Source organism: Spodoptera frugiperda, chromosome 30 (assembly GCF_023101765.2).
Source record: "Spodoptera frugiperda isolate SF20-4 chromosome 30, AGI-APGP_CSIRO_Sfru_2.0, whole genome shotgun sequence".
Classification (NCBI taxonomy): Eukaryota; Metazoa; Arthropoda; class Insecta; order Lepidoptera; family Noctuidae; genus Spodoptera; species Spodoptera frugiperda.
In genome coordinates this window covers 7,755,308-7,895,544 of record NC_064241.1, presented here as the reverse complement: position 1 = coordinate 7,895,544, position 140,237 = coordinate 7,755,308, and the positions used below count along the sequence as shown (strand labels likewise).

General features: G+C 36.0%; 18 protein-coding genes and 1 long non-coding RNA gene across 25 annotated transcripts in view; 11 read left to right on the top strand and 8 right to left on the bottom strand.

Annotated features, from left to right (window-relative positions):
• LOC118269664 (RING finger protein 17) overlaps nt 1-6,784 on the top strand; it is a 12,647-nt gene extending 5,863 nt beyond the window's left edge. Inside the window, exons 13-22 of the mRNA XM_035584882.2 lie at nt 163-304; nt 389-523; nt 1,211-1,364; nt 1,448-1,567; nt 1,874-1,970; nt 2,523-2,716; nt 3,255-3,502; nt 3,675-4,464; nt 4,604-4,887; nt 5,020-6,784. Of these exons, the coding sequence (XP_035440775.2) occupies nt 163-304; nt 389-523; nt 1,211-1,364; nt 1,448-1,567; nt 1,874-1,970; nt 2,523-2,716; nt 3,255-3,502; nt 3,675-4,464; nt 4,604-4,887; nt 5,020-6,346 (3,491 nt within the window). The 3' untranslated portion in view covers nt 6,347-6,784. The remainder of the gene's footprint in view (nt 1-162; nt 305-388; nt 524-1,210; nt 1,365-1,447; nt 1,568-1,873; nt 1,971-2,522; nt 2,717-3,254; nt 3,503-3,674; nt 4,465-4,603; nt 4,888-5,019) is intronic.
• A 1,200-nt stretch (nt 6,785-7,984) lies between these two features.
• Nucleotides 7,985-11,280, top strand: LOC118269773 (TAF5-like RNA polymerase II p300/CBP-associated factor-associated factor 65 kDa subunit 5L). The gene is made up of 12 exons (XM_035585078.2): nt 7,985-8,195; nt 8,267-8,421; nt 8,501-8,875; nt 8,966-9,113; nt 9,201-9,282; nt 9,368-9,506; nt 9,582-9,761; nt 9,898-10,050; nt 10,305-10,449; nt 10,525-10,693; nt 10,793-11,024; nt 11,105-11,280. The coding sequence occupies exons 1-12, from the start codon at nt 8,118-8,120 to the stop codon at nt 11,214-11,216; spliced, it is 1,968 nt and encodes a 655-aa protein (XP_035440971.1). The 5' UTR covers nt 7,985-8,117; the 3' UTR covers nt 11,217-11,280.
• Nucleotides 11,280-12,837, bottom strand: LOC118269774 (DNA polymerase delta subunit 3). The gene has a single exon (XM_035585079.2). The coding sequence runs from the start codon at nt 12,738-12,740 to the stop codon at nt 11,391-11,393; it is 1,350 nt and encodes a 449-aa protein (XP_035440972.1). The 5' UTR covers nt 12,741-12,837; the 3' UTR covers nt 11,280-11,390.
• Nucleotides 12,838-13,299: 462 nt separating this feature from the next.
• On the top strand, nt 13,300-18,046 carry LOC118270026 (LIM and senescent cell antigen-like-containing domain protein 1). 4 transcript variants are annotated; one of them, XM_035585442.2, is made up of 9 exons: nt 13,353-13,456; nt 13,714-13,771; nt 15,388-15,501; nt 15,594-15,706; nt 15,795-15,987; nt 16,391-16,532; nt 16,771-16,887; nt 17,004-17,145; nt 17,227-18,046. In XM_035585442.2, the coding sequence occupies exons 2-9, from the start codon at nt 13,764-13,766 to the stop codon at nt 17,415-17,417; spliced, it is 1,020 nt and encodes a 339-aa protein (XP_035441335.1). In that variant the 5' UTR covers nt 13,353-13,456; nt 13,714-13,763; the 3' UTR covers nt 17,418-18,046. The 4 variants fall into 4 exon arrangements, with proteins under 4 accessions (XP_035441337.1, XP_035441335.1, XP_035441338.1 ...); XM_035585443.2 differs by having other exon boundaries at nt 13,416-13,555; XM_035585444.2 differs by lacking the exon at nt 13,714-13,771 and having other exon boundaries at nt 13,300-13,456.
• Nucleotides 18,047-18,315: 269 nt separating this feature from the next.
• Nucleotides 18,316-21,103, bottom strand: LOC118270025 (ATPase H(+)-transporting accessory protein 2). The gene is made up of 8 exons (XM_035585441.2): nt 20,971-21,103; nt 20,766-20,896; nt 20,335-20,430; nt 20,006-20,149; nt 19,611-19,745; nt 19,382-19,511; nt 19,116-19,291; nt 18,316-19,033 (listed from the first exon to the last, which is right to left on the bottom strand). Exons 1-8 carry the CDS (start codon nt 21,050-21,052, stop codon nt 18,851-18,853), a joined length of 1,077 nt encoding a protein of 358 aa, XP_035441334.1. The 5' UTR covers nt 21,053-21,103; the 3' UTR covers nt 18,316-18,850.
• Nucleotides 21,104-21,490: 387 nt separating this feature from the next.
• Nucleotides 21,491-23,623, top strand: LOC118270027 (protein N-lysine methyltransferase METTL21D). The gene is made up of 3 exons (XM_035585446.2): nt 21,491-22,000; nt 22,079-22,271; nt 22,445-23,623. Exons 1-3 carry the CDS (start codon nt 21,741-21,743, stop codon nt 22,673-22,675), a joined length of 684 nt encoding a protein of 227 aa, XP_035441339.1. The 5' UTR covers nt 21,491-21,740; the 3' UTR covers nt 22,676-23,623.
• Nucleotides 23,624-31,872: 8,249 nt separating this feature from the next.
• LOC118270024 (ATPase H(+)-transporting accessory protein 2) lies at nt 31,873-45,343 on the bottom strand. 2 transcript variants are annotated; one of them, XM_035585438.2, is made up of 8 exons: nt 44,935-45,343; nt 44,708-44,838; nt 43,848-43,946; nt 43,235-43,372; nt 41,670-41,804; nt 41,141-41,270; nt 32,562-33,040; nt 31,873-32,474 (listed from the first exon to the last, which is right to left on the bottom strand). In XM_035585438.2, the coding sequence occupies exons 1-8, from the start codon at nt 44,993-44,995 to the stop codon at nt 32,283-32,285; spliced, it is 1,365 nt and encodes a 454-aa protein (XP_035441331.1). In that variant the 5' UTR covers nt 44,996-45,343; the 3' UTR covers nt 31,873-32,282. The 2 variants fall into 2 exon arrangements, with proteins under 2 accessions (XP_035441331.1, XP_050563079.1); XM_050707122.1 differs by having other exon boundaries at nt 32,562-32,980; nt 44,935-45,201.
• A 121-nt stretch (nt 45,344-45,464) lies between these two features.
• Nucleotides 45,465-54,891, top strand: LOC118270023 (uncharacterized). Its single transcript, XM_035585437.2, has 14 exons — nt 45,465-45,779; nt 45,872-46,544; nt 46,835-46,908; nt 46,985-47,150; nt 47,510-47,647; nt 48,287-48,375; nt 48,892-50,074; nt 50,276-50,355; nt 50,444-50,603; nt 51,011-51,126; nt 51,385-51,956; nt 52,427-52,546; nt 53,032-53,139; nt 53,422-54,891. The coding sequence occupies exons 1-14, from the start codon at nt 45,639-45,641 to the stop codon at nt 53,504-53,506; spliced, it is 3,705 nt and encodes a 1,234-aa protein (XP_035441330.1). The 5' UTR covers nt 45,465-45,638; the 3' UTR covers nt 53,507-54,891.
• A 3,322-nt stretch (nt 54,892-58,213) lies between these two features.
• LOC126912843 (uncharacterized) lies at nt 58,214-69,228 on the bottom strand. The gene is made up of 3 exons (XR_007707487.1): nt 69,135-69,228; nt 59,275-59,406; nt 58,214-58,442 (listed from the first exon to the last, which is right to left on the bottom strand). It is a non-coding gene; the product is annotated as an uncharacterized LOC126912843 (long non-coding RNA).
• On the top strand, nt 66,504-68,885 carry LOC118269620 (E3 ubiquitin-protein ligase RNF181). The gene is made up of 4 exons (XM_035584807.2): nt 66,504-66,679; nt 67,084-67,225; nt 67,669-67,843; nt 68,312-68,885. The coding sequence occupies exons 2-4, from the start codon at nt 67,092-67,094 to the stop codon at nt 68,444-68,446; spliced, it is 444 nt and encodes a 147-aa protein (XP_035440700.1). The 5' UTR covers nt 66,504-66,679; nt 67,084-67,091; the 3' UTR covers nt 68,447-68,885.
• LOC118269619 (uncharacterized) lies at nt 69,228-84,024 on the top strand. Its single transcript, XM_035584805.2, has 23 exons — nt 69,228-69,365; nt 69,631-69,746; nt 70,007-70,115; nt 70,508-70,564; nt 71,081-71,285; nt 71,499-71,599; nt 71,966-72,058; nt 72,547-72,579; nt 72,969-73,007; nt 73,083-73,136; nt 73,614-73,746; nt 74,173-74,311; nt 74,922-75,048; nt 75,361-75,594; nt 75,969-76,893; nt 77,127-77,294; nt 77,535-77,664; nt 78,342-78,478; nt 78,958-78,981; nt 79,317-79,481; nt 81,334-81,786; nt 81,864-82,123; nt 82,294-84,024. The coding sequence occupies exons 1-23, from the start codon at nt 69,349-69,351 to the stop codon at nt 84,005-84,007; spliced, it is 5,433 nt and encodes a 1,810-aa protein (XP_035440698.2). The 5' UTR covers nt 69,228-69,348; the 3' UTR covers nt 84,008-84,024.
• A 2,116-nt stretch (nt 84,025-86,140) lies between these two features.
• LOC118269919 (uncharacterized protein CG16817) lies at nt 86,141-86,903 on the bottom strand. The gene has a single exon (XM_035585303.2). The coding sequence runs from the start codon at nt 86,732-86,734 to the stop codon at nt 86,234-86,236; it is 501 nt and encodes a 166-aa protein (XP_035441196.1). The 5' UTR covers nt 86,735-86,903; the 3' UTR covers nt 86,141-86,233.
• A 566-nt stretch (nt 86,904-87,469) lies between these two features.
• LOC118269936 (programmed cell death protein 2-like) lies at nt 87,470-91,099 on the bottom strand. Its single transcript, XM_035585327.2, has 8 exons — nt 90,915-91,099; nt 90,662-90,828; nt 90,364-90,558; nt 90,007-90,119; nt 89,634-89,758; nt 89,361-89,514; nt 89,130-89,274; nt 87,470-89,045 (listed from the first exon to the last, which is right to left on the bottom strand). Exons 1-8 carry the CDS (start codon nt 91,020-91,022, stop codon nt 88,757-88,759), a joined length of 1,296 nt encoding a protein of 431 aa, XP_035441220.1. The 5' UTR covers nt 91,023-91,099; the 3' UTR covers nt 87,470-88,756.
• Nucleotides 91,100-92,955: 1,856 nt separating this feature from the next.
• LOC118269903 (uncharacterized) lies at nt 92,956-94,582 on the top strand. Its single transcript, XM_035585270.2, has 4 exons — nt 92,956-93,313; nt 93,396-93,651; nt 93,811-94,008; nt 94,302-94,582. Exons 1-4 carry the CDS (start codon nt 93,275-93,277, stop codon nt 94,565-94,567), a joined length of 759 nt encoding a protein of 252 aa, XP_035441163.1. The 5' UTR covers nt 92,956-93,274; the 3' UTR covers nt 94,568-94,582.
• Nucleotides 94,583-95,005: 423 nt separating this feature from the next.
• LOC118269557 (retinoid-inducible serine carboxypeptidase) lies at nt 95,006-99,483 on the top strand. The gene is made up of 9 exons (XM_035584704.2): nt 95,006-95,352; nt 96,100-96,347; nt 97,258-97,357; nt 97,439-97,569; nt 98,142-98,252; nt 98,327-98,648; nt 98,731-98,808; nt 98,884-99,032; nt 99,198-99,483. The coding sequence occupies exons 1-9, from the start codon at nt 95,283-95,285 to the stop codon at nt 99,261-99,263; spliced, it is 1,275 nt and encodes a 424-aa protein (XP_035440597.1). The 5' UTR covers nt 95,006-95,282; the 3' UTR covers nt 99,264-99,483.
• Nucleotides 99,484-99,897: 414 nt separating this feature from the next.
• On the bottom strand, nt 99,898-116,070 carry LOC118269556 (RUN and FYVE domain-containing protein 2). Of its 3 annotated transcripts, none has more exons than XM_035584701.2 (14): nt 115,800-116,070; nt 112,638-112,816; nt 112,291-112,400; nt 111,816-112,023; nt 111,410-111,585; nt 110,572-110,708; nt 109,731-109,789; nt 109,039-109,158; nt 108,667-108,807; nt 107,276-107,373; nt 105,092-105,233; nt 103,977-104,051; nt 103,047-103,280; nt 99,898-102,676 (listed from the first exon to the last, which is right to left on the bottom strand). In XM_035584701.2, exons 1-14 carry the CDS (start codon nt 115,966-115,968, stop codon nt 102,551-102,553), a joined length of 1,974 nt encoding a protein of 657 aa, XP_035440594.1. In that variant the 5' UTR covers nt 115,969-116,070; the 3' UTR covers nt 99,898-102,550. The 3 variants fall into 3 exon arrangements, with proteins under 3 accessions (XP_035440594.1, XP_035440593.1, XP_035440595.1); XM_035584700.2 differs by lacking the exon at nt 115,800-116,070 and adding an exon at nt 112,892-113,585; XM_035584702.2 differs by lacking the exons at nt 99,898-102,676; nt 103,047-103,280; nt 103,977-104,051; nt 105,092-105,233; nt 115,800-116,070 and adding an exon at nt 112,892-113,585 and having other exon boundaries at nt 106,352-108,061.
• Nucleotides 116,071-116,732: 662 nt separating this feature from the next.
• LOC118269991 (uncharacterized) lies at nt 116,733-123,790 on the top strand. The gene is made up of 7 exons (XM_050707151.1): nt 116,733-117,065; nt 117,147-117,510; nt 117,887-118,099; nt 118,372-118,544; nt 119,407-119,636; nt 119,772-119,995; nt 123,638-123,790. Exons 1-7 carry the CDS (start codon nt 116,818-116,820, stop codon nt 123,770-123,772), a joined length of 1,587 nt encoding a protein of 528 aa, XP_050563108.1. The 5' UTR covers nt 116,733-116,817; the 3' UTR covers nt 123,773-123,790.
• Nucleotides 118,843-120,276, top strand: LOC118264545 (putative nuclease HARBI1). The gene has a single exon (XM_035577079.2). The coding sequence runs from the start codon at nt 119,180-119,182 to the stop codon at nt 120,248-120,250; it is 1,071 nt and encodes a 356-aa protein (XP_035432972.2). The 5' UTR covers nt 118,843-119,179; the 3' UTR covers nt 120,251-120,276.
• On the bottom strand, nt 120,294-123,434 carry LOC118269993 (uncharacterized). The gene is made up of 6 exons (XM_050707120.1): nt 123,034-123,434; nt 122,819-122,928; nt 122,478-122,724; nt 122,305-122,397; nt 122,108-122,231; nt 120,294-120,420 (listed from the first exon to the last, which is right to left on the bottom strand). Exons 1-5 carry the CDS (start codon nt 123,091-123,093, stop codon nt 122,133-122,135), a joined length of 609 nt encoding a protein of 202 aa, XP_050563077.1. The 5' UTR covers nt 123,094-123,434; the 3' UTR covers nt 120,294-120,420; nt 122,108-122,132.
• Nucleotides 123,791-140,237: the final 16,447 nt, after the last annotated feature.

Sequence of the window (140,237 nt, the reverse complement as noted above, 5' to 3'; positions counted from 1 at the left end):
TGGGCGACTTTGTTTTATACTATGTATAGATATATAATTATGTGAAGTTGATATTGTACTGGAAGTTTTCACCTGTGTGTTCAACTTGCACTTGGCCGGTTGTTATTAATAAATTTTATCTGTTATTTAACGGTATTGTTATGTATTATGGTGTGTGTGCAGGTAAAACATACTTGGCTTTCAACAAGGCTGATAACATGTGGCAGAGATGCCGCGTTCTTGGAATCGACATGTCCAATAAGAATCCAATAGTTCAAGTTTTCTGTTTTGATTTCGGAAGCATCGAGTTTGTCTCAGCCGATAAGTAAGTCCAAAATTCAAATATTTTTATCTTGAATAATGTTTCATTATTTAATATTCCACACTAAACTGCTTATTTTTTTTTAAGGTTGCGGCTTTTGCCACCTTCAAAAATACAGAGTCCATATCCACTCGCCATCAACTGTTCTTTGGCTAATTGTGTGCCAATAACTGGCAATTGGACTAGTGACGATTCTTTTCTCATTCAACATATCATTGACAAGTAAGTAACTAAATGCATTCTGAAAAACAATATTTGTGTCATATCATTAGAACTTAAAATGGGATATTTACCATGTCTATTAGTTTTTGTGAGTTTCCGATATTTCGGCATGGTTGCAAGCGCCATGATCACGGATGAACTGAGTTCATCCCGTCACGTCCATCCCTTTTTAAGTTCTAATGATATTACTACTGTCTATGTCAGTTTAAAAAAATATTCGTGTCATTTTTTAATTTTTCTGGGCACTACATTGATATAAAAGGTATTTTTAAGAAGAAGAAGAACTTAGAAGAATTATAAAATTCGATATAGTATTGTCATCATTGCACCACATTTATCCTTGAAAGGGTAGAAAGAGAGATTCACATAAAAAATCTCCTAGTTTATACTAGTTATGTTGTAAGTTCTCATGTAACACAGGTGCGTGACAAAATAATTATGATAAATAAAATAAATTGTGTAAATTTTGTTTAGTTAGTAGGTACATAAAGTATCTACATTTATTATTGCAAAGCTGATGTGGTGTCAGCAAAATGCGAAGTAGTATTCGACCGCAATACGAGCCAGTCGCGATCGTCGATTCAGTAAAACGATGTTTCCATTTTATTATGTATAAAATAATGATATTCTTAATAGAATCGTTCAAATGAGTTGTGTACTGTAATTATAATTTGTGTGTTATTACAGTAAACAGGCTGTGCTTCACGTGCGGAACATAATACCGATTTCAAACGTGGATTTTAAATTGGACTGTGATGTCATCACTTTCGAGAACGGAGTCAGTGTTGCTCATGCTTTAGTGTTCCATGAACGTGCTAAAATGCCTAATCCAAAGCTATGGGTAATTATTATTTTCCCTCTATACATATAGGTGTAGTTCATACAAACATATAATATTAAATTAATCATTTCACGTTTTTGCAGTATCCGAAGATTAAGGGTGTACAGGAGACACCAAAACTGTACAATTCCAGTGATTTAAAATCTGAGGAAGAAGTGTACATAACACATGTGGTTCACCCTGACAAGTTTTATGTGAGAAAGGTAATCATCACTATCACTACATAGTATAAAACAAAGTCGCTTTTTCTGTCATGTGTCATGTTGTCCCTATGAACGCTTAAATCTTTAAAACTACGCAACGGATTTTGATGCGGTTTTTTTTAATAGATAGAGTAACTCATGAGGAAGGTTTTTATGTATAATACAGGTATAATATATCACCATTGCACCCATGCGAAGCTGGGGCGGGTCGCTAGTTAATAATATATTGCAAACAGCTTTCAATTACATGTTATAATCACATATTGGTAATACAGACTGTATACTGTATTCTATTATATCTTTCAGCATCATCACCAAGAAGTATATGACAGAATTACTGAAGAATTGGAGCAAGAATACAACCTGGCCTCAACTGCTGGGACTGTGTTTTTGCCAGAAATAGGTACAAACATGTTTTAATACTCTCTTTAATATGCTTTCTAGAATTTCTAGTACATCCCATCAACATTTTTACACAAACGATACTTATAGTATATAATATATTCATCATCATTATCATCATCATCAGCCTATAGCAGTCCACTGCTGTACATAGGCCTCCCCAATTGTTCGCCACTTTGCTCTATCACTAATATATTAATAGATTAAAAAGTTGTTTCAAGTACAGTTTGGTCTCAGGACCAGACTGGCTACAGCGAATATGTTGTGGTTTGTATTATTTGAAAGAAAAGAAAACAAAGAAAAAATGTTTATTTTGCACCGGGCACGATGCACCAAAAAAAAAACAAAACGAAAATTAAAACAAATATAAAAGTAATAAAAACATTCATGAATTATTCTTATATAAAAACAGGAAAAAAAGATAAAATTAAAGTTAAAATTTGTAACAACTGTTTATATTACTCTTTATCTTAGTAAGTACAGTAGTTATTAATTAAAAAAATAATAATAAATGTCAGATAATGAATACTATGCTTGTTTATCCGTGTTGCAGGTAAAGTGTACGCAGTAAACTTGGAGAAGTGCCAGGAGAATGTATCAGCGGCGCAGTGGGCGCGCGGCGTGGTCACGGAGCTGCCGGGCCACAAGCGGGTCCGCGTGCGACTGCCCGACTGTGGCAGCTCTCTACTCTTGCACTGGTCCTCACTACGCTATCTACAAACCAAATTCACGACGCTCAGCGCACTAGTAAGTCTAGGATACATTAGTCCAAATTAATAAAAAATACACTAAACTTTAACCCATGCCGTTGGATAAACCCATAAAGACAAGCAGAAACCGTATAAAAGGTACTTTTCAATAATTAAGATTGTAACTTTGAGCCAAAAAGGATGATTGCCTTCAATTTAGCTACAAAGTGCGACAGCAGCGTAGTGCTGCTTTGTATTTTCATATAAATAAATTATTAACGCGCAGCAGTCGCCACAGGCGCAGTTTCAAAGCGTGCAAATACTTATTATTTCCATACAAGATTGTACTTTAATTAACATTTCCATTGATATAGGAATCAGTGCCGGCGTTAGGGGGGGGCGACATGGGCCGATGGCCCAGGGCGACAAAGTCTGGGGGGCGCTAATAAAATGAAAAACTACTACTAACACTTGATATTGCTTCCCTCAAGTGGGCGCCACAATATTTTCGCCCGGGGTGTCAGTGGCCCTTACGCCAACACTGATAGGAATCACGTATACTACTTACTAAATTGCCTTTTTATTTGCTTACACAGGCCATAGAATGCCACCTCGCAGGTATTACACCCCCCAACAGACAATGGAGTGCAGTTTCGTGTGAATTCCTTAAGAAATATAAGGGCACTTTACTTGAAGTACGAATTGAAGACAATCGCAACAAAGGTAGACAAAACCGAAAAGACCGTGGCTCCGTCGGAGTTATTCTTTACGATAAAACTGACCCGGAAAACTTAGTTTGCATTAACAATGAGATGATCAAATATAAGTTCGGCGTATCTTTCGGGTAAGACTTTATATTACTTTGGATAATTTACAGAACTCAAATGATTCATGTAAGCAGTAGCTTGTGTTCCAACTATCTCAAGTGTTATTACACTTATTATAGCTAAATTGGCAACACAAATACAAATACACCCATTTTATTATTTTTAATGAAATCAATGTTATTTTCCCAGGATTAACAAATTTAGTGCAGCTCCTCCAGAAGAATTAGTTGTCACAAATAAGTTACCTGTACTAGAACCAAAACCAAGTAAACCACAAAAAAATAAGATAACAATCTTAAAGAAAGAAACTGAAGAAAAAGTGAAATCACCTGAAAGTATTGATGATAAAGATTTACTGGCTAAAGATAAAGGGCCGCTTAGGTTAGAGGCCAAGGTTCTGAATTACCAGTCACCTTCACATATTTATATTTCTTTAGTTCATCAACAAAAAACTTTCAATGAACTCTTCGAAAAAATGCAAAAATATTACTCTAATAAGAATAATAAAAACAAGCAGAAAGAAGACTGGAAAGTTGGTGACAGATGTAGCACACTGTGCCAGCAATCACAAACTTGGCGCAGAGCTATTATTATGGAGCTGAAAGACAGTAATGTAAAGTTATTCTACAGTGATTTTGCCTGTATTGAGACAGTTCCAATATCTAGTTTAAAAGAACTGACTCCAGAATTTTCTAAGATTGGTGATGCTGCTATAAAATGTCATTTATGTGGAATCATGCCGGCTGTGGGTGACGAGTGGCCACTGATTACCAAAGAATATTTAAAAGAACTTCTTGATGCATACAAGAGAATATTTGTAACAAAAATGGGGACCTTCAAAGATAAAAGTATGCCAATTCAACTGTGGGTCTATCATACTGTGCAAGGAGGAGCCTTAGAACCCAATAAATCGACATGGCGTTGTTTGAATGAAAAAATACTTGAACAAGGCCTCTGCGTACCTGACCAATCTCAAGTCGTAAGTATTACAAGATTTATACAATTCAAGGGTTATACAATGCAAGAATTTCATACTTGTTACTAAGTCATACTGCTAGTAACTAATAGTGATGTAATATACATAATAGTTATTGTTGGTTATTTTTGTTTGTATTCAGGTCCCAACTGAGAACAATGCCGAAGATTCGCAAGATATGCTGTCGTTCCTCAATATAACTGGTTCCGTGAATGAGTGGCTACTATTAGAGCCTATGCCTATGAAACCACTGGAAAAAGAAAAAGTTGATAGTCGTTCCAAAACAAATTCACCCACGCCTTCCCAAGAGGACGAAGATAACTATTCCAGTACCAAAGAAGACCCTAGTCCTTCCAATGTAATGTACATTACTGACTGGTTACCACCAGAACCTCTCAATTGCAGGGAATTTACAGCGTTACCGACGTAAGTATCTAATATGTCGAGACTATTAGCATGTTACTTTTTTAGGCGGGATTGGTTCAACATGGTGAACTAAAGAAATTTTATTTATGGTTATAAAATATACTTAATTTTTATATTGTTTTCTTATTACAGGTACATAGATAACGATGGTATTATTTACTTACATGACATACGGCAACAAGATACATTGGATCTTATTCGTAAAGCACTAGATGTTCGTTTCAAAGGACCTGACCCAAAAGCGAAATATACAAAATGGAGTGTAGGGGAACCATGCGTAGCGTTATTCTTTTTAGATAACCGCTATTATAGAGGACGAGTTATTGAAGTAGACAGAGATAATTCCACGTGTATCATTCATTACATAGATTACGGTAATGAAGAGACATGCTCATTTGAAAATTTAAGAAAGAGTGTTCCACTCCACCAAATTCCGACGCAAGCACACAAGTGTATGTTGAGTCGTATACGTCCCGTCGGAAAACAATGGGACAGACAAACATTAGATTATATTCACAAATCAATTGTGGAAAAACAATGCTTTGTAAAAGTAGTAGGTGATGCAGTAAACGGTGTAATACCAATAGAGCTAAAGTATGACAAATTGTGGATAAATGACCACTTGGTCGATTTTGAATTGGCTGAATACAAAGATGGTACAAAAGCCCCTGTCATGAAGTATTGTCCAGTTAAAAAGAACAAAGAAATAATCCAAGAAGATACAATTCAATATGATTCTGGACCAGATTATATTGCAGTTGACGATCAAGATACAGATCAGTTATCTTCATGTCAAAATTCTTTTGATGCAAGTTCTTTAAAAGCTGCCGACTGGAACAAATTAATGGAAAATGAACAGTCTGCAACTGATGGAAAGTTTCTTACATTCCCAAAACATTCTGATGATGAATACATGTGTAATATCGCTCTCATTAATGATGTTAACACATTAGAACTTAGTATTGTTTGGGATGAAGATACATCTAGAGTTTATGAACAGATGTTTGAAGAGATACAGTCTGAAAGTATGAATATGTCACCACTCGATGGCATATTTGAGAACAAAGCATGTATTGCAGTATTCCCAGAAGACGGCCGGTGGTACCGCGCGGTTATTTTACAATATAGCGAAAAAAAAGGTCGTGTTAAAGTAAGGTATGTTGACTATGGTAACATTGAAATTATTTCCTTAGCTGATACAAGAGAGATTTGTGAAGAATTGGTCAAACTTCCGCCTGCAACTATATCTGCTAAATTGTTTGGCGTGCGCTTAAATCCCGATACAGATATCAGTGTTATTACACAAAATTATGCTCAAGTTTTCTTGGATAAAGGACCTTTCCAAGTGAATATCAAGGGTTATGACGGTCCAGTGCCATTGGTAGAGATAAGATATGAAAATAGTGATTTGGTATACAAAAAACTTATTGAAGATAATATATTCATAAAATGTGATTAATTTTAAGTAGGTTTCACCGTCGTTTTGTTTATTTCCCTTTGATCAACTATAACAACTGGTAATAGGTGTCATAAAAGACCAAAAATTTTTAAATCTAAGTTTATTTAAATTTTAACCAAGTGTTTCTTGCGAAATACCCAACTTACTCATTGTAGGTACATAAGTATCGAGAGTAACTCAGTAAGACAATTCGATCGTAAACTGTGCTAGTAGTATTACATCTATGTTAGTAGTATTACAAGCGAAATATTAAACTGAATAAGAGCTCACGCTTAAAGTGAGCTCTTGATTTTTGTGCGGTTATACTTTATCGAATTCATTTTCAATACATATTTGAAACTGTATTGAAACCTTCAAATGTTTCAGGACATTTACTTTTTTTACTTTAAGTTAGTGTACTGATTATAAACTTTGAACTAAATAAATCTTGCAAAATTATTGTTTTTTTTTCTGACTTCAATAACCTAACATACATAATGTCTCCTCCTTTAAGGCCGGGACTCCACCAAAGCGGAGACGAGACGAGCGGAGAGGAGATGTTTTTTAAACAACCAATAGAATTGAGTTATTGACACGTCTCCTCTCCGCTCAGCTTCAGTGGAGATCGCTGTGCGGAGATGTGTAATATTTGTATGTCGCGATGGAAGCGGAGATGTGAGCTGTGCGCGGACGACGCGCAGTGGAGACGATGTGAGCGGCGTGCAGTGAGCGATGTCATCCTCCCCCCTCTCGGCCGCTAGCCCGTCTACCTTTCGTGTCAGAATGCGTACTGAGCACTCAACGCCCCGCACCCGAGCTGAAAAACATCTCTTCTCGCACAGCACACAGCACACCGCACACATCTCCGCTTTGGTGGAGTCCCGCGAGCTGAAAAACATCTCTTCTCGCACAGCACACAGCACACCGCACACATCTCTGCTTTGGTGGAGTTCCGGCCTTAATCCCTGAAGGGTCGAGTGTCAACCCCATGTGTTGGTGCACGCCATAATTATATCACCTTAAGGGTACACACTAATATCGAAGGTCGTTTGAAACTAGTCGAGTTCGCCGTCAAAAAGTTACGTGAGTAAGCGGAAAAACAAAGTAATATAAACTTTTTTATAGTATCAGCTGGTAAACGAGCAGACGAATTGCCTGATAGTAAGCAATCTGCGTCGCCTATCGACATCCGGAACATCAGAGGCGTTTCAAGTGCGTTGCCAGCTTTTGCGAGTTAAGAATTAACGATTGTTAGGAAATCGGGGATTGGGAAGGGGGCTAATTGGGCCTCCGGCAACCTCACTTACACAGCTAAAAACAACGCAAACGTTGTTTCATGTCGGTTATCTGCGAGGCCGTGGTATCACTCCGTTCGAGCCGACCCATTGGTGCCGAAACATGGCTCTCCCACACTTTACAATAAAACAGTTTGATTGAACCCGATTAGTCATACTCACATACTTTCGCATTTTATATATTAGAACCTTTTCTAGTACCTAGTACCAGCAGAAAGAAACAGGATGAGTTTAAAAACAAAAAGATTTATGTATTTTTTTTTAATTCTTCAAATTGAGCGCTGGTAACATTGATTGTCTATGTACATCTCCCAAACTGAGTGACAAATGCAAGTCAAAGTCAGTTGTCAATTTTGTCAGTGTTGTCTTTGATTAGTAAACTTGCTTTTGCTTGGTTGTGGGTGCAGTTTTTTGATTGTTTGTGAATGTTATCATCAATAAAAAGAAATTTGTTATTTTGGTTTCGTTATTTGTTCTAATTGATTATTTATAAACTGATGTCTTTAATGAAAAAAACTAGAAATGATGCCATTAAAGCTGCGGTCACTTCCTACTTAGAACGTCGGAATTATCCCGTGAGTGCTAAAGCTTCAGAAATAGTGCTTTTGTGTGAATAACTGTTTTTACAGTAATTTTTATATTTTAGGACATAGACGTGTTTAGCAATAATAATAATCTAAGCAGAAGTGCTGAACAAATGGCTGTGGCAACGATAGTTCAGTGTGAAGCAAGTCGCGCCAACTCTATCTTATTTTCTTGCATCAACAATGATTCCGGTCAATACGACTCGCAGTATACTAGGTAGTATCATTATCAGTTATTTTACAAAATGTATGAAGTGTCTGGTACTGGTATTATAATCTGTGTGGTATATTTCCAGATTGGTCAATTTCATTAAAGAAATAAAGCAAGAAAAAGTAAAAAATGAGTTACTAGGTTTATTATGTCCATTACTTTGTCATTTATACCTTGAGATGCTCAGAGGAGGTCATGGAGGTCCTGCACAGATGTTTTTAAAGAGACATTCAGCCACATTACCTCAAAAGGATCTATCCTACCACCAACCTATTGATGGGAATCTACCATCAGCTTTGTACAGGCCTAACAGCTTAGAACAGCTATTTAACTCCTTACAAAATGGTACTATTGACAATGAGACTCCAGAAAAAGATTACATGAATCAAATATTAGATGACATTGGAACAATTTATACATTACAAGAAGTTGAAACAAGACCATCTATAGCTGCTTTCAGGTAATCATGTTGTTTGTTTTGTTTTGATCTGCTACACCATGCTGACAAAAGAGTGAAATTGTAATATAACCATCTTATTTTCCTTTTCAGGTCATGTAAATATGACATTAGTCTTTCTCAAGATGCATTAAATATGTTAAAAGCGTATTTAGCCAAACATGGCCATGTTCTTCTAATACAAGTTTTACAGACATGGTTTCATATTGATATCAACAACGATCCTAACAAAAAGAGTGCAGTAAGTATTGCCATTATCTTTAAAATTTAGATATAATGAAATAAATCAGAGAACATCCTATATTACTAAACTTTTTTACTTTTATAGGAGGATGATGAAGAAGAGATGGATGAAGAAATCAATATCATGAGGAATAATAATTCAGATGAAAAAAATTTGGACACCAATGGTGAGGCTATTGATTTTTAGAAATATTTTCCATAACTTTTATATTATAATTTAATTTACTATAAAATTACCTATTTACTTTTTAGATTTATTTTCTGAATGCAATGGTCATGCAGAATATTTAAGTATTGACAAGGAGTTATTGGAACTCCAAGAAGCAATTAAAGGGGTCAGAGAATCCATAGCACCCCTAAAATTGTACAAAATCGCTGCTCCTGATACAAAGTAAGTATAAATTGATAGTGAGACGAGAACATTTTAATTTAAATAATATCTAAACTTTTACAATTTTTTTTACAGTTTGATATGTGCCAAAACAGACCAATACTGCAATATATTATGTGGAGGCTTTACTAATTCAGAGATAAGGTTATGGGACCTTGGACAAAACAATATCAACAGACGAGTCAATCGAAACATTTCTGAAGTAGAATTAGCTTGTAATGTGCCACATGAACTGGTTCCTGACTCCAATACATTGTAAGTAGTTTGTAGTACTTTCTTATGATTTCTTTTGCATTATTTCTGTTTGTGCACCACAAACTATACTGTATTCTCACATGACATACTGCCGGTTGCCCCAACTTCAACCAATTAATTATTTTAAAATTTTCAGACAAATAGGTGTTGGAGTACCATTGAGAGGACATTCTGGACCAGTGCATGCTGTTACAGTACTCCCACAGGAAGACTTAGTTGTGTCAGCGTCTCATGACAATACTATACGAAGTTGGAGGCTCACTGATTATTCCTGTGCAGCAATTTACAGGTTGATATTTTATCATAAACTAGTTTCAACATGTTAGACAGATCTTAGATAAAAATAAGTATAGTTCTGCTCTTTTGTCAACAAGTCAACACCTTTTTTATGGAATAGGGGTCAAACGAGTATGCACGACTCACCTGATGGTAAGCAATCAGCGTCGCCCATATAAAACTCAACCTATTGTTTGTTCATGCAACACAACCTATTGTTAATATTATATTGATTTTTTATTACTTACTTATGTATATCTTTTTCAGAGGTCACAATTATCCAATATGGTGCATGGATGTTTCTAAAAGTGGCCTATTCGTCACTGGATCTCATGATAGGACTGCCAAATTATGGTCCCTTGAAAGAACATTCCCAATAAGGATATTTGTTGGCCATATGTCTGATGTCACTGTAAGTGTTGAATTTATGTTACTAGTAAGACACTAGAGTTTATCAGGTATTTAATCCATTGTTTAATTTTTTTAGTGTGTTAAATTCCACCCGAATGAAGCGTATATAGCCACAGGAGGCGCTGATCGTACTGTGCGATTATGGATGGTGTCTGATGCGCGTCTGGTACGAATCTTATGTGGTCATCGTGGTCCAGTCCGAACACTCGCTTTCTCACCATCTGGAGCTCATTTAGCTAGTGCTGGTAATTACTCTCTTATGTAAAATAAGTTGATAAATTAGTGCCTCACTAACAACATAGAAAATTCTCTTAATAACATTCTGAATAATTCATTTTCTCCAGGTGATGACAAGAAAATTAAAGTTTGGGACTTAGCAGCATGTACCTGTATTCATGAGTACAGAGGACACCATGGAAAAGTCACTGCATTGGACTGGTCAGCTATTGGAAAAGCCAGTTTGACAAACAGGGTCCTACCAGATCCAAGTGACCCATTAGTGGACAATTCTTTACTATGTTCTGCTGGCATGGATGGGATTGTCAAAATTATGTCAGATTGTAATTCTAAAAATAAGTATGTTTCATTTATACTGGATATACACTTTAGACAAGACACAAGACCTATGTCTCATTTTGATTTGCTTTTGTTTACAGACAAGCATCAAGTCTAGATGTGCAATCTTCCACCTACAACACTAAATGTTCCTACTTAGTTGATGTGCAAGTACATCCGGACTGGGTGGTGGCCATTGGAACTAAAAGATAAAACATCTACAATCTCATACCGTTACATAACAAAATTTTGATAAATAAATAATAATGAAAAATAATGACTTTTAATATTTAACATAATTTTATTGAACATAACATCACATACATTATTGGTGAAAAAATTTAAACACAATTAGGCACTTTATAACCAAGCATGATTGTTTTGTGGTCAGACCTTTTTAAAAAAGCTGTTTATTGTAGCTTGTTTGCCTTTTTTTGGTGGTGATAATTTCTTCTTACTTTTAGTTTCTTTTTTTATTGCAGGCTCATTTTTAACTGGTTTCACTTGTTCAGTGTTTATTTTTACAGGTGAAGTATTGTTTTTCGCCATATTTTGATTTTCTTTTACATCTTCTTCATTTTCAGAGCAACTCTCATAAACTTCTTCTTTCTTAGTAAGAATATAACCATCTTCATCAGTGTAGGTTTTATCGACAACCTTTCTCCTTTTCTTGGGATTTAGGATTCCTGATGTTATTTTAACCGTGTTTATAGTTGGTGTAGGTGGTATTTCATCCTCTGACTCATGATCAACATCCATTTCCTTAGCAAATGGATCATCTCCTTCATTGTCGCTTTCACTGTCAGAAACATGTAACAACCTTTTGCGTTTCTTATCAACTTTGGCATTCTTTTTAATTGAAATATTATTCTTATTGTTTGATTTGGTCTTGACATTCTCTGATGAACCATTAGTTACAGTTTTGGACGGCACATCAGTTTCTTTTTTAACTGGTTCCACCTTATCTTCTTTTTCTTTTTTAACTGGTTCCACTTTATCTTCTTTTTCTTTTTTAATCTCTGGTTCTGACACTTTAACTTTTTTATTTTTGGGTGAATTTCCACCCTTACTGAAAAATCCTGCAATACTTGTTGGACCACTTTTGTTTCCATTTAGTTTAGCTGGAGTTTTCTTAGTTGGTGAATCCTTCTTTGGTGAAACCTTCTTAGGTGAAACTTTTTCAGATTTTACTTCTACCTTAACTGGATTTCTTATCTCTTTGATTACTTTATCTTTAGACGATTGTTGTAAATTTGATGATTTTGGTGTATTCAAAACAGCTTGATTGATGGATTTTAAACTGCCAATTTCGTCATTAGTCCTTTTAGAGCAAGAGTTAGCTTTTATTAACCCCGTACATAGGGCGAGGTCCTCGAATTTGCTAACTGCACTTAATGACACATTTTCTGCTGGTTTCAGTCCTCTGCTAACGCAATATACATGCTCGTAAAAAACGATTTTCAAAGATTTTCTTAAGCTGTCTAAATCAGTTTCTGAGCACACAGTGACGCATCCGCTGTTATTATTTAGCAATCCCGATATCACATATGATATACTAAGACCAGTCTCCGGTTTTTTCTTTCGTATATCCTGCACGACCTCTCGCAGTAATGTTTTAGCTTCATTCACATGAACACATAGCTCTTTGCTAATTGAAATATAAGTCACTAACTTATGCTCGTCTAATATTAATTCTCTCACCGTATTTATGTTTGTTTCGTTGACACCCATTTTCATCAGGATGTCCGTTTACCAACGAAAAAGCCAAAATCAAAGCAGCGATCTAACAATTTGCCGCACTTTTTGACTGAATCTGAAGTTGACAATTTTTGACATAAAATTTTAGTTGACCCTGACAGAGATGATAGTATGACAGATATTTTTTTAATAAAGCAAGTATCTAGACGAATATAGAGATAGTCGATTTTAATAACATTTTTCGATAATTAATACTCTAGTAAAAAAGGATAAATACTCAGTATTTATTCTGTATTTATGAATTACGAATATTTATTCAAAAAGTCTCCTATCTCTGTAAGATAATTGTATATTAAATCATTTTTCTCACCTACACTATGACCAAATTACTTTAGCATTTAGGTGCATTTGTAATTAAATGAATCCCAACCCAATTGCCAATTATTACATGAGCATCCATAAAATAACATCCTCTGGATTCATTCTCAACTCTCTCCTACGAATTTTATATTTTGCTGTGCCCGACAGGGTTCATAATTGTGACTAAATACTGTATTTTCTAACACCTGTGTACATCATGGATGCAATAAATACTTGAATTGAATACTTGAACATAGATAACATCGATATTCACTATTGACTTTTATTTATATATTGCAACCCTAGGAATGTCAGTTTGACATACATACGGTTTATGTACGATAGTATTTTCTTGTCTTGCTGACAAAGTGACTCATTGACAAACTATAAAAGAGGTAAATAATTTATATATGTAATTTGATTAATGCAAAGAATTCAATGACAGTAATGTTTTAATCTTGCCGTGATATATATGATTTAGTGTAACAAAAAGCGTGAGTATAGTTTTGAAACATTGCTATTTTGGACATAGGTACCTAGTTACATCATTTCTATTTGTATCAGCAACCGGATGGATTCTGTATAAAATCTGTTACTCAGAGGTGTTCTGGTGTTTAGCTTTTTTGATCAAAATAATTCTTCTTTTTGACAGAACTAGGTTGAAGAGCACGTAGTATATTTGTTAAGCAATTGCAAGCGAAAATGCCAGGGTAAGATACATCTGTGATGTTAGTCAGCCGTGGGAGGGAGTGGTTAACATGACTTGTATGGAATGCTCTTAACAGGCACCCTAGCTTTATTTTCATAAATGTATCACAGACACTTCTAAAAAAAAAATAAACATAGCAAGCACTGATCATTTTAAAACATGTGAATAATGATTGACCTAGATCTCAATTAAAAGCTTCATTAATAATATACTGCTAGTTTTCACAGAAAAATGTTCAAGGTTTATATTAGAAAATGACTGTAGGTAGTAAGTACCATAACCTTCTGCCTTCAATCTACTCTGATGATGCATAGATTGAATTATTTTCTTATAAGATTATCATTACAATTACATATCATCACATAATTTACTAAAATATTTGACATTCGCAACTGCAAGCTTGTATTAAATGTATCCTTAATCAACTTACATTTTTTAACCCCCGACGCAAAAAGAGGGGTGTTATAAGTTTGACGTGTCTGTCTGTCTGTCTGTCTGTCTGTCTGTCTGTGGCATCATAACTCCAGAACGGATGCAGTGATTTCAATTTAGTTTTTTTCGTATGAAAGGGGACTTATGTGCGAGTGTTCTTAGACATGTTTGATGAAAATCGGTTGAGCCGTTTTAAAGTTATGGGCGGTGAAAGTGGGGAGATTAGCCGAAGGTCTGCAAATATACTGGGATGGGGTCTCAAATTAAACCGCACTGAAAGAAGATATTGAAAGATATTATTTTTTCGTATTAACAGAAATAAAAAAAAATTAAAAATTAAAAAAATTAATAAAAGTTAAATTAAAAATTTAATAACAAAAATATTTTTTATTTTTTATTTAACGTTTTATTATAAACAAAAAATCTTGCACCAATGTAATCTTTAGCCTACTTATAGAAACAAAAACTAGTAATTAAAAAGTAAAAAAAAAAAATGCGAACGAGCTTGACCTTAGATGTAATCTTTACCTTAACAAGAATCGAAATTATAGTAATTATATGTAATATACTAAACCTAACTTAACCTAACCTACCTATAAAAAGTATAAAATAAAAAATTAAATTAAAAATTTAAAAAACCCCCGACATAAAAATTAATTTCCCCTTAAAAAGTAAAAAATAATAAAAGAAACTTAATCTTAAAGTACCTAAGAATGTACTAATAATTCTAAAAAAAAAAATACGTCTCGTTGGGGGACCGCATTCAAACGGACTGTACACCGCCGTCCCGAAATAATTAGGAGCGGTCCCCCAACGCGACGTATTTTTTTTTTAGAATTATTAGTACATTCTTAGGTACTTTAAGATTAAGTTTCTTTTATTATTTTTTACTTTTTAAGGGGAAATTAATTTTTATGTCGGGGGTTTTTTAATTACATTAAAATGTTTCCTTTAAAACAAGGAAAATAATAGTAATTAATATCATATTAACAAAATGTAACAATGGAATCTCAATGTAAGTATTATTATGTTTTTCAGATGTTTATTCAGTCTGTAAAATAGCCAAACATTTTTAAAACAGACATGATCTAATAGGGTATTTTTTTAATTTAATAGGAATAGTAATTTATAAAAAGCAATAATTATTAATAGTTTAAATAAAAAAAATTAAAAAATTTTTTGCAGATTAGCAACAATGTCTCTGGATAATATGTTCTGTACCCGTTGTGGGGACGGCTTTGAACCCAATGAAAAAATTGTCAACTCTAATGGAGAACTTTGGCATACCAACTGTTTTGTGTAAGTTATTTTGTATTCTAATCCCTAAAAAGTAAAGAAGATATGTTTATAATACTTTATTAATGTTTTTTTGACTATGATGTGTTTTCCAGGTGTGCGCAATGCTTCCGTGTCTTTCCTGAAGGCACATTCTATGAGTTTGAAGGCCGTAAATACTGTGAACGTGACTTCCAGGTATTGTTTGCTCCTTGCTGTGGAAAATGTGGTATGTATTTTATCCATTATAGATTCTGTTGTATCTTCCTAAATAAGATGAACAAAACTGGTTATTGATTTATTTAACTGCTTTTCAGGTGAATTTGTAATTGGCCGTGTGATTAAGGCAATGAATGCCAACTGGCATCCTTCATGCTTCCGTTGTGAGGAATGTAATGTGGAGCTGGCTGATGCAGGTTTTATTAAAAATGGTGGGCGTGCCCTCTGCCATACTTGCAATGCTCGCATCAAAGCTGATGGGTTGTTGAACTACATGTGCCATAAGTGCCAGTAAGTAGATGTAGCATTATCCTCATTATTATTCATTTGATTTATCCTGTTCCTAGAAGACACAGGAAAATAAAATCTCCTACCAGCTAAGTTCAATTTACTTAGACTGAATAGTCATACATACTATTGTAAAATACTATTTTTTTTTTTGTTTTTTAAAAACGTTGCCCCACATTAGGATTTTCTCCTGTGTCGTGGGTGCGTTTACAAACATACAAGTTCACATACACATGACACCCAGACCCGAAACAACAATTTGTGGATCACACAAAGTGTTGCTCCGTGCGGGAATCGAACCCGCTACCCGTTGCTCGGCAGCCAGTTGCCCAGCCACCGCACCAACCGTGCAGTCAACTATTATTATGTTATGCAGTAAGATTAATATTAATTATTTTATGCACAGTGGCGTAATCGACGGCGAACCGCTGCGTTACCGTGGCGAAGTGTATCATGGCTACCACTTCACATGTGCCACCTGCGGAGTGGAACTCGATCATACAGCTAGAGAAGTCAAACATCGCCCTGGATATGCTGCCAATGATGTGGTAATTATAGTTTTTAATGGCATTGTCTCACCCGGAGCTGTGGACTACCTAGCGGCTCGAAGAGCAGAAGTAGAAACAGGGTGGTTTTAAGTCAGAAAGAGTTTAATTTTTCCCACTAAAAAAACAAACATTTCTCATACCGTTTTTTTTAATACAGTGGTATTCAGTGATATCACACGCTGAGTAATGCTTTGGGATGTATTAATTTGTTCTATATAAGTAATGTTTTATTTTTCAGAATAATCTCTTCTGTCTCCGTTGTCATGACAAGATGGGTATACCCATTTGCGGTGCTTGCCGACGCCCTATCGAGGAGAGAATTGTCACTGCCCTTGGAAAGCATTGGCATGTTGAGGTACTTATTAAGATTACAAGGATCCACCCTTTTTTTTTGTTGATGAAATTAATAGTAAAATGTCTGTCTTCCCAAATGAGATCAAAATTAACCAACATTATTTGTTTGTGTTTTAGCACTTTGTATGTGCCAAATGTGAGAAGCCATTCCATGGTCATCGCCATTACGAGAAGAAGGGCCTTGCCTACTGCGAGCAGCATTACCATCAACTGTTTGGAAACTTGTGCTATGTGTGCAACCAAGTCATTGCTGGTGATGGTAAGTACCTATATAACCAGTTGTTAAAGATTTTAATCGAATATATTGAGATAATTTAATATGTTATTTTCTATATAACAGTTTTCACGGCATTAAACAAAGCATGGTGTGTACACCACTTTGCCTGCTCCGTGTGTGATGCACCTCTGAGTACCCGAAGTAAATTCTACGAATATGACGAACGCCCTGCCTGCCGACGCTGTTACGAGAAGTTCCCAGCCGAATTGCGCCGCAGACTGCGTCGTGCACACCACTACACTATCCGACGTTAAAATATAAGGCTTCCCGAAACATGAATCCCACAATCTCCATAAAAACTGTTTGAATTTTAATATTGTTTTATATGTCAGCAATTAAATGCTGTGTGCTGTTGCCTTTGTCTAAGGTCGTACGACACTAGGAAAAGTACAAAATTCATTCCGATATTGTGAACCACCAAGTTTTCATTGAGCACTAATTAATTGACGTTATTAACGAGATAACTCCTGTATCTAACCAATTCAATGTTGTTATAGTAAACTGCATTTAACACTTGTTTCGGACTTTTGTCCTTAGTGACTGGTACAATTTTCTTATTAATTTGCCTCATAAATTATTGTGCCTTAATATGTTAATTTTGTGCCTAAATAGTAATAAAAAGAAAGTATATTTAATAACAATTAGATCTTATGTTACTGATAATTTTATTTAATATAGATTTTTATAGATGTTATTGTAAGTGAAAGTGTAGTCACCTATTATTTTATGGATTTTTGATCATTGACTACTACTCTATTAAGATTAACAATTTAAGCGTAGAATTATGAAATAAAAATATATAAAATATGTACTAACAATTATTTTTGTATCAACTTATCTTACTAATAATGATGAAAATATATTCAAATATTTGTAACAAAAATATGCGTTTTTCTTTCATTAAAAGACCACCTCTTAGTTAATCTGTTGCACTGAAATATCTACTTATAATAACCTTCCTACAGGCAGGTAAAAATAGATGATTAGTAATCTGCATTTGGTTGAGCAGGGAAATATAAAAACTGAATAAGAAAATTACAAAGGCCAAGGCTTGCTATGTTCTTTGAGCGGAACTATTTTGCTAGGAAACGGGCATGTTATAATAAGACGATTTGAAATAACGATTAGGTAATAGTACGCATTAAAATGAAATTTGTTTAGTACAGGGAATGTATTTATTTTCACAAAATCGCAACAGTATCTCACTACATATAACACTTCACACAGAACAACACTAAGCTGTAAATATTGATTTAAATAGAGTAATATGTGTATCAACGTGCAGTTAATAATTATTTACAGAAATAAACACATTTTCAAATCACAGTAGAATATACATTTATTAGAAAAAAAAGTATGTAATAAATTATTGCCTGTACTAGCGAAAAAATCTCTGAAAGTTACACTTGTAGAAACACAAGATTCATAGGATATACATATATTACAATTTGAAAATAAATAACGATGGTTTAAGCATATAACAATGATTTACTTTATAACTAAATAAACACTATTTTTAATATTAAACATCAAGGTTTGTATGTACAGAAATAGTCAACAAAGGTCTGTACAATGTTAATTTTCAAGGAACAACAAAGTGATTTTCCTTAGTTCCATAATTTAAATAAACTGGACTCTAATACAATACTGCAGTAAAAACTTATTCAAGTTCTACAGATTTGAAGACTTAATTGTCTTTCTTCATTCTTGTGCTAGTCATCCTGTAGATGATGGAGTCCCTGCCAGGGTCCATGTCCATCAGAGCATATACAATTGCTATCAGACTGAAAATGATTACAACAGCAAACCAAAGAATAATGTTGAAGATGGCAGGGTATTCAGAGCTGTAACTGTCATCAGTATCATTTTCCTGTAATTGAAAATTATTTTGTTAGTAAAGATTGGGGCTCACTTGAATAAAAAATATAAGTTATAATATAAAGGTATCTTACTGCTTTGAATTCCTTTGTTTGCCATTCATATTCTGCTGGTTTGCCATCTGGGCCAGCGGCGGGAGCTGATCGAATGGCACGGCGAGTGTGGGCAACATCGGTAGTGACAAGAGTTACTAATACAGAGCCATCATAAGCTTTGATGAATGCCTTGTTGAGTTGTTCAATAGCTTCACCTGCATTAAATAACCAACATTAAAGGGCTGACCTTGTTAATCTGACTGAATAAATTGGTGCTTAACTATCACATGCACGTCAAATTTTACCTAATAGTTTCTTGGCTTCTTTGGTGTGGACAGAGTTAGGGCCGTGGAAGTCACTCAGAGGATGCAGAGTACGGAAACGTAAGTTGAAGAAATCAATCATGTTATCAGGGACAATACCTCCATCTTCAATCTGGAAATGAGTTTTAACATGTTAACCAACTTTAGTACAACATAATTTCTTCATGTTTTTAAATAGAAAATATTTTTTTTAAATTGTGAATTCATGTACCTTTGTAGTAATAGCTTGCAGGGAAGCCAGTTCATTCAAGAAATGGTAATCTTCTTCTACATTATACTTCAAGTGCATAAGACTTAGTTTCGCTGGCTTGGATTTCTTTGCATCACCAAATACATTCTTTTTGAGCTGTAAATAATTAAATCATAAGCAACACAAACTTGTAGATAAAGAAATATTATAATATCTTTCAAGGGTCTAAGGAATGTGCACATGGTTGAAATTAATTCGATTACTGGAGTTTCTATCAGTGTTCTGATTGGTTGGTTCATTTGAGCCAGCCAATCAACTTTCAGCAATCTCATTTCAATTTCAGTAAATGTGAAAAAACTAATACTAAGGGTACAGACTACAGGACTATATTTAAACAATACAACATGTTTAATTACCTCATCAACATCAGTCAGTCTGATGTTAACAATTTTGTTTCCACCGTTGGTGAATCGCTGCTTGATTCGGTGCTTAACACCTTGGAAAGTGTCAGGTTCATATTCATCAACAATCAAAGGATAAGTTTTGGTTTTCAAACCAGCCTGAAAATTAATAGTAAATATTTCAATTGTTTAATTTTAAACAATCTGATTCAATTGACTGTGGCCGTGGTAGTAAATTTTAATGTCAAGTTCTTTCATCAAGGAGAAAAAATAAAATAATTATTAATATGTCTGTAGAGATCAATTTTTATAAGAACCTCTTTCAATCATATTGTTATACTTACATGCCCAAGGCTAGATACACCATCGATATAGATTTCAACCACAGCTTCGGGTGTGTTGAAGGGATCCACAACATACATGCCTTTCCATTCTGAATTCTGTAAATCAGTCATTGAATATATGACAAAACATTATAAAATTGTTTTTTCTTTTTTCTTATAACATGAACACACCTACTTTATATTAACTCTGAGAAGTGTACATACCACTCTGTTACACTCTGATCAAAATCTAATAAGACTTATTGTAATGAGGAAGTAGACTATTGAACTATTTTAGGTCGATATATACACACATGTTACGGCAATAAGTACCTACTTAATTTAGAACCAAGTTATAATTTTCGATAAGCTATAGGTAATTTTTTCACACCAAGAATATTCAACATTTCCAAATTTAATACAATAGAACAAAACTTCTTGGCAGATCTTACCTCTTCGACAGACAGTCCAAGAGCAGCTGAAAATATCTCTTTCAGGAGGCTCTCTGATGTTTTTCCTGATCCCGTGAATTTAAGGGAGTCTGGACTGTGGAGTATGTTGAACTCTCCACTGGCATTTGAACCTAAAACATAATAACAATGGTTTTTGCTATTGTTTTACATATTTTATTTCTACGTAGGTTTTAAATACACTTACCAATTATTGAAAGAACAAGAGAAACCCAAAACAGAGCCATGGTCACAGCCATTTTGTTCGGAAAAAGGCGACTGACTGTCATATGATTTCGGTATTGCCATTTTAGTTGTTTTTACTACCAACCAAACGACACAATAAGCACACGACTCTATTTCCAATAGGAAAAAAATATTATTATTTACTTAGATATATCATGATTATTAACAAGTTACTTTTACTATTACTAGACAAATGGCTGTGAATGTAATTTTTCACTTCTTATGTTTTGGTGCAGGTATGATTCCAGGCCTTGGTATATCTGGATTTCCAATTATTGTTTTAAAATTAAATTAATTTAAACTACGTTTATAGCAGAGTTTCTAAAAATATTATTATAATAAGCTCGTTTCCTACAGTCTATCCTTATTACTTGGAATCATCAAAATGGAAACCTGGCAAAAATCGGTTTTTCGCAAAGCATAGGAAATAATTTTCTCATTGGTTTTTCGTCTCACTCATATTATTTTGACATTGACAATTTGACATTACAATATTTACAATTCACGATCACGTCGACGTCGTCGTTCAACGCTTACGATTTCAATTTCAAAAATCTAAATCAAAATAAAATGTTGTTTTGTTTTCAAAAATACCTATCATAATACATGTTAGATTTTGTAGTAAAGTTCATTTTAAACAATTTTCAAGGGTAAAAAAGTCGACAACCACATCATTTCTGTTTATGTGTTGCCCAAATATTTTGTAAACACGGCTGCAATTTGTAAATGTAAATGATGGCACAAAGGAAATCACTTGCACAAAACACAGATCTTTTCCCTAGGGAAATAGATATTGAGATATGTTTGAAAACGTTAAAAATATATCAAAAGTTGGAGGGAGACGTGAATTGTGTTGTTTGGGACGCAGCATTAGTACTTGCGAAATATCTTGAAACTATGTGCCAGAACAAACCAGACTTTTTAAGCGGGATAAGAGTTCTTGAATTAGGTTCCGGAGTAGGTGTTGTCGGTCTAACTGCTGCTACATTAGGGTGTGTTTTTAATTCATAAATTTATCTTATACAAATGTACAATCCAAAACCAATGTTTTTTTTAATTTTTTTTTATAGTGCACAAGTAACATTAACGGATTTGCCTGAGGCTCTACCTTTGATTCGTCTAAACATCAACGAAAACAAAGCAAAGATAGGCAGTATGGGTGGTTATGCAATAGCAGAGTCTCTCATATGGGGGGAAAGCAGCTCTCTTTTGGATGATGAATTTGATGTTGTGGTTTTGGCAGACTGTGTTTACTATGAAGAGGTATGATTAATATTTTTTTTTTTTGGTATATTCTGCATGTGATATAGTGCAGAGGGACGAATATGGCTGGAAATAAAATACATTGAATACAAAAAATATCTGGAACTTAATGACTCCATTAAAAAAGTATTATTGTTACGAAAATTCCTAATTTAAAAAATCTTTATTTCCAGGCTGTTGACTCCCTCATTGAAACTCTAAAAAGTTTAACAAACACATCATCTAAGAAACCTGTTATGTATTTAACACAAGAGATGAGAGATTCTGATACACAGAGAGAACTATGGAGTTCATTTTATGGAAAGTTAACTGACAATTTTAATGTAGATAAAATTCCTGAGGAAGAACAACACATTAATTACAGGAGTGCTGATATATTATTGTTAAGGATAAGTAAGAAATAATACATAAATATCATTCACAATTCTATACAGGAATATGGATTGGGTACAAAATTTACGATTTTTTAAATATAATTGCTTTCTTTTGCGGCTTAGCCAACATGAAAATTCTTGCCAATGTCTTGCCATTTAAAAAAAACATTGTTATAGGCCCAACAGTTTGGTCATAAGTATTTATCCAAATAGGGTTTCTTTTGCATTTATTATATTAGCAATTAAGAGTAATTATAGAATATAGGTGTAAGATGGGTTTATGTCATTGTTAAGTAGGTACAAAGTATCTACATGTTATAAAAATATATTAGTAATTATTCATTTTAGAAGGAACTCAAGTCGAGTCTAAATTAGTAAGTAGGAAACAAAGACAAATCAATACATTCAACAAAGTTCAACTAAATAATAATTGTGCCTATTTAATGCCTAATAATACCTGAATATAAATTTAGGTTAGCATACATGGTTTATTTTATTAATTTCATTCATGTTGTAGTGCCTCAAATTACATATTTTATAGCTGAGCTATTAATAAGTAACTTTTACGGGTATTTACCTAAATGAGCATAATACATAATATTTAATATTATAATGCATAGTAGGTGATCTATGTATGGAGTTAGGAGTTTTGCTTAGGTATAATATTATGATGTAGATTAGGATTCACCTTTGGGATTAGATTATAAATTGAAAAATCAATATACAAAAGAATTAAATGTTTTATAAATATGTTAGTTTTAGATATACAGCTTTTCTTTTGTGAGTATTTTAATTTATAATTATTTATATTTTAATGATTTTACTTTTGATTTTTCTATAAGTTGGGTGTACCTTTGTGCAGAATTGTTATTTTTTTATTCTCAGCACAAAGTCTTGGAAATATATCAAATAGCAGAGTGTAAGTTAATTGTAGGGTGGAGTTTAAAAATATTTTTAATAAATAAAATAGACATCAAATCTGGTTTTATTAAGATATTTTGGTAACTTTGGAACTAAGTCAATGATTCTGATTTTTTACTAGTAAATGAGAAATGAGTGTGAACTGCATTCCTGCATTTATCTAGCATGTGTGTGATCATGAATGTGAACTAAGGAAACTGCAATATTGTAGGCGGCGCTCACCTAGCTGCTTATCGCCATAAGATATAAGCGTGAGTTTACATATACAAATACGCAATAAAGCGTAAGAAACGTACCTTTATCCCGTAAAAAGTATCTTTTTCCAAAGGTCTGGATTCTTTCGTTCAGAAAAATCCGTTTCTCCCGTCCCTTTTCTACATTCAGTAGTTTCCAAACTTGTTCGTTGCAGCCGCAAGTGGGCCGATAGTGAATTGGTCAAACTCAAACAATATTTTAACCGATCAAATTTTAGAAACGAGACAGTGATCGCCGTGATGGCATTTTTAGTCAAGTTCTTGAGTAGGTACATATTATTTATTTTCATTATTTGGGTTTTACTTTTACACTTGTTTTTTAAAAACGTTGAAAAATATTGTGATCTTCGAATGTTTACAACAATTTTGACAGCAAATCCTGCCAGCATTTGTCAAGAAAGTATTATCTATCAAAGAAAACGGTTTCAAAATTCCACAGCAATGTCTATAGGTACCTACTTGGTCTATTCACAATAGCTTTAGGGTGCGTTTCCACTAAGGATGTGCTATGCTATATTGCTGTAGATGCGTTTGGCTTACACACCAATCATCAGTGGCGTAGCGTAGTGGGGGTCAGTGGCGTAGCGTAGTGGGGGCGGCAGGGGCGGCCCGCCCCGGGCGGCACATTTTAGGGGGCGGCAAAATTAAACAATAAATATTTTGTAAATATTTCAACCATTTTATATTTTTTTCGCAACTAGAGATCGGAGAAAGTAGTGATAATGGGGATGGAACCTTTAACAAGTGGTCCTGGCCCGAGAGGGAACCTTTAGACAGAGTCGACTGTACAAATTTGGACCGATTAAAATGAGCTTACTCTTTAGGCGTAGTCCCGAAATCATGGAAGACGGCCTTGGTCCACCCGATCCCTAAAAAAGGCGATAGAACAAATCCGTCCAACTACAGACCGATAGCCATAACTTCCCTCTTCTCGAAAATAATGGAGTCCATTATCAACTGCCAGCTCTTGCGGTACCTAGAGGATTACCAGCTACTCAGTGACCAACAATACGGTTTTCGTAAAGGACACACCGTTGGGCACAGGCGATCGAATCTAAGGGGGAAGCGTTCCTCGACAGTCGATGAAACTTCGTGGAACACTTCCAACGTTTGGCTCCTAAGTTGGAACGAACGGGGGCCGCGCTTAAGCGGCTCCTGTCCAACCTTGGGGGGCCAAATGCCTCCTGCCGGAGGTTGTACGCGGGGATCGTGCTGTCCATGGCCCTCTACGGCGCCCCTGTGTGGGCGCCGGACTTGATGCAGCGGCCAGCTCGGGCGCTGCTCACGTCTCAGAAGGTCATGGCCATCCGGGTGATCCGTGGATATCGCACGATCTCCGGGGAGGCGGCGAACCTCGTTGCCGGATTACCGCCGTGGGATTTGGAGGTGAAAGTGCTCGCGCGCGTCTTCATTTTGCGCGACGACGCGCGTCGCTGGGGCGAAACTCGCTGCCGCGCCAGATTAGTGCGTGGCGGGACGAGCTCCGGCGCGATCTCATGGCGGAATGGCAGCAACGACTGTCGCAACCGAGGGCTGGGCTCGCTGTCATTGCAGCGGTAAGTCCCCTCTTTGAGGAGTGGCTAGATAGGCGCCACGGCGTCCTCACTCACCGCCTAACGCAGGTGCTTACCGGACACGGGAGTTTCGGTAGGTTCCTGTTTCTAATTGGGCAAGAGGAAACGCCCGGGTGTCATCACTGTGAAGACCGCCCGGAGGACACGGTGGAATATACGGTTGCGGTCTGCCCTGCGTGGGCATCTCTCGCGTCCAGCTTTGGTTCAGGCCATGGTGCGGAGCGAGGGGGACTGGGATGCCGTCTCCTCCTTCTGCGAAGCAGTCATGCTAGCTAAGGAGGAGGCGGGACGCGTGAGGGAACGAACCTCCTCAGGCCCCAGCCGACGCGAAGGACACTCCGGGCGTCGGGGATCGCGGGACGATCTCCGGCCACCGTAAGTGCGGGTCTGCGGACGGCGAGCGAGGGTAGCGTTGCGTTCCGCGCGCGCCTCATAGAGCCATCAGACCACCACAGATGGGGACCAGTAGGGCTGATGCTTAATCCGGAGCTGCGGACTACCTAGCGGGTTTACCGGGGCTCCGGCTCGACATGCAGGAGTAGGAACGGGGTGGTTTTTTTAGTCAGTAAGACTCTGACACTCCCTCTCGCCTTGCCCTGGCGAGAGAGGTCATTGGATGATTTTCCCCCCTGAGAAAAAAAAGGGGAAGCGTTGGCAGTTAACTTGGACGTGGCGAAAGCCTTCGAGCGGGTTTGGCATAAAGCGCTTCTTTCGAAGCTTTCTTCCTATGGGCTTCCCGAGAAATTGTGCGAATGAGCCTACTGCTTCCTTGCAGATAGAAGCATTAAGGTCGTTGTCGACCGGGAATGCTCCGACTCTCTGTCTGTAAAAGCAGGTGTCCCTCAAGGCTGCGTGCTATCACCTACCTTGTTCCTCCTCCATATCAATAATATGTTGCAAATCAGCGGCATTCATTGTGATGACAGCACAGGTGATGCCCATCAACGAGAACCGAAACAGACTTGTGTCTAAAATCGAGATTTCTCTGCGGAGAATCTCAGATTGGGGTGAACTTAATCTGGTCCAGTTTAACCCTACTAAGACACAGGTCTGCGTGTTTACCGTTAAGAAACTAGCGTTGGTCGTCTCACCTCAGTTTCAAAGTACCCCTCTGACTGCCTTAACAGGTATTGGAAATCATCCTATGACTTTTCCCGCCTTTGGCGAGGCGAGAGGGAGTGTCAGACTCTTACCTACTGACTAAAAACCACCCCGTTTCTACTCCTGCTTTTCGAGCCGGAGCCCCGGTATTGGAATTGGGATACTTGGCATCAACATTTCGAGCGACGTCCAGTTCCGTGGCCATCTAGAGGATAAGGCTAAATTAGCCTCAAAAAAGCTTGGTGTGCTCAACAGATCAAGGCAGTATTGCACTTAGGGAATCCAATCCGGACTATCCGTAATCCGAAAAATCCGGATATCCGTACATTTTTACTCGAGTTGTCAATCCGGATTCGAAAATCAAATCCGCGGATTTTCTGAATAATAAGAAATCGTAATTCGCAATGACATTATCACGCGTATGTTCGGCTCGCGTCCTCCAGAGGTAGTGTTGGTTATTCCGCTTAATATAATAGGGATGATGACGGGGTATGAAAATTAAAAATCTAATTAGTCCGTCAGTTAGGTAATGAAAAAATATTAGACACATATTTTTTTATTTCATCATATAAGATAACAAAACTTAGATAAAACGAATCAAAGTTTAGGAGTGGGAGCTAACTACGTCACTTTTCAGTATAAAACGTACTCTAAAGTGACGTCACGCGATATTTCAAATCGATATATCTCCGAAAGTATTTGTTTCCGTAAGAAAATAAAAAATACGTGTCTAATATTTTAAAATAATCTACAAGACGGACATTAAAATAAAAATTAGTCATCTACCCTATTCGGCTAATTAATCGATTAAAAACAGTTAATAGTCATTAATAGCCAACTATGGATGATAAGTACTGTTAATGTTATTTTAGTGATTGGAAACTTCCCTTCATGGTTTTCAGGCTTAGTAATGTCAGATTAGACTTAATTTTCATCATCTTTCTTTATCTTTTTTTTTTTTTTTTTTGAGGGGGAAAATCATCCAATGACATCTCCCGCCCTAGGTGAGGCGAGAGGGAGTGTCTTCTTCTGCTTTGAGCCGGAGCCCCGGTAACCTTTTACGTTGTCCGCAGCTCCGGGTTGGGCATCAGCCCTGCTGGGCCCCATCTGTGGTGGTCTGGCTCTTTGAGGCGCGCGCGGAACGCGACGCGCCGCACGCACAGGTCTGGTTCTGGTCGGGCGGCGAGCTACCCTTGCTCGCCGTTCGCAGACCCGCACTTACGGTGGCCGGAGATCGTCACGCGATCCCCGACGCCCGGAGTGTCTACTGCGGCGGCTAGGACGTGAGGAGGATCGTTCTCTCACGCGCTCCGTCTCCTCCTTAGCTAGCATGACTGCTTCGCAAAAGGAGGAGACGGCGTCCCATCCCCCCTCGCTCCGCACCATGGCCTGAACCAGAGCCGGACGCGAGAGGTCACCGTCGCCGATCACATCCCTAAGGACACGGCGGTGCTCAGCCCATGCAGGGCACACCGCTACTGTATGCTCCACCGTGTCCTCCGGGTGGTCCTCGCAATGCCGACACCCGGGCGTTTCCTCCCGCCGAATCCGAAACAGGTACCTACCGAAACTTCCGTGTCCGGTAAGCATCTGCGTCAGGCGGTAGGTGAGGACGCCATGACGCCTCTCTAGCCACTCCTCAAAGAGGGGACTTACCGCTGCTATAACAGCGAGCCCAATCATCTTTCTTTATCTATACTATACTAATATTATAAAGCTGAATGAAGAATTTGTTTGTTTGAACGCGCTAATCTCCAGAACTACTGGTCCGATTTGAATAATTCTTTTTGTGTTGAATAGTGCATTTATTGAGGAAGGCTATAGACTATAAAACATCACGCTATGACCAATAGGAGCCAAGCAGAGCGGGTGAAACCGCGCGGAAGAAGCTAGTAGTAAATAAATGGGCACTTTAAAACTAATCTGTAGGTCTACTCTAATTCAAAGAAAACGAAGTTTTGTCCAAAACTTCGCAGATTTCGTACTACAATTTTATTCTATTTATTGCGAACTTTCGGGAACCAAAATAAACGAATGAAATGAAGATAAATAAATAGGTTTTGATATGAAATTAAAAATAAAACGTTATTTCAAGTAATTCTATTAGTAAATCAAGAAAACCTACGGCCGAAGATTAAACGAAATTTCGGATTCGAGAACAGGAGTAGGCCCCCTCTGGTCTATTTAAAAATTTTCAATCAGCTATTTACATAAATTTTTGGTAATTAAATTTTTTATGCTTAGTTATTTTTTTAATTCCTAATCAGTCATTTAGTTTTTTATTTGTTGCTCAAAAATAATTTTCTGCCTAATTACTGCTAGAAACACTGGATTCTTCAAAATCTCCTAAGTTTGGTACATCGATTGGATCGGACGGATTTATTTCTGGTGTATTAAGAAGTACAGGTTCATTACAGTCACAGGATATTTCATCGATTTCTGATGTTGGATATAAAAAACTTCATATTATTAAACTAACATAAGTAGATTTGTTTATTTTCATGAAAAATCCGTAAAATCCGGATAATCCGGATTGGACCAAAAATCCGTTCTTAAAAATCCGGATTTTCAAAACACGGCGGATTTGCATTCTCTAATTGCACTCCAGCCTGCTTCTATATAAGGCGCAGGTTCGGCCCCATATGGAATACTACTCTCATCTCTGGCACCCCAGTACCAGGTTCATCCTCTGGACCGCGTTCAGCGGCGTGCGAATCGGATTGTTGAGTGTCAGGAAATATAAAACCGACTTGACACTTTGGCAATGCGTAGAGATGTAGCTTCGTTGTGCATTTTCCATCGCCTATACCGCGGGAAGTGCTCTGATTCATGAGTGTTCTTGCCGTGTTCTCTATTATAAATGTATGTAATGTGTAGTATACATTAAATTAAAATACCTAAATAAGGGGGCGGCAAAATTGTCTTCCGCCCCGGGCGGCCGACACTCACGCTACGCCACTGGTGGGGGTGGCAGGGGCGGCCCGCCCCGGGCGGCACTTTTTAGGGGGCGGCAAATTTTAAACAATAAATAATAAAAATATTTTGTAAATATTTCAACCATTTTATATTTTTTTCGCAACTAGAGATCGGAGAAAGTAGTGATAGTGGGGATGGAACCTTTAACGAGTGGTCCTGCCCCGAGAGGGGCACCTAAGGCAAGAATCCGACGATTCGTCGGAACCAGTAATTGGTAGGGTAAAAAAGGTGAAGGCGAAATCAAGTTCCCACGATGTGGGACTTGATGAAGCTCAACGCCAACTGAGGGCGTCTCTGGCGCAAGCCAAGCGGGTGGAGGCGCAAAAGGACCTGGAGGAGAAGGTCGCCGCCAAGGAGCGCACAACCGGTGCCGCAAGGTCCAGGCGTTGGAAGCCACGGGCTTCCAACGTGATGTGGGGCTGCATAAGAATCTGGACTCTCGCGGCCCCCACGATCACGTGCTGAGTAGACACCGGGGGGTTTTAGCCGGTAAGAGTCCGGCATACCCCTCCGCCTTTCCCCGGCCAGAGGAAGTCCATGAGGATTTCACCCCGACAAAAAAAAATAGGTTTGGGTTAGGTTTGGGTTAGGTTTGGGTTAGGTTTGGATTAGGTTTGGGTTAGGTTTGGGTTAGGTTTGGGTTAGGTTAGGTTTGGGTTAGGCTTGGGTTAGGTTAGGTTTGGGTTAGGTTTCCGTTAGGTTTGGGTTAGGTTAGGTTAGGTTTGGGTTAGGTTAGGTTTGGGTTAGGTTAGGTTTGGGTTAGGTTAGGTGTGGGTTAGGTTAGGTTTGGGTTAGGTTAGGTTTGGGTTAGGTTAGGTTTGGGTTAGGTTAGGTTTGGGTTAGGTTTAACTCAAAATTAATCTAACCCAAACCTAACCTAACCTAACCCAAACCTAACCCAAACCTAACCCAAACCTAACCTAACCTAACCCAAACCTAACCCAAACCTAACCTAACCTAACCTAACCCAAACCTAACCCAAACCTAACCCAAACCTAACCTAACCCAAACCTAACCTAACCCAAACCTAACCCAAACCTAACCTAACGTCAAGTAATAGCAAAAAACAAATCATAGCTAAACATGTAACTTATATATTATGGTAACGTATATTGTAAGTGTATTGTACTTTGTTAAAAAAGATATGTTATAAATAAAAATATATGTAAACACTGACCTTGACCACGTCAGGGGTTTCGGAAACAGCAGGAGGGTTTTTAGCTGGTAAGAGTCCGGCAGTACTCACACCTCTCTACTCGTGGGGAGGTGTGAGTCTCCATGAGGATTTTCCCTCCTGCTGTATAATATGAAAAAAACCTAACCTAACCCAAACCTAACCTAACCCAAACCTAACCTAACCCAAACCTAACCTAACCCAAACCTAACCCAAACCTAACCCAAATCTAACCCAAACCTAACCCAAACCTAACCCAACCCAAACCTAACCCAACCCAAACCTAACCTTTAACCGCTCAGTTAAATACCAATTATCATGCACCAAGCGCGGGTATAATTATTTCGCTACTAATCGAAATAATTATATCTACACTAAATAAGGAAGAGCGATCGTGTAAGAGTGAGCATTTTCTCTGTCGCAGTAATACGGTATGAGTGGCAGGGATATGGAAATATCTGTCGCATATTAGTGACACAGTTGGCTATAGGGTTAATGTTATGTGAAAGAGACTTCAAAAAAACTGTTTAATTCAGTCTCTAAAATGAGAAAGTTATGGTATCCACTCGCACAGCTCGTTATAAATTGTAGATTCCTATGGAGAAGAAATACCAGTATACCAGTGCAATCTACGAAAATAAACAATCATTTCTTAACGAAGATTTTATTGTTATATTGCTGCCAACACATAGCTCGACCTATGTGTTACGAAGAGGGCTCTCGCCCAATGTATCGCCCACACCTTCCTCCGACATACTTATAAAAACTGAATGAAATTCGTAAACTGTTTGATTCCCTTTCTTTCTCAAGCCTACTCGTTGGTCGAGTGATCGCTAATGCGTCCGCCGGACAAGGGGTCTTGGGTTCGATTCTCGGGTCGGACAAAGTATTGCTGGGCTTTTTTCGGTTTTTCGAAAATTTCTCAGTAGTAGCACGGATTAATCATATTGGTACACATTACATTACGACATAATAATGTTATTCCATTACGATCATCTATTTATTTTCTGGGGGCTGTCTGTATCCTTGGGACCTTGGGCTTAAGCCCAAAAATCTCTTCTAGGCAGATCCGCCCCTGCATTACTAATAAGCATGTACAACAATTCCATTACGATATAATAATGTTATTCCATATGTTTATGACACAGTCTGTATAAGTAGGTAGGTACAAACATTTATGGTAAATAGAAATACCAGGTATTAAGAGTTAAAAATTAAACAAATGGATTATGTACAAGAAAACATTTATTCTATATATTAATAGGGTTTTAAATACAAAGAGGTGATGTCAATTACAAACCAACACCTTTTATCATAATGTGTGATATTTTATTGAGAGCGCGAGACGTTACAAACCACGTCCCTCTGTATTTTCCGTATCGCGACCCCATTCTATAAAAACGTTGCCATTTGTCCACATTTTAATATGCCACTTTCTGAGCGCTATAACCTATCCACTCCTTTTTACTTATGATTAATATCATTGAGCAGGGCCGTTTTTTGTGTTGCAGTGCACAATCACATTATGGCATCCCTCTTTGTACTTGCTTCATGGGCTCTACCTTAATACATTAAATACATATTATTATTCAATCATAAAAATATTAATTAGATAAGTAATTTCACAAGCTAGGTGATTAATTATCTTTCTTCATTCTTGTACTAGTCATCCTATAGACAATGGAGTCGCGGCCCGGGTCCATATCCATAAAAGAATACATGATAGCAAGCATAGAGAATGTCATTACTAATCCAAACCAAAGAAATATATTGAACACTGCTGGATAGTCGACGTCAAATTCATCAGCGGTAGTGGCATTCAACGATGGCTGTAAAAATGAAACCGTTAATTACCTCTACAACATATATGATCAGCATATACTCGTGTGATCTATTGCCAACTCCAAAGATCATACCTTTGTTCCATTTCCTTTTTCACCGTCAGTTCCGTTCCCACCTCCACTCCCATCTACAACCCCATCTCCAGACGCTTGTCCATCTTCAGTAGCGTCTCCAGTAGCGTCTCCAGCCGCGTCTCCAGCCGCGTCTCCAGCCGCGTCTCCAGCCGCGTCTCCATTTTCATTTCCCTCTTTAGGTTCTGCATCATTGTCACTTCCCTTTCCTTCCCTAGTTCTTGGCCATGAGATCGCCCGGCTCATCCATTCATAATCAGCAATACCAGGTGGTTTTACAAATTTGTAACGATTCTTTTTCTTATTGGGATTTGTATTTAACCAATTTGATGGCCATTTTTTATCCGTACCATTAAGGTTTGGTATAGTGACTGATCGAGCTGAGCGACGAGAGTGAGGGACATCAGTGCTGACAGCTGTAACTAATACCGAACCAACATAGGCTTTGACAAATGCCTTGCTGAGGTCTTGAATAGCTTCACCTATAGTGGGATTAATAAATATTTATTACTAGGTAGCAAGCAAGTTTAGTACCTGTTAACAAAAGTATATTTCTATCTTTAATAGCAATAGGTACTTATAAAATGTTTGACCAAAAGTATCTCTATCAGTTTTGAACTCGTAACTACTTTAGGCCGCTACTAATACTATCTTCCTCATTTATACAATGTGATAGAGGTGAGACTTCTAACACGTTAAGGTTGAGTACTACATCTAATTTTATCGACAAAAGTCGGGGGTCGAAGGGGTCGAATCCCCTCCCCCTAAAAATTATGGTTATTTTAATATTTTTTTTACTTTTTTTGATATCAAAGGTTGTATGCGTCGTAGAACCAAAAAAAACGACAAACGGTAGCTAATAACCTAACTAATTCAATACTTTTTTCATATGTTTGATAATGTTTTGGTGAGAAAAAAATTCATTTGTGAATTATTTTTACCGAAAAAATCACTATTTTTCAATATTTTCAATAAGGGTTTCAACCCCCCATATTTTTTTTTGTCGATAAAATTAGATGTTGTACTCAGCCTTAATGGGTTTTTTTTTTTTTTTTTTTTTTTTTATTTACATTTGTTCTCCACGGACTCTTGGTCCGTGCCCTTGTCATACAATTTGTTTTTCTTTTTACAATAAATTTTATCAATATGGTATCTACCTTACGCACTAAAATTAACCACAACTATTCAATTATAACTACAAAAATACTTATGATTAACATATTTGTTTTTTTTTTTATCCACTAAATTAAATTTACCGGCGGCTCTGCCAAGTCAGTCCACCGGCGCGCTGGGAGAGCCGACCTGCCCCAGCAGAAGGCACTCGTTCACGAGTATGACGTGTGTGTCAGCAATTGGTCCGGTCAACCATTTTGTTGGGAACGGAACAACCCAACACACAGCGCCACCGACTGTAGGACATTTATGTGTGCATGACGCCTCAACCCCTGTCGGGTGGGCTGACTTCAACAGAGCTTACAGAAGTCAAAGAGTTTACAATTATATAATTATGTATATAGCAGTTATGTACTTATTTACGATTTCCGCATACACATTACCTCCCACTATATAAATTTTTATTTTAGTCCAAGGAACATTTCTCACCCAAAAGCGCCCCCAGAACTGCCGCGTCTCTGTGTTTGATGGCCATTTTCAGGTTGTAGTCCATAATCCTATGGTCGCTCTCTTCAGCAGCCCTTCTGATCAATTTGCTTATCGCGTCATCACAGTTGTCCGTGTAGTAGATGCAACTATGTGTGTGACGCGATATTGCAACTACTGCATGTGGTACGCTGTCATGAATTTTCTGCCTCTTTGTTGCTGTGTTCACAACTACCACCTTCGCGGACGAAAGCCCCTGAGCCTCGTGTATAGTGAGAATGCGTGATCCCTCGCCCGACCCGTATCCCTGGTTCTTAAGGGATTCCTTTTCTGCCTGGGTGTGTACCAGGTATAAGGTGTCGGGGAGTGATTTTGGGATCATCGCTCCCGAGAATCTTTTTGTCTCCAGGGATCTCACGCCCGACCTGGACGAGTATATGCCACTGTAAACTGTGTTGAGGACATAGGCCACGTCCATTGGATTCCTGTGGGTACACAGCAACTCCTGACTTATGGGTGTGATATGTGTAGGGCGGCCGTAGTGGAGAGGGAAGAGGTTGTCACGATCAATGAACGGGAGCTGATTTATGTCACCAATTAGCAGGACCTCCTTGGCTAAAGTTATTCGGGCGGCCATCACCACCGCTCCAAAGTGGTTCATAAGAGCCTCGTCTACCATTAGTCGAGTGCAGCTCTCTCGCCCCTTCAAGCCGTTTACTAAGATGGACGCCATTGTTCGAACCCTAGATTTGACTAGTAGTCCCCCAAATCGGCAAGATAGTTTGCCTCTGAGGTCATTTGCTGCTTCAGTTGTTGTGGTGACAATTAAATCTTTGTCCGCATCAAATTGATCCACTATCCAAGTCGTTTTACCGCATCCAGGGACCCCGTTCGTCCAGTGAAACCTCGGAGTGCACCAGCTCTCAAAGGTTATGCCGTCCGGTCCGGATTCCGATATGGATTTTGCCATTTCTAATATCCCATCGTCTAGCATAATCCTGGTACACTTGGCAACCACCACTAGGGAATCGTTGGGGGGAGTTTCAAACTTCACTACTCCGCATCGATTTGATTCCTTCTCGTCGAGAGACACAAATCCTGCAGTGGCGTTGTAAGCTGCCATACTACGACTTATAGAGGTTCCTCTCAGCACTCTCGATGTATTATTGTCGTATATGACTGCTTCTGCTGCTTCGAGTCTATCGTCCAGTATCAGCTCGTTACCCTGCAGATAAGTCTGCAGGATGGCTTCGCAATTCCGCAAGTTAACCTGCTTAGTTGCTTCTATTACTGCGACAAACTCGAGAAAAGCGTTTATGAGATGGTCTCTGGGAGTGGTGGCTTGTCGAAGCTTCGGTGGACAAACGTGGCCCATAGCTGCTCTTGTTGGGGATGACCTAGAATGAGCAGACTGTATTTGAGCGGGACAGCTCTCCGATCTATGAGTGGACTTGGATGCATTTTTCCTGAAAGGTGACGCAATGAGTCCGGTTACTGAGCATATGGATGTTGTTATTGCCCACATTCTGCCTCGGGACTGTAGTTTTTTATTTTCCCTTTCGGTGGCCCGCTGTTGTTGTTGCAGAGCGCTCTGTTGCAAATATTGTTGCTGTAAACGCTCTGAGCCGCTTGGAGAATCCACCCTTAGCTGGCGCTGAACTGACCTCTTGAGGAAGCTCAAATCTTCCCCCCTGTCCTCGTACACGATGACCTCATGATGTTCTGAGGCCCTAATACAGCCCATAAGGTCTGCCGTTTTCCCTTTTTCATAAGCCACCACTGCAGCGTCTACGCTAATTATTCTGGAGTGTATGCCTTCTACGTCTCCCCACTCACCCACGCCTGACAGCACCTCACACGCTTGTGCAAAACAAGTTATAGAGTCGACGCTGGAAAACATTGCGATTGTTTTATTGCGTGTTCGCAACAATCGACAGCTTCGACCCAACAGTTTCATGTCTGGTAGTGCGTCATAGACTTTGCGTCGCATGCTTGTTCTGGATGTGCTGCCATTGATCAGGGAGGCTAGGCCCGGTGAAATAGTGAGCCATTTGCTATTCCTTTTTTCGCAGAAGGCTATCCCTAGTCTTTCGCTGCTGGTGTTCATGAATAGGGCTACACCTCGCAACCGTATTCCTTTGGTGCCGCGTTCTCCATGTAGGAGTATTTGCTTCTCATTGATTATGAGCGGCTCATTAGTACGAGGGGTCTCGGGTACTGCCGTGGCAGTTGTTAATTGATTCTCCAAGGTGGCTATTTGGTGTCTATTATTTAATGTGCTGTTTCTTTCCGCTGCCCTGCTAAAGATAGTGTCTATGTAGCTCAGGAAGTGCGGTCTTTTGACTTTATCAGCTAGAATGGCACTCAGATTGGAGGTATCCAGATTTGTATCTATTTGAGCCTCTAAGCTGGATCTGGCGGCCAGAAAACGGGGACAGTCGAGAATAATGTGCCATACTGACTCACTGATGGTTAAGTCGCATTCGCAACCTGCATTTTCTTTTAATTTGAATCGATGCAGGTACTCAGCGATCCCTCCATGTCCAGTCAACGCTTGTACTTGGGCAGGTGTCAACTTTGTCGATCTCACTAAACGATATGCCTCATTGACATCCGGGAGAAACGTCTTAGTGACCTGCCCAGTAGTGGAGGTGGTATACCTGTCCTGCCACTTTCGGATGGTTTCGTCTCTGATTTTCTTTTTGACGTAGGACATGGGCACCATACAGTAGTCTGCCGTGGTGTTATTTTTCTTTTTGGCAGCAATTTTAGCTAATTCGTCTGCCCTCTCATTCCCGGCCGTTCCGACATGGGCCCTCAGCCAGTAGAACCGGATTTCTCTTCCCTGTTCCTCCACGGTCTCCACACACTGCTTTATTTCTTTGGCCAAACGATGGGTAACTTTGGGGTTCTTTAAGATGTCGAGTGATGACCTAGAGTCACTCATGATGTTTACTCTAGTTGCTCTGCTGTCAAGAACCATTTTGGCAGCTCTGTTCAAAGCGTATAGTTCAGATTGGAAAACCGTGCAGGTAGGGTCCAGGCTAAAAATGGAGAACACCGACTCACGACCCTCCTCCCACCAGGTCAAGGCAGAACCGACGCCTCCCTCAATTCTGCTTCCATCTGTGTATATCTGAGGGCCGGTAATTCCTCGGACGAGAGGTGTTCCAGAGTCATCGCTCTCCAGAAGCTCATAGTTGATAGATATTAATTTTGAGGGATGTGGCTGATCTAGGTAGTTAACCTGCCTTTCTAGCTCCTTATGAGGTGGTAAATAGTCTAGAGATAATCCTCTTTTAGTTAGATACAAACTGGCACACTCCTGGACTCTCAAGTCGAGTGGGAGAGTACCCGACAAGACTGTTGCTGATGTGAGCGACACTGTACGATACGCTCTGCAGATTTTTTGTGCAAATCCCCTTTGAAGAGCATTTAATTGTTTTTTAATCAACTGTAGCTCCGTCACTGGGGCCCACACGTTTGCGGCGTAAAGTACAATGGGCTCAATGACCGCTACGTAGATTGTTCTCGTTATCTCGCCATTAAGACCCCATGTCACTTTTGCTGCGCGTGCCAGCTGTTTGTAAATATCCGCAGCTTTTTTACACGTTGCGGATATGTGTGACCTGAAGGTGAGTTTTCTGTCTATGGTGAGGCCCAAGAGCTTTACCTCATCTACGAGGTTTATTCTGGTGCCTGTCATGAACAGTTCTGGGGGTTCAAAAACAAGCCTTTTTGTCAGCAGCATAGCGTTGGTTTTGCTTGCTCCGAACCTAAGCTTGTTGCTGACTCCCCATGCTGCAACTATTTCCAAGGCACTATTTACCGATTGCTCCAGTGCGCTCACCCTATGGTTCGAGAATAAGAGAACGACGTCGTCCGCAAATGCCTGGCAATAAACTCCTTCACCTGTTAGTCTGTGTAGCAACGAATCGAGGATTAGGTTCCAAAAAGTGGGTCCACCTACGGACCCTTGTACACAGCCCTTAGTTGTTCCCTTTTCGCTGCTGGCTCCGGCGAAGTTGACTTTGACTCTCCGTTCGCTGAGGTAGGAGTTTACCATGGCATACAGGTTTTTCGGACACTTCCTGGCTATCAGTTGATGTTTCAGGGCCGGCCACCAGGCGTTGTCAAAGGCGCCCTCTATGTCTAGTGACACCAGAACGACTATTTTTTTTTCATCCATCTCAGTTTTTATGCGGTTGACCAGATCACACAGTGCGTCTTCCGTTCCGCGTTGAGGCAGAAATCCATACTGGTTTTTGTGAAGAGTTGGAAGGATGTGCCACTGGATTCTGCCTATCATCAGTTTCTCAACTATTTTTCCAAACACAGACAGAAGTCCAATTGGTCTGTAGGACTTTGGATTAGTGTAATCATCTTTGCCTGGTTTTCGGAGAATTATAACATGCGCAGATTTCCATTGCTTTGGAAAGTATGCCCGCTCTAAGCATGAGTTCGCCATGGCAAGAAACACCTCCCGTCGACAATAAATAGCTTCTGCGCAGATATCAGCTGTCAGACCGTCGGCGCCGGGGGCTTTTTTAGGATTGATCTCATTGAGAATCAAATCCAGTTCTGCCTGTGTAAAGTGAGGGTCGCTTTCCGACAGCTCCTCCATCTCACCTAGACATCTTCCATCCGTTAGTGCACGAAGGTCAGCATGACCGGGATCATCCGTGGTGGTAGTGTCATCAGGATAAAAAGTTTTAGCCAACAATTCCGCTGACTTGTCCGGGTTCAGTGTTTGACCCTCAGAATTTCTAAGCAGGGTGTTTTCTCTACATTTTGTTGTTTTCCTGATGACCCTGTATATCCCGTCCCACATGCTTTCCCTCTTTTGAGTCGAGCAGAACTCCTTCCAACTCTTCGTTTGTTCTTCATCGGCTTTTGACGTGTATGTTTCTTTTGCCCGCAAGTATTCCTCAATGACGAACTGTTTGCGAGAGGGAGCTGCGTTCCTTATCCTCCTTTTTCTTCGAAGCACGTCAGTTTTGAGATCCTCTAAAGAGCTCGTCCACCACGGGGGTTTTGATTTCCCTTTCCTCGGCTTATTTTTGGGTAGGGTGGCATCGCATACCTCCGTGATAGCATTTATGTAGGTCGTAATCACGGTTTCCAGCTCTTCAGGTGACTGAACACTCATGATACTTTCTGGAGTTATTTGTTTCTTCTCTAGAGAATCTCGCAGATGTGATCTAAATTTTGTCCAGTTTGCGTTTTTGGTGTTGTAGACTCTCGTTGTTATGGGCTTTGGGGGTTCCAATGCCTTTTCCAGCTGCAAGTCAAACGTTATGGCATTGTGGTCAGAGGTTGTAAGGCCTCTATCTACCATCCAGTTCTGAACTTTTGCTAGCAAAGATGTACTGCAGGCTGTAACGTCCACTATGCTTGTGAAAAGTCGGTCCCCTCTGAGTGCTTCGAAAGTTGGTGTGTCCCCTGTGTTGAGAATGTGGAGGTCCATTTCGTTTAGGAACGAATTATAATCTGCTCCCCTCTGGTTCTCCGAGGCGCTGCCCCACCACGGGCTCCAGGCGTTCACGTCTCCAGCTACGATGATATTTTTTGTGGTCAGTTTAGATATGGACTCCTTTAAGCGGGTTAAATTTAGATGTATGTCTTGGTCCCCCTCAAGGTAAACCGATATCACTCCAAGCCGCAGGCTACCTGAGACCAACAGTATTGCTACTTCAGTTTCTGTTACAAGCTGAGGATCATGTATAGTCCTCAGCTGGTCTGAGAAAACGATTACGGCCGCTTTTACTGGCTTTTGTCGATTCATAGTACACTGAATTATTCTTGTGCCAGGGTATTCTTGCATTTCACCAGTGTTCCCTACGTAAGGTTCCTGAACCAGTGCTACAGATATACCTTTTTTCTCCGCAACTTGTAGCAATTCTATGGTGGCTAGCCTGGAGCGATGCAGGTTTGCTTGGATGATACGCATTCTGCCGTTGTTCACCTTTGAGGGGGTTGCGTCCTGATTCGCCTGGTCCGTCCTACCATACTGACGCAGAGCTAGTAGAACTCATACTTGCCCAAAACAAACATCTTCTGGGTGACGTCAGTATGCAAGACAACATCATAAGGGTGAAGTACAGAAAAAAGGCACGAAACCCACATGAGTGTCACCCAGTATTGGAATTGTCACCGGGTACCCACAAGCGATTCCTGGAGGCCGGAAAAATCTATGTGGGATTGCAGAGGAGACCAGTGTTCGACCAATCCCCACTGGTACAATGCAACAAATGCCTGGAATACGGTCACACAAAAGCCGTTTGTCAGGCTAAAGAACATGTCTGTAGCCACTGTGGAGACCCACACACTTGGGAGAAATGCCCAAATAGGCTTTCGAACAAACCGCCGACGTGCAGGAATTGCTTGAGGGCACAGGGAGTTGGGCCGGAGACAACGCATAATGCCTTCAGCGAAGTCTGTCGAGAACGTCAAAAATGGGATGCTATAGCACGCTCCCGCATATCATATTGCTAAAGCCTTAATGGGTTAGAAGTCCCACCCCTATCACATTGTATAAAGTGCACTATACAGAGTTACGGGTTAACTCGACCTAAATCTTTTAAGAGATCATAGTTTTCATAATTTGACCGATTTGCCTGCTTGCCGACAATGCAACATTTAAGAAACTGGCATAGAATAAATCTGCTAGACCTACCCAAAAACATTTACTTAACCATGCAGAAAGCTGCAATCTGTCGGGTCGTGTGAAGGTTTTTACAAGATGCCGCTGTACAAGTATCCCAACATGAAGTTCAATTGGTCTGGCTCTAAACGCATTACCTTTTCTTGTATAACCGAAATTATTCAAACTTAAGTTTTCATTTTTTACAAAAATATTTAATTTATCTAATCACAGCAGTTTACTCACGTACATTAATGGAGAAAAGCTCAACTAAGTAGATAGTTTCGAGTCAAAGAGGAGATGGAAATACCTACCTATGAAAATGTTAATAGGTACCTACTTAATAATTTCTTAGCTTCTTTGGTTTGATGAGAATTGGGACCATGATAGTCAGATACTCCATGAAGACTGCGAATACGGAAATTGAAGAAATCAATTTGGTTGTCTGGAACAATACCCCCATCTTGGATCTGTCGATTAAATGCCAAGTAAGTAGGATCTGCTTAGGTATATATTATAGCTTAAAATGTAAATAGTAAATTTAGTATATCAATATAGGTAGGTAGGTAAGTAGTACATTGTAGAATCTTTTATGAGATTGGGCAGAGAGACACGAACAGGCGAATCACCAGAGGCGCAGCCCATAATACCATAAAATTTAGTTAGGGTAACAGCTAGGCTATTCTGTATCTTTCGATTCGAAAGATTCCAGATTTGAAGTAAATTCGACCATGGACCGCCTTGCCATGTCATTGGTTGTGAGAATAATCTCGACCAATGACAGGCGAGAATGCGATCGAGCTCACTTCGACTATTCCAACTGACAGTTACAGAATAGCTTAGCTGATCCTACAAATCATTAAACTTACCCATTTTATAACAGCTCGTAAAATGTCAAGCTCGTTTATGAAGAGATAATCTTCTTCCACGTTATGCTTTAAGTGGTGAAGTACTTCTTTGGTGGGTCTTTTATTTCTTATAAAATTACCAAATAATTTCCTGAACTGTAAATTTAAAATTAAATTATAATAATAAAATCTAGTAGACTACCTAGTGTCTAGCTAGGCTAATAAATAAAAATTGAGTGTCTATTTGTAATAATGAAATAACCGCTTCTTACTGTATGCATATGAATATACTATACACAAAAACCAAATTAAAAAAAAATATTTGTTCCGGCTAATCTCTCGGATGGGTAGAGGGGCTAATTGAATATAATAATACATAAAATATCGCATAATAAAAAATAAAAAATAATGCTATGCAAGTGACCCGGTTGTGGCCATCGACCCCTTTGTGGCCACTTGGGCCTTCAAATATTTATAACTAAGGCATGGACAAATAAATTACTCTGTGATGTACAGTATTTAAAATATTGAATATTGGAGACACTGATACCGTTGGCAGCTTTGATGTGTCAAACTTCACTTCGATGCAACAAGTCATTCTTTTTAGTTGAGGCTGAAATTGTTAAGATCTTAACAAAAAGGCTAAGGCAAGCGGGTGAGGATTTGGTTTTTATTTTTTTAATCTTTGCTTATTGTTTGGATGTTTATGTTAATACTACATGAAGAATATATTGTCTAAGTGGAACTAAAGTTATTTTGTCGCCACATGTTTCTGAAGTGGGATTATTAGAAGGTGGCCACTAATGGAGACAAAATTATGAATTTCTCCATCTTTGGCCACACGGCTGGCCAAAACTTTTGAACATAAACGCCCCACTTCTATTCATTTATCGTAATTTATTTATTATTTTTCCTTGGCTTTACATATCAACAAATACATATTTTTCATTTTCAGAGATGCAATAAATTGCCTTCACACAAAGGAAGGTCAGTTTACTTTGCAGCTTTTACCAACGTCATATAAATGTTGATCTCTTTATTTGTAAGTTAAATTCAAGTGAAGTAATAATATTTCATATTTTCCAGACTAAATGAAAACCATTGTTTCTAAAATGTCAAATTTAATTAATAAATTTTGATTACTTTTATTGTATTTTTTGATGGCCAGAACTGGCACACGACCGTGGCCAGAAATGGCACGAATCTGGCCAAAAATGGCACAAACTCCCTTTTTTTTCTTTTTTATACAGTTTTTTTTTCTATTGGACGTTCTTTAAAAAAAGGGTTTTCTTAGGCAAGATTAATACATGTTAAATGACTTTTTACAAGAAATATGTTCGTGATAACAAAAACTATAAGTTAAGAAAGCCTCAAAGTCGACAAAATTCTTAAAGTGGCCACAACCGGGTCACTTACGATATTATATGTAATGCGTGTCCGGAAATTCCCAAAACTACTGGTGTGCGGCGCGTGGCTTCAGGCCCCTGCCCTGACCGCTACCCGCCATCATGAGACTGATGTGTGAGAAATGTGCAGAAAAGATTATTATTATTTGCGGCCACTAGTGTAGATATTTCCATTTTTACCTCATTTCCATTACTTAATTTAACATTTGCTATTTTATTGCCTCCTTCTGTAAAATGCTGCTTTATTCTTTCTTTTACTGATTTGTACGTATCTGGCTCATACTCGTCTACACTAAGTTTGTAGGTCTTCAAAGCAATCTGTAAATAGGTTAAAATGGGCTGATTTGTTACCGAGAATGACTATAAGTAGGTCTAGGCCTATCCATGAATAGCTTTGGGACAGGGCTTCAACGGAAGTGTGTAAAGTCGGCACATTTCGTCGGAGACTATAAAAATAAATAAAAATAGGTAAATAATAATTTGTTTTTTGATAATTATTTTATTATTTAACAGCTACCTTTTTAAGTTTATCTACCTCTACCACCTTTACCGACATAGGTAGGTACCTAGGTAATGAAGAGGGCGTGTAGGTAATATTATTAATTAACTAGGTTACCCAGATATAGACAAATCAATGGGGAATGTCAAGAAAAGTCATTTTTATTCCGTGATAGGGTGCTTTGTACTGTTAATTCCTATTTAGGCACTCAAAAGCAAGGTCCCTAGGTACTTTTTCTACTCTATGCGCAGCTAATAATTATAGCTTTTAATTAAACCCTTTTTGATTTCTTACATGTTCACCAATGCTCCTTATTCCATCAATATATACTTCCACGGCTGCTTCAGGAGTGTTAAAAGGATCCACTACAATTAAACCTTTCCATTCCGAATCCTAAAAATAAAGGTGAGTAACATTCACTAGACAGTTTTAGTATCTGTTATACCATACTTGTAAGGGCACTACTTCATCCTGACTCATGTGGCATATATGTAATTACCTATACTGCACTCCGGAGTGTACTCCGTCAAAAAAAGGGTTAAGTAACCTTAGTACGTGCTCTCGTTTTGATCTCGTTAAACGTAAAACAGACTCGAACTAAGCCTTCTGTACGGTGCCAACAAGCCATTTATTTTAATGAAACACTGCTAATGGCGTTATTGGTGCCCAAAAGATTAGCAAGCTAAAAGTGGCATAATGGGCCGGACATATTTATTGAAGAACCAATCCCCCCCTTCCCAATCTTCCCAATCCCCAACAACCCTTAAATTCCTAATGCCGGCAACGCACTTGTAACGCCTCTGGTGTTTCAAGTGTCCATGGGCGGCGGCGATTACTTACCATCAGGTGATACGTCTGTTCGTTTACCGATGTGATTCATAAAAAAAGAACCGTCTTTGGGCAGACGTCTGGAGTGTAGACAACATCTCTTTAAACGCAAATGTAGTGTAGAGCACCCTCTAGTTAAGTGGGTTGACGACGTCCGCAAGTTGGCTGGTAAAGGCTGCATGCGAAGAGCTGAAGATCCAGCTCAGTAGCGTGATATTGGAGAAGGTTACGTTGAGCAGTGTAGGTACGTCCACAGTGATTGATTGCTGATACTTATATAACTTTAATAGATAAGTAGTTTACCTGCATTTTGCTAGAATACTTACATGTTCCACAGAAAGCCCGAGTGCTGCAGAAAATATCTCTTTCAAATTGCTTTCCGAAGTTTTATCAGTTGCCATAAAACGTAAAGAATCTGGACTATATAAAACACTGAACTCACCGGCCGCTTTTAAGCCTAAAATAATAAATATAAATTGAATAGGTACCTACTAAGTAATACTCCAAACATAAAGTATGTATACCAAATAAAACCTGAAAATAAGTTTATTACCGATTATTTTTAAAACAAGAGTTATGAAAAATAGTATCTTGTTGACGCTGTTTACACTCATGGTTTTTAAAACAATTTCCTATATTGACTTCTCGTCAAGTCAATGAAATTGTAAATTTACAATTTTTATTGCGTGCGCCTAGCAACGATTCGAAATTTAAAATCATCGCACTTTTCAGCCGACACCTACTGCTATTGTACTTTTCCTGCAAAACTCATTAGGCACATTGAAACAAGATGCTTCCCTTGGTTTCTTGTTAACGACAAACTGAACAGTGCGTCAGTGCGTATGTTCATATATCAATGTAAATCATTTAGTCTTCTAAATGAATTACATTTTTAACAGTTATACTGATTTTAAACAGTTATTTTACATTAATTAAATGAGTTTTTTTTTAGTTTTTCTGATAGTTATATTCTAGTTTATATTTTACCTATAGTTCTTTTTTTATAATTCCATGACAGTAATTTTATCATTCAAAGGACTTTAAAAAACAGGTAGTTCTCAAATGAACTAAACGCTGTGACTGCGCGGGTGATTTATAGATCTGTGCATGGTCTGTCATTATTTTGACATTATATTATAAGATTGACAATTTGAATCTTTGACATCTTACATTTGATACATATTTGATGAAACCAAAACTGTTGCAAGAAGCGTTTATTTGTTTTGAAGTTGAAAAAGACACTGAATATACCTTATTATGAATAAAGAAACAAACCGGCGCAAGGTCACTTCTGTTGGCAACTCTTGGATAATATGTAAATCGAAATCCCATCCTGGACATGTGTATTATTTCAATAGTTTAACTGGACAAGCAGCTTGGAATCTTAGTGATGCGGAGGTAACTTCAAATTATTGGTATATCGAACAAATGTTTAGATAAACTACAAAGTGTAGCTACTTTATTATAACTCTGTCATGTTTATTTTGTAGATTGAGAAGGCAAGGCAGACGACAAAACATCTTGAACAGTTACCAGGTGCTGAACTTGCATGTCCAGAACCGAAGGATAAACCACCAAGTCTTTTACCAAATGCTGCACAAATTGCTGAACCAATTCAACCAGCCATTAAGAAAAGAATCCCTCCTTTCGTAAATCCTCAAATGAATATAATCCCGGAACAACCGTCATCACTTTTGGCTAATTTGAATGTTCCTCTGAACCAAATGACGAGTATATTACAGGGCACACAAATTACTAATACTTCTTCTTTGGGTCCTATTTGTAATATGAATTTATTGAACAACCCTACACAAGCTTTTAATTTGAATAATGCTACTCCTATGTATAATCCTAAGGTTTGGGCAGTTCCTCAAGCACAACAAATTTTCTTACCAACACCGCTAGCTCCTATAGTGAATCAAGGTCCAAATTCCTTGAATGGGGCTTACAACAACTTCGTAGAATCTTCTACTGGACACATTTCGGATAATTTAAACAATGCTAGTTCTTCAAGTATCCAACTAGGGTCCCATGCATTTAACACTGATTTGAGGTACAGAAAAGGATTTCAGCAACCTATTAACAGAAAACATGGATTTACAAACAAGAAAGATCTGCGACAAATGATATCTTTCAAGAATAAGTTTCAAAGGAAACCTGGAGGTATTTTATTTTGCCTGCCTTATTTGTTTTACTAACTAAATAAGACATAATCTATTAAATTTTCATTTGCGATTGTATCTAAATGTAAATATTTTATATTAAGTGATCATACATATTAACCTCTAATGATTCTTTCTGATTTCTTCATTCACACTGCATCTTTAATATTTGATTATAATGTTTGTGTTATCAAATTAATTATTCTTATTAAAAAGTTAACTTGGGCCAATGCTACCCGTCAATCTTTCATTGTGAAATGTGTTAAAATGATAATACATAACACTTTTCAGGATTTGGTGCCCACATAAACAGTAACAAAGTTGGAATTAATTCCAATGATTTTCAAAACAGGATCGGAAATAAGGTAATGAAAAAGTTATCATTAAAACAAAATTAAAAAAATGTATTTGGTAGTTATGGCAATGTTTATTTTTTCTCAGGATAGCAAAGGCACAGAACAAATACTTGAAGATTCTTCAAAGATTGATGTAACTCCTATGAAGAATTTGGCAACTCCGGATTGTAACCCTGATGCATGGTTTATAGTAATGGATTTAGAAGTTTTATTAAATGAGTTCAAATTTCTTAATACATTAACAGATTCAGGTAATTCAAATGTAGTAAATATAGTTAATTTTATTTAAAACTAAAACTAGTGGCCTGGCCGTGCTTGGCATGTATTTATTTGTTCTATTAATGGTTTATCACGTTTTTGCATTTTCCGATTTTCCTTTCGGTCCTTCAAAAAAAATTCTTTCATAAGAAACTTCTAATAACAAATTCAACAAAGACATATTAGACAAATCAGAAGCCATTTACATGTAATGTAATTTTTTATTAGAGATGAGCTAATTATTCATTGTCTCATAGCCTTATGCATAAAATGTACCAGATAAGTAATAAATATCCAGATATAGCCGTAACAAATTATCTGATTTTTAAAACCTTGTGTTGTGTTATTTCAGATGAAAAATGTCATCTTATGGTCCCTAAACGGGTTATGGAGGAACTTAAAACTTATGTGACATGTATAGAGAATGTTCAAGCGAGACGCATCTTACGATTTCTCTCACAGCAGATTGAGATTGGTTATGCGTTTATGGGTATGTAATATGTATTTAATAACGATACAGAATACTGTTAGAAAACACAATTTTGTTATACACTTTATGATTGTAATATAATACATCTGTATTGCAAATTGATTATTCATTTACTTAACAAATTAACTTGGGTTTGGCTGGTAGAAGATGTCTACGGCATTAATTAAGCCCACCTATGTACACATTCATGTGCATGAAGAGTAAAATAAATAAATAAATAAATTAACTGTCACGTCGGACACTGGTGACCGACATTTAGCGGAGAATTTGAACAGTTTTCTTTTGGCAATTAATGCTTTAAATGTGCTGCTGTTAATATATTTTTTATCTAGTTGTCTGGCGATATATTATCAAGACAAAATCTAGACATATATGTTTTCAATTAGTATACATATTATACATACCTACTTAATTAAAAAAAGATTATAATATGTAGTGAAATCTTATATCTCTTAATAATTTAATTGATCTCTATTAACTATAAATTAGTTGGTCTCCTATTTTTAAATATTATTTTATTTTGTAAAATAAAAAAAAGTAGTATCGAAAATATAATTTTAGAGAATGTTAAATAAATATGTGTATAATAGTAAGTATGCTAAAGTCTCTTAGACTAACATAGTTTTTTTTTTCATATAGCGGAATATCCATGTGAAGCAGATAAACTGTCTATGACAGAAGTGATAGAAGCAACTTGTGCTGAACTAGTGCAGAAGAAACATCATTTTGTAAGTATTCAACAAGAATGTGCTAATTTTTTTTTTGTCTTTACATATAAGTATGGTACCTATTTCTTCTGTTCCATGGGTGCATTTATATTATATGCATACAAATACATATTCACATACAGATGATGAGACGACACCCTCAAACCATCCTGTTGGTCAACAACTGTTCAGTCGTTAATAAATTATAAATATTAGAGAACAAAACTTGTGCTATATACACAGTGTCCTAAAAAAAGACTGATTTCATTTTGTCCCACTCTCACCATTATGGACCAGCATCTTCTGCAAGGTCCAATATACATATTACATGTTATGCCTACACTATACAAACGAATAAAAATAAACGCTAACTAAAAATAAAATAAACGCTATTTGTATTGTATTGTATTGTATTGTATACATGTTACACCTCTATCTTAATAGTTAGTTCTAACATCTATACTAAACAAATACGCTTATTAATGCAACATACTGACTTAAAACAGGCATAAATTAATTCAAATTATTTTTTTTTAGGTCCTTCTCACCAACGATAATGAGTTAATCACTAGAAACTCATTGGTAAATATTCACATGTTTACAATAAGTGAAGTTCGTAACCTTTTAGGGATTCAACCAAAAAAACAACAGATAGTAACGCCTAACGTAGTTCTAAAACCAAAATTATCTGTAAATGAACTCCTGAATAAAATAAAAATTACTGTGCCAAATAACTTTTCGCCAAAGCGAGACACTACTAGTCCTGATACAGATACTGCATGTGATGATATTATTGACAAAGTTCCTGAGATAGCACCAAAACAAGAAGATAAAACAGAGAAACCATCAAAACATACTGTTGATGCTGGCATTCAGACTGATGGTGACGACATTGCATCTAATAGTGGTGTTTCGAAAGAAAACGAAGAGTTAAATAGAGAATCCAAAAATATTGAAACCAGAAAAGTAGAACTTACGAAACCTGCTGAGACTTCAATCGTCGTAAATGTATCAGATAAGAAGAGGGGAATAAAACTTAAACGTAGTGTGTCCAGTCAACCACATGTAAATTCTGAAAAGAGGCAATTTAAATGGCGCAGGAGAAGAAACACTACTCAATCGAATCAACAAATTCCAACTCATAGTGATGAAATGACAAACTCTAAAGGACTGGAAACATTTCTTTCATCTAATGATAACCTGAAGGAATACGACGAACCATCTACCGATGATCCTGTGTCTGAAAGCACAGACAATAGAGGTGTAAATGGAAGTATCGAGAGTAGAGAATCAAGTATTATTGCACATCCGCGGAATTGTGTAAGTCAAGGAAATGTGACAATTGATGAAACTTCAACATCTGGTATAATATCCAACACTGAAAGCAGTGTTGATGAGATCAATTTCACAACCTCATCTAGTCAAGCGCTTCTTAGAAAAACCAATGATAAAGCCATGTATGGAGTCGATAGTACAACTATGGAACAGTATTTGAAAGTGAAATGTGATGAATGGATATCTAGATTTGTTCAGATTATGGAAGAAGTTTTAACCCAAGTATTACATCAGGATCCACCATTTTCGAATTCTAAGTTGCCACCTCCTTGGACGTTACATGAGGCAGCTCTATGTATTGCAATGAAGTTTAGTGATTATAAAGACATTAAAGAGGCAGCTGACAAATTGTCCAGTATGATCAATCGTGTCAGTGATGTTAAAGGTAAAATGTCTACGTGACTTATTTTGAAACAGTTTTGCACCATTTTATTAAGACTTTCATGAGGCATACTAAATTAATTATTATGTTATCGGCTTATTGACGTAACTGTTTGACTAGGAACTCGACTAGTTTCAAGCCATGCTAAAGCCTCATATTCATGAGAAGCAATCCGCTGTTTATGCTATTATTATTTTTTTACAGGTAACATTGCCTTAAACATGACTGCATCTCAATATATGCAAATGTATAGCTATGGCATGCATCTGCTTGGTGCATTAATGGTAAGTATTAAATAGATATAATTTAAAATGGAGAACATAATTAAATAGCTGATAATACCTACTTATATGACATATTTTCTCTGTTTAGGAGGCCCCCTGTAATATTGAAGATATAAAAATTGCTGTGGAATCGTTAAATACGCTGCTACACGATATAAAGAATCCTTGCCTGGATCATAGTGCTAACGACAGTTTCAACGACAATGTTCACGAAATTTCATCAAATAATGATGCGATGTTTTGTTCAGGTATATTATTTATACTTTGTAATCTTTGTATTGGTTAAAATTCCCTTATTGTTAAATTAATTTAGATTTTTTTGATCGAAAGTGCTCTATCTGTATTATTAGTTTTACACTTGAATATTTGACTGTCTTTATTTTGCATACTGCCTCGTTGAACCAGTGCAAGTGGTCTCGGGTTCGATTCCCACACACACATTACTGATGGGCTTTTTTCGGTTCTTCCAAAATTTCTCAGTAGTAGTACGGTGTCTGGCATTGTCCAGTATATTATGGCAATAGGCTCACCTCCTATTACATGGTGTACATACCTTAACACAAATTGTTAAAAGTGGGTGTGCATTGTACAGTGGCATTAAGTGCTTATCTCTTCGTGGATAAAAGGTGTGACGATACTTTTTTTCAATTTACAGATTTGCCGGGTGACAATAATGGCGGATCAGAACATGACCATGAAATGTCAATTGATGATAATGACAATATTGCAGAAGTTAATAAAAAATCTCCAATGAAAAGAAAACTAGTCCAAGTAAGTAGTAGTAGTAGTAATAGTAATAGTAGTAGTCCTATAAAATGTGCCGGAGATGCACACTGCCTAGCGGGTTACCAGGGCTCTGGCTCGAAAAGCAAGAGTAGGAACGGGGTTGTTTTTAGTCAGTAAGAGTTTGACATTCAGTCATTGATAGTCAGTAATAGAATGAAATCACCAAAAAAAAAAAAATTGAAAATCTTATAAAACGTATTCGTTTTAAAAATGTGACCATATTTCTTATTTTTATCTTTTTAGGAGGAAACGCCGAAGCAAGTAAAATTTATCAGAAATATTAATATAAACCCTTCCTTGTTTAAACATTTGACCTTTCAAAAAAGTAATAATGCATCTAACAATGGTTTGATTGATAAGAGCAATATGCAAGGCGAAGAAAAAACAAACAGTTCTAAAGTAGTACAAAGAAATACCGTTGAAACAGCAACGGAGAAGACGGAAAAAGAAAATAATGCTCCAGCCAGTCAGCCGAGTATTATAAGGAAATTCACTGCATTTCCAGAGTTAGAGAAAAAATTGCAGATTAGTAACCTATATGAAAATCATGACGAGGAATTGGATTATGATGAGGATGAGGATGAAGAGTATTTAACAGGGGAATACTGTTCAGAAGAAGAAAACGATGGCGAGATACATGACGATCCTTTTGGCGATAATATTGAAGAAACAGATTCACTTAGGCCCAATGAACGTGAAGCTTTAGCAGAAATCGATCCTCCTGTCATAAACGAAAACAACGAAAAGTTTAAGTATGCAACATATATGTTTATACAAGAAATTAAGGATGCTCTGAGTCAAATAAAAATTTTATGGTGAGTATTATTCGGTAGTTGACATTATACTTATCAGTAACAATACCCTTCCTACAGTTGATTACCCAATCACGTGACTTTTTTTACTATCAGTACATAGTGTAGCTTTTAGTTTATGTTGAAACATCACTACATAGTATAAAACAAAGTCACTGCTTTGTCTGTTTGTCTGTATGCTTAAATCTTTAAAATTACGCAACGGATTTTTATGCGGTTTTTTGTAATAGGTAGAGTGATTCAAGAAGAAGGTTTATATGTATAATACATGCATAGTATATCACCATTGCACCCATACGAAGCTGCGGCGGGTCGCTAGTCTTCTATAATAGACATTGGTTAGTCAACTTGTGACAGCTAAACTAAATTACTAACAGGAGCTCACGCCTTAGGGTGCTTTCCACCAGAGATATGCTATGCAGCTATGCTGCGCGGATTTATTTGTTTTGATGATTTATGTTTTTTTTTTACAGTGATCGGTGTTACAAAGTATTGGACAATCCACATGCATCAACCGAGCTGCGGCTTGAACTGCGAACAAAAGCTGAATCTGCACATATACATATCACTCGTTTGAGTAAATCTTTAGAAAGGTAACTATCATTTTATTTACCAAATATTCCTGTAGGTATTTCTGTAAATCGTATTAACTTTATGCGATTGACTGAGTAATCAGTTGCTGCAACATGTTTCTGATTCTCTAACGACATGGGAAGTTTGTGTAACTCTTGTTACTTTAGTCAACTTTTGTTCAAATACTCAAACGCCACCCGATTGTAAGATGCTCTCAAGAATACTTCTGCTTTACGTTTAAAGTAATTAAAACGAAACCGCGTTTGGCACTCTTGCCTATTGGCCGGCTGGAATAAACCAACCAATCAGAGCGCCGAACGCGCTCTCGTTTCTTAAAGTATATTTTTAACGGAATTGTCACTACAAATTCTTTTTCTAAAATTATAGAGATAGCACGGTATTTAAGTAGAAAATAAAATTAAGTAGCATTTCAGTATTCGGGTATTAGTCGACTATTTACGTGTGTGTGTGTGTGTCTTTAATACGTACGATTTATTTTTTATAGTATGCTGGATCATGAGACGAGCAACTCAAATCGAAGTATTTCTAAATTATTGATGCAAGCCGATGTCAATTTAGCTGAAGTGGACACTGAACTGCTGTCTAAATACAGGTACGAAAACATGCCATAACTTCTTTATCAAAGTTTTATAGTTTTTATTAGTCACTTATGCCTTGCACTACATTGGAATCTCACCCAAGACAAAAATCGACTTCTGAAGTGAAAGACATTTTGAACTTTATGACAATAGGATAGAGTTGAAAACTATAAAAAATGTACATCGACACGACTTTGTGACCAATTTTTTTCCCATATCATTAGCTCTGGTAACTTGCGGCTTAAAATACCGCAGGGGTAATAATTTGAAACTTATTGTCTAAACTGTTGTTTCAGGATTAGTATAAGCAAGTGTAAGGAGTGTGCTGACGGCTTTATGAAATCCGCACAAGATATAATTTCACGTTTTACCTCCGTTTAATTGAACAAGTGTCTCACATCTCGATGAAATACCTGTTTTAGGACTTACAAGGACTTGATGTCTTCAATCCTAAAATATACTTACAGATATTATATTTCATGAGCATGAAATCCCTACCTATATGCATGTACTCAATATTATTATAATAATTTTTCATTCAAAAGAAAATGTGATTTGTTTAGCATGTAGTAATACAAACTACCTCACACTTTAAACTTTTGTTACTTACTTAAATGATTTCAAATTATCTTAGATACATAGCTATAACGAACTTTCTTCGTCCCCACATTGGGAATAAAGCTATATTAGTCCCAGAATAGATTTTTAAGTAATAATGTCCAGTAGTCCTGGAGCCTGTTCAATACAAACATACAATTAAATCTTGTTTTCCGATGTTTTTCTTTATTATTTTAATCTATTTTGTATTAATAATAAGGTTCAAAGTCTATTACAGATAATGGCAGGTAGGGTGAGGCTAGTCTGAAAAATAAATATTGTATAAAGGTAAGCGTTCACAGGTCCGCATCGTACGCCTCGCACGCATCGTACGCATTCCGTATGACGTCATCGGTACGCATCGCATGTAGGCATTGTCGATGATACGGTCCGTACGATGCGGATCAGTGGACGCAGTTGTATGAGTTTTTATACAAGACAAACTAAAGTCCGTTGCGTGTGATGCGTACGATGCGGGCCTGTGGACGCGTACTTTAAGGCAGTTGTCCCACCAACGGCGAGTGAACGACTAACTATCGGCTATTTTCTCGCTCAAGAAACGTACAATAGATATACTTTCCGTGTAAACAAAAGAGATGCATATACAAATAGTTGATCGCTGACTGTTCACACTGCCGGCGAGTGCTCGCTTCACTAGTTTGTCGCTGAGCGACAAGAGCTATGAAAGATAACACTCGCTCGGCGACACTCGCCAAGCGATTAAAACTCACGCCGAGCGAGCAACCAGTGGTCATTTCTCTACAGTGCGTATCGTAGTGCGAGTAATCGCACCCGCCTCACTCGCACACTCGCTTATAGCCGAGCTACACAAATACCAGAACTACACACTCGCTCGCCACGTCTCGCTTAACTCGTTTCTAGTTCTAGCTCTACTCGTTACTCGTTCATCGTTGCCGGTGGGACAACTGGCTAAGATGACTGACATTGTTTAAAAACAACTAACTAGGTACATTTCCTGTAACTTTATTTTTTTTTCTCAAGTATAGTTTGATGCCAAACTATACTTTGCATGTGAAATTCATTTTGATTTTTAGTTTTCTATTATAAAAACTTTATCTTGAACTGCAAGTTCAATGTTGACTTTTTGAAAATGTAGTTGTTAAGATACTTAGGTAATAAGTATGAAATAAAACATTCAAGTAAATATATTATGTACTTTTTATTTTATATTAACTTTATAAAAATATTTATTTGCTCATGATATGCATCATTATTAATCAAAATTTTATTAAATTAGTGATATGGATTCTTAAATGTAATTGATAACATTATATTAACTTTATTGTCGGGCTTAATTTCTCTTGAAGGTGTTAACAGACACCGGGCGGGCCAGTCTTATGTAAAGTCATAAAACTAAATAGATAAATATACAGAATCTGATTAAAAAGCTGTGCTTGAAAATATAATGTATAAAGTAAATATACGTATGTAATAGTAATAAGTAAAAATAATGATGGCACTATATTAATATTAGGTCCTTATAAGACATAGAATTATATTGTGCATCAATAAGGGACTTATAATCTTAACAAGAACACATTTTAGATAAAAAAATACATTGTTGATGAACAATAGATTCTGAATAATTAATTTAAATAATTATTTGACTAGACTAGAACTTAAAACTAGTTGAATCCTCTTCCCTCCATCATTCTTTGTGCACAGAAGCGCGGGAATTGTACCACGGAGAGTAAGAAGTCTGTGAGACCCTGTAATAGAAATAAAAACGTAGGTTTACATATAGATAAACAAAATATCAGCGTACGACCTTTCTCAATAGGTTGTCTGTCGGAAGATAATAGGGTTTTAATAAGAATTTTAATGCATAATGGGTTAGGACAAAATTCTAGCTCAAGAAGAAGATAGGTACCTATCACAGAAACAATATTAATAAAAACTTAAGTAGTATCTAGTGATATGAATTCACTGAATAGGAAGTAGCTGGTAAGTAGAGGAGAAAATGCTCGGCGTGACCTGGGGCCTTAGTCTGCTATTACAATTGTGTCAGAATGGTCGATCATTGAGCAGTGCAAGAGGGACGGAGCTATGTAGGTTGTATAGCTCCCCTGGACGCAGTACCGAACGTACGTCTAAATTCACCAAGGGATAAAGCAGAGTCTATCTTTCATCGTCCAGAGTCGCATTCTCACTTTCTTTGGCTATAAGTATATATCACCCGCCGAGAAGACGATTCTGAGGGGCAGCTTGTAATGCAAGGGAAGGTTGAAGGCACAAGAGCGTGGCAGGTCACCGATGCGATGGACGGATCAAATTAAAACTGCACTTAATGATCCAATTTGCCACTACACCTACATGACGACCGCGACCACTCTATCAAGAATGTAATGACTAATAAAATGGAAGTAGAGGTACTTACCGATAAAGCTTCTATACAGACTGTGAAGGGTAGGATAATAATGTAGAGGCCCGCGGCAAAACCAGCTATCCAGAAGGCGACGATTATCAGGATTATCAGCCATATTATTGAGAATAAGATGTTGCCCATTTTCTGGAAAAGAAAAAAAATTCTTGATCAGGAAAATTGATGCGTGCAAGTATCGAACTCTGACGTTACGGATATAAACGGTGTTGATTCTGATTGCTTATCATCAGGTGATCCGGCTCATTTGCTTCTCTCTCTAATGGAAAGGGATCTCATAAAAAAGATGCCAAGTTACGTAGTCTTTGCATATTACGTTACAGTTTACGTAGAAAAATGTCCAAAGCAAGTTTTATGTAAAAAAAGTATTAAGATAGGTATTATGGAAGTAGAGCTTTTTTAATTAATAAGTTTATTTAATTTTGATCTATTTTATGTACATATACGTATACGTAATACAAATAATCTGGGGACACGGTAGTGCCCCCGCCAAGACGAGCGCAAAGCAAACACTGACGTCGCTTGAAGGACTGATGGCCGCTGGACCAAGAAATTGATCGAGTGGCCGTGGTCCGAAACACGTAACGTAGGCAGACCTTATACAAGGTACCACCCTTTACTGGAACCATTTCGCCGCATTTTCAGGCCTGGGGAACTTCCTTGACCGTTTGTCAATGGTGTTTAAATTCTTAAAGAACATAGGTACCTATAACTCAGAAATAGTCATTTTGGTACTTGCAACGGGGTTCGAAATTCGAACCCCCACTCTTAAACATGAGAAGCGCATTTTTGTATTTATTTTGCAATATAATATCTAGTTAATGATTCCTAATATTTATTTGGCATTTTCTAGCAAAATAATAATAACCAGCTTAATAATCAACAAATGTGACACTGTCACACGATGTCACCCTAAACTATGGTTGCCATTCGTCCAGCTTTACCTTAAAATGCTGGACCCTATATAGACCCTAAAGAGTCGGTAATTGTCGGCTTTAAAAAGCTGGACCTTGAAGAGAGACAACCTACATACAGGTATTGTAGTCAAGCATTAGTTTTTATCGAATAAAAAAAAAGACCAAGAGCCCAGGCCTGCCAGACATAACATATTTTCTGAAAAACAGACAAATCGCAAGGGCCATACATCCCCCCAGACATAAAAAATATTCAGCCGTGAGCATGAGTGCGAGGGTACTATGCTAGCGTTTTGGAGCAAGTGAGACATCTATGTCATTTCTCTCTCTTAAATACACCGCCAGAATATTTTTTATGTCTGGGGGGATGTTTGGCCCTTAGGATTTGTCTGGCTCAACAAATATAGTTTAAAAATAGTCCTCTAACTCGCGCACTCAGAGTCATTTAATGGTTACATAACCCAGTCCTTAGCAGTTGTTTTCCATACAAAATCGTTACTAAGTAATAGTTTAAGTAAGCATTAAATGACTCTGAGTGTGGCAGTAAGTAACATATATAAAAAGAAAACGTCAGAATATAAGTAAAGTTAAAATATTTTTTTAAGAGCTTTATAGTGTCTGGCAGAAGTTACGGAAAGTGTCTGGCAGTGCGGATATTATTTTCTAGTTAATGTTTTATAAAGCATATATAAAAATCAGCCATCAGAATTTAAGTTAATTAAGTCCTATTTTTACTTACCTTTTTCACCGGATACCTGTAAATCGGCCGTCTATCCAACTTAGCAGGTATGCAGGCGTTCAAAGTACATATAAAGGCTAGTCAGTATCACACGTTTTGCCTTTCAGAAAATAATTATGTCTGGCAGGGCTGGGCTCTTACTCTAATAGCTTTTCACTAGGCCTTAAGCTGTTATAATGTTGTTTTTTTTTTACAATTAATGGGTCAACGTTTGGCCGCTATCTCGCCTGATGGTAAGTGATGATGTGGCCTACGATGGAGCACGTCTGCCCATAAGCAACCTATTCACTCGGGCTTTGAAGACACCCAGGTTATACCCATCAGGAAAGACAGACTCCGGCAAGGAGTTCCACTTCCTAGCAGTTCGCACAAGGAAGCTTGAAGCGAAGCGCTTCGTGAGAGTGGGTGGAATTCGAGTATGAAATAAAACATTGAAGTAAATATAATTTTATTTTATTAAATGTTTATTTGCTCATGATACGCCGATGCGTATCGCATTTTTTGATAAAAAAAACTTTTTGTTGGATAATACATTCAGGATAAATAATTAAAATAATCATTTGACTAGACCAGTACTTAAAACTACTTGAATCCTTTTCCAATCATCATAGATCTTGCACAGAATCGCGGGAACTGTACCACGACGAGTAAGAAGTCTGCGGGACCCTGTAATACAAATAAAACTTTGTAGGTTTATCAAAGGCTCTTAATTATTATATAACATAAGTATTTCAGGATTTCAGAAACAATCTATATACATATAGATATAAAACGCTTCCGTTACTGAGTGACTACCTGACTGACAGACAACGCACAGCCGAAATTACTGGTCGTAGAAAGCTGAAATTTGACATGTGAATTCGTTAAGGGGTGTAGTACAAGTACGACAGTTTCAGACCCGAGAAGCGCGCAAGATTTTCAACCCGGAAATCTCATGGAACCAGGGAACTCGGTATGCATTAAAATCCTCGGATTCTCTATCTTCTAAATGTCTACTATACCCATTTGGTTGAAATTCTCATCATGGCCCTAGCTAAGGCTGGACGCGAGAGGTCACCATCGCCGACCACATGCCTGAGGGCACGGGGGTCAGCCAGGGCAGACCGCTACCGTATGTTCCACCGTGTCATCCGGGCGGTCCTCGCAGTGATGACACCAGGGTGTTTATTCCCGCCCTATCAGGAACAGAAACCTACCTAAGCTTCCAATACCGGTAAGCATCTGAGTCAGGCAGTAGGTGAGGACGCCGTAGCGTCCCTCAAGCCACTCCTCAAAGAGGAGACTTACCGCTGCAATGACAGCGAGCCCAGACAAACATAACTTCGTTACTGAATTGCTACTGCCGTAGAATATACCTTGGAAAAGACTAACTCAATAGCCCAAATTGTGCCAGAAGTCATTATTTCATGCGGCCGAAATTACTAGCGAAAGCAAATTTATAAAAATCTAAGAACCAGTGATCTGAATACTACTCACTAAATAGATTAGAGGTACTAACCGCTAACGCTCCTATACAGACTGTGAAGGGCAGGAGAAAAACGTACAACACCGCGACAAGAAGAGCTAACCAAAAAGCGACGAGTACCAGGAGTAGCAGCCAAAATAATGAACATATGAATCTGCACATTTTCTGGAAAAGAGAAAAAATTGTTTGATAGTGTTTTCTTAATCACCCAAAAAATATCTCCTGCAAGAATCGACCCCTATGTCGTTAAGGATAGGCGGTGCTGATCAGGTGATGCTGCTTGTTTGCTTAGTCAAAAGACGCCAAATTACGTTAGCTATTAGCTACGTCCATAAGTAGGTATAAAGATGCCCACAGCGACTTTGATATAAATAACTACTATTAAATACATAGTCGTAGATACATTACGATACAGGTTTTCAAATCAAGATTCTTATAATTGTCTGTTATTGTTATTTAATTCATATTTAATAACCACAGTTATAAATTATTAATTAAATATTAAAATCAGGATAATAATTGTGCCCGCACCATACTGTGTAGGTAAAGGAAATTATTTAGTTTAATTTGGTTTGGTATTAATATAATTATAAGAGGTATGTACCTACCTGCCATTAGTCATTTACTTTGAGTTGTGACACACCTGACTAAGAGTAGATTAATCTAAAAATATTTAGGTATTCCTTTGTATTCATTCAACACTTAAACCAATATCTTTATTAGTCTTTATCTTTAGATACTAGGTACCTAAGCCTAGTACCTGCCTACCTAGATATATTTAGAAATTTCATAATAGGTACAGTAAGTGATAAAGTTGCTTCGCTGGCGATGGATGACCATGGCCCTCTTACCGGCCCATGCCATTTATCAATATGCAAATTAAACGTGCGCTGATTTGTAATTGATATTCTAAGCCGATGAATGATGATGACGAAATTTTAATATCTTTTTCGATTACTGTGATAGCTATGATAATAGACCTTCTGCTAGATTATAGCTACTCTTCTAAGAAGTTTAAAATAAACTGTATCAATATAATAAATATTAGGTACCCACAATTTAAAATCAGGTTCAGGAAGGCTATTCTGTAATTGGCAATTTTATTAAACATTGACAGTGAGCTCGATCGCGGTCTGTCATGTTATTGATTGTGAGCATTATCTCGATCAATGACGAATGGGAATACCTAGTTTAAATTAGGATTGAACATTACATATTATATGAGTATCTATAAGTACATTTGTTTTCTACTATGGTTATAACGATAAGTAGAGTGCACATGCCACGATTATCAACGGAAATCCATTTTAGTCCATCTTATCTCATATGTCCAATGTTGATATAACCGACTGGCCTTTGATTAAGCGTTTAAACTTCGAATCACGAAAATTACTGTTGAATGAATGATAAATAAGTACGGTACATTGTATTGTAATTAAACTTGTCATCCATATTGTTGTGTGCGTAATAATTAATCCATTAAATCTTCATGGTCGACCTTAATTTTTACGATCTCTTATGATGTCAGGGGATGACATCAAACAAGTAAAGAGACAATAAAGCGACAACTACACACTAGATTATTTTTAGCCAACCTAGTTGCATCATTTACTAATTCAGTCGTTACGTACTGGCTGTTTTTATTCTGAGTTTACTCAGAATGTATTCTTAATATAATTATAATTATAGAGGAGTTCCTAACGATGTTTCATAACCACATAAATTACCAGTAGGTATCGTAGAGTATAAGTACCCAATACTATTTATTTGGGGTCCCGATATGAATTGATTTGACCCGAATGGGCGTACAGGTTAATTGTTAATATTTTAATGCAATTATAATGTAAGTTAGATGTGTTTTATTTGCTTAGGTACTTTGCTATTCTTATAGTTGAGTGGGTAGGTAAGTTTGTATGTCTTAACCTTGACTTAGTCTGGTTAAGATCTTGGCAATGACGTTGAGTTACTATTTACTCCTACTTCTAGTTAATATTCTGAGTGTTATCCCTACGGAATACAGAAATGTAATCCATGATTTTCCCTATATTATTTGCAAGTCTGTATATAAACGCCATCTAGACCAAACACGATTAACTGCACCATGTAAAGACGTTAAGACTATTCGAGAACTAAAATTTCCACATCGGTCAGATAAACCGTGACGTGAATTCCAAAACAGACGTCTGCTTTCCTTTCGCTTGTTATGTACGCGGTGTTATCTTACTATCTGATATGTAGGTATAGGTAAGTACATTGTAAAATAGTCTTTTGGTAGTAAGCGAAATCTTTAGAAATAATTTCTTTTAAAGATTTCAAGTATATCAAGATAAGTACCTACTTAAGAACGTAATCGTAATACACCTTTAATTACTGAGGTCAATGATCCGATACCATAATAAAGAAATTTAGTCTAAAGAATTAAAAAAATAAACACATCGGGCGAGTACCCGATACACACGAAAAGATGTTTATCGTAATATAAATAGTGTCCAGGTGAAAGTTATCCACTAAGTTGAATACACCCACATGCCACGGGACAGGGTCAATGAAACCATAAAAATTGGTCGTCTATTTCCATTCCAGTTTCCAAAATATTTATATTCATAGTCTTACATTTGATGTTTGGAAGACCGTGATCTTGTGAGTTTATCAACAAATATACAGATAGATAGTAGGCAAAGGCATGTATCTATCTACCTAGTTGCATTATTCGAGTCACTTTAATTAACACTTATTAGGTCATTTCAAATCAAGTAATTTGGTACCTACGTAGTTAATTTTTAACGCAATTTGTAACATCATTAACTAGAATTATTAAGAGGGTAGTTCATAGATGTTGAAGAAGAAGGATGAACCGTTGAAGACACAATTGCCCCTACATAACACTAATATTGCACACACAGCTCTGTCAAAACAATATTACGAACAAGTACATTCACGCGCCATTGATAACTCAGTCGTTTGCTAACCGACTGGGGTAGTTCAGTAGTTGTAAACTTGTAAAGAAGCAATGTATTTAATGCAAATATAGTACAGTCTGATAATGTAGGAAAACAAAAATAAAGTAGCTAATAAAAGTCAAATAGGTAAATATTTTCGGATTGTTGTCTTTTGTGATTTTTTAAGAAAAAAATAAATAAAATAAAAATAAATGTACTCACCTGTAGTAACTGATGACCTGTTTTTTTTTTTGTATTGGCATCTTTTTTGCACTTTTTTTTTTGATCGCAGCTGATAAAAGACTAAACTCGCGGTGACGGTTATTTTTTAAATTCTTGAGAGGAATGCTCAAGGCCGCGGCATCGCCCACACATCCCCTTGTTCCTTCGCATTTCTCCTGTTTTTAATATTTTTATGTGGCAGGTAACAACAGTTATCGGATTATTTCTATAATTGGAATATTTTTATCTACTTATCCATATCTTACCTTATTACCTATTTACTTACATAGATTAGGTATATTCAGAATTATATTAGATATGCCTATTGGTAATGAGACGCCTCTGCATGGCATGGTAAACAATCAACATTGATTGTCACGTAGGTACCGACCTTTAGTACCTACCTACCTTTATGTAAATTGCGAACCACCTTGTAAATGAGTTATCATAGGTGTGTAACAATAATGGTTGTGTAGATATCTATAAATTTAAAAACAAATATTTTCTGTATGATATCATCAAAATAGGTAAAATTTTATCATGTTTTAATGTAAACGGCCTTGTTATGAATGTTCTAATAGCACTAACAATGCTAATATAACGGCTTGAGGCGGGAAGCAGAATATTTTTAAATAGAATATGTACACAAAACTTACCGGTTCGTAGCTACGGTAGAGCGCACAACACGATTTAAATGAAACACGATTCTGGCGACTAGTCTCGTCACTTTCCACTTGTGAACTGACGATGTGAAACTAATACACGTAGGACTACATTGAGTAACACTTCGCGCGTACCCTTATCTGGATGACGGAATGTTGATTTTACTATGTGCCTTGCTTCACGATGACCCTGTTGTTTACTTGTTTTAGTCGTAGTAAAATACAGTAACAATTTGAAATGTGGAAAATCCGTTTCCGACGCTCAGTAGCCAAATAAAAGGGTCATAAACTCTACATTATCTTTGCTGTATCGTGGCTATCGTGGGTTGGGTTGGGTTGGATGTGTTTACAAACACAAACATATGCGGAAAAATTTACCTAATGCAATTTTTCAGTAGATATCTTACTAAGATTTTTAATTAGGTAAGTAAGTATTGTATGTAATATTTTCATAGAATAAAAATAATGTAAACGTAAATTATGTGTTTATCTAGGTACATTGCTAGTTTTATTGTACTAGACTTTAATGTGATAGATAAAATGTATGATAACCGAAATCGAGGTCTAGGAAAAGGATTATCCACGGTTACTAAGGGGACTTTGGTAAATTCCAATGACCAAGAATATGACGTTACAAATTTGTAGTTATATTGGTCATCTATAATATAAAAATAAGTCGGATTTTCCTTCCTGACGCTATAACTCCAGAACGCACGAACCGATTTCCATGGTTTTGCATTCGTTGGAAAGGTCTCGGGCTCCGTGAGGTTTATAGCAATAAAAAATTCAAGAGAAAAGCGGGAAAACATGAATTCATTGGAGGCGAAACGGAGTTCACCGGGTTTGCTAGTCTATTATATAAAAATAAGTCGGGTTTTCCTTCCTGACGCTATAACTCCAGATCGCACGAACCGATTTCCACGGTTTTGCATTCGATGGAAAGGTAACGGGTTCCGTGATGTTTATAGCAAAGAAAATAAAAAAAAAAAACAAGAAAAGAGCAGGTGGCGAAACGAAGTTCGCTGGGTTTGCTAGTAACTTATATTTCTGCCTATAGGTACTACGTAGGGAATCTACCTACTACACGAAGTAATTAGACATAACAATGACTTTGTTGCACTGATTCATTGTTCAACACAAATGTAGGTTAACACAACGCTACTTGTGTACCTAAACATACTAGTGTCACATGAGATTTAACTGTTTGCATAGGATCTACTTCCACACAATACTATCTGGGGAAATTAAATTGTCTTGACGAGACAGTGTTGCTGCTCAGCTGTGTGGTGGTGGTGCTGACAGCAGAATAGACTACCTACATGTTACCGGGTGGTGGTAGCTCATTCTTTCCCCAGTTTTTCCATGAGCTGTCTAACTGAAAAGGTGCACGTTTGATAAAGGCCTACAGCAATATCTATGTGATTTTTAACTCGTCTGCCAATTTGAAAATTATGCCAAACCCTTATGCCCATAACCCATAAACAGGAGTCAGGAGGTCCCAGGTCCAATTGTGGACTGTTACTGGATGGTGGTGATATTGACGCAGTGTTCTTAATGGGAAGGAACAAGGAGCCGCAGAAGTCAGATTCCTTTACCTTAAAACCTTCCTACAGTCTAACCCCTTTATTTTTGGATTTCGAATGGATACAGTAGTTTAGCTTTCTCGATTAAATACTACCTAGGTACATACCTATTTAGGTAATAAAGGACAAATATATCGACGGTTAAAAGGAAATAGGTTACCTATAAGCGACAAAAAATGTAATGTTTATACCCTATTTCCTTTTGACCGTCGATATGTAATGTTTCCTAAATAATTTAAAACAAGGAAGTTTTATAATTGTTGTTAATAGCTTCTAGGTACTTCTATTATCCTTAAATTTTATCATTGATGTTTCTTGTAATATTTATATTAAGTAAGTATGGAACGATTAGATTACAAAAAAATACAAACACTTTTCTAAAAATTTTAATGACTCATGACTTTATGACGGAAATGTGTGAGTAGGTAGGCGGCAATTTATTCTATTATATTCTATGTAGTATAATGTTCGTACGAACATAAGTACTCGTAATTCTTGAAGATATGAAGCGGAAGAAAGTGCTTAGTATGATTAGAATATTGTCCAATGTCTAAGTAGGTAAATCATAAACTACACTGTACGCTTACTCTGCTTACTGCACGTATTCGGAGACAAATAGGCGTAAGTAACTATCTAGTTGTTGTTATCATTATTGAGTCATATGCAGCTAATATTCATTACAATAAGTTTATTGCTATGACTTATATTCAATAAAATGTTGTAAGACGGGCAAGAAGGCTAATCTAATATTGCTTTAAGTAGATATTATATAGATACGACAAATCTGCAACTGACTGCAACTGCCTATCTTAATGTTTACGAAATTCTAACATTACCCTACCTATAGGTCTAGATGGCAAATCAAAATTGTTATTTTACCAACAACTGGCAAGTATTTACATGTCTGCTACTTAGCATTTCTACGAAGCACCTATTGCGAATTACTTAGGTAAGTAGTACCTACACATAGATACTAGGTACATTCTTAATTACTTAATAGACATTTATCGTTCGAGCTAAGATAACAAAATCCAAATTTCAGAACTCAGATAAAACACTGTATACGTATCAGATACCTGGCCAATTAATAAATCTATTTATCAATCCTGAGAAAATAATGCTTCATAATATTTCTCATCAATTTCCTTTTATTTTGTGAGTTATTAAGTAATCAGATAACAGTAGCTGTAAATTGTACAGGTTTCCTTATCTACTTGTCTACCTACTTAAATCTTAATGTTCATATTGTATGAGTTTATAAATAGCATAACGATTCGCATGATCGCATGCGTTCCTATGAGTGGCCCACCTGATCAACAACGCTGTAATTGGGTTAATTCGATTTTTATAGTAGATTGGTTAGGTAGAATTGAGGGAAAAGAATTTCTATTGGCGACGGCAACCCACCCGACGTCAGTAGAAATCCTTAGAATTAACAGCAGGCAGCCATACAAAAAGTACCATTGAAAATTTGTTTCTATTTTAATACAAGACTAAAACTAGGTAAACTATGACGGAAATCTACTTACTATACTTATGAACCTACTTCTAAACACATTATAATGATACGTTAGTCATTAGATAAAAATGAAGTTATCCAAACACATTCTGATAATAATAGGTAGGTGTGGGTGAATAAGTAAACAGAAGAATTTTAACTTTGGCATTGAATGCTGTATTAGTGAAATGCAACACTAAAAATCGCATTGTGTAAAAATATACATAATAGTTTTTTATAAGAATTTTCAGAGGCAGTAAATAGACATGCTAAAAGATTTTTGCTAAAAGACTTTGTTTCAGGGTCATGATCACCTGTCAATTTCTGTGACAAGATTTTGTCAAATAAGCATTGTCATTAGTCATTTCATCATAATATTACTTGTCATTGTCAAATTTGTTTTATTTACAAAATTCATTGAAGTAGACAGTTTTTATTTTATTAATTTTAGAATTCCTAAATAGTTTAGGACCATAAATTGTACAATTCAATTTGATTGCATACGTTATTCATCAGGGTTTATTAAAAATTAAGGTAAGATTCTTCAGATTGTATTAGAATGTTAATGACTTGAATAATATTATAAGTTAATTTCTCCTAATTTTGCATCATCATTATTTTTTCAATCATTAATAATTGAATAATAAGCATACAATGTTTGGTAATACATAAAAATGTTTGCCTTTTATACACATACTCACTGACCAAAAACTTAAAAAAACCTTGATCAGTTTTTGCATGACACATTTAAGTGATAATTTAAAGAGCCACTTAAAAAATGAAATAAATATTAGTGCTCAATTTACTGAAACACATTAGTATTTCTTATTATGGCTTAATAGTCTCTATTTCACTTTTTATTAGACAAAACAAATTTGGTTTTTATGGTTAAGAAAAAACTTAACCCAAGTTGTTTGTTGCTCTTTATATTTTTAGAGAATTGAAGATGGCTGGATATTTTGAAGAAATGGGCTGGGCAGAGCTGCAGGAAGGACAAACACCAAACCATTTATTAGACATGGCCAGATTCCTCATAGATTTTGGATTTTATGACGAAGATATAATTGGAGAGTGGCCAAGGTAAGAATAAATATTAAACAATTAATTACAGAGACAAGAAGATTTATCATAGCAAGATGAGATGTTTCCCAGACACTGATTCTAATTTAATTAGTACAAAATTGATTTCAATTTTCTCTTTCACAAAGATTAATATCTTTTAAAATTACAACAGAAATAACTAATCAGATTATAAAAGTAATATTTGGAACTCTTTATATAGTAACTATCGTGAGAGACACTAAATTAACTATAAATAATGGTTTTCACATAAGTATGCTAAGAGCACTCTGGTCATGAGGAAGAGTCCCTCTATGACTCAAAACTAGCAGAGCTTTTCTCAATATATTTACATGAACAAACCCTTAGTTTTAGTTAATTTGGAACCTCTTAGTAGTTAAAAGTAAAGATGATATGTTATAATAAAATTGTGAAGATAATACATAACTATGGTTTTTTTCTAGGCTTCCTCCACCTGCTTCAAAAGAAGCGGTAGCAAATATACCAGAGGTTACTATAGAGAGCAGTGATAAGAACTGTCCAATTTGTTTGAAAAACTTCAATGTTGGAGAGAAGGCAAAGGAGATGCCTTGCCATCATCAGTTCCATGCTAAATGCATTTTGACATGGCTTGAGAAGGTAATTAATAATCCTATTATTTATTTCTTTATTTGTTGATGTTTTAAAAGTACCTATTTATGGTTTAATTGGAATAAATTATTTGACTTTGACTTATCATGGGATTTAAGTCTTTGACTGCCAATAGAAAACTGTTGAAGGCAAATCCTTCACTAACATCGGTCACCGGTGACCACCACAGTGTTCAATGTGTTAAATTGGTAAACTGTAGTGATGCAGGGTTTTACGATTTGTAATCCTTTTTGTTTGTGGTTTCGTTATTTTTGGTAAATAGTAAAATACTAACTCATTTTACAAAAAACTTGCGTGTTTATCAATTTTTCCCCTATTTGGTGACAATCTATCTAAATTTTTTTGTATGTATGTATGAATGTTTTGTGTAATGTAAAAATGTTATCGCAATTACATAAATTCTTTCTAGGTTCTTGTCGAAAAATGGTTTTTAATTTTATCTTTTATCAATTTCAGACTAATTCATGTCCATTCTGCAGACATGAGTTACCAACTGATGACGAGGCGTATGAAGCTTACAAGAAAGAGAAGAAACGGAAAGAACAGAGAAAGGAAGACATAGAAACACTCCATAATTCAATGTTTAGTTAATTTTATTTCTTAATTCAATAATTAATTATTTGCTTAAACTTATTTAGTTTTATTTGTAGATATTTTATTGTGGTGGTGTTATAAATAATATGTTAAATCGGTAATTTTCATTTTCATTCACATGTCGCTATTTAAATACTTTATATTGAACATTCCAGAGCAAGTCGAACTGAACTGAATTGTATTTCTTTACTAAGCTGTATTGAAAAATCAGTCTTATTGCTTGTATAATAAAGACAAAGTTCAAAGGATTGATATTGATTTGTATTTGCAGTTTAGTTGATAATAATTTTATTATGTTATATTGTGAAAGTAAGTCTGTTATTGGATTATGTAATGCATTATGTAAGAATTGTTTATTTTCAAATTAAAATATAGTAACTAAACATTTTATTGAGTTAATATTTATCAATGAATTATATAATTATGAATTACTGTATAGCATGTTTATTTTTTTTATTGTCAGCTGAGCCAAGCTACACAAATAATTTCAAAATGAAATAATTAATAAATCTAAGACTAATTTACTATTACATAATACATAAAAAAAAACTATGTAGAGCCATTTTTTTTATATTGCTTACAACCGTCTATATGAACCAACCTTAATCTAAATTCTCTAGATCGACATCTGTTTTATGATAGAAAAATAGAACAAACTATAATATTACACGAATTTTTTACTTACGTAAATACTTCGATACCTTCTTGTATAACAAACAAACAACAACTAAACAGTTCAACAAACCTTTACTGCAAAGTTCCAAACCTACTTGATTTATTTTTCTAAAAATAATGAAATATCTGAGTTGTCATTTCGGACATGTCAAAATAAATTATTTAGATTTGTAACAAATAAGTAAAATTACCCAAAAAAGACAAAAATACATAAAATTACAGAAATGAGTAAACCGAAAAGGTATTTATATGAATTATTAAATTCTATGCCTTAGATTGGAATTCTCAGGGGAAAAGGAAGCGTGGTCGACTTCGTCAAACCTGGCGTTGCACAGTGTTGGCAAAAACGGACATCGGGATGAATTGGAGCGAGGTGAAGCGGGAAGCTCAAGACCGGTCGCGATGGAGGCCTTCTATAGACGCCTTCTGCCTCTAGGGGACATAGAACATTAACTCAAGTCATTCAATTCTAAGGCTGGTTTTAAAAATGTTTCGTTTACTTGCAGGATATGCAAATGTCCAGCAAAAGTTCAAAAGTGTTGTAAATATTCAAAAGCGACATCAGACCCAAAAGATGTCGTCGATATTATTCAGGCACTTCATTACCAAGACTACCTTGAGCGTAAGTTGCCAATTATTTATATACATAGGTACATAAGCTTACAGTTACGGTTGTATGCTATGTAAGTAGGTAGGTAGTTACTCACAGAAGCTCCACCTTTCTTGATAAGCAATCCTATAGTACCTATAATCCTAGTATAACATACCTAAGTACTTACCTAATTTTCTAGTTTACATAAAATAAGGTAGGTATGTAGTTTCACATCTGTAAATACATAATGTTAAATAATAAATATCTAACAATATAATAACCCTTTTCAGATCTTAAGAAGCGGAAAGTATCAAAGCCACCAAAATTTAAAACTAAGCAGTTTAAACCGCCGCATTTTAAGGACACTTGCGTGCCGATGAAGCCTTCTATGCACACAAGGTTGATATTCCTTTGCAACATCATTTTAAAATAATTTTACGTTACCTAAGTTTTTCTGTGATTTGAATCTTGATTGATATTGATACTGCCTTCTATCAATTAGTAGCTTATGCTTACTTGGTACGATAGGTATAGGGAAAAATGAAAACAAATCTAGGTATGTACCTAGGCAGTGGTACATTGGGACCTAGGCAGACTCTAAAGTCTACAGTAGTAACATCTGTGCAGGTAGTAGATAACTTTAAAAAAGTTCGTTTGTGTACTGTGCAGGATGTGAATGTGGATTAATAGGGATTTCCATTTACATAAAATTACCATATAACTTATGGAAAATAACACTACTACCTAATTGATAGTAGTATATTGACTGATTAATATAATTTATGTTTCAGGCTTAGATATATCGGTCATTGCCCTCTGGAACCGCCTCGTATCGATGAAAAAGCCAGGTAAGTTTGTACATCGATTTTTTTCTTTCCATCACTTAGTTAATCAGTAGTACCTAGTTACCTATATTCTTAAAGGACAATCCAGGCACCTAAGTAAGTGCCTAGTGTGTGGTGTTGCTCGTATATCATAGCAAAATGTTAAGAACAGCTAAAAGATGAAATAAAGTTCAACGAGACACATACTACCTAGTCTATTTAGGTACTATGGTGTATGCTTTTTTTAAAATACGTTATTGTAGTATAGTACATATCACATTTCAGCTTCATGTTATTTATTTTTTTCTTTTGTGAACCTGATTGATAAAGAGTAACCTATGGAGTTTCTTACTCGTTCTTCAACATAGGAATCTACACTTTGGAACGAGCAAATAGCTTCACTAGAGGACTGACCGACAGACATTTTGCTTTTTTATATTATAATATTAATTAATTTACTTTGACGTTCAAAAGTGCCTTCCCGGTCTATTTGAAATAAATAATTTTGATTTTGAATTTATTACTCTTTACTTTTAACAGGCGAACTTATTCGAGATACGACTTCGCATCATCCGATGAAGATGAAATAGAAGAAGTTTGTGGAATTATGCGTGGAGGTCGGCGAAGGAAGTGCGAGAAGTACAGGAAACGGGTTCGGTACTTCGATCTGATGCCGGGCGACATATACTTGCCCACGCCTGCACCTGTTGTCAAGCACACAGCATCGGATAAATCGATCTTGAGTGTAAGTTTGTCTTACCTTAGTTTAAGAGATAAAAGGACTTAACAATATATTATATAAGTTTAATGGAAGAATTAAAGTCATTGGTCTAGTGGTTCGAGTCTTCGAAAATACTTAATATGATAACAGGATTTTTAGTATTTAAACATCTAAAAATTCTTTCTCATAGCGTTGGAATTGAAACACTCAAATTAATGTATCTTTACTTATTTTTAGGTACTTAGCCCGAAAACGAGTGGGGATGTGATTCAAGCTGAAAGAGCTGCCGTGAAACCAGCGGAATGGAGACCGCCTTTGCCACCAAAATCTGGACATGAGTAAGATCATAAGAGATCTGTTACTTAATACTTTCAAATTCTAGATTAGTGTGTAGTTGCGCTTAGTTGTTGCGCATAGTTGCGCAACATTGCGCGTTGGCTGCGCAACCTACTGTGTAATGTGTCATATGTTCAACTTTTTCTTTTATTTGTTTTAATGATTATTTATAAATTTTGTGTTTTTTTTTCATTGCAAAACTTTACCTTTGCTTTCGTTTCCTGGCGAGCTAGCTTGTTTGGTGTTCAAACAAAAATGCTTTATTTATCTCTTTTTGATGATTTATTTTAACTTGATATTTATTAAGATCCTCAAACATTTGTCTGAATTTGATCAACTACTTAATTAGTTTGTTTTTATTTTTGCAGGTTGTTCAAGCCGCATAGCGGGATAGTTCTCAACAGGGACCACCAATTTGTGCCAGATGTTGTACATATACCGGGCTCTTCGAAAGAAACTAAGTATGTTTATTTTCTTTACTTTTTAGCTTCACTATTAGTCACTCTGAATGAATGAAAAACTTTAAATATAATAAAACTCTCTGATATAATGAAACACTTTGAACGAAAAACTTTAAATATGTATAATGTAAAGACAATAATTAATAAGTATGTGTAATGCATTTGCATACCACCCAGCTTGACTTTGCCCTAGAATCGCTAAGTCACTCTCTTGTGTAATAGATAGTCGCTTCGCCTATAATAGTCCAACGGGTTTACAATAATATTCACGCTAGGCATTAGCAGGGCTGAAGATGTTCAAAATGTTCAGATTTATTCCAGAAAGCTGCTACCCGGTTTCTTGTTAAATGTGGTGGCAATTGCATTTTACTCTACTGTCTACTGTAAAATTTGGACTACCTCATTAATTGGACAAACTGGACGTCACATTTCATTGTTTGTCCATGTAGTGGGATAAGAATATACATTGCATTTTTTTTTCGTTACAGACCAAAGAAACCGAAACCTTGCTACAAGGGAGGGTGAGTTTTGTTCTCTTTATGATTAACTAAGCAGAAACAAATATATAAAACCTATAAACATAGGTATCTACAAACTAGACGTGAAACAAAGTTTATAATATTATTTTATGTAAATAAGAAATTATTGAAATGCAATGCAACATCGCGGTTTTTATACCCGAAGGGGTAGGCTGAAGTGCACATTACGGCACGTAATGTACCATTTGTGTTATAAGTCCCATGTGAGCGTATTGCCATTTACTGGACAATGCCAGACTCTGTGCTACTACTGAGAAAAAAATCGAAAAACCGAAAAAAGCCATGTAACATTTGCACGACCCGGGAATTAAACCCGAGACCTTTTGCCCGTCAATCAATCTAATAACAAATTATGATAATTATATTTCCAGTGTCTGTAAAAAGAAAGGGTGCTCCAAAAAGAAATGTCGGTATGTACTTTCTTTGGTGTTATTGCAATAATGGATTTTCATACCATATATTAATTAAAATGACGATTTTTGCAGAAGATACATTAACGCTTTAAAGAAAAAGAGACAACTGGCTATGAGAAAGAGAGGGTAAGAGCTTTCATTTTGTATTAAGTTCACATTTTAAATTTTAATTAAATAATCATAAGATAATACAAGTATATGTTTAGTATTTTAAAGATAGTCATGTCTTGCTAAACTAATGATTCAAGATCACAATATAATTGGTACCTACCAGTCTAATAGTACCGCAGATACGAGCTTTTTTTGTTGACAGGGGAAACCTGCAAAAGGCCTTTAGCTTTTGGGGAAAAACTAGGGAGTGTGGGATTTTTACCTCAATAAAACCTCCCGGTGGCCACCATCTACACCTAAAGAAGGCACCCGGATTCTCTTCGTAGACCAACCCCTGAGTCCCCATGGTGCAACGCCTATTATGTAGATACGAGGCTACTGCAACTTATTTGCATCACAATTAAGTTCATATACCATAAAAAAATGTCTTTTTTTTTCTATTATGTATTAATTTACAATACAAGTAAAATATATTACCATATGATGTTTCAGCTACCCAGACACAAGTTACGCCACTCTTGGCGTTACCGACGGTAAGCCAAGGGCTAGGGGCACACAGAAGTTTACCTCGAGAGAAGATGACGATGAAGCTTGTGGTTTGGATGAAATACCTAGACCGGAGCATGTAAGTCTAAACAAACATAATTAAATCGGTTAAAAGATATTAAATTAATATTATAGGTTAGGGGCGTTCAAGTATTACGTAACGCAAAGATGAATTAAAAGATGAAATAAAAACAAATTTGATGGAAAGGGGGTCTCGTAAAACGTTACGATGCGTTACTAGGGCGGGGGTGTTTCTTCTAACACGTTACGTAACATAAAAAATATTATAAAAAAAAGATAAATGGGAGAATGAAGGCATGCAAATCATACGAATTTCTTTCGTTATAAGCACCACCTATTGAATGTAAAAACGAAACATCATTTTTATTCTTTCTGTTTGTCATTCCACTGATTCTATTCCTATGGTTTATTATAGAATAATGTTTACAATTGAATAGAAAATCCTATTATATCTAATATCTATCTATGTACTGTTCTTTTCCAGGTGCACATTCCAATGAATTTAAAAAGAGGAACGTTACAAACTCACTCTCTGACAGTAATCCCGTGTACAAAGGAGAGAAGGCCCGACATACACTACGGTATACTGACGGGCTCCTTCAATATGTACGATAATAAGTATGGTAAGTTGAACTAGAACATATTCTTACCTAATTGACTAAAAAAATCACGGTGTACTCACGTATATTAAGTCTTTGACTGCCAATGGAAAACTGTTGAAGGCAAATCCTCCGCTAACGTCGGTCACCGGTGACCACCACGTTCAATGTGTTAATAGAGAAAAGCTCTACTAGTTTCGAGTCACAGAGGGACTCTTCATCATGAACAGCGTGCGCAGACACGGTGACGTCGCGCAGCCTACTAGTACCTAAACTAGTAGAGCTTTTCTCCGTTAATATACGTGAGTAAACCGGGATTTTTTAGTTAATTTAGTATGTCACACGATAGTTGTTATAAAAGAAGATATTTTTCTTTTATATTATATTAATAAATATAGAAGATATTCTTCTTGTAAATTTATTTTATAGAAGATATTAAAAAACATAATACCAAGTGCTCTAGCTTTAATCTATTCCTAGTTATTATTTATTATCTTTCATTGTAAGCAAGCGTATCTTTTGGAACGCAAGTTAATAACTAAAGACAAAAAGGACATTATAAACCTTAGATACTATTAATAAGGTTCATTTTTCATAGCACCTACATCACATATGTATTACGTGTTAAATACAGGTCAGAGATCAAGAGGTAGACAAGCGTTGACGATGAGCGTAATGGCTTATTGCTTAGCATTCCATTACCACCCGAAGCAGTGGACGATGAAGCTGATCGACAACTTGGTGGACGCTGGTGATGTATGGTATGTAATGTTTTCCCTTCCCAATCCTCGATGCCCCAACAACTCTTACATTCTTAGCAACCAAAAAGCCGGCAACGCACTCGTAACGCCTCTGGTGTTCTCAAGTGTCCATGAGCGGCGGCGATTGCTTACCATTAGGCGATCCGTCTGTTCGTTTAGCGAGATATTTCATAAAAAAAAAAACAATATTATAAGTTAATGGTTAAATTAAATTTGGTAATTTGCATAGAGATAAGTCCCAATTTCTAGTTCCACCGAAAATGTAAATTGAACCGTAATCTACTACAAATAAGGTTAATTTTCACTTTCCAGGTACATGCAATGCCTAGATAAAGTCCACGATCATTCTGCGGTGCAAGGTATCTGCGAGGTGTTGCACTTTGGCAAGAAACAAATATTAGTACTGAATGGTAAAAGGATGCAAGTTCTACTCTGTGAACCAGACATCGTTGGGTACACCATGTCTTTGGATCCCACTGTATATAACCTGTGCAGGGGACTGAAGGCTTTCTTCAAAGAGAACAGAGCAGGAGTTTTGTTAACCAGGTTAGAGAGCACTGGTATTAGTAAATTGAACGATAATTGTTGTTGAATTAAAATCTTTGCAACACCCTATTTTATTCAAGCTTCCCATATAGTAGAGTCGTAGTAACAGCTAATTCGCACTGTTGTAGACTTCTATATCAAGCTTTTAGTAGGAGGTTTACTTTAGATCTAAAATCTCAGTACCACATTTTAATGCTCAACACAACATTATAATATACTATCAGGCTAGGTTCATTTAAAATCTAAGCAGCAAATCCGGCGAACGTTTCACTACTAATGATTTGGTTCGCGCGTTCTGGAGTTATAGCGTCAGGAAGGAAAACCCGACTTATTTTTATTTAAAATCTAATCAATTGTTTCTTTATTTCAAACAGGGTCCTAAAACTAGTGATATGGAAAGACAGAGTGTGCTACTACATATTCGACCCAGCCGGTAGAGATTCCAGAGCTTATTCCAACTTCGCAAACGGCCAAGCTGCTCTCATGAACGTCAAAGACGTCGTTTCAGTCGCTGAAGTTCTCCTCGCACGCAGTATACTTGAAGATCAAAAATTCGTTCTCGCTCCTGTGAAAGTACTAAAAATGGCAGACGAAAAAAGCGAAGAAGATTTTGAATCTGATAAAGAACTCACTCAAGCTGAAAAGGCCATGATGGGATACAGAATTTTAAACGAGAACTGTGCTATAGTCAACGCTAATATGCACTTAGGAGATCGATGCTTCGAGGAAGCTAAATTCAGACAGGCTTTACCCATTTCCATCGTCGCGATGACGTACGCAAAAATATCACCACCAAACACATGGTTTTCAAAGACGTTGGATAAAATATTACGACTGGGCAACAAGCTCTATATCGATTGCACGCATCCGAAAGTAATGATCGATATAACCATTGATAATATACCAAACGAGATTGTTATTGGTCCTTATGCATGTGAGATCATAATATACAGAGAAAGGGTTAAAGGACAGCTCTATACAACGAAGGAATGCCTGCTTAATATTAAAACAGGGCTTGAAGAATTCTTCAGTCACGAGTATAACTGTGGTATATTGGAGTTTAATAATTATACATTGGCGGTGTGGAGACAAAAGGATATGTTTTATTTGTTTGATGCTTATCCGCGAACCACTGATGGGCTTAGAGTGATGAAGGGTGGAAAGGCGTGTTGTTTAATGCTCTTGAATCCAGAAACAATGGCGGACGCATTTATTAAAAACTGGGATTATCTTCCAGCTACGACGCAGTTTTATATTCACGCTTTTAAAGTTCTAAAGTTAAAGAAGATAGAGCCAAAGGTATTTTTTTGGTTGCATTCCCTAGCGTTGTTATTGTTAAAATCAAAATCATTTATTTTAATTAGCCCAGGAAGGCACTTTTGAACGTCTAGCAAATATTTTAAAGTATTAGCCTGTCTGTCAGTCCTCTAGTGAAGCTATTTACTGGTTCCGAAGTGTAGATTCCAAAAGAAATGTTTGATTTCATATCAATGATTATTTAGTGTTGGTGATAAACAAAAGTTTACTTTCAGATGCAAATAGTTTGTACGCTAAGCGACGAAGAGCTGCCTGGATCGAAGAAAAAAGGTAAAAGTGTACCTTGTATGGGCATGAGCAATGCCCACGGCGACAGCAGGGAGATCTATCATGACGTCATGCCTGTTGAGGTTGTTTTGGACAGGACAGACAAACCTCCTGGAGTAAGTTGAATACTAGTTTGTAATAACTCAATTATTGGAATAATCTATCATACACACACATATAAGACTATATCTGTTCGTTAGCCTCGCTAAAACTCGAGAACGGCTGGACCAATTTGACAAATCTTGGTCTTGAAATATTTGTGGAAGTTCAGGGATATTTTTGGTTTAACGAACTATGGAATTACCTACTAGTGCATAGAAGCGGGGCTGCCTTTAATATTTTTTATTAATTTATAGGCGAATCTAGTGGATGAAGAACAAATGGGCGACATAATATCTTTAGTGGACAGTGTGCAAGAGGATTACATTCCGCCGATACCAATGAGATACAAGAACCGTATAGACGACCCACTCGAACCTAAAGTCGGTGAGTGTTACATGAAGAATAAGCATTTGTAGGTAACTAAAAAGGTTATCATGTGCCGTAAGACATTAGAAAGAGAGGGATGACACACATATAAAGTCAATCTACCAAAATGAACAGACGACCTGATCAAGGTTGCAGGGAGTCGCTGGTTGCAGCCTGCAGGTCGCTTCCAACCGGCCAATCTGGAAGTGAATAATGGAGGCTTATTTCGGCAATGGAAGACTTTAAACGTGAAATAAATCCTATTTTTAATATTGACGTACCTTAAAATTGAGGCAGGAACTTAGAATAAATATAAAACCGGGGTTCCAGGGCTAGCTCACATTCATCGCAGAATTGAATGTAGGTACCTTTACCATTTACCGTGAGTTTGAAGCAATAGTATCTTACTATATCAGTACCTCATGGTAGAGGTACTGATGAGGTAGATGTAAAAATGTAGAAGAAATTCTGAAATATATTTTTCACTAGCGACACGCCCCAGCTTCGCACGGGTGATCTATTATGCATGTATTATACATACAAACCTTCCTCTTGGATCACTCTATCTATTAAAAAAAACCCGCATCAAAATCAGTTGCGTACTTTTAAAGATGTAAGCATACAAAGGGACATAGGGACACAGAAAGCGACTTTGATTTATACTATGTAGTGAAGTAACAAAATGTTCTTTTCAGTAAACTTGGACTCGCCGACGGTGTCGGTGACGCAGGTGGTCCCGCCGTGGCCCAAGCCCCGCGACAAGACCAACGAACCCATTGAACCTGACCCCAGTCCAATACCGACTCCTCCACCCACGCCCCCGCCGTTGCCGGTAACATTTCTTTATTACTCATTCTTACTTTACTTTATTATGCTAGGTACTTTTTACTTTATACAATAGGGTTGATGTAACAATTTTTTATTTAAATGTCCGTCTTGTAGTTTATTTTAAAATATTAGACACGTATTTTTTATTTTCTCTCGAAAACAAATACTATCGAAGATAATATGTCGCCTTGAAATATCGCGTGACGTTACTTCTAGGTACATTTTATACGTAGAAATGATGTCTTTGCTCCTAAACTTTGATTCTTTTTATCTAAGTAAAGTTATTACCTTATATGACAAAATAAACTAATACGTGTCTAATATTTTTTCATTACCTAACTGACGGATAAATAGGTTTTTAATTTTCATACCCCGTCATCATCCCTATTCAGTCTATGTTAAAATGCCTCACTATTACTAGTTGTTATGCATTATAGTAGCTTATCTAGTTTATACCATTTTAAAATATGATTTCATTTTCAGCCGCCGGAAGGTGGAGAAGAAGCGGTAAGAATAATTTTATAATTAAATGTATTTTTAGAATAAGAATTTTTTAAGTTTTGTGAATCGTTTTAGGGTCTTAACTACAGTATCACACAGCATACGCATAAGCAAGCTGAAATAGATTTTCAAGGAACTCCGTTTCGCCACCAATGGTTTTCCATGTTTTTCTTCTTTTCTCTTAATTTTTTTTCCTGAATTTTCTTTGCGAAGCCCGAGACCTTTCCAACGAATGCAAAACCGAGGAAATCGATTCGTGCGTACGGGAGTTATAGCGTCAGGAAGGAAAATCCGACTTATTTTTGAATAATAGATTAAATATGTCTGATTGAATTGATCAGGAGGAAGAAGCGGCAGAAGAGGAAGAAGACGAGGAGACGCGGAAGCTGAAAGAAGAAGAAGCAAAGAGGAAAGCTGAGGAAGAGGAGGCGGCGCGGAAAGCAGCGGAGCTCCCGCCGCCACTGCCGCCGCCGCCGCCCTCGCCGCAACCCGAGCCTGAAGTACCGGTACTTAGCGCACATTCGTCATATATACTTATACTTACTAATATTATAAAGCTGAAGAGTTTGTTTGTTTGTTTGTTTGAACGCGCTAATCTCAGGAACTACTGGTCCGAATTGAATAATTATTTTTGTATTCGATTGTGCATTTATCGAGGAAGGCTATAGGCTATCCACTCTAACGTCCATGGATAGCACGGTATCCAAAAAAAAGGAGCGTCATACGTCCATGGATACTATAGTATCCAAAGTGACGAGTTCTGTTTAACTCCCTCTAGTTTAAAATACGGTCTTGTTTGGTGAGTTTTGACTGATTATCTATGCAGCTGAATAAATTGTTCGACGAAAAAATAAGACATGGCGTTGTAATATGCTTTGACAAACAAAATATAATTTTTTAAAGTTAGTTGACTCGTTTTTGAAGTGTTTTTGTGAGTTCCAACAATTATGTCGTAAATACTACAGTTTTGTTTAATTCATCTTGCAAGTGTTATACATCAAAATAAACTAGAAGATTTGTGCTTTACGATGATGTATAAATATCACAGTTTTAGCTGATAAATCTAGTCTAATTTTAACTTCAAACGATTGTTGTTTCGAAAAAAATGGCCGGTCTGGTGTTGGCCACTTTTAGTTTTGTTTATACATATTTTACATACTTTGCATTACAATAGTATATAAAATATCGAAATACATTTCGTAATAAGCAAAATAATACATTTTTCAAAGAGAAATATACTAAATTCATTGAAGATTCCATAATAATGTCAATGTGTTCCTCAGGTTTTTTGATGTGTAAAATTACGAGTAGTGTTTTCTTTCGATTTAATTACAATACTTAGAGTTAACCGAATATAATCATATATACATCAAAAGAAAGGGTAATGAGTCTAGTTTGTTGTAAAAATATTTTATTGATAAAATATGCAATAGTTGTGCCGTATATTCTAAAAAGGTAGAAATAATTCTGTTTTTTTTCTGTGTTTCATGTTTAACCCGTTTTATTGTACTTTAAAGATTAACTAAAGATTTAAAAAAATCGTTAAGATTGATCAGTATTCTTCAATCTTTTTTTTGGTATTCTTTTCTTTATTCTAGGCATTACGGTTCAGTAGCTATATAGGTTTTTTGTTACGACGAACTTGCGAGTCGCGCGCGGTTCGGATGCCGTGCGCGGCTGGACGTTAGAGAGATAAACGGTCGCGCGGGCCGGACGTTAGAGTGGCTATAAAACATCACGCTATGACCAATAGGAGCCGAGCAGAGCGGGTGAAACCGCGCGGAAGTAGCTAGTATTATCTATATGTACTATACTTATATACTTACTAATATTATAAAGCTGAAGAGTTTGTTTGTTTGTTTGAACGCGCTAATCTCAGGAACTACTGGTCCGATTTGAATAATTATTTTTGTGTTGGATTGTGCATTTATCGAGGAAGGCTATAGGCTATATATAAAACATCACGCTATGACCAATAGGAGCCGAGTAGAGCGGGTGAAACCGCGCGGAAGTAGCTAGTCATCAATATTTTGATTGTGTGCAGTGGAAACTATCGTTTTCTTTTTCTTCTCCTCTAATAACATCTTTCTGATTTATTTCGTTGCGGGGTCCAAGACGGTCATTCATGTCCCTGAGGCGCGCCGGACTTCAGTGTTCCGGTGTTTTCATGGTAGTATCTACTGTAGATCCTGGCTTACAGGAGTTGCTGCAGAAACTTGTTTTGACAATGACGTTGTTAGAGCCTTCGAAGATTGTTCTGAGAGCTCCTCTAGTCACATTGAGAATATTTCGTATTTATTCACTAGGTTAGCACTTGACTAAGTTTATGGTTATTTTACTTCTGTTTGTCCTTTCTAGCTGGCGCCAATGCAGATAGCAGAGGAAGAAGTTCAAACTCTGCCCGCAGTCAATGTAGACCGTCGAGTCCTTCTCACGGAGGACGCTCAGTATCGTTTCAAACTACGAAAACTTCGCAAGAAAATGACACCTCCCCTTATGGAGGATCAATTAGATCTCACTCCAGAAGACGAGCTCAAAAAACCGAGCAACTTCAAAGACTTACCTGATACTTCACAAATCATTAGAGGATCTAGCGCCGTCTCAGAGTCGGGTGAATTAGAAACTATTGATAGGCTACCGTTTGGAGCAATCATGGCGATAGTAACATCTTACAAATACTCCATCAATACATGGACGCCTGGTATTGTGAACTTCGTAGTAGATACAGCTTTGAGGCTTTATGAAAACAAACAGCAGAAGTTTCAACTTGCACCTGTCCATATTATACCTAAAATAGCACTTGGGCATCAGGTCTGTGTTTATACTACTTCACAACTAAAGTTTGTTAGATGATGATTGGGTATATTTATGACAGATCTTTTTTTCAGGCGTATCATGCTAATGTTGATGTTGTTGGAGAAGGCGCTAGCTGGCAGATGGAAGATGTGTTGGCTCGGAAGTTCTTCCCAAAATATGACAGGGGCATGATCACAACGGCCTCTTACAGTTGTGCATTTTTCAAAAGAAATGGTCTGTATTATCTCTTCGATGGCAGTCCTTGTAACGCGATGGGTCTGAGGAACGAATCCGGCGGTGACGGAAAAGCATGTTTTTTGAGATTCCGCACCCTTCATGACCTCGTAAGCAGGTAGATACTATTGCTAATATTGAGTTATTTATTGTCATTTAAATTGCTTGGGTGACTTAATAATCGCAGTCAATGATTGCCAAGTCAGAACTAAGTAGTCAGTCAGTTATTTAGGTGTTTACATTACATGCTGTTGGCAGTCTTATTTACCCACCTTATCCTATTTACAGAATAAATTACAACAAGGATGGAGGATCAGATGACCAACAATTTATCCTCAGTAGAATACTAGTTAGAAGACTCCTTAAAGAGGCTCGCACTACATTACCTGAAGATCACGACTTTTCCACTGGTAGACCGACGTCGAAGAAATCTAAACAAACGGTTTTAGCTTCTGAGATGGATACCGAAAGCCGACGACTAGACGTAAAAGAAATGAAGAGCCAAACAGCGGTCGGGTATCAATTGGTGGACGGCGTCTATCGAATAGAAGGAACTACGTCACTGAATCAAAGAAAACCAAGTCCAGATGTGAAGTCTTGTCATTTCGTTAGCCTCATCGCAATGCTAATGGCCGCTATGCACCCGATCAGAACCTGGGACCATGTCATGGTTGATGTTTGTATAGAAAAAGGTTTGGAAATATACGAAAAAGCTAACAACTTGAATATTTGCGAAAAAAGGGTAATTAAAAACGTAATATTGGATGGTAAATTCATAAATATCAACATTAAGAAAATTATAGTTGTCAATGAGAATCCAGAAAAAAGATTAGAGCAATATTTAAAAGCCGTATTGAAAAGACTACGTTACGTTATTATAAGATATCCTCAATTTAGTTTAGTAATATGCCAAACGGAAGGATATTATCATCTCTTTGACCCCTACCCGCCGCCAGGTGAAGACTTCAAAGAAACAGATACGCGGGGAGACGTGAAACCTTCTAGAAAAGGAAATGAAGTAGCGTCTTGGACATTATATCGTTCTATGGAAGCACTTATTAGGCGAATAAGGAAAGTACTACCAGGAAAACAAGCCGATGATCCTGAATTTTATACATTCGAATTGACTTCAGTGAAAACAGCTCCACGACACTCCGCTTTGAATTATAGACTAAGTCCTCTCTTCAGGCCCGATGAGAATCCTAATATGCCGTATCTGAAACGAAGAAAGGTGCGTCCCTTAGTGGACGAGAAAATGTACTGGTTAAATATCGAAGCGATACCGTGGACTCGAATGAGTGCTGTAAATGACTTAGGCTTTGACAGAAAAATACCAAAAACTATGTGGAAGGATTGGGATATCGAATTTCCGGGCGATCTGTATTCATTGTGGGGGACAATACATCCACTGGATAAACGGTTTGAGGAACCACATCGCGGTAAGCAGTATCTGGCAACTAGTGTCGTGGCTGTTGGCATGACCCAGGCCTGTGACATTAGCGCTTGGACGAGTGGATTCCTCGACGGAATTGTTTGCGGCGGTCACAGTTACCATAAAAAGTGCGCTGCTAAAATTGGCTCTTCTCCTAATCACGAAATTACTTTATCGGATTTAGATAGCAAATTTGAAGAAATGTATCCGTTTGTATTTTCAGTTAAATTTGAGAAAATTATCTTTGGCTTTGTTTACAACATATATCCTGATCGTTTTAATTTGAGTAAGGCGTTGTCATATTTCTTTGAGAAGAATTCACTTGGGATACTAACTAGTCCAAGTAAAAACTTGGCATTTGGAAGGATTAAATCGTCGTACTTTATGTTTGATTGTCAAAGTTATGGCGCGCCGATTTTCTGTCCTGGTCAAGGGTCGGCTTACATGTTGAAATGTGAGAGCCTCAATAGACTTATTTACTGCATGACGTTAACATTGAACATCCGAAGACATGGACAACAATTTCATTTATACAATGTTTCTGTACAAGTTTCTGAAAAATCTAAATAAAGTTCTATCATTAATTTCTTAAGATTTATTTATTTTTAATAAATAGTCTGCATACATAGCATGTCTTTATTGATTAATTAGATAGTTATTAACTTTTTTATATTATTTATTTTTATTGTAGGGAACTTACATTACCTTTTTAAGGGGGGAAATCATTTAATGACTTCTCTCGCTTTGGGCGAGCGAGAGAGAGAATGCCAGACTCTTACTGACTAAGAACCACCTCGTTTCTACTCCTGCTTTTCAAGTCGGAACCTCGGTAAACCCGCTGGGTAGTCCGCAGCTCTGGAGGGTACATTACCTAATATTTAATATACTTTTATTTACGGGTTTGATAACCAGAACAGGATTTAAATATTTCAATACTTGATGGTACATCGGTAATTGCTATCAGTTTTTCATAAGGAGTATTAAAATCATTAATTTCGAAGCCATAGGTATTATGTGAAGCTTACTTAGGATTACTGCATCGAGAACACTACCTTGTCCTAACAAACTCCATTTGGAATGAGAATAAGATATTGCGGTGTCATCGTGTATGCTTATGACTGCAGTGCGAGCGGTTGCTACACAATCGCAGGTTCGTTTACCACGTAGAACGATTCGTGTGCTCCTGGCCTGGATCTACAAATAGTTGTTCCAAATTTGGTTGTGTATGAAACCCTATTGCGGGCGATGTTTTGTATAGTGTGATAAATATAACTTTCAGTCGGATTTAGGTAACCAAAGTTTACTATAATATTCCCATTTCCCAGGCCTTATAAATTAATGAGTAGGTAGGTAGGTATGTTCCTAATATGGCTTCCGCTCTGTTGCTGTTACTCAACAACCCCATTGTTATTTCGTAACACTGAAGCCGCTAAAGGCACTGAATAGTTACCCTTCTACATATCTAAACGCTAAAACGGTTATAGAGTACAATAAATTTAGCGTGCGTTCGTTACTTAAATGTTTAATGAATGGTAGGTACTGTTGCAAGTCAAGTACATATTTTGAAATAGTTTGGGAAAAGTATTTTTAATCTATATATGAATCATTATTCAATTGTAATTTCGGTCTAACAACTAACAATAAGTATTTTATTCATCCAAGTCACTATGTGGCAATAATACGAGGAAGGTACTTGCATTGGATACCTACTAAAAAAATAATTTAATTAACGGGAAATCTATTTAATGAAATTGATAACTAGAAAATAGTTTTATCTTAATTAGATAGGTTTTAATTACAACATCCATTAATTTGTAGTTGGTTAATTTATACGATCTCCCGAGGTCAAACACAAATCAGGTATAACTGGTACAGTGGGCAATGATGTTCTAAAGTTAAGGTAGGTTGTCTCATGTACCTAGTTACTATAAAAAATGGGGATATTGTGCTTAGCAACGACATACAACTTTTGATGCTTATGTTAAACAACAAAGCATTGCTAAGCGTCATTTATTATCAAACCGCAATATTATCGACCAAACCACAGTACCAATAGAATGTTCTAGAGCCTACAAGTATGCCATGGTACTTACTAAAGTTAACTTTGCCGTATCACACTTTTTCAATCAAATAACTCATTATTCAGGGGGTGTTGGATGGGAGGTCATAAGCAGACAGTGTCATAATAACTAAATCTTGTCATGTTTTTTATTATTCATTACTTTTGAGGATAATACTTTGAATTTTTGTTTTTTTACTTATAACATTTTTAAATTAATCTCACCAAATTATATTTAGTCTTATTTTTTTTCCCCCCTTAAGACCATAAAAAATGTTGCAACTCGACTAGAATTAATTGTGTAGAAACACCTGTATGTGCTCAATTTTTTTCTTTTTGTAGAGTATTTGTCTAGTGTTTATAAATGAAAATAGGTGTTTGTAAATGAAAAGTGTAGAAGTGTTATTTGCTGCTAGTAGCAGATACTCGCTAGAAATAGAGCTTGTCCATTTAGGACCTTACTACACTTTAAATCAAGGTGCATTGGTTTTAGAAGGGCATATTGAAAAACAATTTAGTACTTCACTCTTCTTGAATATATTTAAATTAAATATTTCCTAACTACAGATTTGGAACTCGCTTATTTGATTTAAAATGAGTGTGTTACAGAAGTACAGGTCAGTAACTAAAATGAATGTAACCTGTTCATTTTATCAATGATTTTATTATAACTGTAAAAACCTTATACATAATGTACTTTTCATGTGTTAAATATAAGTATTATCACTCCGGGGATGTTATTCAAGGTCTGGTAGATTTTCATCATCGGAATCTGTTTCTAAGTCATCGAATGAGGGTTTGTCAGCCTTGTCACCTCCACCGCCGCCCATAGACCGGAGCATTTCTTCTATATCATATGAGTTGCCTCCACCATTCTCATTGTCATCTTCATCATCTTCGTCTTTCCACTTATTGAAGTCTACCTTGAGGTAATGAGGTTTTTTCTTGTCCTTTGTTAATGAAGGCCAGTAGGAAGCGTCTTTCTTTTCTTTGCGGAGAATCATTTCTATGCATCTTCCTTTATTTACGAAGGCGCTTGTTTCAGGAATCACAGCATCATATAACGTTATCGTAACCTCGTGTACTTTATTGTCTGAAGCATTCACGCCTTTGAAGTAAACGGAGTCCTTTTCTATTTTAATCGTAGGGTTTTTAGATTCGATGCTAAACGTGAGAAAAACGTCTTCTTTGCGCTGGGCCCATAGAACGGGAGGAGGTACAGGTGCTTCGCCAGACATGTTTAAAAGTGTATATTTGCACGAGGTTGTAAAAATGTAACACGAAGAAATGCAACAAACCTTAACTTTTAGACTAGATTCACTGTTCGACTCACGAAAATTGATAGTCTTTCTATGCCGCCGCCTCGCCGCACCGATTCATTTATGGAAGACGGATGCACAGATAAAATATTGTAGAAAATGTGGCTTCCGTTACAACTTCCATTTATTATCTGTGTTTTTATAATCGACTAAATAATTTTATTTTTATTTTTACGTATAATATATGTAATTATATAGTAAAAAACAAAATAAATATTTAAATTTGTTTAGAATACAAAAACAAATAAAAAGTAAAGCTGAATTTAGGCCCCCTTAGGTTTCCCTATACTTATTTATATTCTTTGCCCTAAGGTGAAACCTGTAAAAGGCCTTATTGGGTTCGAGCAACGGATTAATCTGTTTACGGGTTTAATTTCTTCGTATAATTTATTTTTGGATAAAAATATCATCACACCTTTTGTTTCCGAGGGGGTAGGTTAGTTCACATAGTTAATTATACAGTGTAAAGCGTTTGACAACAGTTTAGGACTCCCATATTTTAATAGATGAACCATGTGTCGTAATTGTCGTATAAGGGGCATAATACCAAAAACCGCGCCGTTACTGTTTTTTTTCCGAAAACCGATAAACCTCAATATCTAATCTGAGGGGTGGAATGGATAAGGGGCAGAATATTATAAATAAAAATCGGGATAACTTACACATTTTATTTCCCACGAACTACAGTGATTGACGTTTTTATAGGCAATATGGTTTAATGGATCGGAAAACAGATTTTATTTTTTTATGCTACATATTAATTAGTAAATACTTAAAGAGTAATTATTACCAATTATTTAGATAAAGATGGATAACATTAAACAATGCAATACATATTCTATGTATCCATTGAGCATTCTTGAGTAACAAGGCTTTTTACTCTATTGTACCTAACTAGCAAACACACTATTATGTTTATTTGTCGTTAAGATTTTGCAAATCAAACTTTATAAATTATAGAGATAGTTTTACATAACACTCTTTGAGAGAACTGATAAAAGTATTAAACAATGATATTATACATAATTTATAAACATCTTTCTTTATATAAATTTAAGAATTTTTAAACAATTTAAGGATTTTAGTTTTGAAAACTATATTTTGGTTTAAATATATTATAATTTGAATTCTAAAGAAGCTATACGATGTGACTATAGGACGTGTTACAGGCAGATAGTAGTCTATAGTCTAATAAAAAGAAACACTTAACATAGTGAAAGCACATACTTCTTAACTTTTACTTTTTTTAATACTCTTACTTCTACCTGGCAGTTATTCATGGACATTTAAGGATATTTAATATAGGTACACACTATGATTTTATTGTAAAATGCAATACTAGAGATTACTTGACTACTTACAAATTGTAAGAAAGCTCTAATTGCAATATACTTTGAAAATGCCAACTGAAATACATAATAGTAAAAATTATTGCATATTCCTTAAGTGTGATAAATAGTCATAAAAATTCAGAATATAGCAAACATTGCAATGTTACAAAATTAATTACAAAGATTCTCTAGCGTATTATCTTATAAATTGATTGAGTAAACATGTGAGAATATCATACAGCAAAAAATAAATTAAGCTTACATTAGACATTAGTCCACTATATAATATTAGAAATAACAATTATTGACTTTCATAGACATCTATAAATATTGAAATCATTATAATCCTAGTGGAAAAACTCACGATCACAGTACAGTAATAAATATAAAGTTTAAGTCACGGGTAAAATTGTGATCATTTATTGCGAACATTTAATTTTATGTAATTGCTAAAACCTTTCATTGTCTTCTTTATTCCAGCCTTGTGTCTACCATGTCATAATATAGATTCTGTCGTAACCACGACCTCTCCTTTCATAAACATAAATATTGTAATTTTAACAACTTTAGAAGGACAAAAAGCATCAAAACAGTCAACAAAATGCTTAATTTACACAACCTCAGGTTGAAAGACAACAAATTCCTTTACCAATGTATCGGATGATTGCCAGCAACTTTGTGAACAAGTGAATATCAGTACAGAGAGAAAATGTAAGTGGGCAAGAGATAAGTTGGTGGGTAGCAAGCGGAGAGTTTCAGCAAACTCAGGCACAAGTTGTAGCTCACAGGTGAGTCTTGCACCACAGCGTGAACAAATAGTTGGCATATTTGGAGTGTCTGGGGTACTTGCAGTACTTGGCAGTGGCGCACCCAGGATTGGGGGTTCTTCCCTAGAATACCTGTAAAAATTATTGCAATTACTCTTTGAAATCTATGTTAAGTTTTAATCATTGTGTTCACACAAGGTTTATAGTAATTCTTACCTAAGTATTTGTCCTGGATGATTGCGCAGTCGTGTAATAAAGGCATGGAATAATCTATCACCATGTAAAGGTGCCGCTTCCTCATAAGGTTCTTCATCAGATCCACCTCCACCTACAACTCGGTCACCAGCACAAACTTCAATTTCTGAAAAAAATAATAGTTATGTAATAACGGTGTTCTGAGAAGGTATTAATTTATTAAAAATAAAATATTTAACATTTTAAACTTACCATTTTCAATTTTATATTTATTTAGCAATTCATTAGCTCTATCATCATTACCCATTAACTTCTTCCACTCTTCTTCAACGTAAATATATTTCGGCACAAATTGTAATGGACCACACATCAGTCGACTTCTCAAGTCAGGAGGCAGTTCTGCGGTCTAAAATTATAACAATTACAGTGAGAAACTAAACTTTTAAAATAAGTTTAGGGTGAATAATAGGTTCTACTTTAACACTGAAAAAAGGGCAAAATTTTGAGATGTAAAGGTATACTGACTTGTTGCAGTAAGGCCTCAATATCACTGGTGGGAGCTGTTGGTGTGTCAACAGTGACCAACCCTGGCTCATCACCCCCCTCTAACTCTGCTGCGGCCGCTGGAGCTCCAATTGCACCCATAGCTCCTGTAATATGTACCAAAGTAGAAAGTAATTTATATCCTCTGGTCTTATGGTTAGGGCAAACCTTAATTTGTATTTATTACTCCACCTTTTGTTCGCCATTATCAAATATTTATTTATGGGTCATTTACAATGTTTACAAAATGATTTACTCTACTACTGTAAGATGTAATTGTTAGAAATAAATAAATAGTATGTGTAAACAAAGTGTTTCATTTCTCCAAGAATGGAAGAAATGATTTTGTATTTACCTTGTATGGGTGACATGTTCGCATTGTGAGCATCAAATACTTGGAGGTTTCCAAAGGCTTGTTCCACATTTTCCAATTCATATGAATTGCTCTCTTCATCTTCATCAGAATTTCTGTTTAAGGATTGTGAAATATTAACAATTTATTACATTATTACACTATGGTGCATCTACATTTAATGAGTGCGCTGTAAATAAAATTTACACTGAGATTTTTCAATAATGGTTTTTTGGATTGTCCTTAGAACCTACTAAAGAATAGATTTAAGCGAGACAATGTCTTGTCTTGTAGAAGCAGAAAAGAGGTTAATAGTGAGAAGTTAAAATTAAGTTTAAAAAGCTAACTAATATCGCTCACCTCTGTACAGCATTATTGGGGCTGGGAGCATTGTCAACATTCATAAAATTTCCATTAGCTGTATCATTGTCATTCTCATCCCATTCATCAGCCCCCTGACACCAAGACAGTGCAGTGTCTGGGTTAGGGAGGGTAACAATAGCTCTTGACTCCTTAGAGGAATTATCTTGGCACTGGCTTCTTACACACAACCAACTAAAAATAAAAATATAGTTTGAGAATAAAGGGATGGTAGTGAGATGTTTTATTTCAATACATGGTTGATAGTACTTTATCATCATAATTATGGTGTATTTACCTTTCAGATTGAATCCAACAATTAGGATTTATACACGCGAAAACATATAGAGTGCGATGATAAATAGAATTCTCAAGTGGTGCATAACATTGTATAACAAGAAGTCTGTGTAGACCACAAAGAGGGCATTTCGTTGTAATTTGTAGATTTTCAAGAGGTGGCCAGTCCTGTAATAAAATTAATAAAATTAAGTGTACTAAGCATGTGGTCGATAAAAGATTTCTGGTGCGAACAAATTTATGAATAAACTTACGGGCAGGCCTCCGATTTTATTCACTGTATAATTCAATAAGGTTTGATTTCTATCACCAATCGTTTCATCTTCATAGCCCAAATATATTTTGCCTTGTTGTTTTGCCATTATTTATATAAAAAAGACCGATTTTCAGATCAATGAAAGCATTGATTTGAGCGAAATGTCAAAATTAACTTTTTTATTGAATTCTTATGACAGGCATAGATAATATCTCATACAGCCAACCGTAGACTGAGAATTCTGTCTACACAGCCAACTTTAATGATTGTATAATTGATTTAACAAAGATCATGTTAGACGTAAAGCGTCAATTACGCAAAGACCGACTTAAGTCCTCCTATATTTACACATACAACTCTGCCGGCCAGCTCTACTGCTCTAACTGTGATCGGATTTTTAAAACTAGGGGACTACCGCAGCCGTCCCGATCAGAACTGTTATTTTTTTCGAAGTAAATCTGAACAGCCAATACCGTCTTATCGGTTAAAACCTCTTACCTCTTAAAAGTGTTTTGTAATAGAAAGCGTCCAGCATGTGTGCCTCCTGAAACAGGGTACAACTTTTTCTCACCAGATGGCATTAATGTAGCGTGATGCCTATTTTTCCAACTGGGGTCGGTTGTGGATAAGTCGTCATAATTTCGAACATCAGTTATAAATTAAAACTTTGCATTAGGTACGTAGTACGTAGGTACTTTACGTTCCAGACTCAGTGCTACCACTGACAAATTTTCGGAAAACCGAATAAAGTCCAGTAATAATTTGTCCGACCTGGAAATCGAACCCGAGACTATTGGTCGGGCAGTCGCACTTGACTAACGAGGCAGTCAGTATCTGACTATTTTACGCCTGTCCAGATAAGGCAAGTATTCGATAGAAAATACTGAAAATGCCATGGTCAACTTCTGATTTACCTATTTGAAATGATTGTTAATTAACTGTAATATATAACTGGCCTACTAAGCAGGGTCCATATAAGCAAATAACAGACACCATAATGGACAAAACGGGTATTACGACCTTGAACGTTGTGAAGAAATTCACCAAAACATTATCAACCTACGTATTTACGAAATGAGGATCCGAACATAGCAAACATGTCTTGGGAATCACGTCTTGCCTAATTGATGACTGTTGCACCAGTAAGGACTTGTTATTATGAAAAGGCATCATTATAAACATATGTAAAGTTCAACGACGCGTATAGTTAGATACCGGACGATGAAAAATTTTTTTTCTTGGTAGGTATGTGTCACAATTTTCAATAAAGAAAATTGATTCCTAAAGAAGGTTAACACTGGGTCCAAATTGCATGTTAACTTAGACTTTATTGGATTAACCGCAAATTCTGGGCCTGGGCCCAGTTCTTAATTCCAGTATCGGATTAAATTAAGCATTTTGGGGTTTTCAGTTTCGAAATCTAGTGAATAGCATAAAATAAGAAAATGCGCAGAGTGTAGGTATTCTAACCTTTTAATACATAATATACTTTTTAGGTAAGTACCTATATCGGTTTCCTGTAGGTATATAGTTGGTAATGCTAAAAACTACGCAGTTCTATATGTTAGAATAGGTCTGAGTACACTATTTACGATCTAGGTACTTTACCAGGTTAATTACATATTATGTTATCGTCTTACTCACGTAACTGTTTGACAAGGAACTCGACTAGTTTCAGGGCATGCTAGAGGCTCATATTCATGAGTAGCATTCCGCTACACACGACGCGGCGATTGTCGCGCTGCTACTTTACCAAGGGTAAATGCGACATGGTCTGCTAACGATTTACGCTACGCTCCAGAAACTATTGTATGCACCTAAGTACATTGTGCAGTTGTGCATTATGTAGCTATGCAATAAGTAAGTACGAATAAGCTGTCTGTATTTTAGAGTAATATGTTTACATGTCTACATATTCATTGATGCTTAACAAATGAGCCAAGGTGAGCTGCAAAAGACAGTAAGTCCGAAACGATACGTTCTAGATCTCAAGTAGGAACCTATATAGGTAGGTGACTCGAGCTAACTCCGACCAATTCGTTCATACTTGTACCCATGTCCTAGAAGCTAGCTTGACGAAATATTATTTTACTGTTTCAAATATATTCTGAACATAATATTTTAGTATTTTGGGGCAGCGTTGTGAAAAAGACATTTAATATTGTCTATAAAAGGATCGGTCATTGCCTAAGTTTAAAGGAGTCATTTCACTTTTGCGTGGGAGTCCAAAGTTGTAGTAGCAGAACTGTTAGTGTTACGTTCAGACACGAGTTGGACACTACAGCGAAAAGTATTGGTTTAGACTAAATTAAATTAATCAGTTTTAAAATTAAATATACTTAATATTATTTTAGAAAAATGGACGTAACAGGAAAATATTTATTTCTTTTTATATCGGTACGTTGTTAATTTAGAATCAGTGCTTTTTTGAGTGTTTGGTATTTTGCATTTATCTAAGAGATTTTTGCCCTTTTTGTAGATATTGTCAATCATGGTTCAGTTGGATGCAGTAACAGTTAATCCATCTTTATGTCCTACGAACAAAATTGCTCCTCACCGACGTCAGGTTGCTTGGGATGAGAAACCCCGAACTTTTGGGGTAATACATCACCTATTTCGGCCTGGGAGACCACCACATATGGACCCACTCGATGATTTGCAAGAACAGCCTCAAGAAGACGATCCAGATGATTGCGGGGAAATTGAAGATTACGACGAAACAGACCTTAGTTCTCGTAAGTATAAAATTCGATATCGCCTTTTAATTTATTCTAGTTTTAACTTTTAGTTCTAGTTTTTAAACGGTCTTTTCAAACTTCATTACCGCTTGGATAGGTAATAGGAAGGTATCTGATATAATTTTGTTCAAATACTGTGTATTTGCAAACTTCTAGTGACTCCAACTGGCCAAAGAAGAAAATCAGTGAAAGAGGATCGTTATTTCATAAATAACGACTACGTGAATACCTATCACCACGGGGCCAACAGACCGCCTTCTAGGCCACATCGACCGCCAAAGCCCACACGACCTCCGTACAACTTTGAGGGCAATTATGGACCCAATGGGTACAGACCACCTTATTATCCAGGAGGTAAGGTTCAAGGTTGATTTATTTTAGCTAAGTTGTCTAGTCACGCAATATTCGTTCCAATTACGAATTAAGAAACTTTAACGATGTTCAAAGAGTTCTGATTCAGGTAACCTGTTAAATAAATCGCATTAAATGGAACGTTGATTGAGTGGTCGCAAATGCGACTATCGTGCAACACGTTTGATTCCCCGGTTTTGTGATAATTTTGATATTGATGAAATTTTCAAAATAAGGAGTAGGTAAATCGGTCGTTAAGTGATGATCATGATGCTATATTAATTACTTTATTGCAGGGTACGTGAAGCCAGTGAGGGAGGATACTGTAGACCATCCCCAGGCAGCTTATCACCTTGGTCTCATCGGTGGGGCCCTCGGCCATGTTGTAGGATACCCTCCGGTTCGGCCCACCACAGAAGGGTCGCAGCTAAGAAAACCCAATTCTGCATTTCGGTTCCCTGAATATTCTGCACATACGAACAGACATCCAAAGAAAACTCAACAACAACCAAACAGATCATCAAGTATTTTCGGATCGTTTATAGATTTGTTATTTAAATAAATAATTTATACAGAACACGATCTTTCACTAAAAGTCCGTATCCTTGAACCTCAAGTAACGCATTGATATAAAGCGCCTACGTAATCTTTCAGCTTTAGCTTGTTCCTAATGTAAGTACATAAGCAGTTCCTAATATTTTCAAACAATGTATTTCCATAAAAAGCTAAACATTTTATCTAATAGACAAGCATCCCAATAATAAATACATTTAAGTACCTATATGTACTATAAAAATGGCATTTGATCTGCGAAAAATGTAACAAGCTCTATTATTTTGTGGTGACTGTTGAGAGCTTAGGTACTAGTCTGACCTTCCATTGTTAATATCATGTTGTGGAATTTCAGAGGGGAGATAGAAGTCAATGAAAATACCAAGCAACAACCTTTACCTATATATTTACTCATAGTCTAGTTGTGGCTTCAGTTATAATAAAAATTTCGTGCAAAATACTTCGTAGACCATAGTTCACCTACGTCCCTAATTCTCTAATGAGAAGCGCGTGACAAATTCTGAAACTGCGGATATACTCCAGCTTCTGTATTATATATCTAGCTATTTTTTGTTGATTTGTCTCATTAATTCATTAGAGGAACAGAGGTACTATGATATCACCACATGGCATGCGTTTAAAACGAGTTAATCGTTTACAAGTGACACTAAAGCGCGCATGTGGATGATAAAAGTGGGTGTAGTTTTATAAAATATCATACAAAAATGAATTTATTTGTTTTGTGGATATGGATGGCAACAGCAATTTGTGTTATGGCGGATACAGCGGATGAAGGTATGCAATTTTAATCTAGTTTGTAGTCATTGCATTAAAATATTATTTTTTAATAGAATAGGAGTGAATTACTCTATCTTCAGTCCTAATGCGAAAAAGATTTACCTAAACCCGTGAAAACGAACTACTTACCTACCTACCAAAATTTCAGTTTAGACTGTATTATTAGGATCATCAAATGTTATGGTAATATGGGCTCGCCCCTTATTACTTCAGCAGGAACGGGCACTGTAATATAACTTTCGAATCAGGATAGAAGAGTGTTGCATGCAATTTATACACCTTTACCCTTTGGAAAATAAAGGCAACCATGTTGTGCTATAAATAACAATGATTACTTCAATATTTAACTTAGTAGCCAATTGGTTATGTACACACAAGTAGTACATAATACATAGTAGGTACAATGATGACATTTGTTATAATGTACCGTTTTTTTGAGAGGGTAAACATCCTATTTCTCCTCCCGGCTTGGTCGAGGCGAGAGGGAGTGTGATACTCTTACTGACCAAAAACAACTCCGTTCCTACTCCTGCTTTTCGAGCCGGAGCCCCAGTATCCCGATTGGTAATCCGCAGAATTTACCTGCATATTTGTTGTTACCTATTTATAGGTAACATCGGTTAAATGAGTAATGGACATGTTATAGTATATATAGCCCTGAGAATGTGATACCTAAATGAGTACAATACAAGCAGAACCTATATAATATGCAAATTCTCTACAACTAAACATTTTCTTTTTCAGAAAACCCTTACATCAAAGCTTTAAAAAACAATAAACAGTGGCATAATGTCCACGGTTATGTTCAAGTTCGGCCAGGTGCACATATGTTTTATTGGTTTTTCTTCGCAAATGGAACCAGGATTAATGCGCATCATAAACCTCTCATCATTTGGATACAAGGTGGACCGGGATTCGCTGCGAGTGGTGTAGGAAACTTCGCTGAAATGGGACCTTTCCACATGAATTTGCAGCCGCGTAACCATACTTGGGTATGCTATATGGAATTCTACATTTAAAAACGTAAACGTTCTATTGATCATACGTCTTTCAACTATGTATCCATAATCTTGTGGGCTTTGACGATGCTGCATAGATGTGACGTTTCGCAGACTACCTAATTAGTTGCCGCGTGATATTACTTAATTTAGATTTGTTTTTAAGATACAGTTTCAGCTAATTGTTTGGCGACCTCAATTGCGATCATGATTATGACAATTAAGGACCGGATTATTTGCAACTTAAAAAGCTTCGGTACCTACATATATCTACCGCATATGTATAAAAAAGAAAAAACATGGAAAGACTTCACACCAAATTTTCAAATACTTGGTAATGGTTTAGAATGTTTTCAAAGGTTTATTGTTTTTGTTAATCTATGAAGCATCGAATTAATTGCGCGAATTTTAGTTACGCATCTAGGTATATTGTTTAGCTGTGAGTTTCAAAAGATAAAAATATCTATTTACACTACATACGTGTAAAAAGTAAGGATTAGTGCATACTAATCCTTCACTCCCTACCTCATTTTGCCTAGATTTTAGAAACAATATGCTATTAGCGATAAGGAAGGTTAAATATGCAAGTATACATAGGTTTGCAAATGCACATAATCCGATATCTACTTACTGTGTTCTGTTAACTATGAACATGAAAAATACTTTGTAGGCAAGTATAAGGCATAATTGCGCCTTATCATAGAAAACGGCATGTACGTATTAACAAATAGATTTCCATTGTTAACATAAAATGGTAGTAACGTTAACAAATTGCTAAAGTGTTGACAATCTGTGAAAACTTGATGAACCTATATCTACGATGGAAAAATGTCTAACTCGATTTATAAATTCTAAGCTCTTGTACCCTTTTTAGGTTTAATTGTAAATTGTTTAAATGTTTTAGGTAAAAGAAAGGAACGTGCTGTTTATAGACCATCCTGTTGGTACTGGATTTAGTTATGTCACAAATAGTTCACTGTACGCGAAAACGGACAGAGATATGGGTATGTTAACGACTCAAACACTACCCCATAAAATTATTTGATAATTTTTAATTTCACGCCCATAATGTTTCTTATTTGCAGCTATGGATTTGGCAAGAGCTATAAAGATGTTCTTCAGGAGACACAAGGAGTTTCGACACACGCCAACGTATTTGTTTAGTCAAAGTTATGGCGGCAAAATATGTCCTAGACTAGCGTATTACTTACATACGGTTTGTAGTTTGTAATTACCGCCGTACTCAGAGTCATTTAATGGTTACTTAACCACTTTAAACAACACTTAAACACTTAACAGTCCTTAGCGATTGTTTTCAGAACAAAACCATTACTAAGGAATGGTTTAAGTAATCATTAAATGTCTCTGAGTACGGCAGTTAATCCCTTAACCATATATGCGACACACATTTTCTTGTCCCTGTCGCTCAGGTCGTATTGCTGCGACAGAGAACATGCATGAATTTTTCGTTCTATTCACACGATTTCTCCTCCTTATTTAGTGTAGATATTTTTATAGTTGCGTGCTAGGGGCACAGTAATTGATATTTAATTCGGCAGTTAAAGGGTTGAAGCACATTTCCAAAGAAAATATAACTTCTACACATTTCTATGTAAACGCAATAAAGTTTCAATTCAGATTGTTTTTTTGGAGGCAGGAACTTAGCTGTTGTAGTGATATTTGTTCGTATCCTGTTTTTAGTATGCGTATTGTATCGCACAAAAAATAATAAACCAAGTATTTAGTATAGGTACCTATTTATCTAATATGAGTCATTCAATTTTACAGGCAATCGAGAAAAAGAGTTTAAAAATAAACTTTAAAGGAATCGGTATTGGCGGTGGGTGGGTAGACCCTAAAGAAAGCATATTGGTGCAGCCGGAATTTTTGCACCTGTCGGTAAGAAATTTTCGGTACCAGATACTTGGGCAATACAATATTATACCGATAAAATATTTTAAACATTATTTCAGGGTGGAATAGATCGAAATTTATATTTATCTTCTGCAAAAGTAGCGAAGCAGCTTGTTCGTGCTTTAGAAACAGAGGATTACGCCCAAGCGGACATTTTGGATGATGTTTTGTTTAGCACTCTGAATAAACAGGGAGAAATTAACTTTAACAATGTGTATGCTCCCAGCCCATACCCTGATTTAGAAGAATTACAAAACAAGATGAATCGATACGTGAAGCCTAGTTTATCTATGGTGAACCAAACAATAAAATGGCAATACTTATCAACGGAGGCCTATGAAAGTTTGAAGAAAAGTTTTCTTGTGCCATCTGTTTCTTTCTGTAAGTGTGTAATGATAAAATTTATAAAAATATAGTTAGTACTTATGATATTTTAATATTATTTAATTTATTTTTACAACAGTAGAAGCCTTGTTGGATAAGACAAAATTGAAGATAGCGATCTATAATGGAAACTTGGACGTCGTCACTCCATTGGGTGGTAAGCCTCTTTTTATTTAAGTACTGGTAAAAAAATATTTTGCAACTATAAATGTTTAAAATTAATTATTTATAGGTGCTTCTAACTGGGTCCACAAATTGAAATGGCATGGGGCCGCTGACTTTGCTAAGGCCAAAAGAAAGCGAATACGTGGTACAAGAAACGGGTATTACAAAGAAATGAAGAGGTTGAGCTTCTGGTGGGTCTTCGGAGCCGGTCACTGGGTATGCAAAATAATTTCTATGACAGTTAAAATAACATAAATTCGGGACATTTACCTTGAAGATCTTGTTGTTCTATTTTAAGTTTACTTGCGCTAAAAGTATGCTCTGCGCAAACATTTTGCGCATTAATTTATTAACACCATTCTGACATTAATAATATTTTAGGTGCCCGAAGAAAATCCAGAGGCTATGAAGCAAATATTAGATTACGTAATGGACGAGACGGTATAAACAAAAAATTAACAAATTCACGTTTTGTTAAGACGAACTATTGCATTGGTACATATCTGTGGTTTTGTTCATAAAGTCAATACATTTAATAATAGTGCAGGAATGTTTGTACACTATTATACGATTTTCTATGTGTGTTATATGTTCAGGAAGAAATAATACTGTGTTGAAGAGATTTTTACTCAAGGTGTATTATTCAATAAATGAGTTAAAGGATATTTAGATGCTGTTATAGTTCTCTAATCTGCAATCTGTTATGTAAATTAGTAAGATTTCATATATTTATTTAAAACACTCTAAAATTATATTTTTAAACATTACTTATAAAAATAAAAAACAAAATAACATTTAAAAATATAAAAATAGGAGCCAACCAGTAGCGGGAGCATGGTCCAAGCTACCGGTGGTTAGGGCTCCAAAGACAGAAACCTCCTCACAATACGTGCCGTTTCGAGGAGTACTGCCTTCTGCATCAGGCCCTTGATCCATCCGCCCAACCCCAGCCTTCTAAGGTGGTAGTAAGATTATTATTAATAGTTTTGTCACTGTCCTAGCTACGCTTAATTACGCCATTTGTTCTAAGTATTGAAGAAAAACATATTCTAATTATAATTAAAGTGAAATAAAAACAAAATTTCTTATTAAATTCGGTTATCTTTATGTCCAGATTATGTATCCATAACTATTATACAAACAGTGGATTATGTACAACATTCAATGTGTCTTTCATTAACATTTATTTATTTAATAATATACACAATAATAACTTAAGCACCACACATAATAATAATATCTAACAACAATAAATTTTGGCAAAACGATCTCTAAAGTTGCATTACAAAATTCGTTTATTACATAATTTTAAGCTACTGGGGACATCACTTGCTTTGTCTGTACATTTAAACAAATATGGCGGCCGATTTTAATTTCATTATGCATTATTCCTGTTATTTTTAATTTCATGTTTGCAGTGAAATTATGAGACCTTGTACATATGTCATTACTGTTATACCATTTTAAAAACTGGTTTCTTATTTTTATTTTAAGATTTCAATTCATTTCTTTTTTTTTAATTAGAATTGACGTTGTCCGTTTAAAAATAATAAGTAAAAGTAAAAACTTTATCATTATTCGTTATTGCAGGCAGTTAAAACATACGGCTACACTAAATCAATATTTACAAATTAAAAAAAAAATAGTACATCATTAATTCTTTGTAGGCCAATTACTTGTACTTGGTTGTATCATTCGGTTTTATGTTATTTATTATTTTTATTTCATTTGTGGATTTTATTGTAACAACTATTTTTATATTATGTCGTCATTGACATATATTAATTTTATATACCTAAACAAAATAATATAATACAAGTGTTAAAAGAAATTGTACGTATATGAAATAAATAGTCAAGAATAACAATATTTTGTACTATAAACAAATAAAAGTCTTGCTTTAGTTTCTAGTTTTCAGACATATTTATACACGTTTGTTTTACATTACGAATCTCATATAGGTATTTGTGTACCAAAGGCAAGGGGAGATGTTAAGACGATTTTTTTTTGCTCGACTTGGCGGGGGCACTACCGTGCCCCCAGATTTATCTGTTTTCGGACAAATCACGGCATGAAATCGCTTGTGAAACAACAACGCTAAAGCCAGATACAACAAAGATATTAAACAATAATTAATTTATATACTTTTTAGTCATAATAATATCAATACTCTTTAATATCCATATAATATACTATAACATACATTATTCGCATAATTTGTTCTATATAACCTAGACATGTTAGATTTCATCCAATTATGCCATTTAACCCGCGTGAGATCAAAGCTTTATGGCAATACAATTAACATTGTTTTTAGCGAACCAATTCTAATTTTATGCAAATTATCTTTAATATTAGCAGGCCTACAACACACTGAAAGCTTAATTAATTAATCGAGCTGATTTTGTAACGAAATACATCACTTTTATACATTTACGTAATTATTATTATTTATTTCAAGTCAATTGTTTGAGCTGGCATATTTGAACACGAAGTTAATTCAAATGTTGACGAATTATTTGTTTGCATTGCAGTTTTTGAGGAAAACCGCGAAGGAAGTTTTGGAGCATGTATTAACGTTAAACATGTTTCTAGTAATGAACACTTTTAAAATTCAAATAGTTGGTGATACTAAGTGAGTGAAAGGATACAACACTAAATTACGAATATGATAGTAGTAAGGTGGCATGGTGATAAAAACTGAGAAATTAGGTATCCTAAAGTGTGATCATGTTGAGCGATCCAACGGGATATACACCCGGGAAGGGTTAACCTGTACCATCCTTACTTCTTTAATTTCTATCACATTTATGCACCTGGGGCCTTAGTCTGCTATTACAATTGTGTCAGAATGGTCGATCACTGAGCAGTGCGAGAGGGACGGAGCTATGTAGGTTGTATAGCGCCGTCCCTCTCGCACTGCTCAGTGATCGACCATTCTGACACAATTATAATAGCAGACTAAGGCCCCTGGATAATAAGCACAGTAGTTAAGTGAGCTCCGAATTTAGCTTTTTTCTTGTATGTCTATCCTATGAGGTATGCATACGTTTTTCTAGATGTGTTCTACTTCTTCGTATTGGGATGTCTTAGGATTAGGATGGGTGGGATGGGAAAAAGTGATAAAAATGTTTATTTAATGTTGTATCTCTACCCACTTAGCATACCAACAACGATTCATCTACTGAAGTTTAACATCAGTCTTAAAAACTTGCTGTGGTCAACAAACAATTATAGAAACCTCGGTCGACTTCCCCATTTATCGTACGTTACGTACAATAATTATAAACAATATACGATCTCTATTAAGGACACGTTCAAATTGACCAATTTCATTTATTTTTACGGCAGTTACAGTTCGTTGATTTAAAACTCTTGTTTTCTCACCATTTCTTTCTAATATATTTTACATGTAATTCATTATTTAAATTGTTTGTTTTTTTTTGTTTTATAAAAACGTAGACACTAGGATTTTCTGTACAAGAATATGCATGTGAGTGGGGTTATACACAAAAAATCTTTAAACATAGTCTGTTTACTGTTATTTAGAGCTTTAACATATTAGTGGAGCCGAACTAAAAATATCCAACTGCATACTTAACATTAGTTTCTGTTCAATAAATTTCACGTTACACATTCCCTAACATTGGCAGATCCTTTAAAATTGTATGAACGTATGTTGGTCAATTTGATCAATTCTAATAATATATTAATCTATTCTACAATTGTATTAGCTACGTTAGTCTCACTTCTGCGTAACACGCGTCGCATACTCTCACGGGTTTAGTGTTGCCAGCTAACGCGACTGTTTTGTCGCTGCACGATGCGCAGAATATATGGCCACACCGACGGCAGTGGTGCTGAAAAAACGGAAGAAGAAATGCATAAGTATCATTTTTTTCAATAAAACTTTGTCCAATCTAGGATTATGTCCTGTGAACACCTGTGTCATGGGTGCATTTACAAACATCAAATTTCACATACACCCAAAACCACAATTTGTGGATCACACAAAGTGTTCTTCCGTGCAGGAATCGAAATTGCGATATGTTGCTCGTCGGTCGGTAGCAGTACTTTGTGAGTGGTACTGTTAGTAGATATGCTTTCTTTTTAAAATGTAACATTCATGCCAAATCAGCGGGCGAAGGATTATTGAATATCTACGGATGGACCACGGGAATTTCAGCCTTAAGCAGATTGTATAAGTACATATAGTTGAATGAAACTTACTTTCCGCCTAGCAATAGAGAATTCTTTGGCACACGCAGTACAAGCTGTGGCGTCCTTATCATGTGTCCATGTCGGGGGCTCCTCCACATTTTGTGCTTGTGCCTCCTTCTCTAACAACTCGGCTAATTGCAGTTTGTTCTCGCTCAGTGTCGCCCCCACTTCTTCTAGAGTTTTCTGCGCTTCCACGTATTGAGTTTTTAATACATGCTGTTCTTCTTGCAGTGAGAGGTATTTCTGTAATGATAGTAACATCACATTAGCGTAGTTATTAAAATCAAACATTTAAAACCAGTTGCTGTATAAAAAACATAATGATCAGTAAGTCAGTCAGTAGTATACTCGAGTCCTATGTATTATAATTTATTCGCACATCATATTATGCGCGAATAAATTATAAACTACACACTCTAAATAAGGTGTTGGGGTTTTTACAACTAAAACAAAAACAACTAATCAATCACAAACAGGGTCTTTATAGCTACAACAAAGACATTATGTTGGCATGTGTGTATGTCCTTAATCATCTATATTATTGTTTATTAATACCTCATCGAATGCCAGATAAGGTGAAGTATGTAGGTACTTTAGTTTACTAATAAAACATAGCAACAAACATAATTGCCCGAGGTGTACACTAATAATTGTCACACGTACGTATTCGGGTCCAATATATTAGGAAACAGCCTATGATAACTTGTATCATTTCCCTTTTTGTTATATCATACAAATGCCCGTCAATTAAGAGGAGACGAAACTACAGAGTACCAGACAAAATATCAAATTCTGTATAAGTAGTTACTCAGAATCTTGAAATTGAAAACCCAATAGGTATTGCTAGGGGGAATCACACAACTAAATACACATAGTCGAATTATGCACAAAAGATATTCATTATATAGTCATTATGTATAAGTATTGTATGTTATTTACCTGTCCAATTGATTTGAGAGACTCCACTTCTTGTGTCAACATTGATATCTTATCGCGGTCCCGCATCATTGATTCCTATAAGCCATTAATTACACTCATTAATAAACTGCATTTATAAGGTAAACGACAATAAAACTATTATTTTTCGCAAGGATAGGCAGAAGTTACATAGACACAACATATTGAAAGGAAAAGCCCAGTTTAAGACAGTATTGTTATGAGTCACATACCCTAATACACACAGGGTAAGCTTATTGCCAAATCAGGAACAATTCTAGACTTCATGTTGCTATTGGGAATTAAGAAAATTGAAATGTTCAATAATCTTCGACTAAACCCAATCTATACTAACATATAAAGTTGAAGAGTTTGTGTGTTTGTATAAATGCGCTAATATCCGAAACTGCTAGTTCGATTTCAATAATTATTTTTGTGTTGGATAGTGCATTTATCAAGGAAAGTAATAGGTTTTAAAATATCACGCTATCACGCTATGACCAATAGAATTTCAGCAGAGCTGGTGAAACCCCGCGAACGTAGCTAGTAATTCCATAAACGGTGAGTAAACTACCAAAGACGCAGTATAAGGAAAATCTGTTCTATAATACGTATTTCATTTAAAGTGGACGAATATGTATTTTATTATTTACAATGGGATTACATGGTTTAGAATAAGTACTGTACCGCAGAGTACGTCATACAGTATTTTATGATAATGAATTCATGAATCATATCTTGCTATGGTTGAAGTACCTATATAGCTAGTTGTATATTATGCAAAGATGCGCCATTTCCTACACATTCTTCTAACGTTAAATAGTTTATTTTCTTGATTTGTATTAATATTTAATTTTTACTGCACTGCTGGCAAAAATAAGATAGTGAATTCAGTTGTGGCAAAATGCTTAAACCCTTCTGGGCTTTGATTAAACTGAGACCAGCCACCAAGAGTTATGCGGCAACATCTTCAAAACTTTTGGTTACTACACTTACTACCCCCAGACGGATTGCTAAGCGAGACAATTATGTGAAAATCTTTATTAAAAAGAAATCTTTGTTCAACAGTGGTCATAAAATATTTTGCCTATGGAGATAATGATTCAAGTTATACTCACTTGTAAAGACACCCTCCATTCCCGTTCTATTCTGAGGTCGCCCTCTGCAGCCACGGCTCTGGTTTCCGCAGCGGCTGCCTTCTGTCCCAGTGAGCGAGCACTGTCTTCTAAATTCTTCCTAGCTAACTTATCTTCTTGCAACCTATTCAGTGTGTACATTACTTTAACATAAGTTCATTCTGATAAGTGGTTGTGAGTTAAAAGGTATTTGTGTGTGTCAGTGTCTTTGGCTGTTATTGGCAGTGTTAAGAAATAGTGGTTTAACTATTATGTATTATGTTATAAAAACCCTGTTTGATTTAAAAAGGTATTTCAGGAATGAAGAGTTACTTTTATTATCGGATCCCATGGTCTTTTGGGAGGCTTATGGTCCCATACTGATATGATTTTGTAATCGGAAGGCAGAAGAGTTGAGAATGGGGCGCGAAGAAATATATGCCTTTAATTATACGTTAAATGCTACTTGAAGGGTTTTTATAACACAATGCATATATTTCCACACATGTGTCAGTGTTTATTAATCATTGAACCATTTAGGTCTCAAACCTTGAAACTCCAAATACTATGTGAATGGTGCTATCAACTTCTATAGTGTATTTACTTAACTTCTTTCATTCTATTTGTGTTTAGTAGGAATATCGACGCGGATCTAGGATTTGATCTAAAAGAGGTAGCCACTGTACTAAATTATAAGTGCAGTGATACATCTATAAGACTATTTGGAACATTTTAGGAGTCTATATTGTTAAACTTGTGCAGTATTTGGATTCAGTGCACCTCTTTCGATCCGCGTCTTTTATGAATGCTGTCTGTTTTATATGTCACAGCTCTATCAATATTTATCAGTTTTATCCTACGTCTATTGAGGTTTTGATGTGTCAAGCACACTTTACTCATGAGTCATGAGTCAGGAAATCTGATATTGAATAGTATAATCTTTGAATTGATAAGTAAAAATAAAAGGACAACTCATAAGCTACGCAAACAAAAATAAATTTCGGTAAAATTTCATTGATTTGACTAACATATAATAGTGACGCAATAATCGTTATGAATCGATTAATATTTACTTTTCGTTTTACTGTTTCAAGGTATATACAAACACTTAGTACGTTAACATTTATCACGAAAGGTATTGTTTAGTCACACAAAGCATGCAAACAGGTGATAGGGATGATACTGATAATGGCAAACCTACACAATAAACACAAAATTAAAACAAGCAAACTCCTTGGATTTCAAGTTCAATAAAATACAAAATGCGACTGAATATGCTTTATTATAAATAAGGCTATTTATTACACATCTACCGCCTCGTAATTACAAAACTATTAAAGAAAATAATTATCTAAATTATGGTTTTAATTAACATTGCTGCTAGATAATAACGAGCACATTATTGTATACAATTATAGAAATTCAAGTCTCCAAGCACAAGTAGCTACTCCAACCAAATGAGATCAAATACCCTTCCAAAGTAGTCAAACTCTATACAATGTAACTTGGTAATAATTAGTCGAAAAGTATACAAAATACCAATCTCTTCCATAGCACTACCAAATCCTCACGCTCTCTCTAATCTACTAATACAGGTACGTTTTATTAGTTAATGTTACATAAATATAAAAAAAATGAGACCTTAATCTGTTAAAAATCGAAAATAATTAACAAATATCAATTTAACATAGTCTTACTTAACAATATACCTAATAATTAAAGTAATATTTTGTGGAGTTCAATTTATTACACATTAAAATAAATTAATATATTAAAATCAACGATAAAACCTAACACAAACTTGGTCTGAATTAACATAACGTTACAGTTGAATATTTATACGAATCACAGCAAGTAAGCAAAAGCAACAGTAGCATTAAGTTTAACAATGATCGTCATCACCGAATCATTTGTAATATAATATCAAAATACTGATTTTTGCATTCACTAATTCATTGTGAGGGTTTGCCAATATCGAGCGAATGGAAAGAGTTGCCGCTAGTTGATACACGCAAGCTGTGCATTGCTCACACCTAAGTGCGGTCGAGTACTGATATACTGATATGTCAAGCGCTTAGTTTACATTCAACAGCGTAATATTATCCAGGCACTCTTTCGATCCTTGCGGATGATCGCAGGTCGGAACCCGCCTGATGCGATGTCAAAGTAAAAATTAGTAAAACCTACTTCTCATCGAGTTGATGTATGGTGCTGCCCATTGATTCAGTCTTTGCTTCCAATTTGGCTATTAGCTCAGTTTTATGTTTCAAGGAACTTTCACATTCCTAAAACAAGGCCAATACAGTTTAGCTGAATAAAATGACAACTCATTTGAGCAGAATTAAGAACATTTTTGTTAGTCTAAGCAGGTTAGTATAAGATAGATGCTGTTGTTAGTTCATATAGATAATTTATTCTGAGGCTAATACAGTGGTAAACGTATGAATGTAAACACTATGTAAATGCATATAAGTTTCATAATTTTATAACCATTATATTATCCTCAACATCACCATAACCATAACATTAGAATGTGTTAGTAAAAGATAATTAACAATTTTCTAGGGAACAGGAAATACCACCCGAATTGTGAGTAAAACGTTTATATATATTTTACACTAAGAATTGCATTAACATCGGAGACTACTCCGCGATTTGATTGATAGGTTTGTCTCTCATAGTGTTCTTACGGAACGGTGGTATTTCCTGGAGATTCAGTTTTTTATGAGGCGGGCCTTCATCCTTAGACTTTGTACCCTTTTGCGCGTTACTTTGAGCTTTCAATTTTTCTAACTTTTCTCCTAAATTATTTTCGTTAGTTGTGGGAGACCTGAGAGCTTTAACTAAGTCATTATCGGATCCTAAGAAGTGGTTATATTTCTCAAGGTTGTGAAGTATTTTGCCAATTTGTTCGGCTTTCCCCTGGAGCCTCGACACCATTTCGCCCTTCTGCGTCAGTTCCATCTCGCATTCCTTCCGTGCGACAACCGCGGCATTGTGAATACAGTATGGTATTAGTATAGGTTATATAATATATATAGTAGCAAATTAGAGGTCAGTGAACCATAAAACAAAGAAACGAGACAAATAAATAACTAAAGAGAAACTAAAGATAAATAAATACATTATTTACAAAGTTACAAGCGAAATAAGTAACAATATAAAGAAATACAATACAAAGTTTTAGAGACAAAGAGGCATGTTAATCATTAATCAGTTTGGTGGGATAATGAGTATGCATGGGCGGGAATGAAGCAGCGTTAGATGGGCACCCACGCCTGACGAGCGACCTTCGCGGGGCATCGTCTTTGTTATAACATTTGCACGGTACACACAACGAGGTACCTAACGCTAACCTTTGTTAACACTGCATAAAACCGGATTAATTTACAAGTTAAAAGTAAGAGTGTCACAGTTATCTATTGATCATCAACAGACCATGAAGTACAGATGAAGAAACGTTAGCAACGATTGACGCAACAAGCGCGAGTGATTGGTCAACCAGTGATAGAGTTAAGGGTACAAAATCCTAATAGGTTCCAACATGCGTATTAGTGAACTAAGATTAAATGACTCACCTGTAATTTTTTGTACATCTCTAGGTTGATTAGTTTTATGTCGTCGAGTTGTCTTCTCAACGATATAATTGTGTCTTGTTTATCGTGTATATCTTTCTCTAGCAATTTCATTGCCACCTCCATTTCTGCTTTAAGTGAAATCTGGAGATTAAATATTAAAGTGCTTTATGAGAAATTTCATCTTAGAATAGCTTCCGCTATGGCCATTATGTTGATGTAATGGATTTCGGTAGCTATTAGACAGACAGGTAATTGCATAATGGAATAAAGTTATTGTGACCCGACAACGGCCATTGGTATTATGTTTCGGCCTTGACTTCGCAGTTTGAGCAAATGTTGAAGATGTACAAATTACGACTGTATGTACTTTACCTGTAAATCCAGTTCCCTTTGAAGTTCCAAATACTTCTTTCTTTCTTCTTCAAGATTTTTGCTCGCCTCGCTATCATTTTTGGACTTATCAGAGGCTACGCTCTTGACGCTACGTTTCTCCTGGAAATGAAGATCACATGTGCTTAGACGCTTAGAAGACCAACGTGTTAATTTATTGCCTCTATTTTTAAAATCGCGCGCGTTTCGCACGTTATGTGTCTATTTCCATTTTGTTTCGACCGCGAAGCCGTAACACTATTTTTGGTGCCGAAAAAAGACAACATTTTGTAGAGAATCTTCTAAGGAGACTATACTATTAATTAAACGAGTATTTCTTTACTTTCTGTTTTTGTTTTGTAAAATAAGAAAGTTTGTACATTGTCTTATCGTTAGCGAGTTAATCGCTGACATCATCAAAACTACGTGATTCGTTGTTAATAAGCAGATAAGTATATTTTGCGAGATTATAGTTTTAATACCATTAAGCATAATAATAACACCAGACATAGATATACAAAACAGGTAAATTAATTCAATAAATATAATGAAATCTGGCACAATTACACTGGCAATTTAGCTCATCCATACTGTGGTTTACCTAAACCAGATATGGAAAATGAATTTTATTATAAAGTAAACAGTAAAACAATGACGTTTAATTTAGTTACAAGCACACGTTTCACTGATCTTACCTCTTCATCAGACTGCAATTCCGTCACTTTCATCCTGGTATCTTTGGTTATGTCTTGCCCTGCACAAAAAATGCACACGTGTTTAGACAACATAGAAATAAACACAGACTGCACCGTGATATATTTACACTGGTACATAAATAACTCACAGGATTTGATCCAAAAATTTGATTTTGTTTGACTTTTTGACGTTGAGTTGCCCATTAAAGCTGAGTTGTATCGCATAACTGTTGTACGCGGTGGGTTTATAGTAACTGGCGGTAAACGCGGTGCGGACGACAGGTCCGGCCGAAGTACTAATGTCTACTAAGCGATACAATTGAGGCTGACTCATTAGTGCAAGGTGTCGTTATCTACTGAATTCTCTATTATTGTTATTCGCGTGGTGTTTTCGCTAGTAAATACTGATGGCCATGAGTGGTTTCCTTCCGTTCGCTACCGTTATTATCATTGATGTTTTTGGTAGCTAATAGTTTGGATGGTTTGGTGATCGATACATAGCTTTTTTTTTATATTATCTTAAATGGGTCAAATGGAAATTGTTTTTTTGTGCTTGTCCTAATATTTGTCAAAATAGCAAAAAATCATAAAGTCAATATTAATTTAATTTTTCGAGATGGAAGCCTTCTGAAAGTCTGTGTCAGTTTTACTAAAGAACATTACGCGTTCGGGGAAAGTTATCAAATTGAACAAGATGTTTACGTACACGATCGTTGAAGAGACTAGTAATTTTAGTAACCACCGTGTAAAATTCGTTCAACATTCTTAATGTTAGTATCTAAAGAGTATTGTGTAGCTACAGGCTAATGAAAATGTTTTGTCAATTGTTCGGACCACTCACCAAGAGCATGTTTTAGTTGATTGTTTTCTTCAACTAATTGAATCATCGTGTTTTTGGATATTGCCAAGTCTTCCTTCATTAATGCATTCGTTGTAGTCAAGCTCTCAACCTTGGCTTGGAGGTTTGCTACTGTTGCACTAAAATAAAATGATTTCTGTGTTACAGCATTGCCGCTTCTTCAGTTTATAGCATTAAAGTGATACATGACAGACCAAATTTTTACACTTTACTTAAGAAATATGTTTTAGAATACCTGTTTCTATCTATCTATAGAATTATACACGATTTGATGTTTTGAAAAAAGGACACCCCAACTAGGTAAATGAGTACTATAAGGAGTAGTGTAATAGTATCTACCTAGTTAGAAATGTTATTTACCAATTCAAATCGTTACGGGTCTATGAACTGGGTTAGCTATAACGTTCGCTCATGACCTTGCCGTGTTTTATTCACCTTCAACAATATTATTTATTTATATACAAAGCTTGCCAACAATTGGGAAGCTAAAATTGCAAAAGAACGTTGACAAAATTGTGTCAAAACGGCTTCCCATGAGACAACGTGTGTACTAAGTTGCTTGAACATGAACAGAGGCTGTAAATATGTGAACGAGCGATAAAACCCACATTAACATTGCATTTACATTATTGTGTCTTTCCGAGGTATAACAACGACGTAAACATAATTTAGCCTTGCAAATCCCAAGTAACTCGATTTTAACGATATAATTTAGTAATGAGGCACTTACGAAACAAGTTTAATTAGAAAACTATCCGTTAAAGAAGTAATTATAGACTAGATTAGCGTGAGAAAGCAAAACAATAGATTCGAAACTCACTTGAGATGTCTGTTGAGCTCCTCGATATAATTCTTCTGGTCTAGCATTGTGTTGATATGGCGTTGTTTCGGTTCTGAATCACCGTTACCATTGCCGGCTAGGTCATTGGACGAATTACTGCCGCGTAAATAAAGCGAGAAGTCTATTACGCCTTGTTGACTGTCTAGATCTTCTTCCTGTGTGGATTGCAAGGAAAGTAGGAAATTAATTATTGGTAGAAATTATGTAAGACGGTAGTCGTCACCCTAGCTAAACGATTATAAGTTCTAATGAGGTCAGTATATTATACTGGGGGATTCTGAAGTAGGTTAAGAGTCATATGATTGAAACTTAAGATATAAGATCATCGTAGCGTAGGTGGGGACAAGGGACATGAGGTTCTATATGTAGATATGTTATGCTTTACCTTCACACACAAATTGCAATCGACAACGTTAAGGCCTACTAGGAGGCCAGTAATGATGACAGCTTCTTCATTGAGCATCAGAGCATGGGGCTCAAAGTATTCTTCCAACGTATCTTCACGGTGTTCCAAGAGAATACGAAGATAGTCAGCCAGCCGTTTTTGCATCAACGCCAACCTCAACCAAGCTCTAGCACGACCCATTGCGGTCCTACAAAAGTTTCAATATAATATATTAAATTTAAAACCTGTTGTTAATGTGTCTGATAGTAATATTAAAACAAGTTTCACAAAAAGTAACGGTTCTAATAAACGAGTTAATTCGAGAACAGGAAATGCAAATAGTTATCTTTGTATTCAAAATGACATATTTAGGTATCATTGTATTCACAATTACAAAGAAAGCTAATAAATAAGGCTCATTGTACCTATACTGTAAGGTTCTATCATACAATATGTGATATGTACAGGAACTTACTTAACAGTGGGGAGGTCCCTCACGCTAGCCGTAATATCAGCGGCTTCCGGCGAGTATTTCTCAACCATTTGCAAGATGTCCCATAGCTCCTTCTTCGGCCCAAGTAATCCCTAAAAAAACTTAACGTGTTAATAAATAAGAACAGGATTCTTAACTACTGATAATATGAATAAGAAATTGGTTTATCTACCAGGGACTTTAGGTTAGTAGATTATTCACTCTTGTCAACGTCATGTATGAAATATTTGATACGAATTGTTTACAGAAGAACATGACTCATTCATTTCACATTCAAAACGAAAATAGTTTTAGTTCATTACACAAACGAATATGTCTTTAATAATTACCTTCTTGGGTTTGAGTCCATGGCGCATAACATGCTCGAGCACGATGAAGAAGTGGTGCAAGGGCAAGTGATCACTGTCAAGCATCCTACCATAGCGGAGAGATTGTTCGATCAGCTCCTTCACGATTAGTTTCGAGATGTTCACAAGATTGCTGCGTTCGATCACAACAGGATCCCGTGCTACAACAGATGACAATAAATTGTTTTTATTGTCATTACCACTGCTACTAATAGTATTGTTACTGCGCAATTTACCCATCAAAGTATTCATCGGATCGTCAGGCGATGTAATGGTGCCTTGGGCAGATGGGCGATGGAATGAGTCCTGCATTTCCATATCGTGTAATTCTTTTAGACAGAGCCACTCTCCATCGACGGATACGCGGAAATTGCACAGGTAGATAGTGTCCTGCGCGCCGGCCATATCACCGTCCGGGTTGCCGTCACCCTGATGTTGAATGGCCGATGGAATGCCTAATTCGGGCAAGGGATCCACCCCATGAACCGCGGCAAGCGAACGCATAATAAAGCAGCAAATAAACTATCAAGCGAAACAATCAACAGCGTCACGTAAATTTTGATCACCCGTTTATAATCATTTCACACGATGCGCAATTATGAAGGTCAAAATAGTAATTGTTTGTCAATTCACTTGTTAATCGCAAAACAACGAAGCGTAAGTTCGTATTTTATAACTTTCTTTGCAATATTAACGATAAACACGAGATATTTCCCCGAAAAACTCTCAGCGAAATGGTTTTTCCAGTTCCGACGTCCAGAATAAATATCGATTTCCCGGCAAGCGCTACTTACCACCTACAACAATGGGAAAATCAATACTCGCTGCGCGTGTTGCCATCTATCGGCCAATTGGGGAAACTGGCAGCTTAGGTGGTTGCAAGTTTAGGAAGAGGAATATTTGCTGTTTAAAAAGTTACGGCTTGGTTTTTGTACAGAAATAGTTAGGAAAAATTACTTTGAAAGTACCTAGTGACTATAGTATTACTTTCTCTTTATAATTAACGATTGAATGTGTTAGAGTTAATTGTATTTAAAAAAAAATGTATTTCATGCAATTTTTAGTGAGTTAGAGCTACAAATACAGAGTACATCTTATGTGTAAAATAAATCTGGATTAGAAAAAAAGATACCTAAATGGTTATAAAACTAATGCAGGTCTAATGGTAAAAAACAATCCCTTTGAATAATGAAACTACAAATATTTATGCCAAAAATTAGAGATTTTTTTTTTGTTAGGATCAGATGGTATGGCTATGATAGATGATAACAGTGCATGGAATTTAAGGTATTCTTGAGGATAGAGGATTTCTCTATTTGGTCTTAAGAGACAAATATTTAACATTTTACTACTATAATCTTAGTCGAAAATTAAACAAAATATATAAATTTTTCATTCAGTAAAATAATTACAAATGGTTTCTACATACATGAAAAGCATTATAAATCTATGGAGCTCACATTAAAAATTTAAATTAGCTTTAATAACTATCTGCTCACTATGTAAATAATTATTATAGTAATTGACTTCTCTAAACTTGAATTGACTTAAAAAACTTGAATAAACTTGACTAATTGACTTGGATGAAATCTAAATGTAATTGATTTGTCTGTTTGTTTTCTTAATTTATTAAAATCTTGTACAGACGTGAGTCACCTAAGGGGCCAGTAGAATACCAGTGCAAGGCCCTGTCTTGCACATGCTGAACTGGTCCCATTTCACCGCAAACTTGGGATTTTTTTTATATAAAATCTCATGTATTTACAAATATTTGTGTAAACTATACATGTCACTTGTTTATTTAGCGTGTGTAATAAATATTTTTCTTTCTTTCTTTCTCTGAATACTTATTTCACAGAAAATAAATATTATTACCATTTTCCTTACAACCACATTTATGACATTGTTTTCAAAATAAATATAAAGTTTTAATTATGAAACCACCTATCTTTTTCTACAGGGGTGTTCATTTGGAACTAACAATCCATCTCAATAAATAATTTGTCTGAATGAGGTTCACTTCTGTTTCCAATACTAGGTGCTTGTCGAAACAGACTAGAATAATCTGGTTATTTTTCTTTTGTGTTTATCCATTATTACGTCAGTGCATAAGACAGCGCATTTGCCAAGGTCGAACATGCAACAGGTTAATTTTTGTATTTAGGAGCATTCAAGTATGATGAGATAATTTCAACTTATTATAAAAATCACATCATTATTAATGACACAAAGATTACTTTAACAAATAATATAAGAAATTAAAACCATTTTAAAATTAAAATATTAACATTTAAAGGCAGAATAAGTATAAAGCACTAAAAATATGTTTAGAATTAACATAATATTAGTAAGAAACATTTCTAGAAGACTTGTTACAGCAGCCTTTTGTGATTCCAGATGTTCATTTACATTTTTAGTACCTACTTGCAAAATATGTGACATTTATTAGTCATGTTCAAGATAAAAAGTTGAGTTTTTATGTGCTCTCTACTGTATTTTAGTTCTTATAATGATTAAGGATAAAGTGGTTTTTTGCATATTCAAACAATAAGGAACTATTGTTCTTACTATGATAGTTATAGATAGATAGATAATAGGTAGAGATAGCAACAGGTTGTTTTTAATTGATAAATCAATGAGAATGTAGGTGTAGATAAATCCTATATTAACTTGATAACTACTAAGGTTTACTAATTTCCAATTTTTGTGACTATGTTATTATAATGTGATGTGAAAATCTAGGGCAATCTGGCAACTAGTATAAAAAAGCGTAATTAGAATTATAATTCCTATATTACCTTGTTACTAAGGTTTACTAATTTCCAATTTTTGTGACTATGTTATTATAATGTAATGTTAAAATTTAGAGTCTTATGACTAGTAATATTAAACTATAATTTTAACTGATGATTACAGTATGAATAATTTGGTTGTGTATAAAAAACGCTATCATTGTTTGTATATCGAATTATAGTGCCTGTTACGTTTATCAATGTAGCGGTCACGCGACGTGATATCCGCAACAATACACAAACACGTAATCTCGCACAAACACAGATTACATTAAATAAAAACAGATTCGCAGATATTCTAATAAGTTCTCATTGTGTTACTATTCTATTTAGATAAAATATTGGTACTTACTCTTCGAACTGTAGTAATAGGACTTGTACGGCCTGGATAACAACAGTTCCGGCCATTTATCCTCCCTTGACGATGAAACGGACGGAGATCTATCAAAGAACTGAGATTTCACTGAAGTTGTTGATGTAGCCGGTGAAACATCAACATCTTTATCTTTAGAGGAAGCCATAATTTTTATTTAAACACAATTTAACACTAAAACATCCCACATTTCGAGCAAAATACAACAAAAAGTAAACGCGTCAATGTTATGTCACTTGACATTAACTGTCATCGTATTTGTCAAAGTCAAAATGTTAATTTGAAGGCCATTGGTTATAGACTATAGGTAAAAATATTTCTTAGTTTATGTTTGGTTTAATTTGCACGAAATTGTGTGTAGAATAGATTATTAAACTAGATATATTATTGTTATACTGCCTACGTAAATAAATTTTCTTATTACCTCAATTCGAGGTAGTTCACGTTTGTGCAAACTTACGTATCCAACTTCGTAGTACCCGCTTTATCACATAGGTGTCGCTTTAGCAGAATTTTAGTTTTACTACTAGAAGAGGATAAAATTGGGATATTTAGGATTTTATATAACATTAACATTATGCACGACGAGAAAAACCGATTCCTATGTTGACCATACGAATCGTCATTTAAAAAAAAAAGCTATAACAATATGCACTGAATCAACACAAGAATGGGACGTTAATTTTCAATCATCATTAACCAGTGAGAAAGCGCGCCTAGGTACCTACCTAATTGTAAATAAGTACACAATTTAGTTCAGAAAACATAAATATAATTATATTTTTATAAACACATTCTCCTTCGCAGTTCCCATGTTGTTTTTTTTTATTTGTAGATACAAAACTTTTTGCCATTTACCTACCTACATCAAAAATAGTAAAAAAAAAATTCCTGCTTTCTGTTTTCCGAAATGTCATGTCAATGACTTATGAAACTTGGATATTTTTTTATCCTAATACTTACAATTTGTAATATTTAGTTTAATACACGCGTAAAAATGAATTTTCAAACGAACAAAGTTAGTCTACCTGTGAGGGTTATGGTGATAAATCCATTGATACCAGCGTCGCAACTATTTATTACTAAAATACTATCGGGAGTAATATTTGGGAGAAGTCAATTGGTTGATTTGATATTATTAGTTTATGCGAATGAAATTGATGCTGCTCATGTTTTAGGACAAGAATTGATTGCTTGTGCTTTTCCATGTTACAACAGCGTAATTGTAACTTCGGATTTACCAACGTAAGTTGAGAAATTGAAGAAAATTACTAAGTAATTCGAAACAAATTTGCTAACTTTGAAACTATTCATTTTAATTTTTAGTCTTGCAGATGCTGATGTGTTTTGTTTCATGACTCATTTTGTAAATCCTAACAAATTTGACTTCAAGGAGGATAAGGATTTAGATAAAGATAAAGCAAATCAACAGTTTGATAATTTCTACTTGATTATAAAAATTGCTACAAGTTTAGGGAAACCGCCAACAGATAAAGGACCAGTTAAACCAGCTGTTGATGAGGATACAGGAGAGACAATACAGCCTAGAAAGCCTATAATACTTACTGATGGCATACTGACTCTAGATATCCTGATGATTGTAGCAAACACGTTACCCCAAGATGTAATGTTGTTCAGCACAACGCCTTTAAGATCTATTGCAAAAATTACTTTGAGCGAATTCTTGAAGGTTGGCATTATTTATCCATAACCTGTTTATTTAATTCTTGGACTACTATTATAAGCCGTTTTTTTCTATACAACCAAATAAGTAATAGACTGGAAGCAACGAAGTTTTACTGCCACACTCAGAGTCATTTAATGCTTACTTAAACTATTCTTTAGTAACGATTTTGTATGGAAAACAATTGCTAAGGATTGGGTTAAGTAACCATTAAATGACTCTGAGTGCCCGAGTTACTCTCGTCTCTTAATCTACATATTAGTCGATGTCGGGAAGCAACCTTTCTCTTCTTATAACTCTCCTGTTATCTACAAGCTACATACATAGATTATGAATTGATTATATGCATACCTAATTGTAATATCTACTCATACATTTTAAGGTGAGATGTTGCGACCTTAATCAAGCTTATGTTTGGGCTGCTAACGACACAGTGTTTCATGCGGAAATCGTGGAGCCTTTTCTTATTGAAGATAAAGTAGTACAAAGCCATTGGTGTGATTGGAATGCAATGTCCCCAGAAATGTTGGAGACGCTGGGTTTGGAACATATTAACTTCAATGCATCCTGGATGAAGAGAGAGTTCATTGAAAAGGTTGATTTATTGATATTTTCTATTTCGCTTTGAGCAATTTGTGCAGTGTAGCTCAAACCACGGTGGAGTAATGATACCGTTTTAACGTTACCTAGAATGGAGGAAAAGAAGTCCCTAATTATGATCAGCTATGAAAACATTGTTCAAATTCAAACATAGTTGAACAAATCTGTACTATGCGACTACGTAAAATACCTGCTTTGTCATATATTTTATTATTATTAGGTTTTGCTGATTTAACTTTGATACTCTGAATAATATTTTCTTACAAGATGGTGACCTTCTCCAAGGCTAACCCTTATGGCTCTATCTTCAAAGCAGCAGAACTGTCTAGAACCTTGAATGCCATTTGGCAACCGCGTTGTATCGATGACAACGTAAGTACTTCATATACTAGCGTTGGAGTGATCAGCGATGGTTCATTGGGCACGATTAAAGGTAAAATATTAACATAATTTTGTAATATAAGTTTTTAAACTGACATGGTCACTAAAATTATCTTTAGAATTTGAGACCGGATATTTATCATGTTTATTATACATATATTGCAACAGTGCCGAAACTGATTTCGGCACGATATATCGGAAACTCTATGAGTTTACATGCGATGCGTACCGATGACGTCATACGGAATGCCTACGATGCGTGCGGTCAGTACGATACGGATCAGTTGACGCAGTTGACGAATTTTTGTTTGTCAAAAATTCGTTGCGTGGGATGCGTATGATGCGTACCTGTGGATGCTTACCTTAAGCGGCTGCTAATGATTAACGGCCTTACTTATAAACGATCACTAAAGTTAAGACACAGTTAAACTACGTATTAAAAAATATTTTAACTCATAAACGATGATTAACGCTAATTAATGTCTTAGCGACTGCTTAAATAGCTGTCAACTTAATCAGTGACGAACCCTTGTTTAAAGACCTTAATTACCAAAATGGCGTCCGAAATTCGTAAAAGTCACAGCTGTGGTATATGTCAACAATAACACTACATGCAAACTTCGCATTGAATTGTGTTCTGTTTGCTGGGCTTTGTTCCGCTACTTAGGAAAGTGAAGTGGATAAATATTAAAAAATGGATATATTTGACGACGATAATGAATTACGCACATACCGTGACGAGATAGAAGAAATAAGAAATTTCAGGAATATTGGTTCAAGAAGGAGAGTAAAAATATATAATTCAAGATCGAACCCAATGGAGGAATTGAGTGAAAGCGACTTCAAGCATCGCTACAGATTCAGTAAAGAAAATATGGTAAAAATTATAAATATCTTAAGAAACGACTTGTCCATGGATAGCCGGGGCGGCAGTATACCTGTGGAGTTGCAAGTAATGGCAGCTATAAGATACTGGGGCCGCCATGAGATTCAAGAAGACTGTGCGGAAATTCATGGCATGAGCCAACAGACTTTATCAAGAACTGCTAAAAGAGTTGCTATTGCATTGGCTTCGAAAAGTTCCATTTATATTAAAATGCCTTCAAATTTAAGAGAAGAGACTGAAACTATTCGGAAATTTGAAGCAATTTGTGGGTTTCCCCATATTACCGGTGCAATAGATTGCACCCATATTAAAATAAGAAAAGTTGGAGGAGATGTTGGTCAGTACTATATAAACCGTAAAGGACACTATTCTATTAATACTCAAATGGTGTGTAATGCAGATTTGAAGATCTGTGATATAGTTTGCCACTGGAGGGGTAGTACTCATGATGCAAGAATATGGCGTGAGAGTTCCATTAAAAGGAGATTTGAAGAACGAGAATTTAAAGGAAAACTTATAGGCGATGGTGGATACCCTTGTACCCCATATTTACTGACTCCAGTACTGAGACCCCGCAACGAAGCAGAACGGCGGTACAACTATAGCCACATTCGCACCAGGAACGTAATTGAGAGATGTTTTGGTGTACTTAAGGCAAGGTTTCGGATACTTTTGGAAATAATGAGAGGGTCTTTCAATACGATTAAAACGACAATTGTTGCATGTGCAGTATTGCACAATTTAGCAATTGAATTTGATGACACTTTAAGTTATGAAACCCCTTACACAGACAGTGATGAAGACACTGAGGCCATTGAACAGGACTCTAATAATTTGACACATATAACCAGAAACATTTTTATTGAGAATTTCTTTTAAAATACAAATACATAGTTTTATTTAAACATTTTTTTATTTTTTTCTCAATATTTCTGTTCTAGATCCAAAATTGCCATTCTTTTCTTATGCAATTCATCCTCCCTTTTTTCTTTATTTTCTTTGCACTTCTTTGTGAGTAGAAATAATTGTTCCTCATAATTATCAGCAATCTGAAAAAGAAACAATAAGATGTATACAGGGTGTCCCTGAAGTCGCCGTCCAACGGGCACTAGATGATCAGCAAGGTTCCAACTGTTATCAGAAAAATTAAAAAAATTCTAAGTCCTACAGTTTTTAAATTACAGTGACCTATGTGTTATCCACGAAAAAGTACACCCTGTGCCAGTCTTTTGACTCTTGTTGCTATAAATCTTAATTTTTTCGGCTGCAGTCTTCCTTACATTATCCTGAATAGTGCTCCAGTAATATGGAATCATAAATTCTTAGCCAACTGCTTTAGATTGGAAAACATTGTTAGTTTTAGAGGAACCAAAGACTCTGAATAAAATTTTCACCTTACTTTAAGTGACTGTACTGGATAAATTATGTATGGCGCTAGTAATGGCAAATTTCACCAAAGTTGGCGCATTTAATAAGGATTATAAAATGGTATAGCACTTTGCAAATTATTTCTTAAATTCGACACAAAAAAAGATTTTTCAACAAAGCTCCGTTTCGATGAATTTATTTGAACTTACTAATATTTCTTCTAGTGTACTCAAATCATACGTTACAACCTCGTATGCACTAGACAACACTTTGCACGCGATTTGTTAAGAAAAATTGAATATCATCATTTGAATTACACTAAATTAAATTTTTAACTGATCTCATTTCATGATTTTTTTCTCTTGTCTAAACATATTCTTTTAGTTTTAAGCACTAGACAAAACTGTATTTCGCGATTTATTATCAGTGTTGAAAACCTTTATTAATAAATAAATAAAAATCAGCAAGGATCTCTTGTCAAACAACATTGTCTGTCTACTCATGATTTCGCTTACAGCTTTCGTCGGCAATATCACTAGACTTACTAGACGAACTGATGTTGTGTATCATGTTTCTCTAAATAATATTGAATGATTGCAATATGATGTTCATAGTGCATCAAACACATTATCAAATGTGTAGTAAAATCAAAAGGAACGGACGCGGCACATTTATGTACACAGCATATCGACGCGGTAGTGGTATGGTGTACATGAGCCCTTACGCACAATTACTCGTCATATCCTCCGATTAAGTTACGTGTTCATGCCTTGTGATCAAATGCGGGATGAAGCATCAAATATTCTTTAGTTTGTCGAGAAAGAGTTATTTGCACCGTTACAAGGAATTGCAGGTAAAACAAAAAATAATCAACACGGCGCAAAAAAGCCAGTGCTCAGCTAAAATGCCGTAGCCCTAGTACGATGGCTCGAGATGCACAACACCAGTTCGTCTAGCGATAATATTGCCGACGAATGCTGCAAGCGAAATCACGGGTAAACAGACAATGTTGTTTGACAAGAGATCCTCGCTGATTTTCAACATGATGATAACAAATAGCGTGCAAAGTGCTGTCTAGTGCATACGAGGTTATAACGTATGATTTGAGTACACTAGAAGAATTTTTAGTAAGTTCAAATAAATTCATCGAAACGGAGTTTCGTTGAAAAACCTTTTTTGTGTCGAATTTAAGAAATAATGTGCAAAGTGCTATACCATTTTATAATCCTTATTAAATGCGGCAACTTTGGTGAAATTTGCCACTACTAGCGCCATACATAATTTATTCAGTACAGTCAGTTTTGTCATTTATGAAAAAAATCATGCAACCATCAGGCATAACCATAAGTACTGTGATTAAGATGTTACCTTGTTATTTTGTTTAGGTTTGTGTTTAGGCTAATTCCCTTTTTATTGTGTGTTTCTCTACTTTTGTTGCTGCTAGTGGTGTTGATAAAATTGGATTTTCTTCCACATCAGGAGTATTAGATAACTGAAAAAGGAGAGCATATTAATGAATATTTTATTATAATGATTTCATTCAGTTGATAGTTGGATTACAGTACCTGAGTTGATTTCTCAGAATCTACAATAATTGCTATTTCTGTGGTGGCTAACCCAGATTCTGACATCATCTTTTCAGTTGCTGTTGACTGTGGCTGCAATAGACAATTATTATAATGTATAAATAAATAAATCATACTATGCGACAATATGAAATCAAACTATACATGCATACCTGTTTTATTGTTTCTATAAATATGCTATCACTATCAAAAACATTACTGTCAATCACAAACTCATTAGGCAATGACTGAATTAGTTCGAGATCTTCTTGTGGCGGACTTGGTGGTGGAGGTCCTCCACCAGTCATCTGCCTGGCCCGCCGATACTCCGACTCTCTAGTTTTAACTAGGCCTTTTGTATTACGCCACTGGGTGACAATTTGTGTCATATCCCTGGGCTTTTTATTAAGGCTATTAAAACTGAAAAAGGTTAACATTTATAAACATGAGTGCTTTCCACTTTGGTAGTAGAGATAACGAAAGAAATGAAAGAATTAAAATAAAACAATGCTACCTAGACAATATTTCTTGCCAAGCAGCTTTTTTCTTTGCATTGGTATTTGTAGTAGTGTCTTTTTTTTCTATAATATCAATTTTCTCCATTATAAGTTGTCTTAAGATTCTCTGCAAGAAAATAACAAAGTTCAGAGTTAGTACAATTTGGACAGGTATTTTGGTGCAACAAGATAGATACAGTACAAGTAACAATAAATGTAATATGACAATAACCTTTTCTTCTTCATCCCAGTTTGAAGATCGGGCCCTTTTCTTAGCGGATTTCAATTCCATTATATCACTAACACAACAAAAACACCACACCGCTGTATATTTATACAACACCAAAAAATTTGAAATTACCACTCTTTTGACAATATTTGACACAATTTAGAATTTTGACGTTATGATTTTTTAATTTCTCTTTGGATAACAGGAATTTTACCATCACAATTTAGCTTTACGTTTGGTATTGGCAGCGTATAAAATAAAAACGTTATTTAACCATTGCTTAGTTAAGTGACGTGTAAACAGTGTTTATAAGTAAGAAATAGTTAATTGATAATTAAGGAGTTAATGAGTTATTAGTTAATTAGTTGCTTAGCTGTTGATTAGTGAATTATTATAAGTAAGGCCGTGAATGTGAATTAATTCTTTGAATTTTAAAATCCTAAATCCCAATATTGCTTTGCTCGTCCTATACGTAATGCTATCCGCTATCGCACTTAGCAGTTTCAACCAGGCGGCTAAAGAGGTAGACATGAATAATTAGGGTTTGTAGAGTACAATCATGAACGTAGTGACGTACCTATAAAACGTAAATTATTCCTCCTTTCAGCTGGTTCCATATTGCAAAAAGTTTCTTCAAGAGAATGTTATTGACAAAGCATTTATACCGGCTTTGGTCGATAGTGAGACCACGAGCGTATTTTCTTCTGTAGATGAAGGCAGCTACAATAGTGGTAGCGACTAACTAAGGATGAGGATCACATCTTTGTCGCATTCTTTATAATTTTATTTCATTTCATAGCTAAATAGTGTACCTACTTAGTGAATAATAAATTCTTGATGAACTACGATAAAAGTAATAAATTCGCAGAACATGATTTGTATAGTGTTCCTCAATCAAGCACTATTTTTACTAAAGCGATTAAAGCTTAAGGGTATTGACTACCCGGAGCTGTGGACTACCTAGCGAGTTTACCGGGGCTCCTGCTCGAAAAGCAGGAGTAGGAACGGGGTAGTTTTTAGTCATTAAGAGACTGACACTCCCTCTCATTTCGTCCAAGGCGGGAGAATTCATTGGATGATTTTCCCCCTTAAAAAAGGTTATTGACTACAGAGATACGTTTTCCCACAACACATTCTTTATCTAATAGATATCTAACATGTGAAATGTCTAGTCTGTCTGCTGGTCACCACTAGACCAACGAAGTAATCTGTAAAAAGTTCCAGAAGAAAGTAGCTAACTATAAAATAGAAATAGAAAAAGTTCGTAACTAAGTTGTTCTCGGTCCAATTGAGATTGTCACTTATTCACACTATACCAGCATAAAGCCGCTAAGGGAAAAACAAATAAAAGCGCATTTACTAAGCGATTAATATTCGACGGACTACGGTCTCGGCTCCCTGACCGCATCGTTTGTTTAACCTCTTCTGTCAATTTGATTTCCGACCTCGGGGGTATGTAATTTCCATTACGGAGGCCAGACGCTTTGTTTATCTACGAGCAGTCCAATAAGCTTGGCGAGAATCTCTGTTTCATCTAAGTAAATCTTTATTTTTATTTGCTTCTATTTTAAGTGGAGATAAAATATGTTTTCTGTGTTTGTTGTAATTTAATAGTGCTGAAGATTGTAACTCTTTTTGTTAACCTGTTTGTTGTTTGTGGTGCGATTGCGAATTTCTGCTTACTTACTATGGTTTTAAAAAATGAGATTTATTTCTATCGTTCTAACATTATGAACATTCACAACAAAATTCAATTCTTATAGTTAGTACAATTATTAAAAGTAGATAGGTATACAAAAATAACACCATACTTTTTATAAAAAAATGAGATTCTTATTTGCTCGTACATAAGTAGTAGTCGCGAACTAGGAGCTATTCAAAGAGGGTGGCTATTCCCCAGCGCGGCGGGAATTCGAATCAAACTCGTCTCATTAGCCAGTAAAGGAAAACTTGGATTAGTTGACCAACTTCCAGTAGTAGATTGCGCGGTGCGTTCGGCATGCGGACAGACTGTGTGCTGCAACTTTCCCCCTTCAAATTATAATTAAAAGACTTACCTTCTTATTAGGCTTAGCAACGACATTCATACGAAGTTTCTCTACGTTTATGGGACCTAGATATGAAATTAAAAGAACCTTTTCATGTTACCTACTTTTACTTTTAGGGACTTGGTGTCTTGCTTGTTTAAGTGTATATTGGTAGATGATACAGAATAGGCACACATATATTTCACTGATTATAAATCAAACAGTGAAACAAGTATTTCAACTAAAGTTTTAAATAAAATAGGAAATGTAATAAAAACATACTTTAAAAAGTGTAGATCAGTATAAGTGCATTTTCTCAGTCAACAATAATTTTATATTAGTAACGTATAATCAATTATTTACCTTAATCCGTAACAAATAAAAGCTACAATAGTGCAAATAATGTCTATTTAAGCCACGAAAAGGATATTTACTATAACATTTATCTAGAAGGGGCGGCTACCACCTTCAAGTGATATACGATTTCCGCAAGCAATGACTCGAAAACAGCAATTTAAATGAAAATATTTTTCTGCCTTTACCCACGTGTAACTTGTACTACTTTAATATTTATGGATTTAGAATTTCAAGCTAAAATTAAAATAATTTATTTTATACATATATTATAGGTTCGTTGAGATGTAGGTTTAGTGGTCGTGGTTGTGGGTGTTCAATCCAAGGGCAACGCTAATCGCTTACCATCAGGTGATCTGTCTGATTGCCATAAAAAGTCTTACTTCTTAACACCAAGTAGGTACCTACCTACTCTGTAACTAATTAACTTAAATGTATAAGGTGACTAGGACTCTCCTGTCCTACGTAAATCTACTTCAACAAGTTTAAATGCCTGCCAATTGGTAAGTCATTTAAATTGGATCATGCTACATAAAATCTCTCAATAAAGGTGCATACGCGAACAAAAATCGAAAACTGGTCGTTTCTGGTCGCAAAAGGGCTTAGTGTCAGATGAGTGTGGATGAAATGAAGCTGCGTGGCGTCGCTTTACCGGAGACATTCGTTATCTGTTCCAGCTTGCTTCTTGGATTTATTGACTTTTTTCCCCTGCCTTAATTTCTAGAGATTCGGTCGAATGGCCCACGCCGGCACCGGAACATTAACGTGACCCTTGGGAAATATCTTTTGTTGTATCGTATTTTTTAAACGTCTTTAATGTTTCTAGGCTTTGTCTTTGTGGTCCGTTTTAATCCAATTAAATGGTTTTTTTTTGCTTAAACTGAATACAAAGTCGCTCGTGTAATAGTAGTCGCAAGCGCTGTCCCTAACTAATTGAGATAAGGTAAACTGTAGACGCTTACGTGACTGTATTCTTGCTACAAGTCTATTTGGTAAGTGCTAACTAAATTATTCATAGATTTTTAAGTAGCGGCGATCCTAATATCATAAAATGTGAAATAAGTCTGACTCACGTACAAATTACTGAATGGACTTTAATAAAGCTACTGGGATAGATCTTGCTTGATTGGTTTAAGAAAAGGATTATGCACAAAAATTCAAATGTACTATTTATTTAAAATATTTAAAGTATTCTATGCGGACGAAGTCGCGAGCAAACACCATTTTTTCATCGCTTAGGTACAATTAAGGAATTATGCATCGTATGAGATGCAAACAAATCTTTAAAGAAATAATTTAATTTAGTAAAATTTTATTATTTAAGAAAACACGTTATTTAAAAATCATATTTAATAAACCCATTTATTAGGTACGGTTATTTATTAAGGTATATTAATTACACGATGAATTTTCCTTTTGATATTAGCCATCACACTGTAAATAAAAGGCTTCCGACGTGATGTTTTTCCTTTCATCGTCTATTCAACGGCTTTGGATCGTAAAAATTAAGAAAATGTAATCTAGTGTAAAAACTATGGAGGGAAAATTATTCATGAAGGTTTAATGGTGTAATAACGTTCTAATCCTATAACATAAAGTGGATTTCTGGGCTTGGGCGGCGGGTCGAAAAATTTGTTTAAAAATTCAATACCGTCTATAAGAAAGTCTGTTCTGAGAACGCAACGGCCTGCGAACATTCCCATTTTCCTTTAATAACATGGGAGAAATTGCTCGATTAGTGCGGAAGGGACTACCTCCACCGGTGCCTCCGATTGCGATACCGAGACCGAGACGAGGCATTCGATAAATCGATGAAATTATAATTATTGATCTATAATTCAATCTTCTTGAAACTTTACGTAAATACAAAAGTATCTTGAAATTATCCTGTAATAAAACCATTTTATGACAGGCGTATCAGAGGAATGACAAACGTTTATATTTTATAAAGTAATGTTAACATTAAGGTGCGTTAAAATATTATTTCGGTTTGTAAGAAGATGTAATTGAAATTGATAGAAACTTATTGCTGTTTGAAGTTTTTAATGAAACAGAAGATGAGGCAAGGCATCTCTGCCAGAGAGGGAATTGAGTAAGAAGGCAAGATAGACATGTTTGGGTCTGCGGACGGCGAGCAAGGGTAGCTGGCCGCCCGACCAGAACCAGACCCGTGCTTACGGCACGTCGTGTACGGCGCGCGCCTCAAGGAGCCATCCGACCGCCACAGATGGGGCCCAGTAGGGCTAATACCTGGGAACTGCTTCGGACTGCCCAACGGGTTAAAAGCAAGAGTAGGAAAGGGGTGGTTTTTAGTCAGTAAAAGTCTGACACTCTCTCTCGTCTCGCCCAAGGCAGGAGGAGACATAGGATGATTTTACCCCCTCAAAAAAAAAATCATCACTCTGCTGTCGGAGATGAAAACATTTGTATATTGCGTCCACATATTTGAAAGCAGCAGTAGCAACTACGTACCACTATTTTATCGAAAGAAAGAAAATTGTATTTAAAAAGAACTTTGAATTCGAAGACGCCGCATACTAAAGCAAAATCCTATCTTAAGAAAAAAAGTGGGGGAGTTGGCCGGATTAAAAGCATTCAATTTAAATATCCCAGACCTTTGTCCAGTGAGTTTCCGTAGGCAACCGGCCGTGAAATTTCATTTAATCGCCGGAGAGAAGTGCGTCTCGGCTAATGCAGATTGCGAGGCTCGCCCTCGGGGCCGGTTAATTTATAGCCCAACAAATTTTTATTCTTTCTTGAACTGCTCAAACGTCCATTTTTTTCTTAAGTTAATCAACCGGACTCCTAAGATTAGTCGTTTTTATCAAAGCTGTTAAAGGGTGAAGTGGAATTCCTTTTCTTAAACCGTTAAGTATCGCCGTTATCCATATTATTATTATCTCTAAATCTGAGAGGCTGTACTGGTTATTTCTTTTATTTGAAGAGTTTAATTTTGAACCGCTTGTTTAATGTTTCCTTTGCGATTTTATAGGTACTTAGGCGGTGCTGTATAATTCGAACTCACGTCTGTTGTGTATTCAAGTAACATCTGTGCCTGTTACTTAGTATAGTTATACGGCTTAGTATTGATCGATCTTTCAGCTATGATGTCGATTCGCGCGTGTTGTGAATTTAACATAATCCGATTGAAGCACAGCACAAGCTGCGAGTCAGCTATGTACCCAGCGGATTTATCGAATGAATGCGTTAAGAATTATTTATAAGTCATCAACCTAATTTTAGAAATCACTACTTCAGTGCGAAGAACATAAAATGTTCTGGGAAAATTGTTTTCTTAGAATAAATACTCGAGAGAGAATTCTTAAAATAATTATAAAATACACGAACATAAATCTGTACTAAGGCTAACAAAGAAGTTGACAATAAAAAACACGAGTTTGCGGAATGTCCCCGCGGACTTGGTGACCTTTTCTTGTTGACATCTTTATCGAACGATTTTCAAGATGTGAAGGCGTGGAAAAGTTAAATAAATCCAAAGAGAGCATTAGATAAGGGAATGGCTTTTGTAATGTCTTCGGGATGCCGTAAATGCAACCGATATGCCATAGATATCTGTCGGAAACATATGCTCTGAATTTAAACAATGTTTTGTGGTATTGCTAAGTTGCGAATGCTGAAACGTTTTGTTGAAAACAGGTCCACTCTGAGTCCAGTAACTTTTCATCAACATCTGCTTACGCGACGCAACATACGCCCGAATGGAAATGTGAATAGGTAAAATGACAGTTTGGTAAGGCTATCCAGTATACTTCAATGAATTATTAGGTAATAATTAGAAATATTTTAATTATTAATAAAAAACTATAACATAACCGCATTTTTAAACAATTTACAGTCGGATGTTATTTGCAAATATTTTAACGGGTTGTGTTCAACGCGCGTGTCGTCATCGGATGACTGCAGTGGACTCTGGAGTACAATGATGGAGCTATAAAACAACAGTGCCGGACATGCATCGCAGATAAATCAGACCATTTGTATCTACACGCGTGACAAGAGGCGAGCCTCGGCGATTCGATGTTTTCATTGTGTCCATGCGAGCTAGTATTTTATTGTGAACACGTAGTTTTGTTTGTATGTAATATATGTGTATTGAACTAGGCGAGGATCGTGATTTGATTGTGCCGGTTTTATAGATTAAACAGTTTAGTTAGCGCTATGCAAATCCTAGCGAGTGAACCGTTAATCCTTTTCTATTTTATGTTCGTTCGCATCTGTTTCACAGTTTTAAAAGAGATTTGTATACCTTGAATGTTGATGACCAGAGGTTTAAAGGTACGTTATTTTATTTAGATAATCCATTTATTTTCACATTCAATCAAAATTATAGAGCTGGTTTCCAAGGGCTGCTTAGTTATGACTACTTAACATTTAAAAGAACTACTTTACTATAATGAATACATCTGCACTTGCATATGAAATATTTTCTAACCTAAAAACTCCCTAATAGATACTTATTAGCAGATTTAATTGTCAAACAAGTTCCAATTACCTCAACGCTTCTTCTACAATAACGTTTTTAAACTAAAAAGCATTTAAATTAGTGCAGTAGATATACCTACGAAGCTAATATAAACTATGATTGACGTCACAGCCAGAGAGTATAGTTTGTGGAGGAGTGCGATTATTTATGTGCAATGTTCGTCAACGTCAGTCGGTGACGCGGCAGCGCAAGCAGTGGACGATGATACGATACTACGATAAGTTGATGTCCCAACACTATGTGTTATTAAGTACACACTTTGTTTACAGCAGAATTTAAAGGAATCTAGAGTTCTAGAGTTGAGTTTCACGCCTTTAATCTTTTAACTTTGGCAATTAATAATGATTACCATCAAGACAGAACTACAGAATTAACTTGCACGGTTATCTCACATTATTCTTTATTTGATTATCTGGACCTTAAAAGACACTATGACCTCTGAGTTTGTTTCGGCATTTCTTCTCAGAATAATCCGATAGGAAAAGCCTCATCTAGTTATTTATGAGATTGACGTGTAAAAGTGTTATCTTGTAATCTATTTGCAAAAATAAATATCATTATATCATTTAAAAGGCCAAAATCTAAACATTTTTCTACAACTAGTCGAACATACAATTTAGGCAGCCACATTTAAGTAACTATTAGCAATATTTTCATATGCAAGTTACTGAGTTAAAGTCATATGAACACTAATGTCTTCCACATAGACAAGTTATATAGTTGTAGATGTGTCTCGCATGCATTTCACTCGCCTCCAGTGCGAGATTATGTTTCTAGCTTTACACGAACAACGTGTTTCAGAATATTTTGTGTCGGGTTCACAACGAGCTTCATAAAAACTTTTTATACAACGCTCATTTAAGTTGACACATAGTTTGCTATTACATTTACATTCGAAAACAAAGTGATATCAATTTACATAGGTATTCATTTTCTAGGTACTGGGACCGTCGACAATATAATTATGTAGGTAGTTGGTTTCATAGCTGTTAGTTGTATTATAGTGACTTAAATAGGTTATATCTAACTCAGTTTATCAACTAAAATATCTAAAGATACTTTTGTAATGAGTCCAACTTATCCATTTTATATTTATTTATTAATGCACTTTTGGCACAATAGTTAGGTGGACTTAATGCCGTAGGCATTTGTGATTTTTTGATTCAGTTAATCTTAACCCGTCGTGTGCCGTAACGCAGATCTACGCCAGATACAAGGTATTTTCTATTGTTGTCTTATACATATAGGTACTATTTTGTGGAAGTGAAGTTCGTTATAGATGACCATAGGTCGGTTTAGATAGAGTGTAAACATTTAAATGCCGTCCCCATACCTGGATAAATAAACGTATGTGTACGCGTTGAAGTATCCAGCAGAATAAGACCTCCGAAACTCAATGAGGCTGGCTTATTGAACGGCGTTTATTGAGGAGGTTCAAAGTGGAGGTCTACGAGAGGGGTCTAGTTAGATTGGTGGCTTTGCGATGGACCGGTAGCAATTCGTCTCGTCAGTCTAGGTACAGCTTATCGAGCAGTCCACACTCGGGCCGGCACATGCTAACTGAAACTGATTTACGACACCGATGACAGTTTATTCAACAACGGTGGATATTGTTTATTAATTGGTACAAGGGTTACATGATGAGGCGTTGTTGTGGTCGCATGTTCGTGTCCACTACTGCGGCAAAGCAATCACGATGCTACTACTAATAGCCTCGTGCTGCAATTATTTCACGTCGTTAGAAATTCTTAATTATTGTTTGTTTAATTTTGAAATTGAAATGAAAAATAATGTGTTATTTGTTTGGATTTAAGAAAAATACTAAATTGCATATCCTATACTAAGTTTTGAATTCCTTGTTGTTTACTGAATTAAAATCGACACCAGAATAATCATATTCGAAATGATTACGTATCAATCATATTTTTGCGTAGGTTATTTTTTTTTTAGAAAGAGCTATTTTGAAAGAAAAAACATGTTTACGTCAACAGAATCTTTGATTGTTATGAGAGAAATTGACGATCATTTTAATTAATGAAGACTTACTCAAACTTTATAAAGATGACAGATTTTTTTAAATATATTTGATTCCAGGCATGATGACAAATCACTTAAGCACTTTAAAAAAGTAATGTAGGTAAATGACTTTAAACTACGTACTTATATGAAAAAAGTATCTACGTAGGTACTTAGATCGATTAGATCGAGCTGGAAACCGTGCTAATGACGAGGTCTACGCCCAGCAGTGGACGGGGGACCGGCTGATGATGATGATTAGAACTGAGAACATCATTTGCAATAGGACTTATGACATTGTTATACAGCACATTTTGGTGTGAACTTTAATCTCTTTAGGTACGCGTCCACAGGCCCGCATCGTACGTATCACGCAACGGATTTTAATTTGTCTTGTATAGAAACTCATACAACTGCGTCCACAGATCCGCATCGTATGGACCGCATCATCACCAATACCTACATGCGATTCGTTCTGATGACGTCATACGGAATGCGTATGATACGTACGATGGCTTGTGGATGGTTACCTTTAACTGGAAATTAGGGTTGTTTTGATACTGTTGTGCACTGCGTCAAAATAATAGGTACATACTTAATATAAAAATAATTACTCGTATACGTACAAATCCCAATACCAACAATGTAATTAATTGCTCTGTACATTGAAATGAGTCGCTGATAAACATTAATTTGTCAGTAATTGAATTGATATTGTTTTACTTTAGCGTTTCGTTTGAATCCGAAAAGTATTTAGTATATTTTAATGAGTTCAGCTGAATTATTTTGTGGCGCGAATTTGTCAGCCATCATTGTTTTATTACCTATCGTGTGGGACTTTTCAATTTACTATACAATCAATATACCTACATGTTGACTGTTTTTGTACGCCATGATTCCTCATTATGATGCGCGCAAAGTAATATTTAATATCCATGGGTAGGCCTAATTTTTTGTGTCATAGTGTATAATCATATTATGACATCTCGTCTTTGTACTTGCATCATGAACACAATCCATTTTGTAACTAAAAACAAAGGTAAATCCCAAAGTCCCCACTGTAGAAGCTACCCGCACAACCATCACTGTTGAACTATTCCCATAGGATTGGTAGACATTTTTAATCAATACGGTTCTAAAGACCCATTTAGAAAGACCTTTTCTGACATAATATCTAATTTGAATTCAGAATCTTATATGTACGTTTCAACTTCAACATGTTTAAGAATAAAGTTTGACGTTCAAAAAAGTTTTTATCTGTGCAGATTCTTAAAGAAATAATTTATTTTGCTTTTTATTCCTTATTCAAAACCGATGCTCTATAAAAGCACTTTGATAGATGAGGTCGCAGGTTGTCTACGTTAATATTGTAAAAAGTTTTGTATAGTAGGTATAAATGGTGGAGAGTTGGGAGCAATTTAAATGAAACTCTTTCATATTCAATCTAAATGGGTTATTGAAAAGATTCTTTGTACAAAGGTTTTTAGTGTAACATTATAAGTTTGCACGTTCTGTAAGAATTAGCAATTTCTTTTGGGTAAAATGGTCGGGTAAAGTCCCTACTTAGTTTAACATTTTCTTCTTTGAACATTTTCGTATTCACGACTGGCGAAAGGGGTAACGTACAAACAGATGTACCTACCAAAAGTCATTCGATTAGATGGGGGTGAAATGAGCCGTTGAAATTGCATCAAGGAAAGGTGTTACTCTGTTACTATAGGCAGTTTCCAGGTTATATATCGTGCCAGGTAACATCTGTAATATTAGGTATTTAAGCGTTCAGACGCTTTTATTGAAACAAATCTTTTATTAAATCTGATATTTAAAGATAGAACGATTGCTTGTAATAAATCTTGAGGCGAGTGTGACATTTATTACACCCTCGTAATGACCTGAGATTGAGCACAGAGCAAAAGAAATGAGATTTTTGGTACAAAAATAAAAATGCAAATAAAATGTCTTGCTCGATTTAATATTCTTTAATCGATAAGGAAGCCTGTTGGTGTGATCTCATAAATGTGTTAGGTAACTTATGTTAAGTGGAGCTAGAACTAAGTGGTGATCTTATGGCTTCGTACAGTTTTATTGTCGATTTTATGTTTGTGTGTCGATGTGAATAAGTAGTTGTTTAAATATTTAACACATATTATCGTTATAAACGTGCATATTAAATATCAAATGAGATTGCATCATGTTTGATATAATTTAATAACTGCCCACATATTTTATGCATGGAAGTGTAATACCTCAATACAGGCACAAAACACGCAAAAGATAATGGTCCGAGATCCCAGAGCTGTCAGACATATCTTATTTTTACAAGCATTTAACCTTCGGCTTACAGTAGTCTTGTATATACTTTTTAATGCCTGAATGTTTGTATAGCTTGCCGAGTGACACCTGCGCAGGTACCAGGTGAGAAAGGTAACTAAAAATCAGACTCACTTAACGTAAATTTTTATGTCTGATTTTTATATATGTTTTGCAGAATATTACTTTGAAATCATATTAAAAAAATCAGACACTATCCATGGACCAAAACTTTTATCAGACGGCTTAAAGCTCTAAAAAATAGTGCGCCTTACAAAATTGTTATAGCAATATATGGTGCCCCTGTAATGCAAAACAGTAGTACAAATCATCATAGTTTTACCAGATAATTTGCACGAACGTGATTACCATCGTGAATATTACAAATGTGCTACTGCTTTGCCGAAAAGATATTTCTCTCCAACCTCACATATATTGCTATTACAATTTTGTAAGGCGCACTATTTTTTAGAGCTTTAAAGCGTCTGATAAAAGTTTTGGTCCATGGAAAATGTCTGATTTTTTTAATATGATTTCAGAGTAATATTCTACAAAACATATACAATGTGATAGGGTTGAGACTTCTAACCCGTTAAGGCTGAGTACTACATCTAATTTTATCGACAAAAGTCGGGGGTCGAAGGGGTCGAATCCCCTCCCCCTAAAAGTTATGGCTATTTTAATATTTTCTTTACTTTTTTTTATATCAAAGGTTGTATGCGTCGTAGAAACAAAAAAAAAACGACAAACGGTAGCTAATAACCTTGGCTAACTAACTCATTACTTTTTTCATATGTTTGATAATGTTTTGGTGAGAAAAAAATCATTTGTGAATATTTTTTACCGAAAATTCACTATATTCCAATATTTTCAATTAGGGGTTCAACCCCCCATATTATTATTTTTGTCGATAAAATTAGATGTAGTACTCAGCCTTAACGGGTTAGAAGTCTCAACCCTATCACATTGTATAAAAATCAGACATAAAAATTTAAGTTAAGTGAGTCTAATTTTTAGTTACCTTTCTCACCTGGTACCTGCGCAGGTGTTACTCGGCAAGTTTTACAAACATTCAGGCATTAAAAAGTATATACAAGACTACTGTAAGCCAAAGGTTAAATGCTTGTAAAAATAAGATATTTCTGACAGCTCTGGGATCTCGCTCTATAAAAACCAGACAAGCCAAAAACATCCAATAGTTGAAAAAATCAAATTCATTTTAAAATAAGAACCTTACTAGATTTTCAAACTCATAATATGTAAGGTTAGAAAATTAAACAAAGTCTAAAGAGGTTTTAATATTTTTGCTCATACATGGAGGCTGGTTCACATGAAGGTGTTATGGCATCCTCAGGGAGGTTTCATTAACCGTAGATATTGCGTTACAACGTCCTCGTGCTCAAGACAGGCTCCCACTACCAGCACACTATGTTTTGACCTAATTAATACATAGCGGAGAGCCAATACGTATCTGTCTAATTTTGATTAATAATTGTCCCAGTTGCAAGTTTGTTCAAGTTGTTGGTGATAGAATTTGTGGTTTTATTGTGGGCTATGATTTAGTTCATTTTATAGGTGCTTCATAAGAGATCATCATCATCATATCAGCCACAAGACGTCTATTGCTGAACATAGGCCTTCCCCAATGACTTCCAAATAGGCCTCTTGATGAGAGATACTGGAATAAATTCGGTTGATTAATCATTTAAAAACCTCGTTATTGGCTGGCGTTAGATGTAGAACTCGAGTTCGTAAAAGATGTGTGTATACATACGGAGATATAAGGGTTCAACGATATTAGAAAAATACTATACTATATCTTAATACTATACTACTATACAATGTGATAGGCGTGGGACTTCTAACCCGTTAAGGCTGAGTACTACATCTAATTTTATCGTCAAAAAAAATAATATGGGGGGTTGAACCCCTAATTGAAAATATTGAAAAATAGTGATTTTTTCGGTAAAAATAATTCACAAATGATTTTTTTTCTCACCAAAACATTATCAAACATATGAAAAAGTAATGAATTAGTTAGCCAAGGTTATTAGCTACCGTTTGTTGTTTTTTTTTGTTTCTACGACGCATACAACCTTTGATATCAAAAAAAGTAAAAAAAATATTAAAATAGCCATAACTTTTAGGGGAGGGGATTCGACCACTTCGACCCCCGAGTTTTGTCGATAAAATTAGGTGTAGAACTCAGCCTTAACGGGTTAGAAGTCTCGCCCCTATCACATTGTATAGAGTTTTAATTACGTTACGTTCACAAAGTTCTGATATTATATTTATGTAAGTAATACATATGTCTGGCGAGAAATTAGACTCGAATCTAATAAATATCTAAAACAGAACATCATAAACTCGAAATCACACATTTTATAAACATTTTAATTCGCGAAACAAGCACAGAATGATTTGTAAAACTTTTACAGAGTTACAATTTTATCCAGTACATTTTCAGTTCAGCTACAGGTACAGGTCACTCTGGCGCGAAGCACAAAAAATGTGACCAAATAGACGTAGAAAATAGAGATAGTCCAAAAAGGATACACCCACCTCTACTAGATTTACTGTTTTATTTCACATGAATACTGAATAGTACGTCAGTTTGGATGCGAATGAAAATTCACGTTAAATACAGGCAAAAGTAGGAATGGTCATAGGTTTACCTGTATTTAACGTGACACATAAATATCTATTTATGTGTAGATACTCGTAAGGTAATGAGGTCGATTGATTGATGGTTTCAAATGTATAAGATTCTTTAGTTTTCTTTAGTAGAGGTGGGTGTATACCCACCTCTACTAGATTTACTGTTTTATTTCACATGAATACTGAATAGTACGTCAGTTTGGATGCGAATGAAAACTCACGTTAAATACAGGTAAAAGTAGGAATGTACATAGGTTTACCTGTATTTAATGCGACACATAAATATGTATTTATGTGCAGATAAGGAAATGAGGTCGGTTGATTGAATGTATTTAGTTTTTACTTTAATTCCTATAAGTATAATGACAAGAAAAAAGAAGGTCTGGGAAATAAACTTCTTGAAAGATGCACTGCTTCTAGAGAATTTTTCTAATTTAATATTGAATACTATCTATTTTTAGGACCTGTTTAATTTTTGTATAGGTAAAGTATAGGAATAGTAATAGGTACTTGAAAAAAGAAATGCAACTTGAAAACGCACTTGCGTTGCGATAATGAAGACAACAAAGCGTGTTAAAAATAGTAAATCCAGCTTCAAGAGAAATTCATAACACACACTCACACACACACACACACACACACACACACAAAATTCATTGAAATTCAAATGAGAACAATATCTGTACAAAGCGTCAGTGTATAAGTTAGTGAGGATAACCGGTGAATGGCACACATGTAAGTAATCCTATAATTACCTCAGTGGAGAGCGGCTCCATTTTCATTGGCCGTAAAGCTCGATGGTTCTACTACAACACTGGACCTCCCCTATTGCACTATAAAGTGTCGGCTAATAGGGATTACTACACTTTCACGTGCTAGATTTAACTTTGATACAGATTTCGGACACGGTACGTAAATATATCTGTGTTTTAGAAACCATTATTATATACGGTTTACATGGATTTAGTTTTAATTTAATTTTTGTTTCGGAAGAATACTATAATGCAGGAGTTAATCCATAAACCCAAATATCTAGGTGTCGTAAAGTAACGTAAAATATAAGAAACAGAACTTAGGTTCAAAAAGTACCTAAAGCAGACTGAAGTTTGCCACGGGATAAAAAGAAAATAAATGTGGAAAATTTTATTAAACAACAAAAAGCGGCGCTCTATTGTTGCTGTAACTTTCAACAGTACATCCATATTTCATCCAAGGTTCTAATTTAAGAACGTTCGAAGCATTTATAATGTTCAAAAATATTGTCAAGCGCTATTGAGTATTATAGGTGTAATCCCAGTATCGCGGGGCTTAAGGCTACTTTATTGTTGGCAGGAGATCAGCACGTGAAGGATGAAGGTGCGACGCTAACTTTCATGGAGATAAAACTTGTTTGTTAGTTATGTCTTCGTATTAAAGGAGAGCCCACACGCCGCACCCACCACCGCACCGCGCCGCACAACTTATCAAATCATGGATGAAACGAAAACGGTTACAATCATTATCCTCTTATATTTTACTATTATGAGAACAAAATTTTAAATTAGAATTAGGAGGGATGCAGTAAAAGTAAAATAAATTAGGATGTAAAATACCTATAAAACAAAATTAGGCTGAAATAAAGATTTTCTTGGAAATTTGCTCCGTTCTCGTTTTCCGCAAGATGTGAACATAGGATACGAAACTCATTACCATGATCACGATATAATTTGGTCTAAAATTGTTTCACAATTAGTGGCGTTTGCAGTATTTCCGTTCAGTCACTGTCTAGTTCAAAGTGTGAATAGAAATTTCGTGGTTGAGGTAAAATTAGCGTGTGAGTTTATACGGGCATGTCCATTGCAGTGTTTGGAACAGGTCAGGACAGGCGGCCGACCGCAGTTTGCGCTCGCCGCATCGACTGCAACCAACTGGTTTCCCGGCGGACTGACACAGGAAATTAATATAAATTCCTATCGCATAAACTCGAAACGGGCTCACTATGCTGTCACGCAGACAGTGATGAGGCCTATTGTGTGAAAGTGATTCAATCGAACCTCACTTCCCTCGTTTATTCGCCTTAGTTTCAATGTGAATGCGGTGTCAACTGGCTGACTAATATTGTGTCATTGTTTACTTGTTACCCATACATATGCGCGAATGTGTTTAGCGTTAGGATTAACTGGTGATTATAATATTAAGGTTCGTGGTAGTTGGGTGTGAGCAAAATATGTTTCACGTAATAAGATTTACTTTATTACACGAAGTATCAGATATTAATGAATTTTGTAGTCCTTTTCGTATATCATAAATCATCTTGGGATCAGGTACCTATCTCTTATATTACAACCCGTTCGTTCTCAGTTTTCTGCTTATAAGCTTGTGATAAATGATAAGTATCTTTGTTTAGATGAGTTTAGGTACTCGTATAGTGTGGTTTAATTTAGAGTGTCTCATGAGTAAATAAAACACCCATTCCATGTCAAAGTGCACAGAAGTCAGTTTTGCATAAAGCGGGAACAAACAAACATCCCCTAAATAAACACTTTACATCGCAATCCTGCCTACTTAGTGGCAATACTCGTACAATCTGACAAAAGAGTAGAATTGCTCTTACCTTCGAAATGAAACAGTCGCTTTGTCGATTTTGCGGGGATCCTTGTAACGACACCTTTATTGAAAACGTACTGTGTGTGATTCGTGACTGTTTTTACGAGAGATGCTGTATGCGTACGGTGCGGGTCACGACTTTTATTATACCTAACTATCCGCACGTGCTTTTTGTTGCATTCCACGTCGGGAGTAAATTAAGGAAAAGTTTTTCTACTAACTTGGTAAGTATATCGCTTAAGCTCTCCTCGTTCTACATTTTAAATACATCCAGTATAAAGTAAGAAGCATAAGGTTTTTCTTAAGCTTTCACTTGAACCCGCCTTGACGAAAAACTTCACCTATAAAATCCTTAGCCCAGGATTAAAAAAACACTTAATGGTGAAAGTCTTATCAAAGTTTTCTTGGTGTTAAATAGTAGGCGGTGGGATTAAAGCGTTTATTGGCTTGCTTAACTTTGTCTCTTAATGTCTTGAGGTGTCGTATTTTAAACTCGTTGTAATTGACTTCTCTTGGCGCGAACTTAGATACACTTAGCACAGCTTTGTATACATGCTGAAATGCAAGCCGCGGAAACTTAGCACGACGAGCTTGAAGTTTTAGATTTCTGAGCTACGTTATATTGTTCTAAAACAAGTGTTTGTCTTTACAGATATATGTATTAGGGAGTAAAAAAAGATGTAATTGTCAAGTAAATTTATTTGAACGAGGGGTCTGATACAATCAGCTGTCGAGATTTTTTAAATGGACCC

Excerpts from the sequence above, each read along its gene's own strand:
- LOC118269773 (XM_035585078.2), top strand. The coding sequence starts at position 8,118 with ATGTCTTTAATGAAAAAAACTAGAAATGATGCCATTAAAGCTGCGGTC. Across the intron at positions 8,876-8,965 it reads CCATCTATAGCTGCTTTCAG|GTCATGTAAATATGACATTA; the intron begins GTAATCATGTTG and ends TTTCCTTTTCAG. Across the intron at positions 10,051-10,304 it reads TCCTGTGCAGCAATTTACAG|AGGTCACAATTATCCAATAT; the intron begins GTTGATATTTTA and ends TATCTTTTTCAG.
- LOC118269774 (XM_035585079.2), bottom strand. The coding sequence starts at position 12,740 with ATGAAAATGGGTGTCAACGAAACAAACATAAATACGGTGAGAGAATTA.
- LOC118270026 (XM_035585442.2), top strand. Across the intron at positions 15,988-16,390 it reads TACATGTGCCATAAGTGCCA|TGGCGTAATCGACGGCGAAC; the intron begins GTAAGTAGATGT and ends TTTTATGCACAG. Across the intron at positions 16,533-16,770 it reads GATATGCTGCCAATGATGTG|AATAATCTCTTCTGTCTCCG; the intron begins GTAATTATAGTT and ends TTTATTTTTCAG.
- LOC118270025 (XM_035585441.2), bottom strand. The coding sequence starts at position 21,052 with ATGACAGTCAGTCGCCTTTTTCCGAACAAAATGGCTGTGACCATGGCT. Across the intron at positions 20,150-20,334 it reads GTGTATCTAGCCTTGGGCAT|GCTGGTTTGAAAACCAAAAC; the intron begins GTAAGTATAACA and ends ATTAATTTTCAG. Across the intron at positions 19,512-19,610 it reads TGCAAGCTATTACTACAAAG|ATTGAAGATGGAGGTATTGT; the intron begins GTACATGAATTC and ends ACTCATTTCCAG.
- LOC118270027 (XM_035585446.2), top strand. The coding sequence starts at position 21,741 with ATGATGGCACAAAGGAAATCACTTGCACAAAACACAGATCTTTTCCCT. Across the intron at positions 22,001-22,078 it reads CTAACTGCTGCTACATTAGG|TGCACAAGTAACATTAACGG; the intron begins GTGTGTTTTTAA and ends TTTTTTTTATAG. Across the intron at positions 22,272-22,444 it reads ACTGTGTTTACTATGAAGAG|GCTGTTGACTCCCTCATTGA; the intron begins GTATGATTAATA and ends CTTTATTTCCAG.
- LOC118270024 (XM_035585438.2), bottom strand. The coding sequence starts at position 44,995 with ATGAGTGTAAACAGCGTCAACAAGATACTATTTTTCATAACTCTTGTT. Across the intron at positions 41,271-41,669 it reads TACGAGCTGTTATAAAATGG|ATCCAAGATGGGGGTATTGT; the intron begins GTAAGTTTAATG and ends TTTAATCGACAG. Across the intron at positions 32,475-32,561 it reads AAAAAGGAAATGGAACAAAG|CCATCGTTGAATGCCACTAC; the intron begins GTATGATCTTTG and ends TCATTTTTACAG.
- LOC118270023 (XM_035585437.2), top strand. The coding sequence starts at position 45,639 with ATGAATAAAGAAACAAACCGGCGCAAGGTCACTTCTGTTGGCAACTCT. Across the intron at positions 47,151-47,509 it reads TAATACATTAACAGATTCAG|ATGAAAAATGTCATCTTATG; the intron begins GTAATTCAAATG and ends GTGTTATTTCAG. Across the intron at positions 48,376-48,891 it reads TGCAGAAGAAACATCATTTT|GTCCTTCTCACCAACGATAA; the intron begins GTAAGTATTCAA and ends ATTTTTTTTTAG.
- LOC118269620 (XM_035584807.2), top strand. The coding sequence starts at position 67,092 with ATGGCTGGATATTTTGAAGAAATGGGCTGGGCAGAGCTGCAGGAAGGA. Across the intron at positions 67,226-67,668 it reads ATAATTGGAGAGTGGCCAAG|GCTTCCTCCACCTGCTTCAA; the intron begins GTAAGAATAAAT and ends GTTTTTTTCTAG. Across the intron at positions 67,844-68,311 it reads TTTTGACATGGCTTGAGAAG|ACTAATTCATGTCCATTCTG; the intron begins GTAATTAATAAT and ends TATCAATTTCAG.
- LOC118269619 (XM_035584805.2), top strand. Across the intron at positions 70,116-70,507 it reads AAGCCTTCTATGCACACAAG|GCTTAGATATATCGGTCATT; the intron begins GTTGATATTCCT and ends TTTATGTTTCAG. Across the intron at positions 74,312-74,921 it reads TATGTACGATAATAAGTATG|GTCAGAGATCAAGAGGTAGA; the intron begins GTAAGTTGAACT and ends TGTTAAATACAG.
- LOC118269919 (XM_035585303.2), bottom strand. The coding sequence starts at position 86,734 with ATGTCTGGCGAAGCACCTGTACCTCCTCCCGTTCTATGGGCCCAGCGC.
- LOC118269936 (XM_035585327.2), bottom strand. The coding sequence starts at position 91,022 with ATGGCAAAACAACAAGGCAAAATATATTTGGGCTATGAAGATGAAACG. Across the intron at positions 90,559-90,661 it reads TGTTGGATTCAATCTGAAAG|TTGGTTGTGTGTAAGAAGCC; the intron begins GTAAATACACCA and ends TTTTATTTTTAG. Across the intron at positions 89,759-90,006 it reads GAACATGTCACCCATACAAG|GAGCTATGGGTGCAATTGGA; the intron begins GTAAATACAAAA and ends TACATATTACAG.
- LOC118269903 (XM_035585270.2), top strand. The coding sequence starts at position 93,275 with ATGGACGTAACAGGAAAATATTTATTTCTTTTTATATCG. Across the intron at positions 93,652-93,810 it reads CGAAACAGACCTTAGTTCTC|TGACTCCAACTGGCCAAAGA; the intron begins GTAAGTATAAAA and ends GCAAACTTCTAG. Across the intron at positions 94,009-94,301 it reads ACCACCTTATTATCCAGGAG|GGTACGTGAAGCCAGTGAGG; the intron begins GTAAGGTTCAAG and ends ACTTTATTGCAG.
- LOC118269557 (XM_035584704.2), top strand. The coding sequence starts at position 95,283 with ATGAATTTATTTGTTTTGTGGATATGGATGGCAACAGCAATTTGTGTT. Across the intron at positions 98,649-98,730 it reads TGTGCCATCTGTTTCTTTCT|TAGAAGCCTTGTTGGATAAG; the intron begins GTAAGTGTGTAA and ends TTTTTACAACAG. Across the intron at positions 98,809-98,883 it reads CGTCGTCACTCCATTGGGTG|GTGCTTCTAACTGGGTCCAC; the intron begins GTAAGCCTCTTT and ends AATTATTTATAG.
- LOC118269556 (XM_035584700.2), bottom strand. The coding sequence starts at position 113,159 with ATGCGTTCGCTTGCCGCGGTTCATGGGGTGGATCCCTTGCCCGAATTA. Across the intron at positions 108,808-109,038 it reads AAAGGGAACTGGATTTACAG|ATTTCACTTAAAGCAGAAAT; the intron begins GTAAAGTACATA and ends TTTAATCTCCAG. Across the intron at positions 105,234-107,275 it reads ATACATCAACTCGATGAGAA|GTTGCAAGAAGATAAGTTAG; the intron begins GTAGGTTTTACT and ends CACACTGAATAG.
- LOC118269991 (XM_050707151.1), top strand. The coding sequence starts at position 116,818 with ATGAATTTTCAAACGAACAAAGTTAGTCTACCTGTGAGGGTTATGGTG. Across the intron at positions 118,545-119,406 it reads GGCACGATTAAAGGTAAAAT|CCGGGGCGGCAGTATACCTG; the intron begins ATTAACATAATT and ends GTCCATGGATAG. Across the intron at positions 119,996-123,637 it reads GCCACATTCGCACCAGGAAC|CTGGTTCCATATTGCAAAAA; the intron begins GTAATTGAGAGA and ends TCCTCCTTTCAG.
- LOC118264545 (XM_035577079.2), top strand. The coding sequence starts at position 119,180 with ATGGATATATTTGACGACGATAATGAATTACGCACATACCGTGACGAG.
- LOC118269993 (XM_050707120.1), bottom strand. The coding sequence starts at position 123,093 with ATGGAATTGAAATCCGCTAAGAAAAGGGCCCGATCTTCAAACTGGGAT. Across the intron at positions 122,929-123,033 it reads ACTGGGATGAAGAAGAAAAG|AGAATCTTAAGACAACTTAT; the intron begins GTTATTGTCATA and ends ATTTTCTTGCAG. Across the intron at positions 122,725-122,818 it reads TGGCAAGAAATATTGTCTAG|TTTTAATAGCCTTAATAAAA; the intron begins GTAGCATTGTTT and ends AACCTTTTTCAG.